Source organism: Arachis hypogaea, chromosome 8 (genome assembly GCF_003086295.3).
Source record: "Arachis hypogaea cultivar Tifrunner chromosome 8, arahy.Tifrunner.gnm2.J5K5, whole genome shotgun sequence".
Lineage (NCBI taxonomy): Eukaryota > Viridiplantae > Streptophyta > Magnoliopsida > Fabales > Fabaceae > Arachis > Arachis hypogaea.
Genome location: NC_092043.1, coordinates 25,192,419 through 25,334,561, shown reverse-complemented (window position 1 = coordinate 25,334,561; position 142,143 = coordinate 25,192,419). Strand labels below are relative to the sequence as shown.

The following is a 142,143-nucleotide window of genomic DNA, read 5'->3' as shown; positions in this document are numbered from 1 at the left end:
GTAGTATCATTTTATGGATGTTTGGGTGAATTGAATATGATTTTGAACTGATTTAATTTCGTTTAATTGAAAAAAAAAATCGTTATGGGACTGGATTTGGGTGTATGGGCTGATATTTGGGTGTATGTCTCTGATTTTTCGGTGTATTTTTTATCTATCGACAGCATCTCTTTTTCATTGCAGTAAAAATGGCAAGCAAAAACTAAGGTGAAAAAAATACAATGTAAGCACAAATATATGTCTTAGAACAAGTCAATTTTTCCTAATACAAATATATCTTATTCTAATGACTCTAATTTTGCTTTGTTTACAGCAAACCAAAGACTTGAAGTGTGCAACCAAATTGTTAAGTGAAAAATTTGAAAATATGAGCAAGGAAAAGAAAGCAATTGTTCGGGATTTAGGTTTTGGTGGACTGATGCACATCTCGCCAATGAGGGTGCATCACAAACTATTAAAGAAGTTGGCTAACTCCTTTAAATTGGGGAAAAACACACTCAAAACCAGTTACGGTTCGTTTAGAGTTAAACCCAGCACAATAGGGGCTGCGCTTGGCCTCAACGCATCAGGTAACTCATTAGAGAAAAATTTCTATATTTCCATTCTTCGTAATATCTTATTCTGCTATCATATAATCAAGAAACAAACATAGGTGTATATGAGTGATATTGAGGTGTATATGAGTGATGTTTGAGTGTATTTCAAGTGATTTTCAGTGTAAGTTGTTTTCTTTTTTGTAGGAGATCTATTTCCTGAGAAAGTCAGTTATAAGGAACTTTCTAAAGAGAACAAACAGATTTTTAGAAGATTCCAAGGAAAAACTCTAAAAAATCTGACGGATGAGATGATGAGTATTGGTGTTGGAAATGAACAGGATCGTCTGATGTTCAAGAGGATTTTCATCCTCTATATATAGATGGCGTTCCTGTTGCCAACAACAATAAACAAAATCTCTCATGTGCACCTAGCTCCAATTTTTAAGATGGACAAAATAAAGGAGGGCAACTGGGGAGCCCATGTGCTGAATTTCATCATCAAGGGCATAACTAATTACAATCTCAAAAAGAAAAAATCAACCAACGGCTGCCTGTTTGTCTTGACGATAGTCTATTTCCATCTGTCAAAAAACAAAGACATGAAAGGAGAAGAAAGACCTGCACAACCCTGGATTGCCAACTGGAACAGAGAGCAGTTGGTTGAAAGGATGAGAGCAGAAATGGATGGACATATGATAAGTGAACAGAATACCTTGGGTATATTTTATTTACGTGGATGCTGTTAACTAACATTTTTACTGTTTTAGGGAATCGTAAAGATGGCAGAAACAAAAGAGAAATTGAAACAAATGAAGGAAAAAGAAAAGAAAGAAAAAAACAAAAAATAAAAAAAAGAAGGCAAGTTCATCATCATCTGAGAGTGATACATCTGAAACTGAAGTCTATTCTTCCTCTGAGTTTGAGACTGAAGAAGACTCAGAGGAACCAAAAAGGAAACAACCTACCTGAACAGCCACAAAGTAAGTAATATACTTGGGTGTTTTTGTCACTTTTAGGGTGTATTTTGTCAGTTTTAGGGTGTATTTTATCACTTTTAGGGTGTTTTTTATTAATGATTGTTTGCCTTCTAGAATGGAATCCAAAAAAAGGAAGAAGATTCAGGAGGATTCCGATTTAGAAACTGAATCGAATGATGAGTAATGTTCTGAAATTATCATCATTTTCTTTTCCGTTTATTCTCAAAATTTCATGTTTTAACAGAGTGTTTCTTATTAACTTTCATAAGCGAAGAATCATCACCAATAAAAAAACAAAAAACAAAGAAAAAATTCAGAGAACACCCCAAAAGTAAGCACTGCTTTAGATAGTATTTTATCATCAATTTTATTTTGTTTTTTTTTTATTCATACTTTTTTTTTACCAGGGCAAAATCCAAAAAGAGAAAGCAAGTTGTTGAGGATTTGTCTCCTGAACAAACTCAATCATATGATGGGTAAGATACTTTGTAAAGCTATATTACCGTTTATTATCAAAATTATATTTGTTAACATGTTCTTTTACGCATGTATTGCCAAATCTAAAATTGAAACTGAAGTATTAGAAGAATTCTTAAGGAAATCAAAAAAGAAGAAAACCAATAAAAAAGCTATTGCACAGGGGTTTGTTATTTTTGGGTGTGTAGTACGCATTCTAAGGTGTTTTGGTTTTCCAAGAAGAAGGGAGCTCCGCTGCCATTGACAGCAGATCACTATGACTTATCCGAAACGTAAGAACCTTTATTTGATAAAATCTTGTTATCCTGATTTAACCGTATGATATTTTTACTGAATGATATCTATTCTATATTTAGAATACCGGAGGTGAACTTAGGAAGTGAGAATGATCCTTTGTCTCAAGGACACACAGATCAAAGCAACATAAACAAACCGGTGGATAGCATGTAATTTCTCTTTCTAATACCGGTTGCTTTTATCTTTTATTACCTTCTGCTTCTAATTCTGTATATATTTTTTTTAGAAAAAAAAGTTCTTTAATATTTTATTCAAGAAAAAAAGGCAGGAAAAAAAGCAAAAACTGCAACTACGTAAGTTCTCAAAAAACAAAGCATGTGTTTCTTTTGAATGCTTCAGCTGTATTTTGACTTTCTTTAGGTGTATTTCAGGTTGAGTCTGGTAGAAGAATCAGCCAATGACCAAGCTGAACAGAACATGATGGTTGTACACGTAGAGACACAGTCACAAACTGAAGCGCTTTCAATGTGAGTTTTACAAGTAAATTTCAACCTTATAATCATGAATTTTCATGGGCTTTCTTAACTTTTTATTTTGTCTTGTTTAGAGTTTCGATTCAAGTTTATGTACCTCTGTCCCAGACAACCCCTGTGCCAGAAATTGAACCAACCCCTGCAAAGTCTCCAAGTGAGAAAATTAATGAAGAAAGAACAAAAAAATAAGGAATAATATTGGGGTATATTTGGTTATTGTTTGGGTGTATATTGTCCTTGTTGGGGTGTATATTTTACTTACTTGGGTGTATATCTTCACATAAGATCTGTAACTGGTTTTTTTATAATATGATTCGTTTTATCTAACCCTGCAGCACTACAGAACCCCAAAACCTGATGAAAGCACACCCACGGTTCCACCAGTTCCATCCAAAATGTAAGTTCAGCAAAGAAAAATTTGGTTTTGAATATCATTCGTCTATTCTTATTCTTATAGTACGTTATATGTCATCACGTAGTAATCCAGCCCCAGAAGACGTTGATGCACTGATGATGATGGCACGGACAACATCCTACATTCCTAAAGAAGGTCCGATGCCATCATTCAGCTTTGGCTTGACGGATTCAAGCCAAGAAGAAGCAGCAACGTAAGAGGGGCAGAGGGCAAAAACTTCTGAAACACCAAAACTAATCGAACAATTAGGGAAATTGGTGGAAAAAAATACAAACAGTGGGGTGAAAACAACATTGGATTATGCAGAAGATAAAAGTCCACAGATTGAAAAGCAGAGTGGAGAAGAAAGTTTTGAAAAGTTTGAAACTCCTCTGAAGAGCAACGAGATCTCAGCTGAAATGAAAGAGAAATGTTACCTCTGGGCGACAGGTGTGAAGACATACGGAAACGGAAGCACTAATGAGTATGATGCCGTGTGCACCCTCAAAGCCCAAGATCGATTCATTTTGTCAAAAATCCACTTTGTATCTCTGAAAGCTGATACACATATAGAAGCTGAGGTAATATTAGAATAACGTTAATGATTTTATCATGAAATGTAATTGCAATTCATGTAAATTGATTTTGGTTATTTTTTCTAGATTGTGACTACCATGTGTCTGATCCTAAACCAACAAAATATTAAAAGATTTCAAGAAGAAATATACTGTCTCCCCCCGATATTGTGGTAAGGTGTACTTCAATTCAACCTTGGGTGTATTTTTTGTATTCATTTGGGTGTATTAATTATTTCATTTGGTGTTTCACAAATGTTGCAGAACATGGCCATTGGAAATCATTCAGGTGGCGAATTCTTACAGCCTAAAACCCCAAAGCCATTTAGGGTTAAGGTCTACCCAATGTTTATACCGTTTTTGAACCTCAAAAAATTAGCATCACATCAATATGTAAGTTTTTGTTTCTAAAACTTCTTATCACAATTCTTTACTTATGTGCCAATTAAACTAAAACACTGTTCAATGTGGACATGTTTCAGATTTTTGCACCTATTTGCTATTCAGAGCATTGGTGGCTATGGGTAGCTGATGTAAGAAATAAAAAATTTTATATACTTGATCCGTATCACAAGACATGTCCCTCTGAAGGCAGAATGAAGCCAAACAAATTTGTTGTAAGTTGTTTATGTGTTTTATATTTTAATATTTGGGTGTATTTCTGTTCAACATAAGGGGTAGTTTGTGATTTCTTGGGTGTATTTTTTTATTTAATTTATTCATATATTTTGATTTGTTTTGTGTTTTAAGGGATATGTAATTTCAAGAATGAGGGTATATGCTAGAGGGGAACTTCTCAAGAAAAAGGATCAGGAAATTGAACCATCTTAGGCCAAAAAATAAGGTTTAAATCTTTCACTCTAAAAAGTAATCTTTCCTATATGTAATATGCTAATTTATTTTTTATTTTTCAACTATGATTGTGCTATTTATGTAATAAAGAAGTGGCTTGAAATAATTCAGCCTGAAAATGTTAAAAGGGAAAAGTATGAGTGGGACAATTAGACTCAGGTAATTGTGTTTACTCTCTATTACTTTACCAAATTAACATGGTTGATTAAAAAAATATTCTTTTAAACTGTAGGACGAGGTGGGCCACTTTAGAGTAGAATATGCTTTTCGGATTCTATTCCATGAAATGAATCAAGACAGAGTTGAAGCCATTAGAGGAAGTGATGTAATAAGATTGTCCAAGCCATCCTTACTGTTGTTGAGTCCTTATTGTCAGATAGATTCTAATGATATTGATACTGATTAATCTAACTGTTATGTAGTCTTGTAATAATTTGAACACTTGGTGTAAAATTTTGCCAATATAATCCAATTTTATTATAAATTTTTTTTTCATAATTAAACTGTCTCTGCTGTATTCAAAAGGTCTAAATTACAGGTTTCTAAAAAATAAAGGAAAACATCAAACCAGATATACACCCAAAATATGAAATTTTACACCCAAAGAAAGTTCAATATACACCCAAACTTCTATCCCTTTATGTTGGATCCCTAAAACCCTAAAACCATAAACCCTAAAACCCTAAAACCTAAAATCCTAAACCCTAAATCATAAAACCCTAAACCCTAAACCCAAACATGAAATTTCTAGTGACTATCTTTGCTGTATTCAAAAAGTCTAAATTACAGGTTCTAAAATATGAAGGAAAACATCAAAGCAGATATACACCCAAAACATGAAATTTTACACCCAATGCAAGTTCAATATACACGCAAACTTCTATCCCCTTATGTTGGATCTCTAAAACCTTAAACCCTAAACCCTAAAACCCTAAACCCTAAACCCTAAACCCTAAACCCTTAAACCATAAAAACTAAATAAAACAATAATTTCTAACATAAGACAGCAGCATCTGAAAATATATAAATGTAAAATGCCATACACAAGAAAATTCAGAAATACACCCAAAAAACTCATCTTTACAACGATATTCTGTAACTATATACCCAAAAAACTATCCCCTGCTGCTGGTTTCCTGAACTGATAATTCATAACATGTCTGTGATATTGGCTGAAATTTGGACGCACCACTGATCCAACATCAAAGAGGTTTAACTGGAAGAAATAAACTCACATATTAGCAAAACTATTAACAAGAAAATTAAACTCAATAACCACATATTTAAAGAACATCACTTTTACCTCGTTTAAAGCTTTCGTTTTCTTCTTCTTTGAGGCATTTACAATCTGTTTGTCCACCTTTGAACCTTGCCTATTTTTTTGGACGTCCTCTTGTTAGAACCCTTGGAGGGCTTTGAAGCTCATTAACGGATTCCAAGTTGGCATCTTCGTGAGATAACGAACATGACCCCTTCCTTTTGGCTTTCAGTTCTTCCATCTCAACCATGACGTTATCGTAGGCACGGTGCAAAATGGCACTCAACTCCTCCGATTCTGATGCAAATTCGCAAATATTTTACGAACGAAACACCAATTCGTCAAACCTCTTGCTTCTTGGCTCCAACAATGGCTCGTTATGGCTGCTCTTTACCTTCTTGCTCCATCGTTCCAATATATATCTCGGTGACACTTGGGTTACTCGTTCAAAGCTTAACACACTTAGGGCGTGACAGCACAATATGCCTCTTGACTCGAATAATAAGCATTGGCATTTCACTTGGGCCGCTATTGAGTCGTAAGTAACCACAAACTTGTTGAATATTGAGCTGGAAACTTGTTCACAAACTTCGTATACTGAATAGCCTAGAGCGGAGTTCATTAATCTTGTGATGCAATTCGCCTTTCCTATGAATTGTGCTTGGACTTTCCTAAACTTTTGGTGAGTGTACACATGTTGAAATTGAGCTTCAATGGAGGATTTTGTTGCATACGGTATGACCGTATGAAAATCTGCAGCATCCGATTCTCTCTCTGCTTGCTCCCTGCTTCCGAGGCAATTATCGTATTGTTTGACAAATTGGATAAGCGAGCTGTTCCGTGTAATGAACTTGTTAAAAAATGAATGCATGCTCTCGCTCCTTTGTGTGCTTCTCATCCCTGCCAAGAAGTGGTGATCCAGATAAATTAGAATCCATATATGACGGTCTTCGTAAAGATCTGCATAATACACCCAAATCAAACTATATTACACCCAAAAACACGCAATTTACACCTCTGCTGCAGATTTTAAACAACATTACCTGAAAGCCACTTGTTGTCCACAAGACCATACTTCAGCAGAAAATCATTTCAATTCCTATCAAATGAGTCTTTGCTATGAGAGTTCCAAACAACTTGGCTTATTTCTTGTTCAATTTCTGCATGTCCCTTGTACCCCTTTAATTTGCTTGGAATCTTCTTCGTGATGTGCCAAATACACCAACGGTGAATTGTTGTTGGCATACAAGCCTCTATAGCCCTTTGTTACGGTGGGTAACCGGAGATGAATGAGACGGATGGCGTTGAGTGGCCCAAGTGTATGAAGGAGGAGAACTCCGGGTGGATCTGCAACTCGGGAGGCTCCGTCCGACTTGCGCGCGTGAGGGAATGGGGGGTGGTACCTGCAAAGACACTCCGATGCCTAAGTTAGCAAGAGTGTGAGCAGGTTTAGAGAGTATTGGACTTAGAGATACCTGAGGGGTGTCAGTGTATTTATAGTGGTGAACCAATAACCACCGTTGGAGTAGTGCCATATCTTTAGGGTGTTAACCGTCCCTATTATCTTGGGGAGGTTAAGATATGGCTTTACGAAGCGGTTAGAGAGATTTTAGGGGCGGTTACTCATTTGAATGAGTGTTTATCTGCCAGCTAATCTCACATCCGACTTCTTTATACCAAGTCGTGGTTGATACCGACTACTTACGTGGAGGTCGGTACTTAGCTAGGCTTAATCCTTCAGATTAGGCCTTTTAGTTGGACCTGGGCCTTTGTGTTGGGCCAGGGTACGAACAGTGCCCCTACTTGAGCCCAAATTTTCTTTAAATTTTGGGTTCAAGTACTTAACTCGGGTTCGTAGTCGACTTACTTGGATGAAACTTGGGTCTTAGAAACCGACGTGATTTTCGCGACCCTTTGTTTCTGACAGTTACGTCAATTCAAACGTCGTGTCCGTTGGGGAAGCATTGAGGGCTTTGGTAACGGTGCAATCTCATTAATGACTGCTCCGCTTTTACCATTATGCCCCTTGGCATGTTTATAAATGTTTTCCCTCTCTTTCATTTTTCTGTTTCTGCAATCTTTTCAAATTTCTTCTTTCCTTGCTCGTGCTGTATTCTTGTGTTTGAAGATTTCCGTTCTCTCCAACCTTCATTTCTCGGATAAAGGTTAGTTTTGTTTCTTTCATGTCATGCCTCATGTTTGCATGCTTTGTTTTGTGGGTGGATAGGTTGGTCTGTAGGTTTTGGCTTCGTATCCCCTCTCTTTAGGGATTGATTTTCTTTTCCTTTTTTTTCTTTTTGTAGGTTTCTGCCACTTTTCTTTATATATAAAAAATGGCTTCCGTAGACGTTCTTTCTCAGTGGGTTGATGTTACGGTCCTTGGGGAGGAACCGTTGGTCGATGCTGAGTTTATCACTCATCTTCGTACTCATCACAGGCTCTGTACTTCGGAGGAGGACGAGCCAAAATATGAACTGATAATCCCGGGTCCGGAAGACCGGGTCTGTTTTGGGAGAGTTAATGAGGCGGCCCCTCATTTTTTCTTCATGTATGAATGTATGATCACCCGCTTGGGTGTTTTTCTTCCTTTCTCGGATTTCGAGATATCTGTTTTGCACCACTGTAGAGTTGTCCCTACTCAACTTCACCCCAATTCTTGGGGTTTTTTGAAGATCTATCAGTTTATTAGCCACGCTCTGGACTTTCCGACCTCTTTGAGGATTTTCTTCTTTCTCTTTCATATGACTAAGCCCTTTAGTGGGCTAAACAACAAACAGCAGTGGGTATCCTTCCGAGCCATACAAGGTCGGAGGATTTTCACCCTTTTTGACGAATCTTTTCATGACTTCAAAAACTATTTTTTCAAAGTACAAGCTGTAGAGGGCCACCACCCCTTTTTCCTGGATGAGCATTCCTCCCCTCGCTTTCCCCTTTATTGGTTGCCGTCCTCCCCTTGTGAAAAGTATGGTCCAGATGACCTGGATGAGGTGGAGGCGGCCATTGTGGGGTTTTTCCGAGAAGCGTGGGGGAGGGCCCCATACTTGGATACCAGAAAAATCCTCCAGGGAACGCCGACTTTTGTTCAATCTCAATTAGGTAGTGCATGCATTCCTTATTTCTGAGTTGTTTCTACCGACTTGAATGTTGCCGACTTATAACTGTTAGTTGTTTTTCTTGTAGATATGGCAAGGAAGAATGCTCAGGAGGCTTACCAAAGGGTCCAGGAGGCTAAAGCGAAGTCCCGGGCTAGGTCCGGGGGTGCCAAAGCAGTCATCTCTCCTCCTCCTCCTCCTCCTCCTCCTAGGAATGTGGGCACTCCCTCTCAACCCATTATCATTTCTTCCTCAAGTTTGTCTCGACCACTCCCTTCTGCCCAACTTCTCTCCGAGCCAGAGAAGAAGAAGCGCAAGACTTCGGAGTCTGGCTCTTCTTTGGATGGTGGGGTTAAGGCGGATGCTCTTGCATTCGTCCGAAAGAACATCTATCCTTATATAAGCATGGATGATGTTTCTGTTCGGAACCACCTCACCGCTCTGGCCGAGGAGAGTTTTAGGGCGGCGGGTGTTTGTGGCAAACTTTTGGACATTTTTTAGAAGACTCCCCTCAGCTCTTTGGGGGCATCCTCGAAGGTTGAGGAGTTGGAGGGGAGGCTTCTTATTTATGAAAAACATGAGAAGGAGTTGAAGGAGGAGAGAGATAAATTAAGGAAGGAGAGGGATCATCTTAGGGAGGAGGAGAGTAAGCTGCGGGCTCAATGTACTTTGGAGGCAAATTTGAGGAAAACAGCACAAGACAGCTACCACAGTTTATTTCAAGATATTGTGGCTGTGAGGAAGGACATGCTGAATTCTCGAAACGCATACGCCGAGTTGGAGGACTCTATTGCTGATGGGGCCGAGGAGTCTTGGAGAATTTTCCTGGAACAAGTCAGAGTTATCGCTCCCGACTTGGATCTTTCTCCTTTACATCCTGACAAGGTAGTTATTGATGGCGCCATCGTTGATCCTCCTGTCCCCGAGGTTGTTTCTGAGTCGGATCTGAAGACTCGGGGGTAGAGGATTATCGAGTCTCCTCCTCGTTCTAAAGATGCTCCGAGTTCTTCCTCCGTTCCTCCGACTGGTCCTGGCGGCGCTCCTCCTGAGTCTGGCGGTGGTGATTCCTCTACTCCTCTGAAAAGATGACTTTATATATTTTTCTTTATGGCTATATGGGGACTCGGCCTGTGGGTCCCCACCTTTTTAAACTTATTTATATGTTTGTGTTGGTGGTTGTGAGAACAATTTCTTTTGGCCTTTTAAGGCCGTAAACAAAATATTTCTGGCGAGTGCCCTTTTTAAACAAGGGTGTAGAAAAATAAATGCCCTTTTTTGGATAAGGGTTCTAAGTTACCTTGTGCGCGCATGCTTTTCTGTTTTCGATATTTTTGATCTTTTTCGGAAAAGCTTTTTTGTTGGCTTGCATTTGTTTTCTCGCACCTTTTTCGTTCAAGGGCTTTTATGCAGCCTTTAAACTTTTTCCAGGTTTTCCTATCTCTTTTGTTATCCTTTATACTCAACTTTGCTTTAGTGAGTTTTTATGACTTAGGTTATTTTTGTGATGCGTTTTTCATCTACTCGGAGTGTTTCCGAGTTTGCCTACTCGGGTTCTTATCTCGACTTACGAATTGGACTGTTCCCGAGTTTGTTACGATCAACTCATACAACCTCTTTACACCGACTTGTGCCTCGTCGTTTTATCCTGACGACCATCTTAGGTCGGTTCATGGGATTTTCACGTTTTGTCGAGCTTAAGTCGGCGCGTTTCGTAGAAAGACTTAGAAAAAATAAAGGAGGATATTAAGAGAGATATTGTAAATGAAAAAGATCTTTATTAATTGGAAAGGTACCTTCTTGCTACTAAGGGTCTTGATAGCCTATTTTCCCTTAGCCTCTACTATGATGCCTCGTTAAAAACCCTTCTCCAGAAAAAACCCTTTTTGGGAAAAAATCATGAAGTTGGGAAAATAGTACATCAGGGAGTAGAGTTCGCTTTTAACTGTAGTACCTTTTCATATTACAAGCATGACACGACCTTGGTAGCTCAGTGCCATTTAGGTCGGTTACTTTATAATAACCTTTCCCTAGCACTTCCTTGATTTTGTATGGCCCCTTCCAGTTTGCGGCGAGCTTTCCTTCTCCTGACTTGTTGACTCCAATGTCGTTTCTGATTAGGACCAAGTCATCTAAGGCAAATGTTCTTCGAATGACTTTCTTGTTGTACCTGGTAGTCATTCTTTGCTTTAATGCTGCTTCTCTTATCTGGGCACCTTCTCGGACTTCGGGGAGCAAGTCGAGCTCCTCTTTGTGCCCCTGTATATTTCCGACCTCGTCTTGGAGAATTACCCTTGGGCTTTGCTCATTGATTTCTATTGGAATCATGGCTTCTACACCATAGACTAGTCGGAAGAGTGTTTCTCCTGTGGCGGATTGGGGGGTTGTCCTATAAGCCCATAGCACCTGAGGGAGCTCTTCAGCCCAAGCTCCCTTTGCTTCCTGTAATCTCTTCTTTAATCCTGCCAGTATGACCTTGTTAGCTGCCTCGGCTTGCCCATTAGCCTGTGGGTGTTCCACCGAGGTGAATTGATGCTTGATTTTCATACTGGCTACCAGACTTCTGAAGGTGGCGTCGGTAAATTGGGTTCCATTGTCTGTAGTGATGGAATAAGGTATTCCATACCTTGTGATGATGTTTTTGTAGAGGAACCTGTGACTTCTCTGAGCGGTGATAGTGGCTAATGGTTTTGCTTCTATCCACTTTGTGAAGTAGTCTATTCCTACGATCAAGTACTTGACTTGTCCTGGTGCTTGGGGAAAAGGACCTAACAAATCCATTCCCCATTTTGCAAAAGGCCAGGGAGAAGTGATACTGATGAGCTCTTCTGGTGGAGCTACGTGGAAATTTGCATGCATCTGACATGGTTGGCATTTTTTCACAAAGTCGGTGGCATCTCTCTGCAAGGTCGGCCAATAGAATCCTGCTCGGATTATTTTCCTGGCCAGCGACCTTGCTCCGAGATGGTTTCCGCAGATCCCACTATGTACTTCCTCCAACACCTCGGCGGTTCTTGAGGTCGGTACGCACTTTAACAATGGTGTTGATATCCCTCTTCTGTAGAGGACATTTCTTACCAAAGTGTAATGTTGTGCTTCCCTTCGGATCTTTTTAGCTTCTTTTTCCTCTTTAGGGAGGATGTCGAATTTCAGGTATTCGACTAAGGGATTCATCCATCCGAGGTTTAAACCGACTACCTCAAGTGTCTCTTGTCTATCTTCTGTTTTGGATACCGAGGGCTCTTGGAGGGTTTCTTGAATCAGGCTTCTGTTGTTTCCTCCTGGTTTGGTACTTGCTAACTTGGATAGGGCATCCGCTCTGCTATTTAGATCCCGAGTTATGTGTTTGACTTCGGTTTCCGCAAAGTGCCCAAGGTGCTCCAAGGTTTTTTCTAAGTACCTTTTCATATTGGGGTCCTTTGCCTGATACTCTCCGCTTATTTGGGAGGTCACCACCTGTGAGTCGCTGTATATCATCACCTTTGTAGCACCAACTTCTTCTGCTAACTTTAATCCGGCGATCAAGGCTTCATATTCTGCCTGATTGTTGGAAGCCGGAAATTCAAATTTTAAGGAGACCTCTATCTGGGTTCCTTTTCCATCTACCAATATTATGCCTGCGCCGCTCCCTGTCTTATTGGAGGATCCGTCTACATAGAGTTCCCATGTAGTCGGCTTTTCCTCTTGTTCTCCTGCATATTCTGCAACGAAGTCGGCGAGGCATTGGGCTTTAATTGCTGTCCGAGTTTCATATCTCAAATCAAACTCGGAGAGCTCTATCGCCCATTGAACCATTCTCCCTGCCACATCCGTCTTTTGGAGGATTTGCTTCATGGGTTGGTTCGTACGGACTCTTATTGTGTGAGCTTGAAAGTAAGGTCGTAGCCTTCGTGAGGCTATCACTAAGGAGTAGGCAAACTTTTCTAGTTTGTGGTACCTTAGTTCAGGGCCTTGCAGGACCTTGCTGATGAAATAGACCGGGTGTTGTCCGACCTCGTCTTCTCTGATCAGGGCTGATGAGACAGCCCTGTTTGCTACGGATAGGTATAGGACGAGGTCTTTTCCCGGTATTGGTCGGGTTAAGATAGGAGGCTGGCTTAAGAATTTTTTGAACTCTTGGAACGCCTCCTCGCATTCCGGAGTCCATTCGAATTGGCATCCCTTTCTTAATAAGGAAAATAGTGGGAGAGATTTTAATGCCGATCCTGCCAAAAATCTGGAGAGGGCTGCAAGTCGGCCATTGAGCTGTTGAACCTCTCTCAAACAAGTCGGGCTTTTCATTTCTAGGATGGCTCTGCATTTGTCGGGATTGGCCTCGATCCCTCTTTGTGTTAGCATGAATCCTAGAAATTTTCCTGCTTCCACCGCGAAGGCGCATTTTGCGGGATTTAGTCTCATCCCATGCAACCTTATAGTGTTGAAGACTTGTGAGAGGTCGGATAAGAGGTCGACTTCTTGCTTGGTTTTTACTAACATGTCGTCGACGTATACTTCCATTAGGCTCCCTAGATGGGGGGAAAATAAGAGGTCGACTTCTTGCTTGGTTTTTACTAACATGTCGTCGACGTATACTTCCATTAGGCTCCCTAGATGGGGGGAAAACACTTTATTCATCAGCCTTTGATACGTGGCTCCTGCATTCTTTAGTCCGAATGGCATGACCATGTAGCAATAGTTGGCTTTAGGTGTGATGAATGATGTTTTCTCCTGGTCGGGTTCATACATCGGGATTTGGTTATATCCCGAGTAGGCGTCCATGAATGATAAGTATTGGTACCCCGAGCTGGAGTCCACCAGGGTATCAATACTCGGTAGGGGATAAGGGTCCTTAGGACATGCCTTATTCAAGTCGGTATAGTCGACGCACATTCTCCATTTACCATTCTGTTTTTTGACTAGCACTACATTGGCTAGCCACGTTGGGTATTTGACCTCTCTAATAAAGCCGGCTTCCAGGAGCGCCTGTACTTGCTCTTCTACTATTAAGGCTCGTTCCGGGCAGAGCTTGCGTCTTCTTTGCTGTACAGGTCGGGACCCTGGGTAAACCGAGAGCCTGTGGGACATGAGCTCGGGATCAATCCCGGGCATGTCGGAAGCCTTCCATGCGAAGAGGTCAGAATTAGCTCTTAGGAGTTCACCCAACCTTTGTTTTAGGGTTTCCCCTAGGTTGGCTCCTATGTAAGTGTTTTTTCCTTCCTCCTCACCGACTTGTATCTCCTCGGTTTTTCCTCCCGGTTGGGGTCGCAGCTCTTCTCTGGTCCTTGTGCCGCCTAGCTCTATGGTGTGGACTTCTTTGCCTTTTCCTCTCAGATTTAGGCTTTCATTGTAGCATTTTCTTGCTAATTTTTGATATCCCCTCACCGTTGCTATTCCTCCTGGGGTCGGGAATTTCATGCAAAGGTGGGGAGTGGATACCACTGCCCCGAGGCGATTAAGGGTAGTTCTGCCGATTAAGGCATTATAGGCTGACCCTTCATCAATGACTATGAAGTCTATGCTCAGAGTCCTTGATTTTTCCCCTCTTCCAAAAGTGGTGTGAAGGGGCAAGAATCCCAGTGGCTTTATTGGCGTATCCCCTAATCCATATAAGGTGTCGGGGTAGGCTCTCAACTCTTTTTCATCTAACCCTAGCTTGTCGAAGGCGGGCTTGAAAAGGATGTCCGCCGAGCTTCCTTGGTCTACTAGGGTTCTGTGGAGATGGGCATTGGCTAGGATCATAGTTATCACCACGGATCATCGTGCCCGGGGATTATCCCTTGCCCATCTTCTTTTGTGAACGAGATAGTGGGGAAGTCGGGTGTCTCTTCCTCGACTTGATAGACTCTTTTGAGATGTCTTTTGCGAGAGGATTTAGTGAGGCCGCCTCCCGTAAATACTCCTGAGATCATATGGATATGTCTCTCTGGAGTCTGCGGCGGGGGATCTCTTTTATCCATATCATCTCGCTTTCTCTTTCCATGGGCGTCCGACCTTTCCATGAGATATCTATCAAGCCGACCTTCTCTAGCCAGCTTTTCTATCACATTTCTGAGGTCGTAACAGTCGTTGGTGGAGTGACCATATATTTTATGGTACTCGCAATAATCGCTGCGGCTTCCCCCTTTTTTATTTTTAATAGGTCTAGGGGTGGCAGCCTTTCAGTGTGGCAAATCTCTCTGTATACATCCACTATAGAAGTTTTTAGAGGAGTATAAGAGTGATATTTTCTGGGCCTCTTGAGACCGAGTTCTTCCTTCTTCTTGACTTCCCTTTCCCTCTCCTTAGATGAGGGAGGGGGTCCAGGTCGCCAACTCAGGTCTCTCAATTTTGCGTTCTCTTCCATGTTGATGTACTTTTCCGCCCTTTCTTGTACATCACTTAGAGAAACGGGGTGCCTTTTAGATATGGACTGTGAGAAGGGACCTTCTCTGAGCCCATTGACCAGCCCCATTATGACTGCCTCTGTGGGCAGGTCTTGGATCTCCAAACATGCCTTATTGAATCTTTCCATATAGGCTCGTAAAGACTCTCCGACCTCCTGTTTGATTCACAGGAGGCTCGGTGCATGTTTTACCTTATCTTTCTGAATTGAGAACCTCATCAAAAACTTCCTTGAGAGGTCTTCAAAGCTAGTGATTGATCTCGGGGGGAGGCTATCGAACCACTTCATCGCTGCTTTCGATAAAGTGGTCGGGAAAGCCTTGCATCTCGTAGCGTCGGAGGCATCAGCTAGATACATCCGACTTTTGAAGTTGCTTAGATGATGCTTTGGATCCGTGGTTCCGTCATAGAGGTCCATATCAGGGCTTTTAAAGTTCCTCGGAACTTTTGCCCTCATTATGTCCTCGCTGAAAGGATCTTCTCCACCCGAGAGTTGGTCTTCTTGTTCGTCGCGGGAGTTGTGACTCTTGAGGGAGAATTCTAGCTGTAAGAGTTTTCTTTCTAACTCTTTTCGCCGCTCCATCTCCTCTTTGAGGTACCTTTCGGTTTCCTTCTGTTTCTCCCGCTCTTGCTCCAATTGTTCCAGGCGGCTATGGACTAATCCCATTAATTCAGCTACGTGGGATGGTCCGCCTTTTTCCAATTCACGCCCGTCTGAGGAATTTGCCTTCGGATTCTTCATTCCGGAGGTACCCTCTCTGTGTTGGTTGTTATCTTCCTGGTGTTGGGCCAGGTCTTCATTGTCATTACCCATGTCTAGATTCTCTTGTTCAGAATCTGTTTCCACATGGCCTTCTTCGTGGGATCTATCCGCCATCGATGGATGATCTCTCGGGTCCCCGGCAACGGCGCCAATGTTACGGTGGGTAACCGGAGATGAATGAGACGGATGGCGTTGAGTGGCCCAAGTGTATGAAGGAGGAGAACTCCGGGTGGATCTGCAACTCGGGAGGCTCCGTCCGACTTGCGCGCGCGAGGGAATGGGGGGTGGTACCTGCAAAGACACTCCGATGCCTAAGTTAGCAAGAGTGTGAGCAGGTCTAGAGAGTATTGGATTTAGAGATACCTGAGGGGTGTCAGTGTATTTATAGTGGTGAACCAATAACCACCGTTGGAGTAGTGCTATATCTTTAGGGTGTTAACCGTCCCTATTATCTTGGGGAGGTTAAGATATGGCTTTACGAAGCGGTTAGAGAGATTTTAGGAGCGGTTACTCATTTGAATGAGTGTTTATCTGCCAGCTAATCTCACATCCGACTTCTTTATACCAAGTCGTGGTTAATACCGACTACTTACGTGGAGGTCGGTACTTAGCTAGGCTTAATCCTTCAGATTAGGCCTTTTAGTTGGACCTGGGCCTTTGTGTTGGGCCAGGGTACGAACACCCTTTTCACTGACGCGCATTGATCGGTGAGAATCCCTTTCGGAGCATTTCCTCCCATGCAACGAAGCCAACATTGAAATAACCATTTGAATGTTTCAATTTTTTTGTTTTTCATCAAAGCGCATCCAAGAAGTGTTGACTAACCGTGGTGATTGACCCCAACAAAAGAACCACAAACCAAGTTATACCTGAAACAAATTACGAGATTGCAGAATAAAAATCATTACATACACCCAAATAATGATTTTATACACCAAAAAATATCCAATATACACCTCTGCAGCAGATTCATAAAAATAACATTAATTTAGCATCATAAACAAGAACAACATATTACTTGTTTGTATTGTAGGTGGTTTCAAATGAAATAACATCTCTGAAATACTCAAAGGCAGCTCTGCTCCTTGCATTGGCCCAAAAAGCTAGCTTAATCGACTGATCGTCCTCGAGTTCGAGCTCGAAAAAGAAATTCTGATTCTTCTCTTTCATTCTTAATAAATATTTCCTGAATTTCTTTGCATCTTCTTGTTCCAAAACATTCCGCACTTCTCTCGTGATGTAATTCCTCACGTCTTTTTCGATAAAATTTAATTCGCGGTGACCCCCAGCTGCCGCAACGAATGATTGGTAAGTTTTGCTTGGTCTGATACTAGGCTTCTCGTTATTCTCTATTGTACGACGAACGGACATGCTTAGTTCCCTGTGCTGTTTGAGCATTTCTGCTTGAGTTGGACAGTAAGGATGTGAATGATGCAACACGGCCTTCGAAATGATCCAAGCACCAACATCTTTCAATGTGTGTATATAAATTCTTGCAGGACAATTTAAACCAGTTGTGGGATTTGTCTTCTCAGTCAGAGATATTTTAGACTTCCATTTTCCCTCTCTACTACATGTAATCAATTGATTCTTAATTTCGTTTCCCTTCTTATTTGTGCTCCGAACTCTTGTAGAAAAATATGCAGCCTTGACATAGTCCTTGTAAAATTTTGCATCATCTTCAAGAGTGTTAAAAGTCATTCCAACCTTGGAAATAAACTGGTCATCAACAACACAGAGGGGCTGTAAAATACACCATGTTAAAAATAAGGATATACTATAGACTTTCTGCACGTCATAAAAAAAATTAACAATTCAACTAAAATACACCCAAGAATTCCTGATCTACATCCAAACGACAACAACTCAACTAAAATAATAAGAAAAGTCATAAACTGTAAATACACCCAAACTACACTAAAATACACCCAAAAAGTTTTGATCTACACCCCAACGTCTGGTATAAAATGCACAAAATTAATCAAAACTAGTACATTAGATTCAATTCACAGTCAATATTCACGCATTAATTTTACAGTCAATATTCACGCAATATTCAGCTAGACAATCATAAAAAACTAACTGCATCAAATTCAGATTCAATAATTAACTAAAACTAAATCAAACCTCAGAAACTTCGTTCGATTCAAATTCAAAATCCACTTCGTCGTGGTTCAACTGACAATCTGAAGTTGAATCATCCATTATCTTCAAAACGATTTCAAAGCTTTATTCAGAAACCATGAAAATCGAAAAAAAACGAAGTTAGAGTACAGAGAGAGAAACGTACGTAAATGACGAAGAAGAAACCAGTGATAAACGCACGTAAAACAACAAATGAAAAGGCAAAGAGAAACGCACGAAGGAGATCGAACAAATTTGGCAAGAAATTCGAAAAAGGAAACGAAATCTTTTGAAATTTGGGAGTTATATATTCGCGCGTTAATTGATTTGGATTGATTTAATAGTCTGTTAAAGAGGCGCGTGAAAGACAGATGCCACAAGAGGCGCATTTGAGGGTAAAGAACTTGTAAGCCTTAATTGCTTGTATGCAGATATCAATCCAGAAATAAAATTATAGGTTAGTTAAAATAAATAAATAAATACTATTTTGAACATAAAATATTTATTAAATAATAATAATACTGAATAATATAAAAATGTATAACAAATTGAACATGTTATAAGTATAATTGTAAATATAATAATAAAATAATAATACTATAGTCCATTGTGCGGTTTGGATTGGATTGGATCGGTTATGAAAAGTAGATCCGAAATCCAATCCGATCCAGCGGTTTGTAAAAAATAAAATCCAATCAAATTCGAATTAGTACGGTTTTAATCAGTGTTCGATTTAGATTTGATTGGATGAACAGTTTAATTTGAATCGGTTTGGATTTGAACACCCCTATCAGCAATCACCTAAATAGCAATTGCTAACGCAACCAAACTTTAAAATCTTCAATGCAAAATTTGAGGGCTTTTTTATATAAATAAGCATAGGAGAAACTTTAATTCCGGGAATACGCATGGCTTGAATTATTCACTGAAATACGCATGGCCAACTCAATGCCACCGGCCACGAAATGGATTTTCAAACCAATTCGCAGAAGCGACCACGAAATGGGGGGGAGCAGCAGCAGCTTTTCCACTTCGTGGCTGCCACATAGGAGGTGAACCACATCAACGACGGCGCACACGAAATGGTCCACATATGAATCCGACAACTGCCAGCAAACAAAACAATACAAAAACATCATAAAAAACCCGCAGCACCTAATGATAATAAAAGTATTATGTTTTCCTCTACGATAACCATACTTGTCCTGTATGAAATCACAGCCAGATTTAATACCAAAATGATATTTCTAGGAACATAGTAATTTAATTTTAACCGCACAGACAAACATCCAACAACCAATTACATGTATCTAATATAGATATATCATAAACAATTAACCAAGAAAATTACAGCGCTCCCTCCATTCCATATTAATAGGTTCATTCATAAATCAATGAAACTATCCAGACACACTACACCAATTTAGTCAAAATCAGCATAATATTGAGAGCTAAAAGTAATATCAAGAAATAAAAGAAATAATGTCAACAAAAAATCAAAGGCATCAGAGATGAAAATTTCAGAACTTTTCCCCAAAAGCATTCCTACTGCCTAGAAAATTGAGTAGATTTAACAACAACAGCAGAAGGAGTAGACAGACTCAAAATTGAGAGATTCAGAGTGACTACGAGGAGGAGGTAGAGGAACATAAACAACATGAATCACCAAGACATCAACATCCCACAAGACCCAATCCTGAGTGGAAGTCCGATGCGGAATATCATGTGTATCGGAGTTCCGCCATGGCGGCAAGGCACCCTTGGCCAGCAAGAAATCGACAAATCAATAACAACATCAGTTGTGATTTATAAAAGCTAATACCAAGTCTCAATCCCATATCATAATCATAACCATTTTCCTTTTCTATAAACCAGCCCATGACATCTATATCAAGAGTGAAAAAGTAACACTTCAGTGATTTTGAAATAATAGCATGCCTCTCATTCAGTTTGTCCCTTCGCAATTTCTCCCGACAATCGACATGCCTTGGTTCCAGATGCACATGATTCAATCCTCAACCTGAACTAACAGTTGCAAAATTATAGAGGTGAACACAAGTGAATCATAAGAGAGCAATTAATACTTAGGTCCGGATCTTCATTGATACAATGTTAAATTTTTCCATTAGCTATTACCATCAATATTAAACATGATATCTAGGCTCAATGCAGAATCAAGTATGTAGGAGCAAGCATTTCGTGGCCGGTACTCCTGAGGTGCAGCATTTCGTGCTCGCCCTCCACGCAATACCCATTTTGTGGGCGCCAGCCACTAAATGGCTGCTTCCCCATTTCGTGGTCGGTGCAGCTGAGATGACCTTTGCTGCTGCTTCCCCCCATTTCGTGGTCGCTTGCTGCGAATTGGTTTGAAAATCCATTTCGTGGCCGGTGGCATTGAGTTGGCCATGCGTATTTCAGTGAATAATTCAAGCCTTGCGTATTCCTGGAATTAAAGTTTCTCCCATGCATATTTATATAAAAAAGTGTTACAAAAAAAAAAGGCATGACTAACACCCTACAAATGTGACTTCAGTAACAATGTAACATACTAACATACTAACATAGCCTATGATATGATCAAACATCTAATCCTATCATAAAATAGAATAGTACACATTAATATTTTCACTTACAACATGCATGTGGAGGAGTGGCAATTTGAGATTACCATTGAAATGTTTAGAGCATATATAAAACTTCACGAGTGACAATTGATAAGGTCATGAGAAAGCCTCTTCAAATAATTAAGCATAATCTGATTCATCATCAATAAAAAATATGAAGCAAATTCTGAGGGAAAGCTAGCCAGCGTGCAGAAAGAGACTCACAAAGAAGCAAACCACTTTCTGTTATGATAAAAAATACAGTTTACAATATGGCACTATATATATCCAAGTTTTACATAGATGGAAGTAAAAACTTTCTTCCCATATTTTGCTTCTTATTAAAAATAAATACCAAGCAAAAAATTAATTAAGATGAGGTTACCATAATAATAATAATAATAATAATAATAATAATAATAATAATAATAATAATAATAATAATATATAACAAAGGAAAAAAAATGCAATGTAACAAAGAACATGAAGAATTGATTACCTTCCTCTCAAAAGATATATAAGAACATATTCAAGTGATTCTTAAGTCATCCCTAGGGTCTTGCTCTAAAAGCACGATAGGACATAATCAATTGCTAAGGTAACAAATTAGTAAAAGAGAAGTGTTATGTGTAACACTTTGTAACCTGTATTGCTCTTGTTTTTTGGCGGAAAAAATATAAGACATATATACTTTGTCTAAAAGTAAAAAAAAAAATGTAGTGTGTTTCAAGTGATACAAATATTGTTCATTTAACAAAAAAGAAAATTGATCAAAAAAAGATGGAGTGCTACGGGCTACCCATTCCAAGATGAGCATTCACACTATGTATAATAATTCCTACCAACCGTATAAACTTTGATATTTTGAGCAGTTAAATGTTTTCTTTCATAAAATATGAAGGACAAGATTTTGATGACAAATCAAAACTATACTATTTCAAACAATTGCGTGTTTTGAGATTTTGTTTTTATTAAGAAAGAGCATCTTAGCACATATATATAAGAATAAGAATTAGATTAGATGAGAAGGGAGTACATATTGATACATAAATATGTTGGACCTAATATATTCCTAAATTTACTCTGCCATAGTGGATCACTACTTAGCTTCATTTCTTCAAGATGACTTGAAACATTTGGGGAGAATTACAGGTTGATCACTCAGAATGCAATTCACTAACATGTTGACTGTTTCTTCTACATAAATATGTTACATACAAAACGGCTCCATTCCCCCCTTGAAGCAAACAATGCAAACATGTAAAGAATTTGAATGAGGCTAAGAGCAAAAACTAAAGAACCCAACCCCGCAGAGCCTGAAAGAATTGAAAAACTATTAAAATTATATATTATTATGTGTAAGTTGGTGATGGAACCCCCAATGCAGATTGCTTCTTCTGCAGCCTCCCTTTCAATTGTCTAATCTTGGCTTCCACTCTTGCCGTGAATCCGATCTTCGTTTCTTGTCTCGCCTTGGAGCTCTCCCTCGTCCACATGTGTCGATCTTCGATATCCTTCTTGTAGTACTTGATTTCTTGGATGATGTGATGATCCATGGGATTAAAACATCTTTGGAAGGATATGTGGGCAAGATAAGGAAGAATGCATGCAACTGTTACCAGAAGTGTTGCTGTCCAATAAATAGGAGCCGGAGCAAGAACTTCAATCAATATCTGGTAGGCAGTCTTGGAATATTTCGGAGGAAGCACGCCATATAGCAAGAGAAAGAGGTACCATGTGGCTATGCTACCCCACACAAAGAGGTGTTGGATCCATGTGAAATGGCTCATTGTCAACGCAATCTGACAGTTGACAGCGCAGATGATGCAAGTGAACATTGTTGTACCGACAGCAGCCATATCCGCAGTTTGGCCATTTATCCGGAATGCTTGATCATAGAAGATGATTATAACTAGGAAGAAAATAATGAGAGACGAATAGAGACCATTGCCCATCCATCCCAATATTCTATACCAGTCAAAGAACAAATTTTTGGGTCCTTGTTGATATAGTGCAGGAAACTGGAAAGAGAAACAGCTCATAAGAATAGGATCTTCCAAACACGGATGAAAATGTGGACTATATTGGAGGCATTTCAAGAGAACAAACCTGTAAGCAAACTTCTGATGGAACATCTTGTTCAAAAACTCCAAGTGAGATGACAGGCAATGATGTGAGAACAACATTGAACAATATCATGTACCAGTCATCATAAACCGATTGACCAGAGAATCCCGCAAAGGCCTCAAAATAGAATATGGTGAGCCCAAATGCTATATTTTTGTAGAAGAAATAGCATATCTGGCATGCATAAAAGAACATGGTAGAGGAGAAATTAGGAAAATATTTAATAGAAATACAATATGCTAAAGACGTTACATGCTTTAATATCCATGCACAGGATGGACAGCAGACGAGACAGTCAAGATATCCAACTTCTGACTGAAGACTAAGATTCAAGATGAATATTAGTCAATAATTACCATTTGTGCAATTCTCTTGTAACACCAGTGTCCATGGATAACCAGAAGCCTCTCCAAGAACCGAAATTGGGCAATAGAAAAGTCACTAGCCATCACAGCCTGAAAGAGGATTTTCCAAGCTTCAGTTCAACAAACTTCCAGAAATGTTAAATACTCCAAAACAGATAAATTGTGTGTTCTTATGGATGAAAATAACAATTAACGAGTCTTAACTAGACTAATATACATAAGGTTCATAACGTAATTACTGAACTGGGTAAGAAGCATATGGTATAGCGTCAGGAAAGAGAGTATGTTACATTAGATATCATATGTAGTGAAAGTTGTCTGATGCATATAATTTTTTGAAAGAAAAGAAAGCAGTTACTGACCTGCATACCTTCAACCCCACTGATTCCCACACCAATATCTGCTTCTTGAATCATACCAACATCATTGGCACCATCGCCTATTGCTAGGGTGGTCTTTCCAGTTCCTTCTTTCACTAACCTTGTCACCTGATGCCAAAAGAATACGGGATTAAGATACTAAAAAACAGTACACGGCGAAGCTTTCTGCTCCTTCAGTTGTCACTGTAAAAGCATTAAGATTGGATAATCTCAACCTACAGGTGTGTAGTTATGCACAAACAAAACATACCACGCATACATAACTAGTTTTTCCTGTCTAACATAAAGCATTATAGTTTTGCACAATTTTTACTCCACTAATTGAACAAGTAACATCATTTATAGTGTGATCAACTATTGAAATGCGCTATAAAATAGCCGAAATAGAGCCCAACAAGGTACAGATGAATAAACAAATAAAAAGATGTCTTACCAATGCCTTTTGCTTGGGAGACACACGACAGCAAATGACAGATGCACAGTCAACAGCTAATCCCAAAAACTGATGCTTCATGTCGTCTTCTAAAGCATATGTTAGAGTTTTCCCATCAATAATTAATGCAAATGCAGCATGGGGATCCTTCTCCATATTTATCATTTGTGCGGCATTGGTGATTTGATTCAAGATGTTGCCCTTGACCACCTGCGGCATTACAAGGACTAGGTCTATATCAGATGAAACCCAATGTCCACAAGTTAAAGCGAATTTATTTACTCTATTGAAATGAAGTTAAAAAATAAGAAGTACCTCTAGGCGATCATTGGTTACTGCATCTGAATCCAGAGTAATACAGATTTGCTTCATGCCCTGTCGAAGCAAACTACAAGCAAAACTGCACCACAGAAACAAAAATTTATTGAGCTCATGTATAGAGGTATGTTAAGTTCAACCTGAATCATTTCGAGAAAAAAATGGAAAAGAGTCATGCAGCTATTTAATTTGCAATAGACAGACCCAATGTTGATTGCGGTTTCCATCTTATCTCCTGTCAATACCCAGATCTTGAGACCAGCTTGAGCAAGTTTATCAATACACTGAGGCACCTGAAAGAGCGACCACATTTGAGTGTTTGAAAAATAGAAAAGCATAAAATAATGATGACTACAAAAGAAGATGCAGCCTACCCCTTTCTGCAGTTTATCTTCCACAGCAGTTGCACCAATAAGAATCAACTCCCTTTCCATAAGATCCGATACCTCCTCAAGCAATGCCTCTCTGTCAGTCCCAACAGCAGTCCTGGCTTTATGAAACTCATTGTTCCACTCAGTGTACTCTTGCTCATTAAGCCTTTTGTAAGCAAGAGCAAGTGTTCGCAAACCATTTTCTCCATATTCATTAAGGTGCCTAGTAGTAGCCTCCAAATACATTTTTCCATTCTCTGACAATCGATCAAATATAATGCTGCAAGAACAAGCAGGAGAAAAAAGGAAGTCAAGTTTAAAGATAAATGCTGAAAATCCTTTCACGCCGTAATTGTGTGTTTATGTAAGCAACTTCTCTCGAAATAACACGTTGCTGCGATTATATACCCAAACTCCCTTCCCGGACCCTCCTAAGGCTGGATGCTTGTGCATCGGCTGTCCAACATAGTAACTGAGAGAAAATTAAGTGAGCTAACCTGTCTGCTCCTTTGCAGAAAAGAATAATGTTTCCCTCCTCATCACGAACAATCACGGACATTCGCTTTCTTTTGCTAGTAAAATCTAGCAAATTCAATATTTTATACTCCCTGTATAATTGACCCAAAACAAATAAAATCAGGCTAAGAAAATGCAACATAAGTCACACTCAAATAACAATTGAAAGAATTCTAAAGCAAAAATCAAAGTTGGAAAGCAGGAAAAAGGTAACCAAAATACATTCTATCCATGTCACCTCACCTTTCAACCACTCCTCCTGAGGCAGAAAACTTTTCACGTACAACAACAGTCGATTGAGTTCTTCTGAAAAACTCAAAACCAAATTCTCTTGCTGCTACAAGAAAAGCCCCTTCATCGGGTGACTCAGCTTCATATGTACAAATGCCAGTCTCCTCATTCACCTCAGGAATGGCAGTATGGCAAACTGATAATATCCGGAAAAACAATAGCATGATATCTGCTTTGGGATCTTTCAACCAGTTACCATTCATGAGGCGGCTGTCTTCAAAACCAAACCCCTTTATTGCAGGCCTTTTATCCTCATCTCCTTTGGAAGTTACAACAGTCTCAAGTTCAATTTCTTCTGCTCTTCTAACATTTTGTCGTGGAACTCTACCCTTAATCATGGGGAAATTAGAGAGATCTGATTCCGTATCCTGCTCCTCCATATCAGAAGCCATCTGCTTTGCAGCAGCAAGTTCAACTTCACTGGAGCGTACACCATAAGAAGTACCAGCAATGGAGCACTTCAAAAAGTCCATCTGATTGCAGGTTAAAGTTCCAGTCTTATCAGAGAGGATAGTGTCTACCTGACCCAATTCTTCATTTAAATTTGATGTCCGTGCATCTGCTGGTGTCCCAGTTTCTTCATCATACATTTGAATGTCTTGGTTAATGAAAGACGCTTGTAATACCTTCACAATCTCAATTGAAACATAAAGTGAGATAGGTATCAAATATCCATAAAGAATCAGTGCAGTAATCAAATGGCTCATCCCAGCCAACATAATCTTCTTAGGATCATACTGGTATTCGATGTTATCCGGCTGCAGATACCACCACTTTGGGACTTGGAACTTGGTCTTCACAACAAATCCTATTGAACTAATAAATGAAATCAATATGAGGACGGTGAAGAGAGTGTATATTATATGATCCATCTTTTTCTCTATTGTGCTCCTTTTTGACGGGGATTTTGTAGAATTCTGCATGACTTTGCTATCATGACCAGTGAAAATGACCACCCCATAGATATAATCAGTATTCCTAAGCTTTGAATCGCGAAGGAGAATTTGACTAGGATCAAGGGGATAAACCTGACGTTCATACTCAAAGTTGCCAACAAAGCTATAGAGATTGGGATTTGGGTCTTCACAATGTATTGTTCCTGAGAAATCCCAAAAGGCTCCATCATTATCCAGAGACAGGGTTGCCTCCAAAGATCTTTTCACCTTCAAGTTGGTTTCGCCGTCCAAATTCATTGTTTCCACATAACATATCCCATCCTCATAACTTGATGACAGTAGAAGCAAGTCTGCTGGAAAAAATTGGTCCTTCTCTACTTTTACAACATCCCCAACCATAACTCTCTGCCAAGACCTGGGGACAAACTCACCATTACTTTTATGGACACTAACTTTCCGGTTATTAACCTTGACATCCTGAAGGAACCTGCGGGAATCCTCCAATGCTTCCTTCGCCATACTAAGACCCACAACAAATGCCAGAGGAGCAATCATGCTCAGAGGGCTGAAAGGTGAAATTGGAGAGGCTGAGAGGCAAGCAGCCAAAAGGAAGTATATGTTAGCCACCCTTCGGAATTGCTCAAAGAGTGCCTTAGGCAAGAATGTGAGGACATTGTACTTGGTAGTTGATATGTTATTGTTGCAGTAAAATAGGGATTTCTTCTCATGAATTAGTGGCTGGTTGCAATACACAGTTCTCGAATACCCGGGACCATGGAGCTGGAGAGGATGAGGCCCTCCTTCCTCAGTGGTCTGTGGCCGAAGGCAACCAAATGTATAAAGGTGGCTCCTGCGGATCCTTGCCCTGATCCTCCCTTTCGTCATTCTACCCTGATTTCAGCTCAAGGCAGCTTTTTCACAGTTGACACATACCCCACCAAGAAGAAAAAGCTAAGATTCTTTGCCTCTAGGGAACAATCAAACGTCCCCTACCCCTATCCCCAATTTACTCTTCTAAAACCTGAAAGAATCAAATCAATACACAGAAACGAAAGCAATTAACTACAGTATATGAAAGTTGAAACACGATGAATCTGTATAACACGTCCAATTCATCATAACACAAGAAAACGTAAATCCATGCTTGGAAACGCAAAAAAGAACCATCAATTCAATTCGGATCCATAATGTTCAAGGGAGAAATAAAATAAAACCATCCGAAGAAAAAGAAGAGAAATGAAAAAGGTTATGAGAGATCGTGAGTCACACTCTTTCGCTTTCGGAGCTGCGGGAATTGGTTGAAATCAAAATTGAGGAGCTGATGCAATGTCCAAATGCGTCAATCACAAACAATTATCCAAAACAGCTCAAGAAACAATCAAACGATGAACGTTGCTTTCACAGTCTTTTTCTTCTTGTTTTCAAAATAAAGAAAATTGAGCTAAAGCAACGATATAATCACGCATTCGAACACGGAGAGTGGAAGATCCACGCATGAAAAGAGGCGAAATTTTCAAAGATGCTGCATTACGCGCAAACAGAACAAAAATTGAAAAACAACAACAAAAAAAGGAAAAGGAAAATTGGGCTCACCGAATGTGAATGGCGCCGTCCATGTCGAAGACGGCAAAAATAGTGTGCTTTAAAAGGACGAAAAGAAGAAGAAGCGGAAGAAGACGAAGCTGAATAACGAAAATGTTGATGCGCCTTGCAGATTGAGAAGAAACAATGAGACAAAGGATGAAGAAAGAGAGAGAAAGAGAAAGAGAGAGAAAGAGAGAAACTACACAAGTGAGGAGAGAGAAAGTGATCAGCGTTTTTGAATTGAATAATTAATCATCTAAATAATACAAGAAAAAGAAAATGTAATCTTTCATGTTGATATGGAATTATATATAATGATATGATATTTAACTTTGATGAATTATCAAATAGCTTAATAACGGAGTATTAAATTTTGAAAACTAAGGTAGTTTAACATTGGATTTGTTGTTATTGTTGTTGAAAGAAATACTTTTTTAAGCAAAATATAGAACAGAATTAAGCAAAACTAAAAAATGGAAAAAACTACTTTTATTTGATTTATAACCTAACAAAAATGTATAACTTTTTTCTTTTTTCCCACGGTATCCTCCAACCCGGTAGGTCAAGAACTAATCCATCGCGGTACTAAGCTCCATTTAAGGGTTTGTCACTGGCCAATGGGTTGCAGCATGCACAAGGCGGGATTCGAACCCCGGACACTTACTTAAGCAGACTAGTGAGTTAACCACTATAACAACCCAACTTGGTTAACTTTTTGTTTTTTTTTTTAAAAAACGTATATACCTTTATTTGTAAGAGAAAAAAAAAGCTAAAAAAAAAGCAGCCCATTATTAATGAACCTAAACCAGTCCATGATCATATGAAAATATTTTGGAAGGATCATAGTATCACACTATTATTATTATTATTATTATTATTATTATTATTATTATTATTATTATTATTATTATTATTATTAGTAAAATATCGTTTTTATCCATGATGTTTAGAATAAATTCTATTTGTGTCCCTAACGTTTGTAAAAGTGATTCAATATTATTCTGTCGTCAATTACATATCATGGGCTTTTAGTTAGAGTTCTGGAAAATATTTTTTTTAAAGATAGAATACAAATATCAGGGGCAGAATCAATGATCCATTTCGAATAATATCTCATCAAAAGTTGAAACTAATCCTGTAATATTTACATAATTTACTCTTTTATAAATATAATTAAACTTGAACACAAATAATAAAATTAAAAAATATAATCTGATTTGTTAATATAATTGATGTTAGGGACAAAAATAATCCTTTTTTCTTATTATTATTATTATATTATTATTATTATAAAACACGGTCTCATATATGCTTCTGAGCTGGGTTTGAGCTTGATCTCCTGTCATGTTAAATAAATGAAATAGTGTTGTGTACTTGTGTATGTAAATGCCATTTGGCCTAACAACATTCTTTGCTACAAATTTGTATAGTCTTTGTATTTGTATAGTTGCATCTGATATGCTTACATTTGTATGCAATTATTGGAAAACAATAATACTGTTGGACTTTATTTCATTTTCTTGTGTCATATTATCACTTTGGGATATTTCATTTTCTATTTGTTTTTTCAACGTTTTTAGTTGTTTTGGACACTTACATGTTATAACAAGTTAACAACATGCTCTGTGGGACCCCATTTGTCAGTTAAGGGGGTTTTACGGGTTTACGCTCTCGTGAATCTCAAACAAAATGTTTAACCGTGAATATATGAGTTGGAACCTCTCATATACTGCCACGTGGCTTCATATTGAAAGTATATAAATGGAACATTCTCGAGCTAAATATACAGAGGAATAAAGTATTTTTTTCCCCAAATTTGGTATAAATTTTATTTGTCTTGTTAATATTTAAATTGTTTTATTTGGACTCTTAATATTTGTAAAAGTAATTTAATGTTATTCTGCTATTAATTATATATCATATATTTTAGTTAGAATTTTAAAAATCTCTTCTTAAAATTATAATACAAATATTTGAGATAAGACCGATAATCCATATTAGATAATAGCTCTTTAAAAATTAAAATTAATTCCTGTAATATTTACATAATTCATTTTTTATGGGCATAATTGAATCTGAAAATATATAAATAGTAAGTATAATATTAAAATCGAATCTATTTAAGTGATACCAAATTGAGAATGGATACTTTCAAATAAGAATAATAAAAAAAAACAATCTGATCTATTAGTATAACAACGGTATAATAACATTAAATCACTTTTATAAATATTAAGAATACAAATACGATAATTTAAACGTTAGAGACACAACTAAAATTTATCCTAAATATTGAGGATAAAAATAATATTTTATTCTATGTAAATGACAGTGTTTTTTGTTCTTTATTATATTTAGGAAAAGTCTAGGGACAGTAAATTTTGTGTTTTCTGTCCAGCACTTAATCATCAAAACAAAAGTGAATGATTTTTTACTATTAAATGTAATCTCACACCATTAAAAATATTATTGATGACCAATTAATAATTACAAAACACCAAAATTACTGAACCCTAACATTCCTCTTATATTTATTTCCCATACATGTACATTTTATACGTAAATAAATTCATATTTTACTTATTATCATCAAGTGCCAATATATGTTAATCAAATTCATATCTTATTATCAGTGAACAAATGTCAACACGTAGAAAGAAAAAAAACACTATATATTATTGGACCACCAGTGATGGATGTTGAAATTAAAAAGTTTAAAGATTCAACTTGAGTAGTATCCGAGTTTTAGAGCTTGGATTTATCTAAGTGGTCCATTTCATGTGTATCAAAAACACTTCACTTCTCTTATTAATTAGTCGCTCTATCTCGTGTGTTTCCGAAAGCAAGAATATAATTTTTTTTATGCAATTCATTAAGGAAAAAAATCCAAGGAGTAACATTTTTTAAATATATATAAATCCGAGATATCTTACAGATTTGAAAGTAATAAATATCTAAGAAGTTAAGCTGAAGTGGAGGTTGTATTAAAAATTAGAAAAAAAATCTTTAAAAAAAATGGATAGAATACAAAAAGACTTCATTATCTATCGATTAAATCATTCGTGAGTTTTGATATTTTGATTTAATGATAATTATATTATCGTATTTTTACTTTATCAAACTCTTTACTTTAAAAGAGTCTAACCTTAAAATTTTGAAAGTAAAAGAATAGAGACCTGCTACACATACAAGTCTTTTTGGTATACAAGTTTATACAAATTAACTCTAAATAAAATTCACTTTTATAATGCAAGAAAGAAAAAAAATAGTTTTAAATTATACAAAATTTATCAATATACATACACCAAAAATTTTTAAACAATACAATATAAATAATTTGTATAAACTTGTATGTGTAAATAACTTGTATGTGAAGAATAATTCAAAAAAATAATTCTGTACTTCTTGTTAAGTTAGTATTTTAGATTTTTTGTCCAAACTTAGGTGGTTCTGTCACTAGAATAATGCCACAATGATGGAGATAAGATTTGTCTTAACATAAGAAGATATTGTTCTGCCATAAGATAAGATAAAAATAAAAGCAATGATATTATTATATAGATATTAATGCGCAAAAAAATCTCTAAAATGTTATGAATTATTAATTAATTTATTCTTAATATATATTAAGATATCTATAAATATATTTTTTAATTTGTTTTTTAATGTATATTTTTTAACTAATTAATGTATCATTTACATTGGTTTTTTATAATGTGATTATTTCTTATACCTGTATTTTAATTTATGATGTTACAAAATAATAAATATTTTTTTAAAAGAAAATAATATTGGTACAATTTGGTACGGGCCAAGGGCAACCATGTGCCAAACTTCTTTATTATCATTAAATATGGATTTTCTAATTCCAGACAATTTAATTAAGTAGATTTGTCCTCATCAAATAATTACTACATTAAAGTAATGCATATGTTGTTCATAAAACAACACACATAATAAAACATTACTCATTATTTACATTATTTAGCATTGTTTATTTTTTTTTTTGTAATACAGCTTAACGTTTATGGCCAAATACGGTTATTCTAAGAGTGAATATTCTATCTGGTCCCAATAATTATTTCGAAAAGAACAACAAGATTCTAAAAAAAATATCAAATCTGATTTTTGATCTTCTTTTTTGAGATTGATTAATTTTTGTATTAAAAAAATAACATTAATTTTTTTTTTGTACAAAAACTTCATTATCCTTTCGAGATAATTGTCCGAAATAAAGTTAATCTTTTTTTTTTATCAAAAATTTTGTTATCTTTTAAAATAATTATCAGAGACTGTTTTGAGTTTTTTCCTTATTCTGATGAGATCCACATTATCAAAGGTACAAAATATCTTAATCAAATTTCCAACAGAGTCATTAATCTAATTTGTTAGGTTGACTTAACTCATTTTCAGTTTTTCACAAACTTAATAGTAATATCATTAAATTTTTATGGAGGGAGCTAAACCTGCTCTACCTAATTGCACTGAAAGGTACATAAATCTGAAAATTAGTGGTGGCAGTAGTCCGTACTATTATGTATGGCAGAAAAGTGGCTCATTTATTTATGATTTGAATGTCACTAAATAAGTTTGGTGAATCATTAATTATGATCCATCCAGCCTAGTTTGACTTTCAATAAATTATATGGCTTTCAAGTTTCACCATTCCCACCAAGTTTGACCTTTCATTAAGGTAACATGGATTGCACGTTCTTATTTTATTAATTAACAAAGGAATAACATGGTGGAGTCGCACTGTTTTGTTTAAGAAACTGAGAATTGCACAAAAGGTGAAGGAGAAATAATGGGTTAATACTTGATGAACTTATATTTGCAAATCAATTTCGATTTATTTAAAATTTATTCTCTAATTTAGTATTTGTGACTTGTGTTGGTTAATCTGTAGTCTTATTTTTGTCACATCATTATTAGTGTCATGTTGAGATAAATTAATAACTAATTAACTATCATACTATATTTTTTAACTGTTATTTGATGCAACAATTAAAATTAGAAAAATATTAAAAGATAGTTAAAATTTATTTTTTTTGTTATTATTTTTAGCCATTAACCCATTTTTTTATAATTTAGTAATTTAACAATATATTTTATCTTATATTTTTAAACATTAATAGTTAATTGTATTGAGATAATAGTATACCCAAGATCCAATTTATCATGATTGGCTCTCGTGCAAGTGGAAGATTATTGGAAAAAATGAGTATGACCACAATTCAATCAATCATGTGTCAAATAATTTGTCATTGTTATTATATTATATAATAAGGTCCTTGATTAATAAATGTAGAGATTTATCATTGTGATAGTGATTATAATATTGAGAGATAAATCTTTTATAATTTAATTTAAATTGCTCTTGGTCATAGCATTATTAAAAAGGACATTAATAATTCAAGAAGATCAATATATATATATATATATATTGGTCTTCATTGGATGAAGATTAATAGATCTCATTTATTAAATTATATATATAGATGATGCATATAGAGATATGATCATTGAATTGACTTACTCTGAGAATTTCTAATAGTTATAATTACCGCATATTTGTCAATAGAATATTTTCAAGATGAATATAGTAATAGAGTTTCCTTTGACCTGCGACTGTCATAGTAATTAACAATGTATTTATTATACTTTGATTCTGGACACCTAATACCCTAGGGTGCTAGTTGAATGGATATTGGGTATAATTTAAATACTTGTAGAATTAATGATTAGTCAATAAGAAATCCGTCAACTCTCGGTAAAAAGTTTGACCTCTATGATTATAATGACTGAGATAAATAAAACCTTGGCCAAAGGGATTGAATGAATGAAGAAATAATTTTCTTAAATCATTCACAGTTCATTATAATAATGATAACAAGTTAGAGTTTGACAATTAAACCATACTCTAAGGGTTAACCAAGAGTTGGAAAGATGGAAGAAAATATATTTTGTTCTTCTAAGGTTCTTAGTAAAAATATATTACTTCATACGATCGGGTCATTGAGGAGTGTTGCTAGACGCCAACTTTGATTAGTAAATTTAGTATGACTAATTTACTACCCGCTTAGTATTGAACTTATGGGGTCACACACTAACGAGTGTTCTAATATTTGCTATAGAATTATTTAGTTATTATTTTGATTTGATCAAATAAATAATTATAAATTAATTCAAAATAAAATATTATTATATTCTTTATTAGCACTAAGAATATAATAATAGTATGATAATTGAGAATATTAAATGAGATTTGAGAATAATTAGTTATTCTATTTCTAAATTTGGATGAGATTCTAACCGATTTTGTTTCAAATTGAGTTATGATATGATTCATAAATTTGAAGGATTCAGATTTAAAATTTCAAGATATGATTTAAATTTGAATTTAGATTCAAATTTAAAATCAGTAACAAATCTCATACTATATATATGTATGCCAATAGTATAGGAAATATATGAGAATAAAACACAAGGATCTTATTCCTTGACCTCTACACACATATGTATATGAGCCTGATTCTTGAAGAAGAATTTTATAGTGTGCAAAGAGTTGCAAAAGGTTTCTCAATTTAGATCAAATGTCCATTGGTCAAGGAGTTGACAGCAAATGTTAGTTTCAGTGTGGATACACAGGTATTTAGATTTGATCTATATTATATATTATTGGAATAAAATTTAAGCACAAAAATAGATCTTTAGGATTACTTTATTTAGAATAAAGTTTAAACAAAATTTTTTTGATAGTCATACTATCTTACTTTGGACACCATACATCTTCTCAAGATGTTCACTAATAAATAGTGGGGAGATGTCTTTGAAATCGGAACTTATGGTTGTCAAAATAACCCATATTACAGTAAAACAATAATCCAAATACTTCACCAGTATTGACCGTTCCATAACCAATTTTATTTGAGGATATTATTTCAGTAGGATTATCATCTCAATGTATGGTGTCCATATGTTCATAACATGCTGCGAAAGAAAAGAAAGTAATCCTAAAGATCTATTTTGTGCTGAAATTGTATTCCAATAATAATATATTGATCATATCTAAATACCTGTGTATACGATAGTAAAAATCACTTTCTCCTTCGATGGTACGAAGGCACTATGCGTATCCACGCCAAAACCAAACTTTGCTGTCAACTCATTGACCAATTGACATCTGATCTAAATTGAGAAACCTCTTACAATTCTTTGCACGCCATAAAATTCTTCTCCAAGAATCAGGCTCACATACATTTATGTGTGTAGAGGTAAATTTATTTCCTGTACTCTTGGCATACATATATATAGTATGAGATTTGTTACTGATTTTAAATTTGAATCTCAATTCAAATTTAAATCATATCTTGAAATTCTAAATCTGAATCCTTTAAATTTATGAATCATATCATAACTCAATTTGAAACAGAATCGGTTAGAATCTCATCCAAATTTAGAAATAGAATAACTAATTATTCTCAAATCTCATTTAATATTCTGAATTATCATACTATTATTATATTCTTGGTGCTAGCAAAAAATATAATAATATTTCATTTTGAATTAATATAATTATTTATTTGCTCAAATCAAAATAATAATTAAATAATTCTATAGCAAATATTAGAACACTCGTTAGTGTGTAACTCCATAAGTTTAATACTAAACAGATAGTAAATTAGTTATGCTAAATTTACTAACCAAGGTTGGCGTCTAGCAACACTTCTCAACGACCCGATAGTATGAAGTAATATATTTTTACTAAGAACCTTAGAAAAATAAAGTATAATTCCTTCAATTTTTTCAGCTATTGGTTAACCCTTAGAGTATAGTTTAGTTGTCAAATTCTAACTAGTTACCATTATTATAATGAACTGTGACTTAAAAAACTCATTTCTTCATTCATTCAATCTCATTGGCTAAGGTTTTATTCAACTCATTTATTATAATCATAGAGCTCAAACTTTTTATTGAGAATTGACGGATTCCTTATTGACTAATCATTAATTCTACAAGTATTTAAATTATACTAAATATCCATTCAACTAGCACCTTAGGGTATTAGGTGTCCGAAATCAAAATATAATAAATACATTGTTAATTACTATGACAATCGTAGGTCAAAGGAAACTCTATTACTATATTCATCTTGAGAATATCCTATTGACAAATATGCGGTAATTACAACCATTAAAAGTTCTCAAAGTGAGTCAGTTCAATGGTTATATCTCTATATGCACCATCTATATATATAATTTAATAAATGAGATCTATTAATCTTCATCCAATGAAGACCAATATATATAATTCGGAAAGATCAATATATATATATATATATATATATATATATATATATATATATATATATATATATATATATATATATTGATCTTTCCGAATTATTAATGTTCTTTTTAATATTTCTATGACCAAGAACAATTTAGATTAAATTATAAAAGATTTATCTCTTAATATTATGATCACTATTACAATGATAAATCTCTAAATTTAATCAATGACCTTATTATATTAACATTTTAATATAATAACAATAACAAATTATTTGACACATAATTGATTGGATTGTGGTCATACTCGGGAATGAATCTTCTCAATTGTTAAAAAAATTGACAATGTAAAGTGTGATCTCTAATCCTTCATTACTCTTTCTCTTATATTTATACTTAGTCACACTTATAAAATTAATGGTGAGAGATCACACTTTACTCCCTTAATTGTTAAAAAAAATTAAGAGGATTCATTTCAGTGATACTCGTTATTCTCAACAAATTGATAACAACAAAATAATAAATTATAATAGTTTTGTAGCAAAATTCAGGTAGAATTAATTTTTATGTGAATTTAACAATTTAGTTAAATTTATTAAATTATTTAATAATTTTTAGTTATTAATTTTATATAAAATTAATTGTACCTAAATTTTTATTTATTTTTTTATTTAATTTAAAAAAAACTTTTAAAACTATAAACCTTTTAAACACGAAATACATTCAAAGATTAATTTAAATATTAATTCTCGGCAAAACCGAATCATAATTTGTTATCCAAAAATAACAAAAAAAGGAAGCTACTTTGTGGGAAACGAATTTTTTCAAGTTTCAAGCTGGAGATGAGAAGTATCTTAGAAACAGCCGTGGTTGTGATGAGACCTAAAATGTGTCACATCGTGCGTACGTGGCTACTGGCCACCACCATGCATGGACCATGGTAGTGGCACCATCGTAATTAATACCAAATTCAAGGCTAGTTTTCCAAGTAGCCAGCTAGAGTTGTTAAGTTGAACGAAATCTAAAACTTATTAAAAAAATTTCAAGTGTACATAGAATATTAATGTTTCATTAATTTTAATTGTTAATTTTAATTAATATATTATATATATTTTTTATAATTAAAATTAATAATTAAAATAATTAAACCATTAATATTTTAGTAAAAAAAAATACTAATATTTCAGGTATACTTAAAATTCTATTTTAGTACCGCTAGCAGTTCCAATGGTCATGTGGCTTTAACTGTTTACAAATGATTGGAATTTGGAATTTCCACCTATTTTAGTTCTCTTTTGCTGGGCCACGTGACACTAACCGTTGCCCACTTTTCTTTTTTCCAAAATTGGAAACTTCATTATACAGGTAAAAAAAATGTCATATGCACAAGCTTACGCTTTTTATTTTTATTATGGAGAAAGAATTGGGTAGGACAGGATATGAAGAATGTGTAAGTTTTATTTGCAGCTAATTTTTTTTGTTATGGAGGAGGGATAAGTGTTGTGTCGAGTTATGAAATGAGGGGGTGCTATACCAAAATATGGGACAATTTTTGGCTTAGATTTGGTAAGAAGAAATCGGATCCTCCGAGTTCTTTGTTTTGAAAATTTTGTAAGCAAATCGGAGGGTCCGTTTTGTTTGTAGTATACGAAATTCACATAGAAGAAATCGGACCGTACGATATGTCCTCACAAAAACGGATGGTCCGTTTTCTTTGTTAATTTTTTTTATTTGGTTATACTAGTCGCTGGATCTGATTTGTGCTTGAGAGAATTTTTTTTTAATTTACAGTAAATGAAATTAGACGGTCCGTTTTCATTATTATATATTTTTTTGAATTAGGTTACACAACTCGGTTGGTCCGACTTGTGTGTGTATATATATACTTGTGAAGGTGTGCGAACCAAAGACAGCCGCCCAGATCCAAGTTTCTTCATCTTGTTCTACTTCTCTTCTTCTTTCTCTGGGTCTGGTGTGTGTTTATTTGGGTTGGGAAAAAAGTTGATGGTGAAGTTGCTATTTTTGTTTAAGTGAGTGAGAAGAATGGATGATAGAATCCTTTTGAAAGTGTATTATTTTGGTCAGATTTTGTTGCAGACACCTGCATGAGTAAAATTTGTTTGTGAAGATCCGTTAGATATTGTTATTCCCTTCACAATTTCATTTGAAGAGCTTTATAGGCGTGATTTGTGAGAAGATAGATTTGGAGATGTCAAGAAAAATATCATGTATTTTATACAGATATCCTGTACCAGTATTTAGTGGATTCGTCCAATTTCAGACCAAATATGTAACGGACGAAGCAAGCATGCAAGAGATGTTTTCAATATATATTGAAAGTCGTGCTCAAATTTCGTTCATCGAGTTGTACATTGAATTCGAACAATCTGAGGTCGACCGAAATATTTTACGAGAATACTACAATAGTGAGAGTGAGGAAGAGTTCGAAAGCAATTACAAAGTTGTTGGTGAAGACGGAGATGAAGATCAAGTCGATGGCAGTGTGGCTCCGAATGTGACAGACATTGCAAATGCACTCACGAACGAAGAGCCATTTGAGGAGCCATCTTTCATGCGAGTTTTGGATTTAGAAGCCATACATACTTCGGAGTTTCCGGACTATATGAGTGTAGGTACTCGTTTAGCATTTGTAAAATATTTTATTTAGACAAGTTTCAGATAAAAAGAGTTTGAGTTAATTAGTATTTAGGGTCCAATATTCATTTAGTTAATATGTTAATTAGGATTTATTAATAAGTATTTGTTAGAGTATTTATGAAGTTATTTAGGCGATTGGTACTTATTTTTAGTTATTTAGTTAATTTATATTTATTTAGTTACTTAGTTAATTAGGGTTTATTTATTAGTTTATTTATTAATGAGTATTTATTATAGTCTTGATGAAGTTATGCAGGGGATTAGTATTTATTTTTAGTTATTTAGTTAATTTGTATTTATTTAGCTAATTAGAATTTATTAATCAGCATTTGCTATAGTATTTATTTTTAGTTGTTTAGGTGATTAATAATTATTTTTAGTTATTTAGTTAATTTGTATTTATTTAGTTATTTAATTAATTAGGGTTTATAACTGATTGTTTATTATAGTATTTATGAAGTTATCTGGAAGATTAGTATTTATTTTTAGTTATTGAGCATAATTTGTATTAATTAACAGTATGTATTAATGTGTTTGTATTTTTATTTAATTGAGATTTAGATAATAACGTAATGTAAACCTTATCTATATCATTATTGATGATGTGAGTACTGATTTAATATTTAATTTTGGTCATTAAATAATCGTGTATTAAATACTTATGGTATGGCTGCCTTCCTCGCAGAAGTTCCTTTTGTCGCAGATGGTGAGTTCACTGTGGGGATGGAATTCAGTTCCAGAGAAACTGTTATTAAGGCGATGAAGCAGTATACCCTCTGAAGATCTGTAGACTACCGTGTGTATGAGTAGGAGCCATTGACATTTTATGCGAAGTGTACACAGTACGAGTCAGGATGTGATTGGCTTATCAGAGTTAGCATGATCAGCAGAAAGCACTGTTGGGTTATTAGGAGGTACAACGGCAGTCACACTTGTACCAGAGCAACCATTTCTCAGGATAATTCGAAGCTAGATTCAAATACGATTTCCGAAGCCATAAAGCTGTTGGTTGAGGCTGACCCCTCTTTAAAGGTAAAATCAGTTATTGCAGAAGCGCAGTCGAAGTTCAACTACACCGTCAGCTATCGGAAAATATGGTTGGCTAAGCAAAAGTCCGCTGAGAAAATATTTGGAGGTTGGGAAGCATCCTACGAAGCGTTGCCCATATGGTTCGAGGCCATGTGTCATAAGGAGCCATCAGCTGTCATACATTTTGAGACTATGCCTGCATATCAAGGGGATGACTTGGTAAGTGATATCCGGGTATTGCATCGAGTCTTTTGGAGCTATTACCCCTGCATTAGAGCTATTACTCCTATACAGGTGTGCTAGGCAGGCTGATCCCCAACTATACTGTCCAATACTAGCAAAATCACTCAGCAGAGGCAGAAACTTCCAGTGGACAGATGCCCCAGACTTGTCTCCGAACACGATCGTACCGATCAACAACATGATGTAGCACTTAACGTACACCTGTATACTATTCTCATCAGTCAACTGTAACCGTTCTTTTAAATCCCGTAGCCACGTCAGTTTTATGCCGCTTCCTCGACAATCCGACTTTCTCGGTGTGACCCCAAATTGGTGCAGACACTCCGCCTCTAAGTCCTCAAAACTACTCAAAGTCATGCCTATCACTGGAAGGCCGTCGGTAAGAAGACCAAAGATCATAGCCACGTCTTCTAGTGTCACGGAACATTCACCAACTGGAAGGTGAAAGGTATGCGTGTCCGGGTGCCACCTTTCCACTAAAGCATTTACTATTGCTTTCTGACATTGAACTACTCCAATCTGACTAACATGGTAAAACCCAGTTGATCGTAAATGCTCCTCCACTCTCTCATTGTACCGATCCGGAGGGACATGGTGATCACATGTCATCATCTGTAAAGCCTACAAAAGCATAGCAAAAGCACGATTCAAATTACACAACTATCATACATAATTTTAAAAATCTAATTAAAACATATAATTATATTGAATCCAATTTACTAAGTAATAACATTTTCATCTCTAATTTTAATTAATGTACATAGAGCCTATATCTAACTTACTGCAGATGATAGTCACTAATACATACTTTCACTTTCTATTTAACTAATAATGTTCCAATGTAATAATAATAATAAAACCTCAACTAAAATAACATACTTCTATACATTAAAAGGCTAACAAGAAACAAGTTATTACTACCAAAACCACAAATAAATTATACTTTACAGATCCTAATTTACTATTTGAAATTATCAACATTGTTCCAGAAAAATATACACCGAAAATATCCTAAAATTATAATTTTTAGAATTAATTATAACAGTTAACTAATTAATTATTATTTCTAAAATTATTATAAAAAATTATAAACAAGTCATTCTTAATATTGATCTATTATATTAGAAAAACATCTAAACAACAATTACTTATTTTTAAACACACATGTTGCTAACCATTATTTAAACATATAACCATAAATTCTTAAAATTAAACATAATAGTTAATTACTTAACTCTAATTTCAAAAATTATTACAAAAATTTATAAACAAGTCCTATTTAATACTGAACTATTCATACACTCCAAAAATTTCTAAACAAAAATTAATTATATTTAAACCCACTTATCTAACTATTATTTAAATACATATTTCTAAATTTTTGAATTTAATTACAACAGTTAACAACTATAATTTCTAATATTGTTACAAAAAATTCTAATATTAATTTTTTCACTTCTAATCTGTTATTAAAAAAAAATCTAAACAACAATTAACTACATTTAAACATATATATTTCTAACTATTATTTAAACACATATTTCTAAATTTCTACAATTAACCATAACTTCTAATATTATTTCAAAAACTGCTAAAAACTAATTTTTTTTAATAATCTATTATATTACAAACAATTCTAAACAAGAACCAACTACATTTACACCTTATTTAAACAATTTTTTTTTAATTTCTATCAATAAATCTATACACTAATTCATATATATGTTCTTCATATCAACTCCTAACAACCATAAATATCCTAACAACCATAAATATAATTAAATTTCTAAAAATAAAAAATAAAATTCTGAAAACATAAAAAGAATTTAAAAAAAACTTACATAATCAAAATAGTTCAGATATTTTACAACGTGAAGTTCCGGAAGATCAACATTTCTAGGTTTTGATTTTCTTAACATTTTGGTTTTTTTTTTCCTCAAACAGCAGAAGCTCAAAACATTGAGGGAGGAAGAAGATGAAGTTCTGTGTGCTGGGTGGGGAAGGAAGGGAAAGTGAATTCTCTGGGTACGCATGCAATGACTCGATTTGGTAGTGTTAAAGGGGCACCGTTTGTGGGGAGCAAGCATTCAACGGCGCGTGCCTTGGACATAAGCAAATCGGATGGTCCGCTTTTGGACCAGGAAATCGGAGGGTCCGAGTTCCCATCAACAACTCGCAGGGTCCGATTACTGTGTTCCACCACAGCCCGGTAAAGCTCCCCTGCTCTCCATATCCGCGTCCTACACTAACGTTGCCTCCATAATAAAATTAATTTACGTTACCAGCTCGTGGGATCAGTTAAGGACAAACCGGACGGTCCGAAATCCCTATAAATCAAACCCTACGAGTTGTTTAAACTCGTTCAAAAAAATCTTATAATAATCAATTCGGACCTTCCGAATTGCTTTTTCTATTACTAAAAAAAAAAACGCGGACGGTCCGATTTGCACTGTTTAAAATTCAAAATTTTCCTACTTGCAAATCGGACTGTCCAATTTGCCATTTATATTTTACTTCACAAACAATTCGTATGGTCCGAATTGTTAACATCAAAATTCACAAAAAACTGCTCCACATTGTGGTGTAGCACCCCCAAATTCCATAACGGACCGCTACACACTCATATATTCCATAACCAAAAAAATCAACCACAAGCTTATGTAAAAGTATAAATTTTGCTTACATAAAAATTCATTGAATACTACTTAGAAAGCTAACTTCATAATCAATTGAAAAATAATAAAAAATATTATTTGTATACTAAAATTAGCTACTAAAATCAACTACCAATATATTTATATATAAATATATATGTGATTTAATTTATTTTTAATATGTATTTGTATTCAACATGTATTTTATACTGATAACTAATTTTAGTGGCTGATTTTGATGTACACGCAGTATAACCCAAAAATAATATGCTTACTATCTTGAACAAATTTTACTTTGTTATTATTATATAAATAATTTAATAAATAAAATAATGAAAAAATGTCCACAAATACTAGTCATGGAAAAGAATAATGAAAACAATTTTTTCTTGTAAAATCATAATTCAGTAATATTCTAATTATTCTTCATCTTTAGACCTCCGTAAATGAATTATTTCACCCAATTCAATGAATCTCCCCTTTATTCTGTTTATGCCCCCACCATTTTTGCTTTATAATGCTATGTATACATTTTCTAAAAGTTGGTTTGCTAGCCAATAGTTATTTTTTCTTTTAACAAAAGTATTTTGGGTTTAATTTGTATAATTGCTTGCAGTGTAAAGAAAAAAAAACTTTAAAAAGTATTTAATCATGTGAAAATAATATTATAGAAAAATATCAACTTAGTATTTTATTATCGTAGAGATCTTACAATACAAATGTCTAAAGCAAATTTATTGTTTACAGCAATTAATTTTTTTTAGTGCGTGTATAGAACGACAATGATTTCAATTTATGAAAGATATGAAATATGCTCTTACAAACAAAATAAAACAAAAATGGTGTGTGGAATAAAATTTATATACACGTCATAATAATCATATTATTTGTCCTACTCTATCTAATCCTTTTACACATGACCCGCGTGCTTCTAATGTTATATATCAATCTTAATCTTAATTCTTAAACTCCATCCAAATCAAAAGTGCCATATAACAACAAACAAGGACAATTTCTAGGAATTTTCTAAATAATAATGCTTCTTTTTCAATATCCAATGTAGTTACTAACTTAGTAGATAAGAAACTAGGGTGGTGTTGTGTGCTGTTTCACATTTGGTGCGGGCATTTTCCACGGCCTCAAAGCAATAAGAAATTCATGTTAATTAGCACTTGAGACATGAGAGAGAGTAGTCATGGCTTCCACTTCTTGTTCACATCACATCCTAGTTTTTTGTTTCTCTTATTTTTATTTATTTGTTTAAAATTGTATTATATGTATATAAAAAATAATTAAATTATTAAATAAATTATTTGTCTAAAATATAAGATATAACTAAAAACATGATAAAATATTATTTTGATCATTATCATTCCAAACGTCTTATTTCTTTTTGAAAAATTTTAAACGAGTTTAATATTGTCCTGCCACTAAAATTAACATGTGAAATTATGAATGAGTTACATATGACGTTAACAACCTTAGTGCTACCAAAACTTTCTTCGAACACTTCTTCTATATCTAATTCTTGTAAGAAAACAAATTTCAAAATCTAGCAATCAATTACTAACACTCTATAATTAAAGAAAAAAACTTTTGGGTTAATGATATTTGATGGGTTAATTTTATTTATATATTAAAATTAATATTATTACTTCTTTAATATGTTAATTATTCATGTCAAATTTAATAGTAAGACAACAATAAATTTATTTAAAATTTTTAGAATTAAAATAAGAGATTAATTAATATTTTCTAGAAAAAAATAGAACGTCTAATATGTTATAGATTTAATTAGGATTTGTCCAAAGAATCAAAATATAATACTTTATCCATATAAAATAATAAACGTATATACATAAATACATGATAAACAAATTGATAATTAATTTTTAATATATACGTAACATTTTTTAGTTTATTTATTTTGTTTATTTATTTCTTCATATTGGTTTTTCATAGTAATCTTCTGATATTGCAAGTCTTTTAGAGGAGCCAATAACAAGTAAACCTTTTTTTTTTTGGTCAGGAATAATAAGAACTTTATTATTGTCTTTTTGTCCGCCGATAGCTACCATTATTGTTAATTTATACTGTTCATCTTAATTATTAGAGTAAAAAAAACTTACGATCATACACTTTTAAAGTCATTTTTGGTGCTTGTTTGTTATCTGATAATGAACTTTTGTTAATCTTTTGCATATATTACTATTTCTTTTAAGAAAGGAATTTTTACATGGCATTTCCTTTTCATATGCAACCTTCCATGAAAGTTCGATACCGAATAATTATTTCCTTAGGGTATAAGATTCATTTTTTCTAGAAGAAGAATCAAAGAGGTCAAATTCCATATGAATAACTGCATGCATGAAATAATGTTTAGGCTAGACTCAGAGTTATTGAAGCAATGCTTCACGATCCTTGACACTTTCCCTATTGAAAGGAGACTCATGCCATTTTTTTTTTTTGGGGCTAAATATAATATAAAACCTAGAGTATGATTCAAAATTATTAGTATGTGTTGGTTGCACGAAATTAGTTGACTAAATTATTCGGTTTAGTTGGTTAAATTGAAATTGTTATCTTCGAATTACTAAAATTGTTTAGCTACAACTTTTTTTTTCTTAATCACTAGACAATAATTTTAATTTTGGGCCAGATTATCTTGTACATTATTCTTAATTGGGCTAGTCTTGAGTGGAAAAAATTGGGCCTTATTTTGGGCCTTGGGAGTTTTTGGCCTCGTATCACTTTCAGTCCAAAAAAAAAGAGACTCCTATGCCTATCAATGGAGTTGAGATGATGAGGATGGGGATCATGTCAGTCATGATTCACGGAGATTCTTCTAAACCGGTGAAGTAAGAATCAGCAGCAAAGCAAGTAAAACCCTAATTTCCTTTTGTGATCATGCATCTCAGAAAATAGAACAAATTAAATTGCGACTCGAAGTTTCTCAGCTCATTTCTACTTGAGTTCCAAACAGGGGTACGCTCTTTGCTTTAGCTGATTATTTCAAAGTTTTTTACATGCATTGGGTAATGGTTTTTCTGAAGACATGTTAATGATCATAGTAGTGGTTTTGTTCTAGTGATGGATCCTCACAAAGAGAGAATTAAGACTGGATGCCACAAAATCCTGGACGGAATGAACTCAATGTCTTTGGTGAATTTAGATGACCAGCAAGTCCATTCCTTGGTAATGATGAGAGAAATTGCACGCGGGGTTGTTGATGATCAAAATAGGAAGGTAAATAAGATGGTCAGATAGCTGCAGAAAATTTTATGCATACCTTTTCACTTGCCATGTCCATGATGAGTGATGACAATGCAAATGCACTTGATTGTGGTGTTTTTTGCAGGTGACTAGGAATGATGTGATTCGTGCCTTGCGCCGCAGCATCTTGAAAATGGTTTGAACTACTTCTTTGCATAGATGGATTCATTATGGATATTGTCTAGATGAATGTTTTATGTTTGTCTCGATTGACTTGACACAGGTGTGTGCATCGAGGGATATCATTCGATTATTGAGTAGGATGTCTTACGAAGGCTTGGATGACCAACAGATGAATTTATTGTTGAGAATGAACGAAATTGCTCATCGGATTATTGATAAACAGCCTAGAGTTGCAATAGCTAGGCCTAATTTACTTGTAGAACAAGTAAGGGGTTTATACTGCTTATCTTATAGTAGCTTTGAAATGTATTCTCCCCAAGTTGGCTAGGTTTAAGGTACATGATCAGTTTTACAGGTTGCACTTTTGGATGAAGGGATGAGAGATAGTCCTGTGGTTGAGTCGAGTAAGATCGGGGATGCTCTGATTGATGGGGCTCAAAGCATGAGTAATGATGATGATATGTTAGATGTGGAACATGTTTTAAGATTTGAAAATGGGATGAATGTTGCACAGGAGTCTCTATCGCCATCATGCTTCCAGCAATTTCTTCTGTGGCCTCCTGACAATTGCATCACTTTAGAATGGGTTCAGGATATGATGTCCACATTTGAGCATGTTTCACAGAAGGTGTTGCCATCTGCATTTTGTAATATTGTGCCAACCATTTTGGTGGATAAGTTGACAGATGCTGCTTCCAGTATTTTATGTGAGGAACCAAATTGTGTGGAGGTTGACTGTGAAGGAGAAGATTCAAGGGTCATCGTAGTAGGCGATATACATGGGCAGTTTCATGATTTATTGTCTCTCTTCAAGCATGCAGGAGTGCCCTCGGAGAGCCAATTTTATGTTTTCAATGGGAATTATGTAGGTAAAGGAGCTTGGGGCATTGAAGTACTTTTGGTCTTGCTAGCTTGGAAGGTATGGTTATCACTGTGAAATTGCATAAATGTTGATGTCCCTGAATGCCAATAATTATAGTAATGATACAAACAAAACTAACTAAATTGTACGAAATAGAAATATGTTACAGATCTAGCAACCATACTAGTATTATATAACTTCAGAGTATTTATTAGTATGTAAAGTATGTCATTACATATTCAGGTGTTGATGCCTCACAGAATATATCTGCTCTGTGGAAATCATGAATCAAGATATTACACCGGAAGGTATGGTTTTGAGAACGAAGTATGGACCAAATATGGTAAACAAGGAGAATATGTATACAACAAATTTTTGGAGTGCTTCAAGGTGCTTCCGTTAGCTTCAGTTATAGCAAACTGTGTTTATACTACTCATGGAGGGTTTTTCCGTAGCAAACATTCTGCTCCTTCACGAAAGCCAAAACATAGGAAGACACAAAGGGTGGATCTTGGTTCTTTGGCTGAGTTATCTGAAGTTAAAAGAGCTCGTATTGGTTCCCCTTATGAAGGTCCTAATATATTATTGACTGACATCCTCTGGTCAAAACCATCTAAAAGGAATGGTCTAAGGGAGAATGCAGGTCGAAAGTATGGTTTATGGTGGGGTCCTGATTGCACCGAGGCTTTCTTAAAACGACACAATTTAAAGGTATTATTTAAAAATTATAATGTTGCAAACTTATATTTATGTTTTAATTGGTGTATAAAGGTTAAGCATAACTTATTCGTGAAAGTTGAAAATTTTCTGTTAAAAGTTGCCGTTCATAACTGTCATTATTCTAGATGGGTTGGTGTTTAGATGTCTATGGAAGAATGACACAAGTTAGTAACTATTATTTGACTGATTAATCCAACTTGGTTTTAAAATGGCCTAATTCTGTTGTTCATAATTTACTTGATTTAGTTTCACTTCATTTATTTTCCTTAACTTGAAAATCTGTTGCTGCTAATACTTTGTGGTGTCCAATTCTTGCTCCACAGCTGATCATCAGATCACATGAAGGGCCTGATGCAAGGGCTGGTCAGGATGATTTTGGGAACATGATGATTGGATATAGCTTGGATCACGATGTAGAATCAGGAAAGCTATATACACTTTTTAGTGCTCCAGACTACCCACAGGTTCATATGTGTATATGTAACTAGCACTTTTCTGTTTATACTATTGTTTGTTTGTATTTTTTTTTTTTTATATTTTCCTGGAAATTTAGTATGTTGGAATGCATGTCTTCAAGTTCCATAACCTTGAAATGATGGAAAATTCAGTCAAAATCTGTCTGCATTTTATTAGCTAGTAGCAGCTCTGCAAATGGAAATTATTAGAGGTATTTTATGATTTGAAACAAAACAGCATCACGCCCTTATTGTGTTTGACTGATAAAACATAACTTTCTACAAGGAATTGGGAATTTGAGATCTGCAGCATCTGAAGTAGCATATCTCTTGAAAGGTCTTCTATGTTGCAGTTTGGTCAAAAGAGATATAATAATGAAGGAGCATATGCAATATTGCAGTCTCCAGATTTTGCAAGTCCTTCCTTTTTCTCATTCAAAGCTGCAGAAAGACCAACGGTAATCAGTTCTTATCTAGTAAACATTCAGAGCTTAAACAGCATATTCTCTTACACCGTAGGGGATCAAATGCAAGCTGAGTGTAACCCACAATGGTCGGAAAATAAGATTTGTATTGAAGTTGGGAGAAGACTTAAAAATGTTATGTAATAATTTATTTGGAAACTTGTAGGTATAAAGGGGTTTCATATGTAAAATATTTTCTTTATGCAAGAGTTTCGTGCTTAAAAAAGTTTCTTTGCATCATTGACAATGGTGATTAAGAATGGATTAGCTAAAGGGTGACCTAAGGGTATTTTGTTCAAGAGAATAAAAGTAGCATCAATGAATAGAAAACTTCAAATGTTTTCATTAAATTTACCTTTTGCTATTAAACTTTCTACTTGACTACTTGTAACATGCTTAACAAGTACCCTTAGCAAGGCCCAAATAAAAATTATTGAAGTGATGTACCTAAAAGACAAAAGGAAATTATTGAATTGGTTTTATCGACTGTTGTTAAGTGCATTTGTCTTTTGTGATACTTGCTTCCCAGGTGGATCCTTATGTTGATTCTGATGCTGATGAGATGGACTTGCCTGCGCCAAGTTCTTCCCAAATAGTATGTGAGCAAATAACTTTTCCAATAAGTTCTCCTCAGCTTTCTCTTTACGTGATAAATAAAGAACAACTGAAGTATATTTGTCTGTAATAATAGCATTGGAAATTCTAATAGAATTAGATAGTATTGTGCTGCTTTTTCACTTAGAGCTGTATTTATAATTTCTTCTTTTTGCATGTTTTACGGCATAAAATGCCCAGAACATGATTTTCCTCTTTGCCATCATGCTGTATTGGCTACTAAATATTGGAAACGCAGGCCTCAACCTCTGCTTTCTGTGCTTCTCAAAGACCATATCCAGGTGGCTCGAGACCCATTTTTGATTTTAGTTTGTTGGGCATAGACAATGGACCATCTTGGAGCGTTGAGCTTGGAGATGGTTTAGGTGGCACTCAAGTTATGCAGGTTCCGAGGGCCCCCGTGGTGGAAGGCTTGCCGCTTCCTCCCAACATACAGGTACATTTATCACACAACTCTGGGCATCTTTGTTAATATGCTAATCCTTACCCGAAGGTTTGGTCTACAGGAGCCGCACCGGTCTGCGTACAAGTATTTGTTCGAGCTGGTTGGTGCATTGAAACATGTGGTTGTAACAAGGGTAAGAATTATGGCTCATGGCTGGTTTGTTGTTTCACGTGTTCTCCTTTTTAGAAATCAAGCTGGTTTTCTCAATTTCAGGAGACTGAGAACAGGGCCCGTGTGTCAGCATTGAGAAGCAGAGCCAAGAAACGAAAGAGAAGGAAGAGTAATAGTTGATAGGTGAGTTTTAGAAAGCGCCCCTCCAGAAGAGGCGTCCCACGTGCGGTTTGCCTTTTGGTTTCGTGGTTGCAGTTGGACACGTGGTGATGCGTGACGGGCTCGCGTAATGAGGTGAAAGATGAAACCTGTAATAGGGAAGTTTTCATTTTTCGTTAGTTATATTTTCGGCTCTTCTGTTTTGTGGGTCAGGCATTAAATTTTGAGTTTAATTTTGATGCACTCACAATGTCACTGTCGTGCAATTACATCTGTTTTTTTGGATAACCATTCACATGATTAATGTAAAAGATAGTTATTTTTATTGATGTGGTGTTAGTGTGTTATGTAATGCATCAAAATTAAAATCTTAAATTTTTTGCCATGAAAGACGGGATGTTCAGCTGGGGCTTGCGATTTTTTTTTTTTGCTTAAACCTCTTGAGAGATATTAGCAATGGGTCTAATATGAGAAATATTAACTTTTTTTTTGCTGGCATGTAATTAGTTTTTTGAATGATGATAGTGAGAATTTTAAAGAAAAAGTGTGAACTAGACCCAAAATAATGTGAAAGAAAGGGACCTAATCTAATAGGTGGGTGGGGTTCCATAGTGGCTAGGCTTGTTTTTTGTGTTTGTTTAGTGGTCCAATTTATTGAAGTAATAATAATAACCATCAGAAGACATGATTAATATCAATGAAGAATGGCTTCTTGTCGGGAATTTTAATGAAATTGCTAGCCCAGATGAAAAGAAGGGAGGAGCATGGGTGGATATTAATGCTTGTAGGAAATTTGATGGCTGGATTAGAAGTTGTGGCCTAATTGACTTAAGTTATGTTGGCACAAAATTCACTTGGAAAGGACCGCAATGGGAAGGCTTAGAGAGAGTTTTTAAACGGTTGGATAGAGCTTTATCAAATGTAGCCTGGAGGGTTAAATTTCTAGACGCAAAAGTAGATATCTTAGCAAGATCAAATTCAGACTACCATCCTTTACTCATCACCCTGGAACCCCCACAAATACAGTTGAGAGAAAACTTTTTAGGCATGAGGCGATGTGGAATATGCACCCAGATTTTGAGGAATTTCTTAAGTTGAATTGGAAGAAGCAAGACAGTCTCAGTTATGCCCTTTTTAGAGATGGCGAAGGGTCTGAAAAAAAGGAAGCTGCTCAATAGGTTGACCGGAATTCAAAGAGCACCAAGCTATGGAAACAACCCGTTTTTACAGGATCTCGAAAAACAACTCAATAAGATTGTCTACTAAATAATATTGGAAATGCAGGCCTTAACCTCTGCATTCTGTGCACATTTTTGTTAATATGCTAATCCTTACTCGAAGGTTTGTTCTACAGGAGCCGCACCGGTCTGCATACAAGTATTTGTTCGAGCTGGTTGGTGCATTGAAACGTGGTTGTAACAAGGGTAAGAATTATGGCTCATGGCTGCTTTGTTGTTGCACGTGTTCTCTCCTTTTTAGAAACCAAGCTGGTTTTCTCAATTTCAGGAGACTGTGAACAGGGCCCGTGTGTCAGCATTGAGAAGCAGAACCAAGAAACGAAAGGGTAGGAAGAGTAATAGTTGATAGGGACACAGAGACACTTGCATGTGACAAAAGATGTTCGTTACCTTTGATTAAATAACCCCTGTGACTGTAAGACCTTTCTTTGCTTGTGTCCCTTCCGTAAATATTTTCTTTTCTTTTCTTCTTGCCAGTTCTTGCTTCAGTGCAAGACTTTAATATTAGCTTTGCTGACAAGAATAAATGGACACACAAGTTTTGTTGTCAAAATATTTTTGTGTCTTCCCGTTTGTTGCATTTTGATGCATCATTGAATTGTGATTGCAACTTCTTGACAATCTTAGAATCACAGCATAAGCTACCACGGTGTCACATGGCACGAGTTAACAAATAATTTCATGTGTTAAAAAACTCATTCATAAATGTTTGAGTTGGGTGAGAGTGTGTAAAGATGATGTGATTAGAAAAGAAAATAGAAAAAAAATAATAAGTAAAAAACAAAGATATGAACAAAACTTTGCATTTTGTTAGAGTGGTAAATCTCAATGCAATCAATATATTAAAAGGATTTATATAAGAGTAAAAAAATAAGTAAAAAAAAAAGGTAAACTAACTTTAGTTGGCTAACTCTAATAAATATACGAGACTAACAACCACTAATAAAAACTACAACAATGCTAGGAACCAACTCTATATAAGCTAAGAATCAGCCAACTGATAAACCAGAGGTACCGATAACTTTAACCGGATGTTGCTACTGATAGGCACACGGATGTTTCTTTTTCTTGTAAATTGGATGGTTTTGGATATGATTTCTATGTTTCATGTATTAAGCATTGATAAAACATAATTAATTATATGGAACTAACTAATTAATGATCAAAGCATCTGTTACGTGATTCTCTCCTATCACTAACGTATCTTCCCTCATGTTTTGAACGTGGTCAACAATAATTTAAAAAATAAATTAAAACTAATTATAATTAATTATGTTGTTCCATTCTTGGCTGATTATTAGTTGGTTTCATATACTTTTCCTAAAAACTAATATGACTATTGACTGCACATTAATTACTACTATCACACACAAAATACATAATTTGAATTGATGACAGCACTAACAACCACTAACGTCATGCACGTTAAGATAATAATGCAATCTGCTAATAGATTGAGCTGTGTTAATAATATCATTATAAATTGATTGGTATTGATCCGTGATTCCTCAATCCGTCTCCAGAGAAAACAAAACTTATAATTATTCAAATACCAAGTTAGGACGGACATATTTTCTGAAGTTTTATAACTTAGAAGATATGAAGTTTGAGTCCTCACAACAATTTTGGAACTATTATTCGCATTCAACTTGGTTTGACCAATTGACTGAATCATTGTATTATAGGAAGGGTTTTAAGTGTATCAAATACATTGATGTTCTAGTTATTTTAACCGTTAATCTGAATTATAAAAAATATATATAATATATATTAACTGAAATCATTCTTGGTTGCAATCCAATTGCTAATCAATTCTAAAAGTTACAAATATTGAAAGTTGAGGCATAATTTGTTGAAAACTGATTCTTTCCAACTTTGGTCACCAATTTTTAAAATTTTACAACTCCCAATCCTTAATTCCTAAAATTATGAAATTTTAGAGCAATAAACCAAGTTAATCAAATTTTAAAGTAAAAGTAGTTTCGCTCCAAAACTCAACTCGGAGAAGTTGCAACAAAACAAACAAGTTGATGCGCTGTTTGAACTTTTTTGCTGTAGGACAGATTTATCAACTTAACTTTAAAAATTCGTCATAAATTGTATATTTAACGGAAATGCCTCAAAATTTTCAGTTTAGTTTCCTAAATTTCCAAGTTTAATCCTGGTCCCACGCAATTTCGATTATCACATAATTAGTTATAACTTTTTAAAAATTTTGATTTCTTTTAAAAATAATGCAAAAAATTAGATTTCATAATTTATCTTTGAAAAATCATGACTAATTTTTTAGTTAATACCAAATCTTCAAAATTGAATCTTAACCATCATACTTATTATAGTTTACTTAGCTCTTAATTTGTTATTATTTCAAACACTATTGAGTTATCGGTTCACTTTCAAAGTTGCCGTTTGACTTCAAAACTTAAATTTTCAGCAAATAGTTTAATATTTTAAGATTCAATCCTTCAACTATTTTCTAAACTCAATTCCAATTAATGACTAAGTCTATCACTATTACAATAAAATATAACCAGCTCAACAGTAAAAAATTCAATATAATCCATCAAACTCGAAATTCTCAAAAATTACTCGTCAACAATTCACAATTTATTTATATTTAGATTTTAAACAATGCAGATGACCTCAAGATTGTTAATTTTAAAACTAAACTTTTTTTTTTTTAAATTGTGTCTATGATGATCATTTTTTTATCATATTTCTTACGATGATTGCAGATTTTTTAGATTTGATCTTATACGCCTAGTCACAGTTACGTTTACGGGTACCTTGATTTCCTAATTTTCAAATATTTTAGAGTTGCTGTAGTACCGATTCATCCATTGTTCTTGCCTTGTGTGCGATAGTGCTATTGGGTTCGATCTTCCTAGCCTATAACATAAATTTGCCACCACCGATTCTGATAGTCTTTCTGCATTTTGCTTCTATTTTTTTTTTCACGTGGGCCACTTCTGCCACAGGCACTGCCGTGCTGAACAGCAGCAGTTGCCGCCTTCCCCTCTTGGGATGAGAAAGATATGGGAGATTGGTTCAAGTAGTACTGCAGAGCTTAAACCAGGACGGTTCGGGGTGCATTGGTGTGGACAAGCGCCTCCATTACAATTTGAAATTTTTGTTAGTAGTATATGATAATAATGTTTATTTGTCCCTATTAGATTATTAAATTTGACCCCACAGTAATTTTTTACTCAACTTTTGGTATTTAATGGTCAATTTAAAAATTTTATATTAGATATTCGTTAGAATGAAATTAGTATTCTTTTTTAAAAATCAACTTAAAAGAATATTATTTATCTTCTTTTCAAATTAGCTATAATTTTTCTGTAGCAACTATATTAATTGAAAGAACTTTTTTAACTATGAATATCAATAAGAGTAGGCTTCTAATTGTGTTGGGAAGTGAATTTTTAAATAATTGTTTAGTAATATATATGAAAAGAGAGAAATTTTGATGGTAGTGTTAAGAGAAAAATTACTTAATTTTTTAAAAATATAAAACCTAAAAGAATAGAATTTTAAATTATATATTATTATTTAAATTACTATTTTAGTATTTTAATTTGTATATTAGATATTTTGAAGACTAATCATATTTTTCAATAACAAAATATAATCATAATAATGATCATACTATATGTATATAAAAAATAATTATTTGTATAAAATATATATTAAAATATAAAATACACATTAAAAATAAGTTAAACAATACATATATTTATACATAAATATATAATAATTAATAAATAATTTAATATTTAATTTTTTATATACACATTATTTTTATTATAAAAATTATTATTATTATATTATATAAATTTTGCTCCCACTACTAAAATTTTTTGGAAAAGAAAAGGAACGGTTGGAGAAGCAAAAGAAAGAGGAAGAAATATTGCTTTTGCAAGGCCATTTAGCAAAATGCTCATCTCAAAGCATAATGCTCATCTCAAAGCTAAGTTGGCTAAGAAAAAAAAGATGTGAAAATGGGAAGGAGGGATGACCAAGTATTGGTGTTTTTAAATAGTAGAGGTTCATGTGAAAATGTGAGTTTTGGTGTTGTTAGTAGGTGCTTGATGTGTGAGTTTTGGAATTTGGAAATTTTTTTATATTATTAATATTATAATATGTGTTGGCATAATATCTTAGAGGGTATTATATTAATGAAATTTTTAATGCATATTGATAAAATTATTAAACAATTAATGCATTATTCTTATAAAACTACAAACACATTAATTATAACTTCTAAAATATATTTTTAATAAAATGACAATTATAATTATTATTGAGATTTTTTTGAGAATTTAACATGTTATATTGGTATATAAGTTATTAAAATTATTAAATTTGTTTATAAACTCTAATTAATTAATAATTTTAAATTTTATTTATTTTAATTATTTATTTGAGAATTGTGAGTGTAACTTTTTGACGATCTTAAAATCACAACATGAGCTACCACGTGTCACATGGCACTGAGTTAACAAATAATTTCATGTGTGAAAAAGCTCAGTCATAAATGTTTGAGTTGGGTGAGTGTGTGAAGATGATATGATTAGAAAAGAAAATAGAACGAAAATAATGAGGGAAGAAAGAAAGATATGAACAACACTACACATTCTGTTATAGTAGTAGATTTCAATGCAAGTCGCAATCAATATATCAAAAGGGTTTATATACGAGTTAAAAAATAAGTAAAAAAAGAATGAGTAAACTAACTTTAGTTGACTAACTCTAGTAAATATATATGAGACTAATAACCACTAGTAAAAAATAATAAAAAAATGTTATTTATACACTAAAATTGGTCATTAAAATTAGTCACTAATATATTTGTGTATAAATATATATGTAGTTTAATTTATTTTTAAGAATTATACTACGTGTACATTAAAATTAGCTACCAAAATCAGCCACCGATATAAAATAAATTAAATTATATATTTATACATAAATATATTAGTGGCTGATTCTAATGTCTAAATAACATTCCTCTATTTTTTAATATGTATTTATATTTCAACATATATCACGTAGCATAACTTAAAATAATATGACTGCACACTAATTATCACTGTCACACACAAATGCACAATTTAAATTGATGACAGCACTAACAACCACTAATGTCATGCACGTTAAGATAATAATGCAATCTGCTAATAGATTGAGCTGTGTTAATAATATCATTATAAATTGATTGGTATTGATCCGTGATTCCTCAATCCGTCTCAAGAGAAAACAAAACTTGTAATTATAAAACATAATTATTCAAAGAAAAAATATAGGTAACAAATAAGATTTTTGAACAATGTACAATAATGTGAATTAATAGGGTTAAAAGAATAAATTTAATTAATAACATTAAATTAAGATGTAATATATTTTCATTTGATTGGTAGTTGTTTATGTTGTTCAAAATTTTCATTGTTCCCCTAACACTCTCCTTATTCAAATACCAAGTTAGGACAGACATATTTTCTGAAGTTTTATAACTTAGAATATATGAAGTTTGAGTCCTCACAACACAATTTTGGAACTATTATTCTCATTCAACTTGGTTTGACCAATTGACTGAATCATTGTATTATATGTATACTCGTAGAATAAATATAGGTATAGAAAATTAAATTAAAAAGGAAAATGTTGGGTACGAAGTTGCATTCTCGTTATATATCTATAGATCTATAGATATTATAGATATATACAAAAATAAGAAATTTCTAGATGGGTTGGGATATTGATGATGCATTAATGTTAGGTATTATTAAATGTTTTTTTACGACAGAAGTTAGGAATGGAGTTTTATACCTCAGCAAAAGCAGTTGAGTTATGCCAGTGATAATGTGCTGTCTCATTATACTAAAACTTACCTGACCGACATTATATTAATTAAAAGGTTAAAACACGATAATTTGAATTCTTTTAATTTTAAATTTTATTTTAAAAATTAAAATGTAACTTTTTATTTTTAAATATTTTTTTTATATTTGTTTGGTTTTTACTCTGATCTATTTTTTAGGTCATTATTTAGGCTATAAAAATAGTTGTTATTTAATAAATTTAATTATATTGTTATATAATAATTTTTAATTATCAACTTCATATAAAATTGTATGTAAAATTTTTATCATCAAAATGATATGCGGCTACGTGACATGCACATCTTTTTTGAAAGGTTGTAAATGGCAGAAACAATAAAAATATAAAGTTCATAAGAAAAAAAAAGTTATGAATTAAGCCCTTGCTCTAATTTGTTAATCTTTTGTTAAATGAATAATTAAAACACAACCTAATACCTTGGAATAATTAATTATAATTACTATCTCTACAACCTGGCATATATTTGTTGGGGTATTAGCTTTTCATTTTAGTTAATTGATTAGTCTTAAGTTTGAACTTTTGTGCACAAAAAAGTGCATGATTGGCGTCATCAAATAAATTTTCCATGAGTATAATCATTCGTTGTTTGAACCTTCCACAACAATAACAAGAATACCCACGGCAAAATATTGAAAGTTACAGTAATAAACTAATAATAATAAACAAATAATCAATTAGTGCGCGTAATTAATTTGAGTGAGTCAACAACACTTCTTTACTCAAATTTAATTAGGGTTAGTTAACTGAAAAATTAAACAATTAAGAAGTAAAAACCGAAGCTTTGGGAGATTGTAAGGAATTAAATGATTGAGCTTCAGTTAGATCCGTTTGTTGTTAGTTATTAAATTGAAGAACCTCTTTCCAATTCTGAAAGCAAACAACTTTCTTTGTGCAGTGTTTCCACGTAATCGCCGGGAGAACCGGTCTTTCTTTCTTTCTTTGTTTTCTATCCAAATTTATTTTCTTTCTTCACTTTTCCCATTCTCAGCGCTTTATCGCACCTTCTCCTTTCTCTTTCTTTTCTGTTCTTTTCCCCTTTCTCCCATCCTTATTAGGGTTTTTTGAATCTTCCAAATTCCCCAAATTTCCCGTCATTTCTCACTTCCTGTTTCGACGAATCTTCAAATTCATTCGCCCAAGATGATGATGCCCCCTGGCCTCGTCTCCAACCTCCAAGAAGCACTTCAAAACAGAAAAGGTTCCCAAGAACAAGGATCCAAGGACAATGAGGACCCACCCGAACCCGCTTCTTCTACCGATGAGAATCCCGAACCTGAATTCGATCCTTCCAAGCCCATTTTGTTGGTTACCAACAGCGATGGTGTTGAGTCCCCTGGCCTCACTCACCTCGTCGAAGCCCTAGTTCGTCAAGGCCTCTACAATGTCCATATCTGTGTTCCTCAATCGTGGGTCTTTTTCTCCTTCACTTTGATTTTTCGTGTTACTGATTTGTGGGGTGCCTGGTTCTTTTCAAAGTTCGGATTTTTTTTTAATAATTGATGTGGGTGTTGTTATTGAATATTGTGATGTGTTTTGTAATTTTGTTAGTTCGTAAAATGGTTGCTTTAGGGACAAATCGGTTTCTGGGCACTCTGTTACTTTCAAAGAAACTGTGGAAGCTTGTTCTGCTAAAGTTAGTGGTGCCTCTGCATTTGAGATTTCAGGTAACACTTCAATTATATCCCTTCATCTTGTGTCAATTTGATGGAAATTCAGGAATTTTTTCTGTGTATTGATTTTTGTATCGTTAACATCATTTTTAACAGAAATTGCTTGTTTTCTAAATTCAGGAACTCCTGTGGATTGTGTGTCACTAGCATTATCTGGGGCACTGTTTTCATGGTCAAAGCCAATGCTGGTGAGTATTTGTATCATACAATTAAACTTTAACTGTGCATTTGTCTCACATCCAATGCTGAGGATTGTGGATGATGATATATATGATTTACATTTCAGGTTATTAGTGGGATTAACCGGGGATCCAGCTGTGGTCATCACATGTAAGTTGTTCACTTATGGTTAGAGATGAATATGTAATAATTGTAAATCTAACATATCTCATATAGCTGCGAAATTCCGAGTTTCATTTGAAAGTGGTGTTTGTAGCCCCTATGTGTAGACCAATGCTCATCTCATGAAAATTCACCAGGTTCTACTCAGGTGTTGTTGCTGGAGCTAGAGAGGCATTATTATCTGGTGTACCGGCTTTGTCCATATCATTAAACTGGTAAAGTTTATGATTGTTTATTTATATCCAGTTTTAACTGTGCCTTCTTGCTGGACATTATGAATTGGTATCATCCTGTTGTAGGAAGAAGGATGAAAGTCAAGAAACTGATTTCAAGGATGCAGCTGAAGTCTGTTTACCTTTGATAAATGCAGCTATCAGGGATGTTGAGAAGGGAACTTTTCCCAAAAGCTGCTTTTTGAATATAGAAATTCCCACATCACCTTCAAAGAACAAGGTGTGCAAAATTTCTATATTTTCAAATGCTTTGCTGCATTATGGAAGTGCTTAGTTTGGAAAATTGATTGTTCAAAATTCTAGTATGCTTGAAGTTTGATATTCTATACTCGTTTCTTTCTCTGGGAAAATTGTTTATATGAATGCAGTGTTATCCTTCTCTTTTTAGGGCTTCAAATTAACCAAGCAAAGTATGTGGAGATCCACGCCAAGCTGGCTAGCTGTGTCAGCTAGCCGCTATCCAACTGGTCATTTCATGGCCAATCAACAAGGTGGCCTTGGCCTTCAGTTTGCACAGCTTGGACGGGATGCCTCTGCCGCTGTAAGTGATCCACTTGCTCAAAGAAATTATGTTCATGATTTGTGTAATCCCCAAATGATTCTCATGCATCTAATTCGAATCTTCCTCATCTTTGTCTTCTTCAGGGCGCAGCTCGTCGACTGGCTACACAGAAAAAGAACTTGGAGGTTATTGAATCAGTTGGAGCTTCAGGAAAATCCGATTCCAACAGAGTGAAGAAGTACTTCAGACTAGAGGTAAAAAAAAAAAAGAGAAGAAAAACAATCTTCATTGAGTATTCTGGCATGAGGATCATGTGTGACCCCTGTTGATATTAAGTTAATCTGTTTTTTTTTCCAAATAAGAAAAGATAGCATTTTGTACCGAAGAGGTTATCGTAAAAACTTAAAGTTGTTCACAAAGGTTACCTTTCACTATGAGTTTCTACTCACTACCTCTGACACATCTAATCACATGATTTAGATTGCAGGTTTTGAATAGCATTTAAATGATTTTTAATATTTTGTTTAAATGAACTTACTTAAGCTCTTCTTGCATATTCAGTTTCAGGAAAAGCAGCAGGAAGATATAGATGAAGATACGGATTACGGAGCACTTGAAAGTGGATACGTAAGTTGCAATATTGAATTACTGTATTCTTAAGCAGCAGTAATTTGTTATTCTCAACTAATTCTTTTGGGTGTGATTTGGCGGGAGCAGGTCGCAGTGACGCCGCTGTCTCTTTCGACTCCCATCGAGAGTGATATTCAAATGGCAGCTTCTGATTGGATTTCTGCTGCCATTCCTGCTGAACAATAGATGGAGAGTTGAGTATGATTGTGTACATTTGAGATTTATGATGATTCTTTCTTTTCCTTTTTTCTTGCATAAATCAAAGATGGAGCAGAAGCGTTAGTCACACCAATTAAATAGTTGATTTCATTTCATTCTCGGTTTCAATTTTAATATTTTTTTTCTTATTTCGGTTTTGACATTTTATTTTTGGTTCTCTTCATTGTTTCACTTGCTTTGGTTACTTAGTTTATTTCTGAGGCGAAGCAAATGCTTCTTGTAATCACTTGGGCATATTTTAGAAAAATGCCATTTGGAATGTTTGTAATGCCAATTATTAGCAAAACAATGGAGCACTTGTAATTTTCCACTTGTATCTTCATTTGAAGATGGTTAAGCTTTGGAGTTGATGATTTCTTAGTATGTGTTCTGTTCTTTCTCATATTCAAGGTGTACTAGTGTATATTATTTATGTTAAAAGAAAAATTAATTTTGAAATGGATTTTGTTTGTGATTTTATATATTTCTAGAGTGTAACCACTTTTGAAGCCTTCGTTAGTGATTTATATATATTCAAATATATTCAATAGATGCAGCTCTACAAAATTGAGTTTAATTCATGATGCCAAATATGATGAGAAAGCATGACTATAAAAAATCCCAAATAGTGTAAATCAACACTGACAAGGCACAATTTGGAACTTGGAAGGATGGGTGATGTTTGTATCATCTTTTATATACAACTTTTTTTTTATATTTTTTACCTATTCTACCGATATGGCCATATCTATCAAGTATCAACTACTTTTTTATTGTATTTAAATTATAATAATATTAGATTAGGTAAGTTCAACTCTTTTGTTTTTTATGGAAGATTTTCCCCCTTTTTTGCATAAAGGAATAGGTGAGATTATTAGTTTATTACTAGGATTTTTTTAATTTAAATTATTTAAATATAATATTTACGAAAATGTATAATTTAGAGTGTATTTACCTATATGCACAACGTCTCATATTTTAGATAGTGTCTAAAAATTAGTTAAAAGCACATTTTGAATGCATGTTTTCATAAATATTATATTTAAATAAAAAAAATCCTTATTACTATGGTTTTGCACTTTAGGTAAGGTTATATTATTTAATGCTGTAAAAAAAAAATAAAATGTCAATTATTTTATCATTTTTTGTTTGGTCAGAAAATAGGTTAGATAGTCTTTAAAGCTACGTTTATTTATAGAGACATGAACAGAAATAATATGTTCAAAAATATAAACATAATGTATTTTGTATTTATCCTGACAGAAAAAACACAAAAATACTAACTAAACAAGAAATATAATTTATTTTTTATTTTTTTCATTATTTTTATTAATTTTTTATAATTATATTTTTTATTACAAATTTTTTAAATAAAAAAAATAAAATTAAATTAAATTTTCATAATTTATTTTAATTTATCACCGTACAAAGGACACAACATTTTGTGTGTATTGTCAGACTAACTCCACATCATAATTAATACTCACGTACACTATATATGTCATATCCCCAATACTAAAGATTTTCATCCACCATTGGTCTTAGGTAAGTTTCGAACCCTCATGCACATATTGCAAAGGCAGAAATCATTATCACTAGACTAGGCCTTGTGTTATCATTTGAAAACTTTTTTCAAAAAGAAAAAAGAAAACATGGGCTTAAAAAGCACTTGATTTCTGTGATGGGCTTTACTCTACGGCCGAACCAACCTGTTTTTATTTATTTTTTGGTGTCTACTAACTTGTTTTAAAATATAAAGATATATTATCTTACGGTTGAGACTTAGATCAGATGACAATTAGGTTGTCTCTTAGAAAACTGCACCAAGATCAAATCCTAACTAAGACTGAAATGAAGAAAATATATCATCTTAAATAATTTATCCAAACATATTAAATTACTTAATAAATTTCACCTATCAGTTTTACATAAAAGTATTCTATTAACATTTTATATGAATAGTTACTTAATTACACTACAAGAAAAACACCCATTCAGGTACACTTGAAAAGTGTAGCCAAAAGTGAAAAAAAATGATGCCTTAGGCTACAGCTACGCTTTTTGGGCTACGGCTACGCTTTTTAGGGTGATTCCTATTCGGCCGTTGCCTATTCTCAAAGACTACGCTTTTCTGCACCAAGGGCTACGCTTTTGGCGTTTGGGAATAGGCTACGCTTTTCAAGTGATGCTGTCTAGGACCAAAGGCTACGCTTTTCAGCTTTCATTTTTCCAGAATAGACTACGCTTTTCAACGCTACTGCATCACTTGTAAAGCGTACCCACATTGTATATCATAGCTACTTTTTATAAGCGTAGCCTTAGGTCCCTTTTTTATCCTAAAACAAAATTTCGGTTGCCAAAATAAATTAGCAGCCATAAGATCTTCTATTTGGGAATAATACAAATTATTTCTCTAAAAATAAAATTTATTTCTCTAAAAATAAATTTCTTCAAAATCAATTGCACATGTACAGGACGAAGTGGTTGTCTTTTTTTTTGTAGATCAGATGTTGGTATTGCCTGCTCCGATTGAGGCCTAGCTGACTGACTTCTGCGCATTTCCTTGTTTGAGAGTGTGCTTCTAATAATCCTTGCACTACCTTCATGCTTCTGATTCTGCTTCAGAGGTGTTGAGCCAACAATTATTTTGGCTGAAGATGTTACATTATTCTACTCTAATAAACTATCTAAATCAGACCCCTGCACAATAAGAAACCCATCAAAATATGAAGTGATAGCATGATCATACATGATAAGTCCATAAATCACAATAAAAGGAACCAAAGAACAATCCACGCCAGAACTTATAGTGCATTCCTGATTCATCATATTCCATGTCATGAGCAATAAGACAACATATTAGAGGAAAATAATCCTCAAAGTCACTTTAGTATGAACCATTATGCCAACAAAATGATATGCATTATAATAGCATCTATAAGTAGTGCTTTCTCTACAGTACATTGACCTTTTTATCATTAACTGACAAGTAATAAACAAGTGCCATCCTTAAATCTTAATAAATTAGTTAATCTCTTTCCTTGTCATTTCATGAGCCACTAAGGTTACATTGAAACCAACATTTATCAACAACTCCAACTAGTAAAAGGATGATTTAAGGATACTATCATCCACGAGAACATTCAAATAGAATGAATCAATCTAATTAATTAAAATTTAGGCGATAATTGCAGAAAACCAGATCAAGATGCATCTGATTGATACAAACTAGACATGACCAGTGGCAACTTATTGACATTGACGTCACAACATAAAGAAGCAGAATTTCAAAGTTACTTTCCATCAGAGTAAGAGCAGTAAATAAAACAACTTTCAAAGCAATTCAGGTAAGGTTTGTCCACACTGCATAAAATTGTCAGCACTTAGATCTTTTATGATTAAAAATGATCATTTATTCTAAATAGGAAAAGGGTAAATTGCGATGGCTTCTAGTGAATTTCTAGTGCAATTTAAAGTTATATAATACTTAATATTTCTATAGATTGTAAGCTGTGGTATTAATTTCTTTTATAAACACAACACTAACAAAGTCAATGCAAACATTAAAAAAAATAGTGTTGTATATAACTTTAACCTCAGGAAAGTGTCAGTGCAATTTATACAAAGGAAAAGGAATTGAAGTTACTAACCGTTTTCTCGTACCACTCTTTGGTAAAGAAAAGTTTGATTCCATGAACAATCAACGAGGCATAGACAATGACAAAGAGATGATGTGAGTACCAAAATGCATTGAAGCCAGTTAGACTGTTGAGTGGTTTAGGAAGCTTAATCCTGTTTCTGCTGAACCAAGGTGTGGCTTGTACTTTTGAGGGCTTGCACGAAGGAGGCGAAGGAAGTCGCAAGAAAGATGAAAAATTGCATGTATTTCAACACCAATTGCTACTGCTACGGCTATCACCTGCAAGAACAACAACATATATACCCTCACTTTGTTTGTACTACTAACTTTATTTAAATGGTGACACATTTATTCAGCAAGGGAATCTTTGAGAAACAAATATGTTCCTTGGGAAGCAAATTTGCCACTTCTAATTCATGAAACACTCCAAATATTCCTCAAGGAAACTCCTACTCTCATGGGAACAAAATGCAAAGCTAGAAATAGTTCAAGGAAATTCCTAACTTAAATAATGCCACCTGAGACATGACCACACTTAATCATTAGAAATAGTTCAAGTTAAGAGCACCAGCAGCACCTTCCTTCAATTAAAAACAGCAACACTTGCTTTGATACCATATTAGAATGCAAATTAATCGAGAAACATCAAAAAGCTACTTTCACTAATGAGTAACGCAACTCACAAGTGTAAAGGATCAAGCATCCACCTCTAACACAATAAAAAAAAAAACAAACATATATATCAAGAAAAAGAAAAAGAATCAGTCGGTGACATCAGTTCCAGTTGAAACAGAAAATGAAGTAATAAAATTTGACTCTTAAATCACTCACCTTTAAGAGCAGAACTGCAGATGCTATAGAATAGCGACCCTGTTAAAATCTTTGTTCATCGTCCCTTAAAGTTTTTCTATATCTGCATAATGGTATATTGATTTGAAGTCATAAACTATAAACATTAAAAAAAGTGGAATGGTTGAGTGCTAATAAATCAAACAAAACTATGGATTTCTTTATAGGAAATAGCAGAAATGGGTTCTCAAGGTAAAAATTTTGTTCGATTTGAAGCAGAGGCAAGTGCAAAAACTCCCTTGAAGGAAGATCTAGTTACACTTACACGCATTTCAAGAATGAGCATGTGACAGTGACACTTTTTTCAGCTAAAAGTTAGCGATCCATTAAACACGGTATACACATGAGCTTTGTGCAGGTGAATGGAATCATTTTAAAATTGAGAGTAAAAAGTAAAACATTACCGTTAAGCACAACATAACAAATAAAAGTACACATTCATGGTGCTACTTGCAATGCAATGTTTCCATGTAAAAGGGACAAGTAAAATATAGGCAACTCATGGTATATACTATATAGTATACAAAGGAGGGATAAAAAAAAAGAAAATCAAATCAATGAGGAAGAAAACCTTTATATTCCCTTCAGTTTCTCACAAACACATGTAGCTCCTATCAAGGCTATATATCCAAATATAAGAAAAACAAAAAGCGTGAAGCAATGATATTGTACTTTATTATTTCTTGTTTTAGTCTCAGGTGGTTACAGAACAATATAAATGTATGGGAAAGAAAAAGAGACAAGATTTCACTTCACAATTGGAGTTTGAAATGATGATGATTCTTGAAGCAAAAGAGCATCCGAATACCTCATTTTCAGAAGCGCCAAGACTATGCAAATGCAAGCAAGATGAATCTGAGATTTGATATTATAAATACTCCTATTATTACTAATTAAGAAGGCCCCAAAGTTTGGAATCGGTAGCAGCAAGTCTTATTAATAAATCTGAGATTTGATATTATAATTTTTAATTGTAGTTGATAAGAAGAAAGATGATTAAAAGTGCCGAAGAAAGCATAAAGCAGAAAGACAGCAAATCAGAAATCTATGGGAATCTGCAGGCTGTGTTTATAGAAATGGATAGCGCTCAAGATATAAGCATAAGCCTTCAAACCTTGTCCCAATTACTACATAAACAAAAACTAGATTACAATTTTTTAAAAACTGTAAACAGATTATCTTCCAAAGTTGTTAATCACATGTCACCTTATCAATTACCACATAATTTTGATTTCAAGGCATGTTTTGTTTGATGAAACTAAATTTCCTTATCATGAATTATTCAAAGCAGATTCTCCATCTCCAACTTACAATCAATTTCCTCATACTGTTTTAACTTTTCCTAATTTTACTACTATATCATCTCATAATACAAGTCAAAATTCTACACCTACTGCTACCTCAACAAATGAGATAAGGGATGCTAGAAGAGCAGAGAATTTCAAAAAATAGTGAAGCATCAACTCAAGTGAGAAGCATTACTAACAAAATGAGTATTTATAGCATGAAGACAGAAATATATTACAATTAAGAGAATAGATGAGACTTGGAATCATTGTAGATGTGAAATAATTGAGTACAAGGTTTATATGCTAGTATGAAACAATGATTACTTATACAACTATGAAGCTAAAACGAACTTAACAAGCAAGATGCAAAATCAGAAAGCAAATTCTAATGAAGCAAGCAACATAAACTCAAAAAATTAGAAAGACAATACCACAGCAAAATAACTTTAACTCCTATCATGTACTATTCATACAGTAAAATAAAAATGTTCACTCAAACAGAATTCAGAGTAGATTCATAAGATAATACGCATTCAGAAGCTAAAACCTATAACCCTAAAAATTAGAAACAATACGCATTCAGAAGCTAAAACCCCCAAATTAAAAATCATTAAATCAGAACCCTAAACCGCAGTACACCTTCTCACAAAACCAAAGTCAATTCATCACAAATTGAATAAAGAACAAAATTAGAATTCAACACTAATAATAACAAGCAATGATCAACTGCGATTCTGCACGGAAAAGCTTCTAACACAGACAGCACGGCAGAAATTGAACCAGACATAGAAAAACCCTAATTAAATATGAAATTGTGATATAGAATCCTAATTAAATTTAACCCTAATTGCAGAGTATAGCACAAATTTTCTTCAATTGGCAATTTTACTATGGTGGTACAGGGTGATCAGTAGAGCATATAAAAGTGCCGTTAAACATCTCACCTTACCTTATCATGTGAAAGAAGTTCAAATAATTAGGGTCAAAATAGCGCTCACAGAGATCTTCCATTACCTGCACAGTAAAATGGACTTCAAGTGTCAACTAATTAATCAAAACAGATGTACGTAAAAGAGAATAAAAGAAAGATTATAACTGAGGGCTGAAAATATTATGAAGCAGGCAATGAAATTAAACAGCCTTCCCCACAGAAATTGGACCTGAGTGGCTAACCTAACACTGGGGGCCTTCTTCAAAAGGAATATTGAGCCCAGCTGCATCAACTTGAGCCGTGTGTTTTGTTCTTGACAATGAGGATTAAGAACCCTAATTGCCTAAATCAGAGAAAGAGAGGATACAGAACAGAGAATGCTTACCTGGTGACAGAGGATACGACCATGGTGATGAGCGGCGACGGTGAAGAAGAGATGAGCGGCGACGCAACGGCTTGGAGACGGTGCAGCAACTCAGCGACGAGCTCCAGTCGATGGCAGCGCGGCGACAGAGCACAACGGCGGTGAGACATCCCATTCGAGATCCTCGGCGGCGGTACATCAGCCTGGCGGTGGCAGAACGGCGACGGCAACAAGCCCTAGCAGCGGCGGTGGAGCTTCGGCGGCGACGGAGCACCCCTTTCTTCTCTCCTCCATTGCGTTTTCTCTTCCTCGAGCTCTCTCTCTCTCACTGGCATTCGACGACGACGACGGCAGATCCCTAGCCAGTTAGCCGCCGTCGTTCTCTCCTTCCTTCCCTCTCCTCTCTTCTTCTTCCCGTTCTCCCCCTTAGCTTTCTGATTTCTTCGTGTGTGTTGAGTGAGGAGGAGGGTGTGTATTGCGTGAGTGAGGGAGTGAAGGTGATACAGGGCAAACAAAATTTCACTTAAGTGTTTATTTGGTATTTTAATATTAGGAGACACTTATGAAGCGCACCCAAAACTTAACAAATGGGTTACTTTTTAAAAGCGTTCCCTTTAATAAAAATGTACCCATAGCTTTTTAGATTTGGCTACGCTTTATAAGTGATATTTAAACTATTTAAGGAGACGCTTTTGAAGTGATGCCTTAATAGTGTTTCCTTTTCTCTTATAAAAGGGCATCATGCGAAAAAGCGTAGCCTATTCTTAGAATAGGCCACGCTTTTTAAATGTAGCTTAAAAAAAGTGTGGCTGAATGGGTATTTTTCTTGTAGTGTTATAATGATAGCTATGGCTCTATGACATATATATGTAGTTGGTGGAAAATTGTGTGTGAATAATAATAAAAGGAACTTGGCTACAGAATGAGAAAGTCAACAGGACAAATTGATGTTGACTTTGTATATATATATATCCATGGCGGCCTTGATGTTGCATCCAATAAACACATAGAATAGAAGTATATAATGCAAACCTATTATAGCATTGCAGCTTATTATTCTTCTTCTAACTGTCATTGTCTTTTGCAGATAAAAAGGATTTCAATCTCACCGCACTTTATGGCACCGCCCAATCCAACACACTCTCATAATCTCTATCTACTTGTGCGCCAATTCTTTCATTTGCAAATAAATAAATAAATATTTCATCGAATCTAGCTAGTTTAGTGAATTGATGTATGTATAGTATTATAAGCCAAGATTGTTGCAATTTGTTTAGGAGTTTAATTTTAATGTAGAGATAATATTCAATTTGGTCCCTGAACTTGCATGTAAATTTCAATTTAGTCCCTAAAGTTTCAATTGCATTTATTTTGTCTCTGAACTTTGTGAACATAACTCATGTTAGTTTTTGAAACAATTTTTAACGTATAAATGTTAACGGAACACTGTCGTGAACAGGCGGATGCCACACTAAACTTTGTAAAATGATGTCGTTTTAGTTTTGACACTCAAATAACCCAAAAACAACATCGTAAATGGTGTTTATTAACATTTTACCTAACAAAAGAAGTGATATAATGCCATTTTTGAACTATTTAAATGCCAAAATCAAAACTGCATCATTGTACAAGTTTTAACGTGACATCTAATAGTCTATAACAGTGTTTCATTAATATATGAGGCACGTTTATAAACTTTGGGGATTAAATAGAGGCAATTGAAAACTCAGGGACTAAATTGAGATTCGCGTGTAAATTCAGGGACTAAATTGAATATTATCTCTTTAATGACAAACTAAAATATTTTATATAATTGTATAATTACATATGTATTTTTATTATAATAATTTATACGATTAATATAAAAAGTAGTTATTTGGGGATGATATAATATTATTTAATTATATCATTAAATACACGTATAAAACTATTTTATATTCACTTAATAATATATATTTGTTCAGGGATATATGTGTATAAGAAATTTCAGATTATTAATAACCTTGTACTGTATGCTCTATCATCTTGTTCCTACAAATTAAAGCTTTAAATATTGATTTAGAAAAAAGTGAGATAACACAATAACAATAATAATAATAGGGGAATCAAAGGGGTCCCCAATAAATTTTCAGAAAAATTAAAGCGTCACTGATGGATAGATCATAGATATGGCAAAACAAAAGAAGTTAATGATATTAACGAGAGTGAAAAGATTTCTTTTGCTCCTCCTACTCACCTTTCTAATTCGTTGCTGAATTCAATTCCCTGTGAAGTAAAAAAATGAAATGATTCTATGAAGATGGCCCATAATTAAAGAGAAAAGTTTCATTGATTTATTTGATTCTGGAGCTATGAGAAATTGATTGGAATAATTCAAAATAATAATAATAATTAGAAAAGAAGTGAGTCCACTAGACAAAGTTATTATGGACCCATCAAATTATAGAGCTTACGCGGTGCCGACTGGCCTTCATGCTCAACCTTCTCTTTGCCTTTTTTTATTTTATTTTAATTAATTTTCAACATGAATGATTGAGCTTCACATTAATCACTGCTCAGTGGCTAAAAAATTTGACATTAATCCAAACATAAAATCAACTTGTTATGATTAAAAGAGGCTGTGTCTCCCCAGCTTAGATTCTTTCCAGAAGATTTCTTATGTCACCAAAATCATAATTAATTATACTTGGAAATAATGGTTTAATTTTCATCCCTTTTTTTTTTGTTTATCTTAGGGAGGCACTACTATATATGAGAATAATGTGAAATTTGTTGAGGAGCATAGATGGATAAAGTGGGGAAAGTGAGTACATTGACTTCTTATGCAGTACAGGTGGTGGAAGTACACAACAAAAAATTCATTTCAACGTATTGCATTTGAGGAATGTTTTGATTATGTATGTTTGTTTACTTGACTATTAGTTTATGTTTATTGGCTAATCTGTTTTCTTGTGGTTGATTTTGGTCCTTGATGATAATGTCGAAGGAGATTAAATTTAATCACTTTGACATTAGTACTCTATATTCCCTAAAAAGGTCGAGTTATTTATTACTGATCTAAAAAAAATGTGAAATTTGTTGATGGAAATTACACAACAACAGAGAGACTTTAATTACTTTTCAAAATGAGTAAACTTATTGATTAATATCTAAGCAAAAAGAAATAGTACTATTAACATTTTATTTCTTTTCCCTTTGGGTTTAATTTGTTGTTGTGATCATAGTGGAATCCACTATTTTTTAATTGTATATCTGTTGCAAGAATATTATAGACAATTTTAAAGTTTAAAACACAGAAACATAATATATGATAATATCTTAGTTTTTTGTGTACGAAGATATTTTTATGTAAATAATAATTTTTTTATTGTATTGATTCTTTCATCTTTTTCTTTTTTTTCTCGCCTAATTCTTAAATCTCTTTCTTCTTCTTTTTCTTTTTTAGTCCAATGGGTCGTTTTCTCCTCTTTCTGTTCGCGATCTTTTTTGCCATCTTTATCTCCGCCGTTCGAGATTCCGACGGAAAAGTTATCTGCCTTTCTTCCAAAGTTTTTGGATTTTTCAAAGCGCCTTCCGGGAACAACGTGGAGGAAGAAACTCGTTAGGCCATTTTAATCGTTGGTTCCAATGGCTATTGGAATTACAGACATTAGGTATCGTCATTTTTATACTCCCGTTCTTTCAAGTTTTAATTTTTTTTTCTTTTTATGCTTTCCTTTCCTCCACACTTTCTCTTATCAATATTTTGTTCCTTCTTTGTTTGACTGTTTAGTATGAAATTGATGAACTGTTGCTGGATGTTTATTTTATTAAATATGTAGATAGTTATTTTTTATTCTGAAGTGAATGTTTATTTAATTTGGATTGGATTTAAGTAGATATAATAAAATTTGATGGATGCTCATTTTACTAGCATATAATGAATGGTTATTTTCATTCTAAACTGATAGTTTGACGGAAAAAAAGTTCAACGACACTGAACTGACTAATAAGAGAAAAACCAACAATGTAGTGACTATTTTTTTTTCACCTTTTGTGAATCGAAATTATAGTTTATTGTTCACGTTATTTAAATTTTCCGTTGTCTATCTAATAGTAGAATAATATGGTCAAACCACGTTACATGTATTACATGTAAGAATTCAAACTCTTTGTAGATACAATATGTGTTGATAGTTAAAATTTATTATATAATTTGATATATTTAATTAAATTATTATTTAATAATATTTTAACTATCAATTTTATTTATATAAAAATTAATGTAGGTGAATTTTTGTTATTTATAAATCATTTCGTTGAATGGGAACAGGTTCATTATTTGTTAAGGCTCTTGCTCTTTTATACAACCACGAGTAAGTGAAATATTTGCAATGTCTCATAATATTCATAGTTTAAGATACAAGTCAAAAAAAATTATAGAGTTCTTGTTTTTTTGTTATAATTAATTTTGGGTTTAGCAAAGTTACTAAAACTAAGAATTAATTGTAAGATATATAGGTTTAATAATCGCTTGTCCTTGTTATAAATTATAGGTGTAGTTATTAGTAAAAAAAAAAATACAAAGTGATACACTTTTTTTAATGAGTAATCCTCTTTTCCCCTTCTTTCTATTCTATTCTCCCTTTTTCCATCAAAAAGACTAGAAGTGACTTTTTATTCTCTATCTCCATTCTTTTCCAAAAAGTTCAACCAATTTATAAGCGACATCTCTAGCTAATTTAATTTCCCGGGTAAAGCAAATAATGTCATCACCACTCAAGGTAAAGACTGAATGAGCTTTAGCTTTTAGAGTACCATAATAATTCAAACACACTGAGACATGTTTTTTGTACTTATTTCAATAGTGATGCATTTATATATCTAAATGTTTAATTATTATATATGTTGGTCCTGTAATTTCATTAAATTTATAATTAATTTTTTTTATATTTTTAATTAAATCTTTATATTATTTTTAGTTTTATAATTAAATATATTTTAGTGCAAAAAATATTAAAATTAATTAAATATTTATCTATAAATTAAAGATATCTAGATTAAAAATTTAATTACATATTTTTTAAAAAAATATTCTATTTATTATAACGTTTTTGACATGAAAAAAATTTAATTATAAAATAAAAAAATTTAATTATAAATTTAATAAATCTATAAAAATTAAGAGATCAAATAATTAAACCATAATTAAATTAAATGCATGACCTTAGGTACAATGACAATAAAGGAATAATCTCTTGATTTATTTGCAAAATTTGTCTCCAACAATCCATCACTACATTAATCAAACATGTTTAAATTCATCTTCATGAAATCATAATAAAATATATACATATATATGGTGGTATATATTTCATATAAACGCCAAAACACCCTACCTAGCTAGGTCATATTTTAGGTCATGACTTTGGCCTTATCAACTATTTCTCTCTCTCTCTCAAGTACCAACAAGTTGACCATGGCATGTGTACGGCTTTTGTCGTTGTTTTGATGTCATCATCCATATCATAAATATCAGAAAGAAAGAAAGAAAGAGAGAAAGAGAGAGCAATGAAACAATATGTCAACTTTAAAGTACTTCACAACTAGACTCATATGATTGGTATACAACAACATACACTATAGAAGTGAATCATAATAATAATAATAATAATTATACGCATAGAAGTAAAAATAAATAATATTATATTTTTATAGAGAGAGAGTACTTACTTTTAGGCGACAAACATGTGAATTCTGAAAGGACCTCAACATATATTTATGGCAGTTTCAAAGCAAGCACATCACTTATAATGGAAGACCCTCAAAACTAGCATCACTCATGTTTACCATTGACAGATAGAGACACTCCCTCTATCTATCTATCTATATACTCTCTCCCCTGCCTCTAATATTTATTAAATGCATGACATCTCTTTTTTCTTTTTTCGCCTTAAAATAATGTATGCATGGAACTAATTTAGCTCATGACCACTACTACTACTACTACTGCTACTACTTGCTCAATTATATGTACACATAATAATAATAATAAGCTTGCTTAATTAATTAATTAATCAAAGCTACTAGAAGGAAAATGATGATACTAAATGTGATCTGCTTGATAGAGTGATGCTGATGAAGAAGATGTTGATGATGGCAATGATGATGGAATGATGAGGGGATTATTATTATTATTATCAATGTGTTGTTGTTCCAATTGATGATGATTTGCAGCTAGAAGAGTTGCTTGATCTTGTGGACAAATAGCAGCAGCAGAAGCAGGTGTAGTAGTAGTAGTAGTAGTGGTGTAACAATGGATTCTAGCAAGAGGATCTTGTTGTGATGATGAAGCAGGTGAATATGGTAAGCCACAAATATAATCCTCAATGATGTTCGTGTTATTAATATCACAGACTTTTGGCACAATTGGTTCCATCAAGTGATGAAGATCAAAATGCTGCTGCCATGTAGTACTAACTGGATTATTGATGATGAGTTTATCAATAATATAGTTTGATGGGGTGGCAGCAGTGATGGCAATATCATGATCACTACTATTTTTGGAAATCTGATGATCTTCTTGAAGAGGTAGCACACATCCAAATGATGATGATGATGACCAAGTATCTTCATACAAAGATGATGGATTAACAGTAGTGTTCATGGATGGTACTACTACTGTTTCTGCAGGCATTTGAATATGGTGATGGAAGTTGTTGCCATTATTGTTATAATTAATGTTATTGTTATCAAGCTGCTGCTGCTTGATATCAATAACATTTTGTTGATCAAAAGCTTGAAGGATTGATGATGGGATTATTGGAAGGTATAGCTGAGGGTTTAGGATAGGGTTTTCAGGGAAGAAAGTTTCTAAGGAAGAACCATTATTATTGGCAATAAGGCCATGATGATGATGATGATGGATATGATGATCAGAAAATGTGGCCAAAGAAGGAACAAGAACATCATGGGAAAGAAGCTTCTTCTTGATGCTTGAATTCCAAAAGTTTTTCACCTCATTATCTGTTCTTCCAGGTAGGTGCTTTGCAATCTGAGCCCACCTGAAGAACAAGTTGATATACACATAAAAAGAAAGCTTTTTGATTTGATGGGTTTGAGAATATGAAGTATGGGATACCATACCTGTTGCCTAGAATGCTATGGAGGTCAATAATGAGAGCTGCTTCTTGAGGAGAGAAGCTTCCACGTTTCAAATCAGGTCTGAGATAATTTATCCATCTTAATCTGCAACTCTTTCCACACCTCTGCAACCCTACACATGAAATGAAATGAGAAAGTATGTAGGAGCTTGGTAAAGAGAATGATGAGAGAGATGAATTTATTGGTACCTGCAAGTTTAGGGACAGAACTCCAACAACCATGGCCATAGGTGGTGATGTAGTTGATGAGTTTTTCATCTTCTTCTGGTGACCAAAGGCCTCTTTTGACCTTCTGCTTGTTGCAGCAAGAGTGATGCCCCATTATGATGATTATGATGCTGTCTTAGGCAATGAGGGGAACAAGATCAGTTTTGGGATTCTATCTATATATATAAACTGAAAAAGAAAAGAGAAGAGAGAGAGAGTTACTATAAGGGAATCTTGATTTAATAGGGTCTAGAGCCTATGATCTTTTAGGGATCCCTAGTAGGTTACAAGATGTTACATCAAAAGTATTGTATTCAGAGAGGGAAGGCTTGCCGTTTATTTTCTTAGATATTAGTAAAATTGAGATTGAATTTTAAAATATTTCTTCAAATTTTAAGGGCAAAATGATATATTTTTTATTTAATTACTCTGCTGGTCCTGTAGTTATGAGAAAATTCAATTAGGTTCTTATATTTTTTTTTAATTGGGTCCCTGTATTAAATTTTTTTTTCAATTAAGTCTCTCTTAGTAGTAATTGGCTTAATTTTATAGGGACCTAAGTAAAAAAAAAAAAATTGGTACAGAGACCTAAATAAAAGAAAAAAAAATGTAAAGACTCAATTAAAAAAAATTTTAGTGCAAGGACTCAATTAAAAAAAAAAAGTAACTATAAAGACCAACAAAGTAATTAAACCTATATTTTTTTGTTTATTGACAAATGACAATATGTCTTTAGGTATTATATATTTTAAATTAAAATGTATAATATATATAGTAGATGTATTATTTTATCTTTAAAATTTTAAAAAATATTATAAAATTTAATAATTAAATAATATACTAATTTTTTATATTAAAAAATTAATCAAAAGAAGAAAAAAATGAAAATAAAAGTATATACTCAAATAGATTTTTGAAGAATTTTGTGTCCGACGTTTTTGTTCTTAAAAAAATTTTATTATATTAAAATTTTTTAATTTTATAAAAATAAATTTTTTTTTAGTCAGATTCGTTTTTATTTATACAAATCGATCTTTAAAAATATGACGAATAGATCTATATATTTTATTTTTATATTTAGAGACTTTTATGTAATAAAAAATTTTTAAAAATCAAAACATGTGATACAAATTTTTTAGAAATTTATTTGAGTGTATATTTAAAAAAAAGAAAGGAAATTGAGGGAGTGAGGTGGTGAATTTAATGCTGGGGAGATGTACAGAGATTGTGGGGCATGGACGAAGCGAGTTAGGGTTTTGTGGGGAAAGAGCTAAAAGCTGCAGTGCCTTCTCTGCAACACTTGTATGCCTTTTAATGGATCCTTCTTTTTCCCTTTCTCTTCGCATGGCCCTCCCTTGTACACGTGTCATCCATGCATTCTCTTCGGACCCCCTTCTCTTCTCTTATATGCCCTTACATCTTCCCTATCACACATGTTCAAACTTAGGTAATTTTTGTGCTCATGGATGAAATACCTATGTATTGTTAATTAATTTGTTAGGGTTAGAAAAATATTTCTTCTAGTGTTGTATATGCATGTGATCTATATTTTTTCTTCTATTGAATGCATAAGTGTTACTTGGTGATTAAAAAAATATGAATAAGTTACATTTATTAGTATGGTAGGAATGAATAAGAGTGTTTTTGAATGATAAAAATTTTAATTTACAGTGATCTTGATAGTAATGTCGAAGAGATTATTGTGTAGTTAATGTTTGATATTTTAATGTGTATGATAAGTTAAGGTAAGTAAAAATAAAAAAAATTAATAAAAAATATGTGTTATGTATGTTTTTGTTGTTACTTTTTTTATTGTTACTTGTACTAAATTTTTTTTCTTTTATTGGAGTCGAGATCTTACTGTAACAATTATAAAAAAAAAGGTTACATTTATTAGTAACAACAACACTATAAATAATTAACGGCTTATAAAAAATTGTCAGATAATTTGATATAATTTAACTAAATTATGTATTTTAATCATAATAATTAATTAGTTAGAATAATCTTAATTTTTGAATGAGTCAACTGATACGAAAATTTTTTTATTACAGATTAAATAATTTTATAATATATTTTCTAAATTTTTTTTGTGAAATATTTTTATATAAGTAATTAACAAAAAATATTTGCAAATATTTTAGCTTTTCAGTTTTGTCTTTATTGAGAGTGGTAATTAAGCAAGAAAAAGGCGATGAGAAGAGGGGTTAATGATAGAGGACAGGACTGTATTTCCAAGAGGTGAATGATTAACATAATCCTCTTCCATTATGGATCATTAATCAATTAAATTGAAGCTTCAATAATATTACAGCTGTAATGTACTCTATAGACATCATTAATAAGTAAATAAACGTTTCAAGGGTCATCATTCAAGGTTGATTGTTCTTTTTCATTTTCTTCTCCTAAATAGAAAATATTTTACTTAATAAATTAAGACTATACATAAGAAAAGTCTGTTTTTATTATTGGATATATATTGCTTGCATGCATTCGTAAGGTTCTGAATGATTTTATGTGAAAAGTGTTTACATTATTAAAGGAGATATATACATTAATTAAGTATAGAAGACAAGGGTGGCCAAGGGGCTAGCCATCTATAATATATATATAATATATGTTGTTCAAAATTGAATTTTGTTTTAACCTTTATGACTAAAAAAGTTTGTGCTCTTCTTGCAACTTGGTCCACCATATTAATAATATCATGTATTATATACATAAGTGATATATATATATATATATATATATATATATATATATATATATATATATATATATATATATATATATATATATATATATATTTAGTGAGAAATTAAAGTAGCTTTATTATATGATAGTGATAATAATATAAGAAAATACGAGTATTTATTTTTAATTGTCAAATAATTAATCTTCATAGATTTTTTGTTCAATATTTATCAATAAATGTATTATGAAGAAAAGTTTTTATAATTTAACAATTATTGAGGTTCAAAAATATCTTCATATACTAAAATGATTAGAAATTTTTTTAAGTGTATTGATATATCGGTATTTTAATAATTTTTAACCGTTGATCTTAATTATAAAAAGTATATATAATTAAAATTAATAGTTAAAAATTACTGAAACATCGGTGTACCGGTATACTTGAAAACTTTTCAAATGATTATTTTTAACTATAATAAAAAGATGATAAAAAGAAGGTAGCTAGTAGCTAGTACTGATCCAAAAGCTGTTTTCGTTTTTCAAAGTAATCAACCGGGATTTGTTGAAAAGATTGGTACGTATTTAAACTTTAGAAAATTTGCCATCAAATGCGGTCAAAGGTGGTGATTTGCTGGATTACTTAAATGTGAACTTGTTCCTTTTAGGGAAATATAAGAGCTTTTCATTTCCACGAATCTTAAATAATGGAGCAGGCTAATTTATCAAAGTTTTTAAATAAATATAATTAAAAAAGTAGTTACATCTTATATAATAAGTAGTGGTCCTGTTGTGATAATGATGAACGCATCAAAACTAACAATTAATTAAAAAGGGATAGACAATGATCTTAACCTTGTGTTAAAGTAGTGACAAATATTTTTGCTCTAGATAGAGAAAAATAAAGTGGTAATAATAATTTCATGGAACATAGAAAAGCAGCTGAGAAATTTCACAAACTAATTGGCTAAGAGAATATTTCATAAATTACTATTTACCTGTTCCTTTATCATGCTGCATTAAAATTATACAAAATTAAATAAAAAACTATTTATTATTTGATCCATCCGTTAAAATTATACAAAATTAAATAAATAACTAATAACCTATAGTATGGTTATTTTATTTATGATAATTATAAACGAGTTATAACCAATTTAAATTAGTCAAATAGTTAATTTATTCGTCTGTTTCAATAAGTACTCGATTTAAATTGTAGAATATTCTACAATAAAAAAGACCTTTTTTTTTCAGTACTTTAAAATAATTCTGAGCTATATCTCTTCAGGTAGACCAGATAATTATATTTTTTGATAATTAAATATTGTTGTACATTTTTAATTAACAGTAGTGAATTGTAATTATTGGCAATAATGGTGGTAAATAATACAAATGAAAATTTCAAAACCTGGTTTAATTTTAATTGTTCAATGTGTGGTTGTTGTGGTGTGGCTTCATTCTTTTTTATATTTCTTAATGGGAAACAAACGATTTCAATTGGTATTCAAACCTTATAACATGCTTCACCATTTAGGTGAATAATAAGTCTTTTACTAATGATGATTAATCATTCTTATTCGTTCTTAGTGTGTACTACCATTCCAAATTTACTATCATCTTCATTCCGGGGATCATATATATCTTGGACAAGAAGAAACATTGAATTCGGTGTAATGTTTCACTCAAACTTCAATTTTGAGCTGTCATTTAAAAAAAAAACATTATTAATTTCAAATTTTCAATATTTTCATTAATTAAGTAGGTTTTAGATTTTTTAGTCCATAGTATAAATTACACTTGAAATTACTCAAAATATGAAGCACATTCACCTGGTCTTAATGAAGAAATTAAAGGCCAAAATGAATATTTTACTAATTTAGGACTAACTTGCAAAATAAAAAATTGAATTCGATAGATTTCATATTATATTAAAATTGAGTAGGTCTTAATTTAATTTCAAAAGAAGCTGATTCAAAAAAGAATGATATCTTATATTTATAAATTATCTAAAAATATATGAGTCTTATATTATTAATTTCGTGTTAACTCTTAACTATAATAGTATAAAATATAGTACTGCTAATATAAAGAGGCAAAAAAAAAATCTAAAATTATTTTATTTAGTATTTATTAATTCTAACTAAAATTAATAAATTTTAAATAAAATAAATTTTGACTATCTTTTATTAATTATTTTTTTATTGTTAAATATTTTGCATAAAATAATAGGATAGCGTAACGGTATTGGCAAATGGTAACAGGAAGAATATTGTTTCCCATGCAAAGAAATTTATTACGTGCGTCCTTAGAAGTCAAGGGCTTGATGAAATTATATATTTTTCCAAGCAAGGCATGATTCATCGTTTTTTGACACAAACAAAAACATAATAAGTAGAACATTATTCATTATTTCGTTTTGAAGGAGTAGTGATATATATGATGAACTCCAAAAGGTGTTTATGGATCCACTCTTCTAATACAAACTAAAAAGGAAAAAATAAAAGGAGAAAAGGAGAAAGAGAAAGAACCAATAAAAATGCTAGTGTCCACATCTCACAAGAATTTTTAAATCTCATTTCTCTATCTTTTACAAATTATTTCAACATTGCTGAGCTAGAATCTCAGCATCCAAAACAAGAAAAACATGTTAGGACTTGCTATTAAGATTAGAAATGAGTTGAGTTGAGTCGAGTTAGATTAAGTTCAAGTTTGGTTCATAAACTTGGCTCACAGTTCACCTCATTAACAATTGAGTCTTTTTCTTAAGCTCAAGTTCGACTCATTGAAAACTCACGAGCTGGTTCGAGCTCACGAGTTGACTCAAATAATAGGAACAACATAATCTATAATTTTATATCAATAAATTATAACTTAAATATTTTAAAAAATATTTAAAAAGATTAATCTTAACATTGTTTATCTATCAATAAATTATAAATTTTTTATTTATGTCCTACATCAAAATTATATATAAAAAATAAATATAAAATTTTAAATAATTAAGATCGTTAATATATATATATATATATATATATATATATATATATATAATATTAAAAGTATAGATTAAATACATATCCTATATGTGCATTAATATATACATATATATAATTAAGACAGCTTATAAGTTAATAATGAGCTGAGTCGACTCATTTAATTTATGAACTCAATTTCAAGTTTAAAATTGACTCACTAGCTCATGAATTTAATTTATCAAACTATTAACGAGTCAAGTTCAAACTGGCTTGACTCACTTCCAGTTCTACTTGATATATATATCTTTCTTTTTCAAATAAATAAATAAAATAAAAAATAGAAAAACAAGAAATAGGTGGTCTCATAATCTCATTAGAGTTGATGTTGAGTAATATGGACGGAATAAGGTTGTAAGATTTTGCTCAGTCCCTTATATTAGGTGAGATCCCCTATAATTATCATCAATATCATTGATCTAGTCTTAAATACTTTTTTTTCTTTTTTCTTTTTAACTTTTAAAAATACAAAAATGATTATATATACTAATAGGATTCTTCATGCAAAACTTTCTTTTGCACTTGAAGTATATTTATCCGTAAGTTTGTTTTTTAAAAAATTTTTAATAATATATATGTTATAAAACTATTTATTATCCCATAAATTTCAACTGTTAAATAGAATTATATCCGAGTTATTAATAGTTATATAACAGATACAAGTCTATCTATATATGTTGAATCTTATAACATCTTCCAGCAAAACAAACATAGAGTAGTAATAAAATATATAATCAACTATATTAGATGAAAATTAAAATTAACTATTAAAATTATTTATTAGTATATTAATATAAAATATATATTAAAATATAAAATACACATTTAAAATGAGTTAAATTACATATATTTTTATATATTAACATATAGTAACTAGTTTTAGTGTACTGTTAATATTTTTTGGATAAAATATTAAATTGATCCATTACATTTGGGTCTAATTCTATTTTACTCTTTAAGATTTAAAATGTCTTATTTAAATCTAAAAAAAAAATCGTTTAGTTTCAATATAGTCCTGCCATAAAATCAAAATTAAATAATTAACAAAACTCAATTTTTAAATCGAAAAACTCATAACTAACCTTTTCAGTTGTTGAGGGGAGTTTTTTTAATGGAGGTGTCGATGGCATTGTCTTTGTTGTCACTGACGATTTTTTTTGCAAAAAGCGAATTCCCGACGATATTTTTTATGTGCTTAAACTAAGACTAGTGGTTTACGGAGATGCATCTGCGACTAATTTTGTACTTCTCAAATTTGTGTATCTTTTCCAAATTGCTTTATCATTGTACTGCTGTCATGTAAAACATTCTGGTAGTATTTAATATTAAACTCATTGTAGGATTATATTAAAATTAAATGAAACCTTTTAAGATTCAAATAAAATACTTTAAATTTTAGAAACTAAAATAAAATTAAATCTAAACTTAGAAAACTAATTTAATACTTTATCCTAATCTTTTTTATATATATAATTGTTGAATGAAACCCTAATTATGAACACGTTTCTTTAAATTTATTTGCTTTTTTAGTCCTTGGGATTTGGGTCTACCATAAAAACCATATAAAGCAAAATTGATTAACCGTGTTCCAGCAATTGGTACCACTGGAAAGAGGGTTATGGCCAATGCTGGGGACAACATGAAGAATCTATTTGCCGGCCACTTTAATTTGTGTGCCCCTAACACTTCATTTCAATTCAAATTTTCATTTGATTACAAGAATGGACCAAAAGAATGCGTTTTCATCCTGTTATAGATTCCATGTAAAGTAGTACTGTACTATTCTTAATTATTGCCTACCTTATCTATTCATGCCTGCTTCCTTCAATTATCTCATCATTTCCATCTCATTTATATTATTTCAATGAATTCAAGAATCTTATAACAGTAATTATGGATGCATTTAGATTTTTTTTCTTTATCTTTTGTTGTTTTTCATTGTGCATCTCAACAAAGTTATTATTAAGTTACATAATATGCATGCTACATAAAATTCCGAGGAATTAGAATAAGTGTAAAACATTTTATATAATCGTTCATGCTACGTGACATTACATGATTGAATACACGTATAAAACTGTTTTACGGTATATCAGAATTAAATTCTAAAATGAAATAATGTTAATGAATAATGATAATATGAACATATATGGTAATACTACCTACCTTAGTTTGTATGATTTGTTTGGTACTAAAGTTGCATAATGATTCAGTTTGACCATTCTATAATTGTGGAGCAAAATCTAATTAATTACAAGTTGATCCGGTTTAAATTAAAGAGAAGAGTAGTACAAGAGACTAGTCTTTTCATCAGTGGGAAAAAGCAATGAATTTATTATTGGGTTTGGAATAATAATCCTAATTAGAATCTGGATGTGGACCTTAAGAATATGATGATGAAATAGTAATAGGGATAAAAACAAAGATCTTTATTGCGGTGAAAGAATGGAAGAGGGATTGTGGCAGTTTCATGCTGAAATTTGTTGCTTGTGGGAGAAAAAGTTGGAGCTTGGCATGCTTATGATGGAAGAAACAGATAGTTAAAAACAAGATTCCTAATTAATAAATGCACATGCAACATTTAATTCTGCTGGCATCTTTTGCTTTATTTGTTGAGCCATCAAAGGACTCTTGTTGTCAGATTCTTTTGTTTTTTTCCACAACTTAATGAGATATCAAAAACAAGTACATGAGAAAAAGAATGCTATGTAATTCTTTGTCCTCTATTGATTCCCACATTGGTATGTGTCATTTTCAGTCAAATGCTTGTTTTTCTCCTCTTCTTTTTTCATTTTTTCCCCCTCTACTATGAGAAGCTAGCTAGGGAATTTTATTTTATTTTATTTATTTTTTTTAAGAGGAAAGATATCAATATGCATCATCCCTTGATATGCAACGAAACCCTAAATAAAGTAAAAATGGTTATATCTCCCTCACCTAAACTTATCTTCAAATCACATATGCTACTATGGTCAATGATAAAGGAGAACCTAATATAATTAAGTGTTGTGTTTAATTAATGGTATACTTAATGAGAGATCAGTTATTAAGAGCTTAACTAACCAATATGGACACAAACTATATATGTGCCTATAAATTAAGGAAAAGTATAAGTAATCAACAATATTTTTGAACAATGTGTGAACAATGTGAATTAATAGGATTAAAAGAGTAAATTAATCTTAAATTTAATTAGTAGTATTAAATTAAGATGTATTGTATTTTTATTTAATTGATAGTTGTTCATATTGTTCAAGATGGTCATTGTTTATCTAGTACTCCCTATTAATTAATTACGGTAATGTTAGAAAAAAAAATCAAAACTTATCTTATTTAACATCCATTAATTATGAAGACAATTAATGAAAGTTAAATAAAATAAATATTTAACTGTTTTTGACTAATTTATTTTGGTTGCCAAACATTTTTGAATTAATTATTTGATGCCTCATAGGCTTGAAGGAAACTCTATCTAGTATCTACTTATATAATCAACACATTTATGGATAACATATACTTAATATTAGTATTAAAAATTAAATAGTCCTAATTTACTCTAAAAATTAATTCAAGAGGTAAGAAATATTTAACATTTATAAAGCTAAATATTAACTAAAGACTTAGTCATTTAAAATTTCTCATAGTATTGGGAGACAAAAATTAGTCAAAGTCTAATAATTAATAATAAGTAGACTTCAATTCATATAACCAAAATAATATATATAATGCCATGGAAACAAATTAAAGAAGAATTCATGTTCAACCTAAGATAGGTTCACATAGAAAGTAAAATAATATTCATGCATACTCTACATAGATGCACTAGGAAGAGAGTAAAGAAAAAGATAAAGAATTCTAAGTTAAGGACAAGAAATTGCTCAATCTGTTTTTCCATTGCTATTCACGCTTCCAAGTCAATCAATAATTGGAAGTGACATGCATATCAAATATGATCATAATAATAATAACTAAACTAATGGGACACATTATTATATATTATTATCTTATATTATAAGTATGGGGAATGTAGATACTGAGAAAGAAAAGGAAAATGGAGCTTAGGGTCTGTATAAAGCAAAGAAACAAGAGTGCAATTACCCCACAGAAAAAGGGATATCTAAGAAAAAAATTAATAACACTTTCTATAAGCCCCCACTGCCCCCACTTCAGTCTTCCTTCTATTCATGGCAACCCCCCATGAAAGGAAGTTTGCATACTTACTCCAAATTGAAGAAAGTTGAAAGCAGCATCTCACAACTTTTCTTCTTTTTTTTTTCTTTAATTAATTTCCTTCATTTCATCATCAGAATCATTCAAATTTTTTTTACAACTTTTTGTGGCACATCCTGATTTCTTGCCTTTGTTAGCGCTTAATCTCACGTGAGAATAATCGTCTAATTATTATTGCCAACCAAATACATACACGCTAATACTAGAAAGACCAAGAAAACAGTCAAAATTTATCTTATTTAATATTCGTTAATTATAATAGTAATTAATAAATATTAAATATTAACTTTTTTAAATATTTTTTATATATATATTTTAAATTTTTGAAATACATTTGACAATAAAAAACGTTAAATACAGATTGAAAATCAATGTTTATATATTTGTATATAATAAATACATGTATTGTAAATTTAATTTTATAGTAAAGTATCGTTTTTGTCTCTAATATTTAGAGTAAGTTCTATTTGTGTTTTTAACATTAATTGTCTTATTTGTATCCCTAACATTGGTAAAAGTAATTTAATGATATTCTGCCGTCAATTACACATCATGAACTTTAGTTGAGTTTTGAAAATCTCTTCTTGAAGTTAAAATATAAATATTTGGGACAGAACCGATAATCCACTCCGAAAAATAGCTCATTAAAAGTTGAAACTAATCCCTACAATATTTACATAATTCACCTTTTTAGGACATAATTGAACCTAAACACAATAGTGGGTACAATATTAAAATCGAACATATCCAATTAAGTGAGATCTTATTGAGAATGAATACATTCAAGTGAGAATAATTAAAAAATACAATCCGATTTGTTAGTATAATTGACGGCAAGATAATATTGAATCACTTTTATAAACGTTAGGGATAAAAATAAGACGATTTAAATCTTAGAAACACAAATAAAAATTACCCCAAACGTTGAGAAAAAAATGATTTTTTACTCTTAATTTTAATATATATTTTATATTTTTATATAAATAGCTGGTTTGATGATTAAATACTTTGCAAAATGGTAGAAAATATTTTGATACAGTGATGGGTACGTACGTTTACGTAGGCCGCAGTAGTAAAGAGAAGTCAAAGTTGATGAACACGTACGTACTAGAGATTCTGTTTAAAGCCTTATCATCAGCAATAATAAATGTTCGTGGCTTTATTTGAAACGGAAAATGTTTTTCTTAACATACATATATTTGTGTGTATCGATTTTTTTTTTGTTTGGTATATACTTTAACAGTTAATTAAGCTATGCACAAATCATAGGTGGTCCTGTCGGCTAAAGCATGCGAACCACTGCTACTATGGACCATACTATACGTTCGTTGCATCATTATTATATATCTATATATCTAAATATATATATACGCACACACACTCTATTATTGATTATTAATTATTTGAAATGGACCACGTGATTTCTTGTATTAAACTATTCTTCTTGTGTTGCTTAAATGGAGATAAGAGATGTCTAATAAAGCTTGTTCATTTTATGAATGATTGTTGATTGATGTCTTTTTTTTTTTCATATATTTTGTTGATATTCAAGTGCTGAAAATAGGATATATAAGTGAAGGTTGGAATAATACTTATTATTGAAAAGATGATAAATTTAGTCTCAGATGGTTTAGATTTAGACGTGTGAGAAAAAGATTAATATAACATCTGAACAAATAGTATATCAGATAGAAATAAATAAAACTATATATGAGGTGGTTAAAATAAATTTATGTGCAAACAATTTTAGTGTAAATATGTTATAGGATAAGATATAATAACATTGTTTAATTCACTTAGTAGCTGATCTTACTTTATTATGGGATAAGATTCTTTTGTTGTTGTTTGTATTATGTTGATATAGTGAAAACTTAGGTGCAGTCAACTTTACGTGAAGTTGATAACTAAGAGCTGTTAGATGATTTGACTAATTAATTTGACTAAATTTTCATCTAACGGTTCTCAACTATCAATTTCACGTGAAGTCGACTGCACCTGAGTTTTTACGGTGTTGATATAATATAATGCAAAGCAGTTTTGGGTTGAACTTAGAAAATGGACAAGTAAAGTTGGGAAGAGAGAGTTGAAGAATTGAGGCATTGAGGCGGCAGAAGGAGCATAATTTTGTTTTAGGCCCAAAGATACAATCAACAATGATGGATTGCTATTATTTCTTAAGAAAAGTTGTCAACTTTGTCATGAAATAGTGAATCATAGGTGTCACAAAGCCATTGCATATTATAATAACCATTGCATTTCTTTTGTGAAAATAACAAAAAATAAAGGGTATGTACTAATTACCATTTTCCAATAAGTACTTGTGAAATATGATACATTGAATTGAAGATGTTAATGATAGTACTGCCTTGATTAATTATTCTCTAAAGTAAAAGCAGATGGATAATAAATGCCTGTTAGAAATTAGAATAGTAGTTACCACTAATTACCAGTGCTGATTAATGTTTGGATTGAAGGTTAGCTAGCTTGCTATCAATCATTTCAAAAGCATGGTATGGCAATAATAGTCAATAACATGTTCTGTTTTTTCGGTTTGAAACCTCAAAACTGTTTGGGCCAAAAGTTATAAGAAAACATAGGTTTATATACAAGTATTGTGCTACTTTCTGGCCCCATCTTTAGTTACTAATGTAAATGTAAATGTAAATTCTGAATTGAAATCAGCACAATAAATGAATCAAGAAGGATCAAGAAACAAGCAGAGAAACCATAACTTGAAAACAATTGAAGCTGAATGTACAAACCATATGAGACCCCCTCTATGTATGTATAAATATATATTGAAACGCAATACAGATAGTGTACCAGTTTGATGCTTCCATTCTCACACAAAACCATTTATTATATCTATCTACACTGCAAAACCATTAAATTAACTATCATTTGTCACCAACAAGCTGTTGGATACATTGAAATTGGAGATATTATCTACCTCCTAGGCTCCTACCATATCTTCTTTGATAACTTGCCCTTAGAGGTGTTGAACAAAGACCATTCCACAAGTTAACTGATGGATCAGAAACAGCACTGTTACTAGCATCTCCATTCACAAGTGTTGTGCTATGAGACACACAAGAATCCTTTGAATTCTGTGAAGAACTCCTGCAAGCCTTCAATTTTGCCTTGGTTGATTTTGTCAAATTCATGTAGCTAGGCTTATGAACAACATCTCTTTCCTCTGATGTGCATGTTGATGCAGGGCTATCATCATACATGCAATCAGAGCTTATCGCCGAAGACGATGGAGTCGAATGACTTGTTGGAAGAGATTTCACTGAGATCCTGGTTGTCACACCATTCCTTCTTGATTGAACAATGTGATCATCACTTTTCTTGGACATTGGACTCTCCCATGGCTTTGATGCCATCCAGTGTTCTAACAAGCTGCTTCCTAAGCTCTTAGTGTCTAGGTTCTGATGCTTGAAATGAGTCATTGCCTCTGCCTTAGAGGCTCTTGAGTTTGGACTAGCACACCCTCTTGAATGCTATAACAACCAAAGCCATGTTAATTGAAGCACATAGATTTGGCTACACAATAGTTTTATGTTGCACAATTTAAGGTAACAATATTTGATTTGATCCATATATATACCTGTGTGGAGAGAGAGTATGCCATTGCTCTATCCCTTTTGATGGCTCCTTCCTGCCTCATTCTCAGCTTTGCTTTAACTTCATCTGCAGTCCCAGGAATGTCACACCATCCTTGCTGGTTACATTAACATGGCAAAATATGTTAGCATCTCATTACATAATGTCACATAATCTTGAAGTAAATTGTGAAGAGCATAGAACACATTGATTATACCTCAGCCTGCTTAACTGGATCAGCAAGGCTGCGATGTTCATCCAACAATTTCTGCACTGCCTTCCCTTCTGGAGAGTTCCTCACTTTCCTTGCCCTTACGCGTGCCTGAACTCTAACAAGAGCCTGCATGCACCTTAGAGTAACAACCGCTTGCTTTCGAACTAACCGGCCTCGAAATATAGCTTGCAACCTTACCACTGCCCTCAAGGCTCTCAAAGCTCTCCTAGCCTGAAATTAAGGTATGAGCATAAAGATGTAGTCACTAGCCAAGCCTCACATGGATAGTATACAAGATCATTCTGAAAAACCCCAAATTTTCAAATGTTTACACAAGGCTTGATTCTAAATTCTAAATCATATACCCCCTAGAAACAAAAGCACCATCACTTAAATTTGGATCTATTAGATAATAAAGTATAAAACTTCATAGGGTAACATGCTAAAATTAAGCTCTTTTATTCCTAAACTAACATTGAAAATTGAAAATTGAGAATTTTTACATGAGATCTAGAGCACATTTCATAGTAGTTAAAAGGTTGAGATTTGATAGTTACCAAAAAAGCTCGAAAGACTGCCTGAATGCGTATGGCAGCCCATTCATGCTTGATGAGCTTGAAATCTTTGGGTGGAGCTCGAACAAGTGCAGCCATGGCAGAAGTGAAGGAAGAAGAATCAGATTTGTGAGAAGCATCAGCAACAGCAGTAGCACCCTTCTTCAATTCCGAAGAGTTCTTCCATATCTTCCACTTCTTCTTACTCTTGTTATCAGAGCTAACCTTCTCCTGAGTAACAGAAAAGAAATGAAATACAGGACAGAACAACCAAACAGAGCAAAATTAGGTTCACTCACTTGATCAGTAGTTGAGATCTTTTTCAGAGATAGAAATGATTTGAACCATCTTGCCGGAGCACCCATTGGAGCAAAGATTCCGTTTTTGATGCGCACACACACAGAAAACAGAGGGAAAGAGTTTTGGAGCTTTGTAATAGTTAGAGAGAGAGCCAAGCAAGTTTTGAAATTTGAAATGTGTGGAAGAAGAATTGAAAATGCAAAATCAAATCTCAACGGTAACCATATGTATCTATAATTTCAAACTTTTTATGGGCCTGGCCCAACCAAAAAAGCCCAGTGAAAATAAAGCCCAAAAAGAGATATTTATATGATCAAAATTCCTTTTTTTTATTAAATAAAGTAAACTTAATTTAGTGATAATAATGATACTAAAGTTGAATGTATTAATGATCAAATTGTCCAACCCTAAAAGTAGAATGAAAAATAATAAGGTCCATCTAAATTCTAACTATGGGACTAGGGAGATAAAAAAAAAAAAAATTATCATTCTATTCCCATATAGACAAGTTTAGGGGAGAGGTGGAGTTTGAGAGTAGGTCTTGGAGATGCAATGGGTGCCATGCCAACAAATCTTCCAAGGTGCTCAAGTGCCATCACTTGCAGCTCTTTAGGGTACTCTGTCATGCAACCAATTCTTGGACCAACTCCAGTGCTCCACTTGCTTGCTTGTATTATTGCTGAGTTTTCATTTGTTGGTGACTCACTTGATCCCACTTCACTTGGCACATCGTCGTCTACCGGATATTTCTGCATGTAATAAATATATCAAATCATCTAAAGATTCTCATCTATCCTTTTTTACATGCATGAAGATAACTTTACGTGAATAGTCGCGAATTAATTAATATTTTAGAATCACACCTTGACATTAGTCAAATCAACATGGTGAGCTTCCAAGAAATGTAAGAATTCCAAGAAATTCTTTGCTGTTGGACGGTAATGACCACTGTAGGGCCAAATAGCCTGAATATATAACATGTGATCGGATATCAATTAATTAATTTATGTAATATAAGTATGTATAAAACATGAATCATACATAATTCATACATCAATGAGTCCATTATGGGCAACTAATCTTCCAGAAGAAGTGGTAACAGCTCCAGCTAGAAAACTAGAATGTTGGAATTCTCCTTTCTTTTTCTGACCAACATACAAAATTCTTGATGGACTAAGAACAAAAATCCACTTAGACCCATCAGTGGTGTGAACAGGTTTCTGGCTTTGCTTATAAACCAGTTTTCCTCCTTCCACAATCATCACCTCATATGCTTCCCTCTCCTCCTACAAATTAAATCATCATCATCAAACCCTTAATTATAATTCCATAAGGAATATAATATTAATATTCCCAATGATTTATCATGACAACTTACAGGTCCAAGGTAAGTAATTCGTTGCCTTTGCAAGTTCTTTCTTAAGCATATTTCAAGGTTAACTTCCTTGCCATCTCCAACATCCAGCCTTCAATTTTGAAATCATTATGATTATGGGAGCCAAATTTAATTATCATATATAAGAATCGAGATTTAATTAATTATTACCAGTAAAAAAAGGGTTGGGAACTCTTGCTCCAAAACCAGATGTTGTAATAAAAGTGCAAGTTGTGCCCGTAACGATGACGTGGATCAATCTGAAAAATATGAAAGGAAATTAAACCATAGTATAGTGACTTTGCTTGCATTGCAAGTAACCATGTATTTATATATATAGAAATTAAACACTAATCTTACAGCTTCAAGCCAGTGACTTAGAGCCAAATTCTGCGCCTTATAATCTTTGGAAAACTCTTTTCCCATCTCATCAGCCATGGCTCTGGCTCTTCTCCATTTTGATATAGCTGATTCTGTTTTATCGGCAAATTCAGAAGCCTTCCACCTGAAAACAGAACCTCCAACATTCGCTGAATTCGAAAAACAAGCATAGCCATAGACATAGGAGATTGATGAACAAACCAAAGCTCCTCGCAGACAATTGCGCAGTCTGCGAGATTTCTTCTTGTCCTGTAACTCCTGTAAACTTTCTGGAGCTTCACTGCAGCCACGTGAAGAACTTCAAAAGACAATAACCATGCTTCTGGTTTCGGTAACAAATCAATGGGGTGGTGTTGTTGCTTCTTGCACACGTCTTTCACTTGCAATTTCATGACGGATTCAAGAAATTGGAACGAGAACAATGTAGGTGGTAGCTTCAGATATTGTAACTTCCTTCTCCTTGGTAACGAGCTTGAAGATTGATGAAGATCTTGCTTTGATACTAGAGCATTCAACTTTCTATCCCTCTTGCTGTGGATTCTACTCTTAGAAACCGATGAACCCCAATGATTATTAGCACGCCAACTTCCTCTCAGGTACATTATTTACGTGAATCTTTGCAGCAAACTGACCTTGCACAACATTAAGAGTCAACAAAGAACAATGATAATGATAAAAAATTGCAGTTAACTTAATGATAAAATTTCTATTATATTACATGAGATGATGATGTGCATTATGCAATTTTGTTTAGTCAAAAATATGTATTGATACCCTTAGAAAAACCATAGTCATCATTGCATGCAATGGCACTTCTCAAATAGTAGTATATACTGCACAAGTTTGAAGACACACTAGGTAAGCTTCATGTATTTATATTGGTGATTAACAATCACTGATTATTTATAGGTTATGATGTAATCTGATTATAATAAAAAAGAATCAATTAAATTTCTCACTGAATCAATATAAAATATACTAGATACAGTGTTAATTTATATAAAACAGTATGGGATATTTGCATTCATATTCGGGATTTTCTTTTGGATTTACATTTTACGAAAGGTTTTTTTCTTCTTTCAAGGGAAAAAATATTATCGTTACAATTTCTAACCGTACGGAAAACAATTGTCCAATGGGAATAGTACAAGAAAAATAATACGTTAAGACCATAAAAAATGTAGGAAAATACATTGCTGGCATCACTACAACTCTACAATTTGCAGGCCTCAAGTTTAGAAGAAACGCTTGGCCCAAGACAAAAAATTTCTTAAATGGTTTCATTATCCAAATTTTATTACTAAAAACCTAATTAACTAGAATTTGATTTTAATAACTAATTTGTTAACTTAGATGGTAAAAAATTATACTTTATAAATTATTTATTAACTCCTAAGTTATTTCTAAGATTAAATCCAGAAATATTTTAAATAAATAATTTGTTAACTCCTAAATTATTGTATATTAGATGTAATCACGTAATAATGCGGTCCAAAGTCCAAATATTTTTTTTACCTATAGATTATTCGGTTTGCATGTCCATTAATTTTTTTTAAGAAATATTTATTCCTTTATTTCTTTTTATTTTATTTTTCAACCTCACATGCTACACATATTGGAAAAAATAAGTGATTATATATATATATATATATATATATATATATATATATATATATATATATATATATATATATATATATATTGAAAATATTATGAATCAACACATATACACATATATATATACACATAAATACATGATAACTAATTTTATAGTTAATTTTTAATATGCATATAATATTTTTGTTATTTTCTATATGAATTCAACTAGGAAGTTAATTTTTTTCAGCCAATATTAACTTTTTAAAAATTTTTTAATCTTAAATTCTAACTTTTCTTCATAAATCATAATAGTTAAAAAATAATTTTATAATAAAAAATTAGTTATTGTTAATTAATAAAAAATAAAAAATGGATGTTGCTACTTCTCTTTTAATGTTGTCACTTTTTTTTAATTCTTGAAAAATATAATAAAAAATATCATATGTAGAGTGACATTATAAAAAACGAGAGTAATATTATTATTTTCGGAAGATAATTCTCCATATTTTTTTATGGATTAAGATTCTCTAAAATAAAAAAACTGGTAAAATAATGTGTGTAATTAATTATTCTTAAATTAAAATAATAAAGTATATATTTATAAAAATTACAAAATTAAAAATAATTAATATATTACTTTATCACTTTATCAACTTTCTCTTTAATATAATATAAATGAAAGAGAAGGTAAAAGGAGGGTATGATTTATTACCTTTACAACCCTTTGGTGGTAGCACACAAGAAATGAAGCTCCTAAAGAGTACGATCAAATGTGTGAAACAGAAGCTTGAAGCCGTACGTAGTTGAGGCACGCAATTAATCCCAACAAGGAATCTAGCAATCATGAAACACATGTCAAATTTCCCCTTATTTTTTCCATCTTCAAAAACACATACTAACACTAAACCTATATATATTTGTATGTATATGTATTTGTCTTGTCTTCTAAGCTTTTGTACTACTTTTATTTTTTCTTTCTTGTTCACTCCATGACTCCAATTGTTATTTTGTCTTATTACCATATATGTATGCTATGCACTATCACATAACCACAGACAATTTCATAGGATGACTTTAAAATCAATGGTTCTTACTCACTAAACAATACTAAATTACTATTCACAAGTAATGGGATGAAACACACTCTCTGTGCCTTTAACCATCTTGTGATTTTATTAAAGCCGCAAATGATTTTTTTTGGTATATATAATACTAGAAATGTTAGATGATTAATATTTTTATTTATTTATCTTATATTTAAACTAATTTTCTATTTTTGACTCGCTGATCATTTTTATTTATTATTACTTCTAACTAATTTAATTTTTTTCCCATGAAGCAGATGTATCCCATAACGCGTGACAATGTATTATAAAGTATGTGTATCACTAAGACATGCATGTGGCTTTTGAAAATTGTAGGTGGCCACAAAAATGACCCCCTGCATGCTGGAAATAGTTATGATTGTGATGATGATGAACCAAAATGGCCATTACATTGTCTTTGTGGCCATAATACAATTTGGATGGAATGTTTGAAATTAACTGATGATGTTACGTGCATTGCAAGATCCCTGGCAAAATTGTTGGCATTTTGATGTGAACCCAAATGTGATCACCAAAGAATAATGTGATCAACAACTTAATAAGTCTTGATAAAAATCAAAATTCAAATGCTGCAATATAATATGATATTAATTAATTAATAAGTTCTTACACAAATGCTGAATTGGCCACACTCTATTAATTAGTAGAGTAGATACTTTTTCTAATTCCTAAAAAGAGCTTTAGTCTTAGTAGCAGATGAGAGCAGTGAATAAATGCAACTGAACCCTCCAAGTGCCCCATGCTACTATCATAGCTGCTTTTTTCCATCAATAAATACTATTACTACTGCCCCCCCCCCCCCCCCCCCCCTTCAACCATCATAAATAAATGTACTACTACATAATCTGTTTCTTCATTCAATGGCTCAGATCATCTGTTCTCTCAACAACCACCCAGTAGAAAGTTGACTCTAGTACTACTACACCACAATTAAAGTGAACACAGTAAAAGAAAACCTTAACTAACTTCATTAAATACTATTATTATGTGTAATGTATAAACATATATTTTTCTGGTGCAAGATTTGAATGTCTCAAAGGCTGTGGTACCTTCTTTCCACTTCATATAATTAAGTAGCACTGTGGCATTCATGATACTGTATATATCTTTCTTTCTTTCTTTCTTAGTATGAGGAATGGGGCCATCAAAGAAAGCATCAGTAGAAGACAAAAGCTCTGCATTCTAGGTGTCAAAGCTATTATTGTTATTATTTTTAAACTGCAATATCATATGATATATCAGATATATAATTATGATTAGGGTGCCTTTGCAGGGTGTTCAAGGCCTAAAAAGGGTGCTGTTATTCTGGACTTGTGGACCACCATATGTAGTACTACTCTCTTTTTAGACCCTTTTTTTCTTTCTTCAGAGACAGCTTTGGCTTGTATAGAAAGGTAAGCAATCGAAGCTACCATTAGAGGCAGAAAAAAGAAAGACAGTGAAAATCACTGACCCAGAAAGCTAGCCTCCTTAACTAGCAGTGCATCACTTGCTTGCATTGTGAAGCAAAATCTCTCTCTCTCTCTTTCTTTCTCTCTCTCTCTCTCTATATATATACACTCCAAAGGTTGTGATTTGTGAAGATTATTTTGGGAATTGCAAGCATTACATGCTTTGATAGCAGTTCTTCTCTTCCTTCTTCTATATATATGCTGTAGCAATCATCATGCCTTGCCTATTCTACTGAAAGGGAGGATTTAGATATCATCATCACATTCATAATTTGTGATTTTGACCCAAAAAGAAGCTGGAATGAAGGGAAGATTCTTGTGCTTTCTGATTGTTCTCCAATCAGTGAGTTGGGTTTCTGTAGCTAAGAGGCCTTTTTCTCCAGATCATGCCATGTCCCATCCAGGTTTCTTTACCCTATATACCATTTTTAGCATCTTTTTTGCTTGCATGCTATAGCTCCCAAAATCAATTATTATTCTATCCCCTCAAAATTGAATTCGCTTTAAATTTTGGTTCATAAATCAAATATAGTCTTCTTATATGATCAATTGTTGGAGAAGTGAAAGTTTCCATTAGCTTAAGTAAAACATAACATGCACCTTGAAAGATGGACTTATTTTCTATTTAGTGTTAAGCTCCTACTTCTCTTAGAACTTTTCTACCTCTCTTTAGCTATTTCCATTTAGTTACTGTGTCTAATACATTTTAGATACGACAACTTTTTAATATATGTCTTTTGTATCCAACTGTATTTTAATAAAAAAGAAATACTTTTTCAAACAGGTTTTAACAAAAGTTTGAAATTTGTATATCTATATGTCCGTTTTTTTACCATCCTCATAGTTCTTAAGTAAATTGTGATCTGTCAATATATTTGAAGATAAATTGGCATCTCTGTTATACAATTTTTCACAGCATCTCATTGATCCTGATATTGTGTTTTATCCATGCTTAATGATCAGGTACAAATGAGTCAGCAGCACCAAAGTATCCACCACCCTATACTACTATAGAGTCAGAAAAGGTACGTGTGTTGTGCACATTTTTGTCTTTTACTTATTCTGACCCAAATTGTTTTTGTTTAAAGAAGATGAAGTCATTGGAAAATTGGAAAGCAGTGAAGAAAATAGGGTCAAGTCCACCAAGCTGTGAGCACAAGTGCTATGGTTGCACACCATGTGAAGCCATTCAAGTTCCCAGCACCGGCAAGCGCACCCATTTAGCCATTCACTACGCCAATTATGAGCCTGAGAGCTGGAGATGCAAGTGTGGTCCCTTCTTCTATAGCCCATGATTAATTAATTAATTCATTTTGTTCATATCATCATATCCAATTCAATGTATAATTTTATTTGCTTTTTCTCTCTGTACCAACCACATATGTAAAATACATGCACAATGTGTGACCAACTTCATTTGACTTAATTTGTTAAAATTAAATGTTAAATGTAGAAGATTTATGCAAAGATAATTGAGTGAATTTGTTAAAATAAAATGTCACGTATTATTGGAGGGGTCAGTTTGAACATAAATTATCGGCTACTTGGAAGGTGAAATATTATTATTAGGCCAAGGTTTGCGATATATTTACGAAATTGCCCTTGTTCCCCGCGTAAATGAAATCCCAGTGTCACACTTATTAGATCTCAAAATTCCCCACACACTCTCATTCATTCCGTTTCTCCTCAATGGCGCATCATGTAATTCTCTCTTCCTCTATCGTTTTCAGCTGATAATTACTGTTGCATCTTGTTTATGTATCATCGATTGTTTTCGAATTTCTATAAAGCTGATGAATCTGTATGCTAATATATTCCCAATCGCAGATTCTTAGTTTCGTAACTGATTTTCATTTCAGAATTCTGATCCAATTAGGTCGTCTTTTTCGTATTGATCTTTGCCAAACGATTTGTTAATTTGATCATAGAAGGAATAAATTTGATTCAATGCTGCAGGCCTTATTAGACAAGTAATTATTATATCATAAAGTTTGATGGACTATATATGGCCTTGAATAATGTGAATCTGGATAATGTTGTGAAATTATTGGTGATTGATATTATCTGCATATATGGTTTGATCTTTAGGTCTCGTGTCCGGCGATAAAGAATATTCTTCTTTTGGATTCCGAGGGAAAGCGTGTGGCAGTCAAATATTTTTCAGATGACTGGCCAACAAACAGTGCAAAGCTTGCTTTTGAGAAGTTTGTGTTCAGTAAGACCGTTAAGACCAATGCTCGAACAGAAGGTAACAATAACACAATGTTCCTAGGGTTCCTTATGTTTTTGTGTATCTGCTTGTATTAGCCATTTAAACTAGAACTCCTTTGTATTCAAATTTAATCACTCTTTCTACGATGTTAGCAATTAAGAAATATCAAAATTTTCCATAGGGAGAATGTAAGGGGGAAGTGAGTCTGCAATGGCTAGAAACCTAGCATGCTCTAAATTTTAGTGGAAGCATAATTAAGTGTTCTGTTTACTAGGTAGAAAGGTTGGTTGATATCATATAGGTTCTCATGTTTGTAATGCTTCTTTGATGACCAATACTCCAATGCATTGTTTCGTGTAATCTGCAGCTGAGATAACATTGCTTGAGAACAATATCATTATTTACAAATTTGTACAAGACCTGCATTTCTTTATCACCGGCAGTGATGATGAGAATGAGATCATTTTATCATCAGTTCTTCAGGGTTTCTTTGATGCAATCACGCTTCTCTTGAGGTATTCAGGTCCTTTTTTTTAGCTAGTTATAACTATGCATTTGCTTTTACTCATCAAACGTAATATTTTGTGCTGTTTACAGAAATAATGTAGACAAAAGAGAGGCACTTGAAAATTTGGATCTCGTTCTCTTATGTCTTGACGAGATTGTTGATGGAGGGTATGTGATATTATTATTATTATTATTATTATTATTATTATTATTATTATTATTATTATTTGGTATTTGCGTAAAATTTTAATTTATTTCTTTAAACAATTTCTGCTTTGAAGAATGATACTTGAAACAAATGGACCATTAATTGCTGAAAAAGTGACCTCCCATAACTTGGATGCAGAGTCCCCCTTGTCTGAGCAGGTAATGCAAAATTCTCAGTTACTTTGTGCCAGTAACGTTGCTTATTGTTTTAATTTGCACATTAGAAACATGTGAATTGCCATATAGACGCGAGGTTGTTGGATTTGTTCCTCAAATAGTCAAATTGTTATTGAGAATCTTAATCACATATTATCTAAGGTATATTTGGACAATTTGTTGTGTATAAATTAGTCTCGACATTTGACTGATAAAAATAACTGCGGTCTTCTTCTGACATTGAACTTCTGATATTGCAGACACTTACTCAAGCATGGGCTACAGCTAGAGAACATTTGACAAGAACCCTTTTAAAATGATGTTTTCATACAGAGATGTGAGTTTTGTTACATTTTGAGCGATATTTGGCGTAAAAAGAAATTGTCTTCTGATTTTTTTCTGGGCATCTTATCGGCTGCTTATATAGAGTCTTATACCCTCTCTCACTCTCTTTCTTTTCCTTTTTAATTCTATATTTCTAATTCCATTAATATAGCAAAGACTCTCTATGATTTATATCTATCCTAAATAAAATTTTAAGGTGGAAAGAGGAAAGCTTATACTGCGCTTACACAATTCGCTTCAATCCTATATCATTTATCGCATATGCCAATTGAGCTAACCTCATTCAAACTTCTTGGATATCATTTAGTTTCATTACCTTAACTTTCGATTAAATCTTTTGGCTTTGACGACTTTTTTGTATCAACTAACCCTTTTTATATGTTAGAAAATCTTAGCTTTTTACTTAATCCAAAAGAAAGTTCAATTACTACAAAATTGTGACTAATAACTGAATCTTGGATTTTCTGTTTGGAACACATTATACAGATGCTCTTTGGACATTCAAGAATGAAAACTGATTATTCTATTAATTTTGCATATAACATTGTAATAATTCATCCATTATTATTGGATAACATACTAAATCTCATTAAAATTCAGTTCAATGATAAATATTAAATAGATCAACTCAGTTATCTTATATAAAATAAATACACCAAACATTACTCTTCAAAATTGGACATCCAACAAATTACAAAAAGAAAATTAAAAAGAGATACTAGATTGGAATAACAAAGAGAAATGCTAGAATATGTTTCTTTCTCTCTTAATATGTCTTCAAGATTTCTATTCTAAATATGCAAATAACATGTTCTGATAAGAGTTATAAGAGATGAGAATTTACCAAATTATGATTTGAAGCTTTTCTAACAAAGAAAACCAAACATTCCATAAATGGCTGATTCGCTAAATATGATTTATATGTATGAAATATGAATCCTAGTTTCGGCTCAAACCTCACATAAAAACAAACGATAGTGAAAACAAAAAAGAAAGAAAAGAGACGGCCTTGTCAGCTTCGGAGCGAAAAAAATACATGCATAATGCATTTAAAGAATGAATCTAATTTTAGTTCCAACTAACCTCAAAATTTACAACATGAACTAAGAAGGCTCACATTTCCCCTTAGTCCCTTAGCATTTTTTCCCAAAGATTTGGGATCATGCAAGTGTTTCTACTTGATGTGGATTACAAAGAAATTGTAGTGTACTATGTATGAATGTAGGTGTCAGCATGGTTCATCCGCTGTGTAGACAGGTATTTGCCAAACTTTTGTGTTCTTTTTGGGATCATCGGTGAGGCTAAGATCCATGTCATCTTCTTTGAATGTTCTGATGAACGTTTTTGCACCCATCATGATAAGCCTCTCCACCATGAATAACTCGTAATTGTTCTCAATCAAGGGATCCAGGAGATGACTGTAGTTTGAAGAATATGCCATTTTGTACCTGCAAATTTGGATTTGAATCATCATGAACATCAATAGAACTTAATCTCAGCTGAAAGCTACATGGCGGTACAAAACCTTTAACAAGTCATTGTTCCATGAATTATATGATCAACGTGGTAAAATATAAGAACCAACCGCAACAGAGTTGTGTTATATGTTCTTATAGGTCATGGGGTAGACTCACACTTCATCCATTGCATAGGGTGTGGACTTAAGTGGTGTCCAAACTGCATATGAACACAACATTTTCACCGCAGTAGGTGAACCAATAGAAAGCAGATACAGGATATGATATAGCCCAACTTAAGAGAAAGTAGTCTCATGTCTTGATGAATGCACACAAAGAAACACACACACAAACACAGGCATGCATGCAGATGAAGTCTTCAGTTCACAGCCATGGAGACTAGTATGATACAGCTATTGCACCATTTGATAACCCCACGTTACTGGAACTGAATAAATGACACACATAAGTCCAGTATGTAATGCACATCCTTTGATGGTTCCTTGAGTGACAAGTATTTAATATTTATAACATCAGAAAATTGAAAAGATCAACTTCAACCGATGATGAACATAAATATTCTAGCCGCCATATAGATTCCTATACTATACTACCTTTAAAAGTTTCAATTTCCTAGGAACCCAGGTGCACAATAGAACAGTTACCTGACAGCAAGCGGTGAAAAAAATCCAGGAGACCTTTCATTTGAAGCAATAAATAAGGTTCTTCCAGGAGGGACCCACTTTGCGATTCTGCAGAGTATAAACTCCGCTCGCGTATCCCTATCAAGGTGAGGATGCAGGCTCCTTGCTACTCCAAATCTGTCCTTCCTGGTTTTTATTTTATCCCCACGACGAACATGTATGGCATCATATTCACCAAGTTGTGCTTTGATCTGTGACCAGTAAGCAGGTCAGAAATTGAACAGTGTAACTTGGACATAGTTTTTTGAATGTAAGGCTATAGTGTGAACTCAGCCAGCATGTTATAACTATAATCACAAAATTCTCAAATTTGCAGAATAGCACTCGTATATGAGCTGCATAATTAAATTTCATCAATCAAGCCATGAATCAAAATCTTAGATAAGTGCCTGAATCATAAGTCCTGACAATCACTGCAAACATACATAGATCACAGTATAATTAATCTACAAGGAAAACTCTAACCAGGAACCTGTAAAGTAAAATATAATGTCTATGTGGAAGATTGGGAAAGAAGATGATGTCTCCAAGAGGACCTTGGCACATATTTCTGTATATCAAAAGGGCATGTCTGTACTAGGTATAATTTTATTTTCCTCGGAAAGAAGCAAAGGAAACAGGAAATTGCTCTACCTTCACTGAAATTTTATGAATCAGGAAATCAGAACATCAGTCTACCCATAATCTCTACCCTCTCTAATTTGTAGTTCATCCCAAACAGCTCCTTTGTTTATGCTCTCCTAATGGCTGTTTCAAAGTATTCACTACTACCTTTATGGGAAGACTCTGGGTATCAATGTTGCCTTCTTGCTTAGTACCTTTTCCTAGCCTTTCTTTTCATTTCTGCTTCAGAGGATATCTTACCTCTCCCCACGTCCCACTTCATTTCTTTCCACTCGATGAAATTTCTTTTGGATAAAAAATCAACGTAAGGAAAATCTGCTGCGAAATCCTTGAGTAGCACATAAATGAAATATTCAAGCATGGATACATAGAAGAATCTAGACAATAACATCCAACCCTTTGCTTCATTGAAAATTTTCACAAACAAACCAACAGTTCTCACTCACTCACCCTAAATCCTAAACCCTCACCTATAATCTCTCCATAGAACACTGTAGGCACACTCTAAAGTATATTATAAAGCACTACCATTACAGTAATGTATTATTCAAGCAATAAACATCTTATAAAATATAATAAATCAATATATCTAGCACGAGAAGTTTACCAAACTTAAAGAGAAGCTTTAAAAAGATTGTGTGTCAGGTGGACCTTTTCTGCTGCATCTCTTAGTTTACGTGCTGCCATTGATGGCAGAAACGAGTATGGCAACATTATAGCACTACGGTTGTTTCGATCCTTGCATTCCATAAACCTGAAACACATCTCAAGAAAATTGGAAATTTTCAGAAGAATAATGACTAGATAGAAGTAATAATCATGTTCACATATAACTGCCAAATATTAGGAGGAATCCTGTATGTCTATGGTCTAATAACATAAATCTCGAGCCATGATTTTACAATCAATAATCAAACTTTCATGAAATTCTATATTAAACATACGTCATAAGCAAACAAGGTTGGCTGACCTACCAAGAAAGAGGGCTAGCGGTTCTGTTGATAAGCAACAGACCTGAATAGTGAGTATCCTGTTTAAGCTCGACACGGCTAACACCCTGCACATGTGCAACTCCCCTGGCTCCCAGCTTCATGCTCGTTTCCAGAACATGATACCACTCTTTTGAATTGTCCAAAATCACGGGAATAGTCTCGGACATCCTGTCCACATCATACAAAGAGTCCATGGCGCAAGAACTACCTGCCCACCTATTGCCACAAAAACAAAATTGCAGACGTAAATTTGCATTTACAAACAGTTTCTATAACTGAATCATGATAGCAAGAGCAGCTGCATCAGCTCCAACTTCCCATAGCAATCACAATACAACAAGAAAGCACAATTTAAAACCATGACAAGCAGCAATGTTTGTTCACCTCACAGATCCAGACACATGAATTGAGTAACGAAAAACACATCAACATTGAAGAAAGAAAAGAACTCACATTTCCTCAGAAGTAGCATTAGCAACGGAATGGTGAAGGATCCCTTTCTTGTTGTGTATGGGGTTGATGCACATCCTAGACGGCATAACGAAGGTTCTGCACGTCAATTAAATCCAACACCTCACAATGAAGTTAGGTAGAGGTAAATAGTAAGATTGCAGAAAAGAAAAAGAGTACCTTTGGAGGAAGAGGGCTTCTTCGAGAGCGCAGCGGAGGCTTGATTCCTGATGGCCCAAACCCTCGCAGGAATCGCAGTGTTTTCCGGGGCAATCGATTCTGTCGCCCCAATATAGGTACCTTCGGAGTTGGTGGTGTTGCGGAGAATTGGGGTTTGAAGAAGTGGTGGAGAGGAGAGAGAAGATAAGGAAGATAATGGCAATGGCGGTGACTGTTGCCGCTAGCACCAGGATCGGGGATGTCGCTGATTTCGTCGCTTTCGATTTCGAGAACCCTCTCTGAATTGCCATCTCCACAGAATAAGAGACGTTAACAGCAACTTGTTATAGTTGATCCATGTCATCAACACTTTTGCATCTATCTTGAGCTCATCACAGAATCCTCGTCTTCTCAAAACGTATGTCTATATTTTGAATTTGGATTCTCTCTTGCAAGAAGTTGGTAAAGTAAAACAACAGAGTAAATAGTTAATATATTATCTTAATTTAAGAGTAACTCTTTCATTTATTATTTTACCAACTTTTTCATTTAAATATTTTTTTATCTTTATCTTTACACACATTACATTTTTTGCATTTTTTTTTATCGTACACAAATTTTTGTTAGAGAGTACACAAATTTTCGTAAAAGAAGAAGAATCAATCATTAAAACAGAGAGAGTGTGGCCCATGAGTAATTTTTAAATTTTAACAACTTTGTTAAACTTGATTACTTAGAAGATTTGGACACCTACCATTATTGATTTAACAAATATCAAACATAGGAAATCTTATATAATTTCTTCTATTTTGATGGATAAAATCAAAATACAACAAAAAAAAAACCTAAAAACTTGTGCAAATATGCAAAGAAAAATAAAATATATATATATAAGGACAATTTACACATATAAAATGATTGAAAAAAACGTTTACGCAAATACAGTATTAACAATTTTCAGACGCAAATGCAATAAACGCAACTATATATAATCTGCTACACCCTGCAGCGGAACTTAATTGCACATAATTCGCTACAAGGTATCGCGGATTACGTTGAGGGCAGGGTTACTCATAAATTGCTACACCCTGTAGCGATTTATGACCAAATGGCTTTTATGCATAATCCGCTACACCTTGTAGCGGATTATGAGTATAGTGGTGTTTATATGTTAGGGTTAAAAACCCATGATGCCAAATGCACGAATTGATACAAAATATAATCATCATTCGCATTAACTCGTACAAAAATAATACAGGTATAACTACATAACTAATACAGATATAACTGTCACAAGTCGTTAACCCTAACAGAAAATAAATAAGTCATAATTCATGCATGGATAACTGTCGAAAATTAAGAGAATCGGACGCTACTGCTGGTCACCGTCAACATCATGATCGCCTCCGAATGGACCAAGTAGGTGCGAGCCTGTGCCCATCGAGTCGGACGCCTAACCCTAGCCACTCGCCGATCTCCCGGTGGAGCCTCCTGTGTCCCAACTCCAAATGTAGATGGTAGCGTCCCCCCCATCCCGAACCAAGTGTCGTACGGGCTGCCTGCGGGCTCATTCAAGTCGACCGGGAGCTGGGTCTCAGAAACCTGGGTCTCAGGCATATCCGCTGGTTGTGACCTATACTCCGTAGGGTCTGAGGGCCGTCTGGAATCGGGCTCTAGTACTGATTAACGTCGTCACCCCGTATGAACTCACCAAAATCCGCATAGAACTGGGGTCCACACAACTGATCGTCGAAATCCATGGTGAAAGAAGTGGTAGCAAGATCGGCTAACAGCTGTGTGCTACACCCAGGTAGTACCTGAGAGCTAGATACGTGAATAAAAAGTGTACCACCCATACTAGCCTCCGCGGTGCCAGCAGCATGAGTGTCTGTAGGGTGCTGACGGGACGATCCTGCCTCGTCATTGTGGTGGACGGGAGGTGCTCCTCCACCACGAGCAGCCCGTCGTCTAGCAGAAGATCGATGAAGGCGATGATATGCCTGGCCTCCGTCATCACCACCAATCTGCTCCTCCTGCATCCTGTCGTATAGCCAGCGCCAGTCGCGATCAGTGGCACGTGTACCGATGCGTCGTCTCCGCTCCAAACGTCTGTTATCCGGCATATCGGACGCTAGAACTCTAGTCGGTGCCTGCGACGACCCTCTAAGTATAGCATCGTCCGGAACTTGGGTCGGCCTGGGGTCGGCAAAAGCAACTCCTGGTGACAGAATCCTATGTGCAACACGGTGCCACCAGTCCAGGTACTCAGGGGATGGACCAGGATCAGGAACTCTCCGGACACTCAACACAGAACGAAATCGCTCGTCCCAATGCTGATGCCATGTCCTATAGTAAGTGGGGAACCATCTATATCCACCCCTGCCGTTCTACTATGAAGATACTCTATGTTGAACGCTGGCGTAGGCAAATGCTGTATGCCCCCTAGCTATAAGAAGACCATGTCAACCTGATGCCACTCAATAATTGCAAAGTAGATCAGGCTGGTGACAGCCCGCCATAACCGGCTGTGCTCCTCGGTCAATATCTCCGGATGGATGACTGCCAGTACGTCAAGCGAACCATAAAGCTCCCACACAATCTGATAGACAGGAGGCAAGGTCAGCATTATACCAATGTATTTATATAAGTCTGAAAAAAAACAATTAAAATAACAACAAACAAAAACAAAATACTTACATCTCGATGAGTCAGTCGATCCAAAGTCAGACGATACTATATAATCCGCCGTTCCTTCCCATCAGAAGAAGGCAAATATGTGGCCCATCTGAGTAGCAGAAATAGCACATAAGTATGTAATTTCAAATATATAACGTAATGAACTTGAAAGAAAGAATGAATTAAAGTATACCTGGATGCCAATGGAAAAGAGAAGGCATCAAAACCCCGCGGCCTCAGCGTGGGGAACCGCCAAAAGATTCATGACTGTAGCTACTGTAGGGATCCAACCAAGTTGGTGACGTTTCTGTTCGCCACCCTGCACATGCATCGGTACAGCCACGCCAATACAGCGGCGCCCCAGCTATACCTGCCCATATCGTCAAGTCTCGCCACAAAAGGCAACCAGCGAAGGTGGACTCGATTAGCACTATTGTCCATGAACAGCTGTGTCGACAGAAGCATCATAATATACGCGCGTGCATATATGCGCACGGTCTCCTCCGAAGCATCCGCTGGTAACACCCTGAACCGCTCATGAAACCATTTAAAGTGGACTGTGTATAACTTTCTCTTATCCGGCGGCGGAAGCTCATCAAATAACTCCTCGAACCACTCCCATGCCAGTCTGGCCCCCTCGATGTGCATGTGGAAGTCTGTCATGCACCCGGAAACAGCCTGGCCATCCACGGGCAGCCCGAGCTGGTATGCCACGTCCTGGAGCGTGATAGTACACTCTCCGAATGGCATATGAAAAGTGTGGATCTCAAGCCGCCACCTCTCAATAAATGCGCTGACCAGAGGTTCATCCAACCAGAACCAATGCGCGTTCAGCCTAGCCAGGTGGTACAACTCAGCCCTCTCTAAGTAAGGTATGATCCTATCATGTAACGGCATATTCTGTTACCTACGGACGCTATACACACATCGGGTTGGCTGCATTTTCAGAAATAAAGAACACAGGCTTAATTTCTAACAATAACATCACCAACCAAACTATAGCTTGTATTTCTTGTCTTAAGCTACTTGGGTTTTGAAATTACTAATTTACCTCTCTACCTTGACTATTAAATGTTAGATGTCAAAGTTTATATTTCAAATTTTCATTTACAAACCAAAACCTAAACTAAGTCTCTATCTATCTAATTAATGAATTACTTCCTTAATATTGAATAAAATATACATTTATTAAAATAGTGTTTGAAAATACAAACACTTACCTCTGCATCGATGGTTGACTACGTGAGCAACGCCGTCGAGCCAGTACAACCGCCGTTCATCCTCCATTCTTCCAAACTACTTAAATATTTTAAATTTTCTCTCCTTTCTCTCTACTTTCTTTCTCTAACTTTCTTTCCAAAATAACTCAAATGATTTTCGCTACAGCCTCACGCGGTATATATAGACAAATCACTATACTCATAATCTGCTACACCCTGTAGCGGATTATGCATAAAAGCCATTTGGTCATAAACCACTACAGGGTGTAGCGGTTTATGAGTAACCCCGCCCTCAACGTAATCCGCGATACCCTGTAGCGGATTACGTGCAATCAAGTTCCGCCAACAAAGACGGGGGTAATCCGCCAACAAAGATCTTCTTTGTTCTGAATACTCCGGTAACTTCCGTGTCCTCCCTAGGGACAGTCCTCTTCACTTCAACCTGATAAAACAAAAAGGAGTTAGTTTGTCACGAGGGGAAGGAATATGCACTAAATGATTGAAGTTGTTTATTTGAAATGAATAGATTACCACTCTGCCGTCTATGGTATGCTCCTGTGACAAAACTTCATCTGCAACAGCTGAATCAGCAAATTTTACAAAGCCAAAGCCCCGAGGCCTTCCGGACTGTTTATTCATCATTATCACTGAATCTATCACTTCCCCGTAATTGTTGAAGTACTTACAAAATGATTCTGACAAGAAGGAAGAAAAAAGAAAAGAAAAGAAGAATGCAGAATGAGAAAACTGTTCAGGCAAAAGCAATCTTTTATTTGCATCTATGATATAAATATCAAGAATGTAAATACTATACAACTAATCCTAATGCCATTGTAAGAATGTAAGAAAATTGTTCAGCTATTATTTTCGGTAATAGATACCAGTTAGTGCATTCATATAATTATATCAAGTTCTTTGCTATACAAGTGTGATGCATCCACTCTTCACTCTTGCATCTTAAAACCTAATCTCCACAAACATTGAATCACAAAAATTGATGGAAAGAATGAGAATATACCTTCAGAAGTCTCCCAAGAGATGCCTCCAACGAATAGCTTCCTATCAAACAAGAAAAAATGATGATGAAGAGGCCCCAGAAGCAGAACTCAAGAAACAGAAACAGAGTAAAGAAAGAGAATAATATGTTAACAATGCAAACTGGAAGCAAACTAACCCTGAAGACGAAGAATGGCGGCGATTGAAGGAGGGCCCTACGTAATGTTGGTGATTGGCAATTGGGTTGAATTCTTGCTCGCCATTGTATTCGTAGTCGTAGACTCGTAGGTGGCAGCTTCCATGCGTTCAATTAATTGTGTTGTGCACCTTTTAACACTAAAAAGCATGCAACTTGGAATCAATGGAGAATAGTTAGTAGTGAGTGAGAAGTGAGAACCCTAAAACGCCGATGAAACGCTCATGCAACTCTGATTCTGCAGCTAAATTAGCGTTCATGCCTCCTTCTATTTCTGCTCATGCTACTCTCACTCACATAAACGTCGTCGTTGCTAATTATTTATTTTATATTTTCAAGTATTAATAAGTTTATCCTTTTATAAATGTGCTTAAATACTTCATAATAATTATAATGGCTCGAAATACATATATATTCCAATCTTTATCTTGTGTAATTAATTAATGCATGTTCTAGAATCTAGATTCATTCCTAAGCCATTGACCAAAACAGAACTCAATATTATCAAGTGTTTCCTAACTGAACAACATTCCCACATATACCAACATTGATTTAATTCAAAACTTTAATCTTCCTCCTCCTCCTCTTCTTCGAACTCTTCTTCTTCATCATCATCATCATCATCTAACTCCTCCTGCTGATCATTCTCTTCATCATCAACAATGAAGCCTCCTAGAGTCTCATCATCTTCATCATCTTCAAAAGTTTGATTGATCTTAGTATCTCTCTTTCTCTTAGAGCTTGTAGAGCCACTTTTCCTGTCTTTAGATCTTGTGGAGTAGCATGCCCTCTTCTTACCTTTGCTCATGTTAGAAACAAGGTCCTTACCCTCATCATCACTTTCACCACCCCATTCTTCATCATCTTCATTCTCCTCCGGACCCTTCTTTTTCTTCCGCTTTCTCTTCATCCTCTTCCTCTGCTTCCCCTCCTCATCGTCATCATCATCACTGTCATTTCTAGCTTCCTCAAGAAACCACTCCCAATCCTTAACATTGCGGATCTTCCCCTTTGGATAGTCATCAAACTCGTGCCCAATCGCAAGGAAACCAAACTCTGCATTTCCCAAAACCCAAAATGAAGTCTTCAAAATCTCTAAAATGGCAATCACCATGAAATCAAAGAAGATACATAGTAAATAATTATCATCAAAGCTGTTCAACGTTATATCCTTAAACCCTAAACAAACCCTATATACTGACACCCAAAAAGGTTAAAACTTCACATTTTAGTACCTTTAACGGGATCGAATTGCGAAAGGTCAATTTGGTCAATGTCGATGTCAAGCTGAGGCTTTGAACTTGAAACGTTCTGAGCTGGGTTGTTGAAATTGAAATGGAGCCAGAATGGTGTTATGGCGGAGAGGGAAAAGCGGTCACCGAGTTCCAATTGACCCTTTTCGAACTTGCGGAAAACCTTAAGGCCAAGAGCTCCGTGGTGAACCCAAAAAGGGTTCCTTCCGATGACCTCGAATGAAACCCTAGGGTCATCGGAATCGGAGCTGAGCTGGAAGGAGACGTGGCGACGTGAAACGGTGCGATCCTTTGTATGAAAGCCGCCGCCACAGCCTCGTCCAATGACTGTGTTTCGAGCTTCAGTGACTTGTAATGAGAATTTGGAACCATCTTCCCCTTCCATTTCCACTTCCATGGCCATCGATTTTCATTGCTGAAAAGTGAAAACTATTAATTTTAAAGTAGCCTCCTTTATTGTGGGGTCATTTTCTAATTTTCTTTGCTCCCGATATTAATTAAATAAAAGAATTTATAGATATGGTTGGAGCGGCAGGAGGGTGACACGTAAGCATAGTTGGGATGAGGAACGGAGACAAGTTTGAGAGAAAAGTGTAGGGAGTAGGAATGTGGGAATGACTATGAGGTGTTTGATGAATTGCTTCTTCGGTGTTCCAATTAATGCCATGGCAGCAACTCGCACCTCCTCCCTTTGGGGCATCCCTTTCACTCTCAACTTCAATAACAACAACCACTTCTCTTCTAACTCTCGCTCTCTCTCTTACATCTCCAATTCCACCTCTTCTCCCGCTCCTCGCGTTGGGTTCTTGGGCATTGGAATCATGGGTTCCCCCATGGCTCACAACCTCCTCAAAGCTGGGGTTGATCTCACTCTTTGGAATAGGACCAAGTCAAAGTGTGATCCCCTCATCTCCTTGGGAGCTAAGTAACCAACTAACTAACTAACTAACTAACTAACTAACTAATTACAGCTCCGTTCCCCTATCATCGTATTCATTTCATATCAATCATTGTTTCTGCAGATATTTGTCTTCTCCTGAGGAAGTAGCAGCTTCTTGCGACCTCACATTTGCCATGCTTGCTGATCCTCACAGTGCTGTGTGTTTATCTCACTCTACCTAATTTCATCAATGCATATATCTTTCTTCAGAATTCTCACTTATTGTTCATCCCCTCATGTTAGATTGATGTTGCTTGTGGCAACCATGGAGCTGCAAATGGAATGGCTCCAGGAAAAGGGTACTCTATTCATAATAATAGTTGCCAATACAATCCATATCTTTGTTCATCAATGTCTATATGATTATTATTTGAGCGTACAAAGATCACATGCAAATTAAAATTAATGGTGTGTGCTGTATTGTACTTCCTCAATATGATTGCAAGCTTAATAATATCTTAAACATTTTCAGCTATGTGGATGTTTCAACAGTTGATGTTGATACTTCAAAATTGATTAGTGAGCGCATCAAAGCTACTGGAGCATTATTTTTGGAGGTGCATTCACATTTTCCTTTTGTCAAACACCAAGTGTTGTGTAATCAGGATACACATTACTTCATTGCATGTAGTAATACTTGTGAAATCCATTTCTGTGCATCCACAGGCTCCAGTTTCAGGTTCCAAAAAGCCAGCAGAAGATGGACAATTGATATTTCTTACAGCAGGTGAAGGAATTCAGGCTCCATTTCATGGCGGAGTTGGTGGCACTTTCAGATAAAGAAACTGAAGCAATTTATTTGATATTGCAGGTGACAGAAATCTTTATGAAACGGTTGCTCCTCTCTTGGACATCATGGGGAAAGTATGTATAGCCCTTCATTATTTTTTTTTTATAGGAAGAAAATTTCCCTGATCTTTCTGGGGGATGAGAGTCTTATTTCACATATGGTTTCTTCATGCTTCTATGTAGTCGAAATTTTACCTCGGGGATGTTGGAAATGGAGCTGCAATGAAACTCGTTGTCAATATGATCATGGGCAGGTTTTTACAACTTGTCTATTGCTACTTTGCTGCTGATTTTTCTTATATGATTGTTAATGTGTATGTGACACTACCATTTCTTCATATAGTATGATGGCGTCCTTTTCTGAAGGCTTACTTCTCAGCGAGAAAGTTGGGTTGGATCCAAAAGTACTAGTCGAGGTATTTGCCACTAAACGAAATAATTACCATTGTAATTGTACATGGATTTGTTGCTCGTTTCGTCTTGAAGTCTTTGGTTGCTCTGGGCTGCTGCAAATTTCTTTGCTGATATTTCAAAAATGTGATTCATTTGTCTTCCTACATTATTAGCTGCATGTGATTATGTGAATGATGATGATGCTGAAAGAAACCATGGCACCGATAAATCTAATAAATCTAATAAAATGCCTCTAGTTCAATGCCTATGTAGCTATGAAATATAAATTTGATGATGTGACTTTTGTTGAGCTTTCTCTTCTCTGATTCCTAGTAATTCTTGCACGTTATTCCTCTGATGTAAATTTTGAATTGTTTGTTCCTCTTGTGAAAGAAAGATGGTGTTAAGTGTCATGAAACAAATATAAAAATTTAAGCCGATAGGTAAAGGTACATAAATGTTTAGCATAGTGTTAAAAACAAATGGCAATTTTGCAGGTAGTTTCACAGGGTGCCATCAGTGCTCCAATGTACTCAACCAAAGGCCCATCTATGATACAATCGGTTTACCCTACTGCATTCCCTCTAAAGCATCAGCAGAAGGTGCATTAATGAGTATGTTAAATTCCTATTATCTTTCAAGTTTTTAACAGAAACTAATTGTGTTGTAACGGTGCAGGATTTGAGACTTGCACTGGGGTTAGCAGAGTCTGTATCCCAATCTACTCCAATTGCAGCAGCTGCTAATGAGTTATACAAGGTTGCAAAGTCCCATGGCCTTAGTGATGAGGATTTCTCAGCTGTCATTGAAGCTTTGAAATCCAAATTTCAGCAGTCATAAATAAAACCACCCGCACATAAAATTAAATTATAAATATTCCTTCTTTTTATTACACCCAGGTTCCATTTCAACAAGGTTATGGACTAAGGCCTGTTCACTGTGGGACTAGGCATCTCAAGTACATTTATTAATTTAGAGAATACTTCCAAGTTCCAAGGGCTTTCTATCAAACTGTATTTACAACCGGTTTGAGGATTTTTCTTCATGTACCAAGTACCAACTCAGTTAAAATCGTATGAAAAATTCAATATCCTTGTGATGAATAATTTTAATTTAATTTCTTTAAAATTATTATTTTTATTTACAGAATAATATACTAATATTATAATCATGTTATTTGTACACAAAAAATCAATCATTTGTATTAAATATATAAATCATAAAATACGCATTAAAAATAAATAAAATAATACATATATTTATATACAGATATATAGTATGTACATAAATTTTTTACTAGTATTAATAGGCATTTACAGGTCTATTTGTTTACTACTTTATTTATTAATTATGTATAATAATAAGAAATAAAAGATTAGATTCAATTTCTTGAAAGAACAAAAATTATGAATATATAAGGATGAATAATTTTTTTTCTAACTATTAAGCATGAATATTCTAGAAGAATAAAAGACGTCCTGGCATCTTTTTTAATTTCGTAAAGCAAAAGTAAATAAGATATTTATATTATTATTTATTTATTGGAAGGATAGAATTTCATAGAAAGACCCCCCACGGTTAGCGTGGGTGTAACTGACAGCGGCAGTTGATGAGTTCCGCATAGATCCGTGTGCCCCACGTTCTTCAACCTCACGTGTAAAATACTTCTTCTTCTTCTTCTGCGTTTTCATCATTAACCTTTCTCTCCAAACACCCATTCTTCACCATGTCCGATCATGCCGCCGATCTCCCCGCTGCCGCCGCCGGTAATTCTCATCCATTCCCTTTCTATATCTCGCTTTCTCAATTTATCAACCACCGCCTTATCTATCTCCTCACTTCAAAACTATTCTCAACCTTCTCTCTTCTGCTAATAATCCTCTCATTCTGCTTTCTTTCGTTCAATTTTTTGATCACATAACGATAATCAATTTGCAATCGCTGAATTCGCCAACTAGTATGTGGATATCAATTGCATGTTGTTTTCTTGATTTAAAAGCCAGGTCTGAATTTTGATTGAGTGTTTGTGTTTTTTTTTTTTTTTTGGTGTGTGTAGCTCTTAGTGCTGAAGATCGTGCTGATCTTGTCAATGCACTCAAGGTAACTCCATCATTCCTACCATGCTTTTTTTTCCTTCTGTTTTAAATGTTATCCTCGCCGATTAAAAGAACGAAAAGTTGAAATGTGAATGAGAAACTGTTCTCAGTGATGGACTTGTTTGAGAATGTTGAAAGGAATGAAATATTTGATATTTCTATCAGGGTGTGTGATTTACATACATGAATTAGCTTGGTTTTTCGATTGTCCTGTTTTTGATGAGATTGATTCATTGTGCAATATCATCTACCATCTCTGCAGGATAAGCTTCAGCTCTTGGCTGGGAATCATGTTGACGTCCTGGAAACACTGGCACCCAATGTCAGGAAACGTGTTGAGGTTCTCAGAGATCTTCAGGTGAATGATACTGCTGCCTGCCATCTCTAGGCCTCTCTTGGCCACATGTTTTCCTCTGTGTGATAAACTGATAAGAAACTTGGGTCTTATACTTACGAGTTACATCATATCTTGAATTTAATCTAATGAATGTTGTGATCAATTGCTCGAGCTTAGTACTATACTGCTATAAGGCTATAAGTTTCAAGTTTCCATTAGTAAGAGACAGAAATGAGAATCTGGTTTGGTTCTCAACTTGTAGGGCCAACATGATGAGTTGGAGACTAAGTTTATAGAGGAGCGAGCACAGTTAGAAGCTAAATACCAGAAGCTTTACGAACCACTTTACACAAAGGTGCGTATGTCCCTATGTTACTGACTGGTAGTGTATTGTAAATAATCATAATATTGGTCCCTATGTTACTGACTGGTAGTGTATTGTAAATAATCATAATATTGGTCGTCAAATGGTGCTTGCAGAGGTACGAAATTGTCAATGGAGTGGTTGAGGTTGAAGGAATTACAAATGAACCTGTGCCTGCAGAAGGTAGCTTATTTAATTATCTGTACTTATTTACTATCAATCTAGAATCATTCATTCTCTGTTGATATCATTCTAGATCCTCCTTGTAATTCAGAGAAAGGAGTGCCTAACTTCTGGCTTACTGCAATGAAGGCAAATGACATACTGGCTGAGGAGGTAGGGTAATTTATGTATATATTTTATTCTACATTTCAATCTGTTAAAATAATTTCAGAGCAATAATCTACCCTTTCTTTTTCCTGTACTAGATCACTGAACGTGACGAGGGTGCCCTCAAGTATCTTAAAGATATCAAGTGGTGTAAAATTGATAACCCAAAGGGCTTCAAGCTGGAGTTCTATTTTGATTCTAATCCTTATTTCAAAAACTCTTTGCTAACAAAAACATACCACATGATTGAGGATGATGAACCTATATTAGAGAAAGCAATAGGGTGAGTAATATCTATTAATCTGTCACTTTTTATATTCATGTTTTCAGTTGCTTGTGTTCTTATCTTCTCTCTCCTCTGTCTTGCTTTTCTCTCTAAATTCTAAACTATAGAACAAAGATTGAGTGGAATCCTGGAAAGAGCTTGACAGAAAAGATTCTTAAGAAGAAGCCAAAGAAAGGATCAAAGAATGCCAAACCCATCATAAAAACCGAAAAATGTGAAAGCTTCTTCAACTTTTTCAACCCTCCCCAGGTTCCCGAGGACTTGGATGAGGATGATGATATTGATGATGATACTGTATGTCTCTTATCATTATAAAACCATCCATTCAAAAGTTAATAATGTGACTGTTACTAATTTGTGACTGTTACTAATAAAGTAATAATTGGCATTGGTTCTTGCATGGATAGGTCGAGGAGCTCCAAAATTTGTTAGAACATGATTATGACCTGGGGTAAGTCACTTGACAATACTTGTGTGACACTCATATTCCATTAAGTTTTTCCACTAAAACTGTGAAGCAGAAATGATCCCAGAGCTCACCATATGTTAACCTATGATACCAAATGTTGGCCTTTGGAATCTGATGATGATAGATGCCACCAGAGGACCATCTAAGGTGTTGGTTTACTTTTATTTGTATATTAACGTGTTAGTGTTGATATGTATGCACAGTTCTACTATCCGGGACAAAATTATTCCCCATGCTGTGTCATGGTTCACGGGGGAGGCTGCAGAGAGTGATTTTGAGGAAATAGGAGATGAAGATGATGATGATGGGGATGGTGAGGAAGATGAAGATGACGAGGAAGAGGTACAAAGTAAGAGGCGGAGTAAGGTATGGATAATGACACACTCTACAAGCCAGCCCATAATGCTTGTTATGTACATCTGTTATATAATTGTAAAGCATCAAATGAACTGTTTTGCTAACTTAACATTATTTATTCTTACAAAGAACAATGTTCAGATTGGATCTAACATGCAGACTGGTGGCAGGGCTCAACCCGATAGAGGAAACGGCCAGCGGACGGAGCGCCCTCCTGAATGCAATCAGCAGTAGTCCTCACTTGTGTGCAACAGACCTGGATAGATTTAGTGTTAGCATAGCAAATACAGGAGAATTTCTGGGTTACTTCAGTCATAAGTTGCAATTTGAATTTCTTTTAATTTTGGGTCGTTGTATGAATTTTATGTCTTAAATATTTTCTATATGTTGACTCTTGATAAAGATTTGTGTTTTTGTCCATGTCCCATATTCACTTGACTCTGGATCACACATGACACACTGTACAGATCTGCCAACAGTGCTTCGTATCTTAACCAAGTATTCAAATTTAGTAAAATCATTCCTGTATGTATTAAAATTTGGATCATGGTATTCGAATGAGGAATTATGCAATTGGTGAAAGATAATTCAGAATAATGCAACTGGTGGAAATTCAACATAGGATCGCAAGAAAGCAACCACGTGCCTGTTTTTTTTTTTTTTTAAATTAGCAGACATTACGACAAATATTGTGAACTGAAGAAGACTTATTATTATAAAATTCAAGTGTATAAGTGATAAATTAAACAACAGGTTTAGTCGGTAGTTTTGTTTTTGATACGGATTAAAAGGGTTTTGAAAATTCAAAATTCGTTGTTCTTGCTTGTTACCGAAACAATAATATAATAATGTACACATATCGAAGATTTTCCTATAACTTAGCTAGCTAAACGCTATGCTGGCGTGATAAACATGGAATAGTATATGTCATGTTCACTTGCTCTGTTTCTTTTTCATTATGCATTATCCTTTATCATACATTTTCTACGCACCAAAGATGATGAACTTGTTCAAGGAAACGAAAGAGAATGGCACTCATTTTGTTAAATAGCCTTCACCAACATGCATGCTTCTAATTTTACGAAATGGTGGAAAATGTGTCATAATTGAGTTAGCATTCATTGGTACAAAAAATAAACGTATTCCTTACTCATTATTTGATTTCTTGCAAACATATGTAATGGCATTATTATTGTTACAATACAACAATTAACTAATAATCAATACTTGAAGAATGGGTTTTCTACACTTAATTAATTTCCATTGATATTTGCTTTCTTCATGCTCCAAGCACTCAATCTGGTGATCCTAACAGATGAAGTTCCATTATTGAAAGCATACAATTGTGCCTTCTCATTGATCGCCAAGGTGGGATAAACTCTAGATGTGATGCATGCCTTTCCTTCTCCTCCAAAACTCTCCACTACTGAGTGATCAATCTGTCAAATAAACCACACAAATTAACTAATCACACACAATCTTGAAAATAGTTTTATATATTTAGTAAGCCACATGAATATAATAATTCAGATAAGTTAGATAATAATTTAGTCAAATATATTAAATCATTTAGCCATTCTCACCTATTATCTTTACATAAACAAATGACTAACAACCTTGTATTAATTGCTTACCAAAGTTCTTAGTGAGAGGTTCTCGTGAAGAGGGTCCACATCAACAAAAGTCCCAAATGGGGTCATGTCATTCTCTTTATTGAGCGAAGACCTTTCAAAGCATATTATTAATTAGCAAAAATTAGACAACAGAGAGTTCAAATCAAACATGTCAAGTTTGGTGAAAAGTTGAACAGAAAAGGATATCTATATCAAAATAACTAACCTGCTTTGATCACTACACATGAGCACCAAGTTCTTGTTTTGGTATCTAAATATTCTAAAGAACACTGCTGTGCTCTCTTGCAAATCTTTTGAAGCCAAAACTAGCAGACCAAAGGGTCCAATACCACCTTTTACTCCTGCCCCCTTCATACCACACAGAATCTGAGGATCTGCCCAATTCTTCAATACTTCTGCCTTTTGAAACTCCCTCACTTGGAATGAAATTTCAACATCAGCCTGCCATGCATTTTATAATGATTCAATATTAAATGAATTGACAAATTATAAGAACTGCCATATGGTTTTTATGCATTTCCTCTGCCCAGAATATTACTAACTTAAAGATTCACGTACATTTGTCTTCATGTAGCTGATAGAGGATAATCATTACATGATTTGACAAATCTGACTAAATTATTATCTAACGATTCTCAATTATCAATTTCACATGAAAACAAACTTCATATAAGTTTTAACTTACTATAAATAAAATCTTAATTACCTGTACTGCAGTGATTCCATTAACTTGAAGGAGTTCACCACCTTTGAGCAATCTGGTGGGCCAGTTTACAGGGTTCACACGTAGATTTTCAATTTCTTGGACCGGCCATTGAATCAACTGTTTTCCGGATTTATGAAGCCAGATAGATCTTGGAATAGTCTGCAAATTAAATTAAATATAGTAATTAAATGCAACCAAGTTTACCCCACTACTTTGAATATACTATTTTGGTCAAACTCAATTTATGCAAGATATATATAAAGTTTATCATAAGAAATTGCACTTACATGAATTCCAGACCATCCTTTCTTGATATCATCGTTTTGACTTGAGGATTCGTTAACCCAACCAAACAACACCCTTCTGTTCTTCCCATCATCAAAAATAGTTTTTGATGCATAATACTTACCATAATCATATCTCAACACAGGTTGACTATTATCCGGAGTAAAAACATCCTGGGAAGCATCGTAAGTACCAATCAAATAGTAATCATGCTTCTTATCATCCAAACTAACCTTTAACACGTGCCTAACATGATCACCATCCACAGATGTATCAAGACCAACGTTAATTGGGCCATTATTAAGAACAGGAAAGAAATCAGGACACTCCCACATTCCAGTCCCTTGGGCTGAATGTAGGGGCTGTTTAGCTTCAACCCAGTTAACAAAATCTTTACTTTTGTACAAAACTGCCCTTCCCACACTGTTTACTTTGTTTCCAATCAACACCCTCCAATACCCATCTTTTCCTTTCCATGCAGTAGTAGGATCCCTAAATGAGGTTGAATTTATCTTATTAGCAACAGTTGGTGCCATTAGTGGGTTTTTTGGTGACTTGATCCATTCCCTAAGAAATGGGTCAGACAAATTCTTAGGAAAGGCTAAGTTTTGGACTTGGTGGTTGTTTGGGTCAATTCCAGTGTATAAAATGACAGGTTTGCCCCCAGGGAGCATTGTGGCTGATCCTGACCAGCATCCATTGATATCTGACGGCTGAGATGGGAAGATGGCAGCATCAAGTGGGATCCAATTCACAAGATCCTTTGATACAGAGTGGGCCCACACAATGTTGCCCCAAACAGAACCTTTGGGATTGTATTGATAGAATAGATGGTATAGTCCTTTGTATCTCATTGGTCCTGAACAAAAAGCCATGCATATACAAACACATGTTCACCTTATCAATAATCATTGACACATCAAAATCAAATTTGATTTGTAGTAACATAAATGTCAAATCAATATATTATTTACATTAACATGCAGATAAAGAAAATTTTCAAATATTCTAAGAATACATAGCTATAGATCTAACATCAATATTCCTTATGCTTGAAATGTTTCTCATATAAAACCTATGCTCTATTAGCATATAGAACAAATATTTAAAGCTGAGAGCAGAACTAACCATTAGGATCTGGAAGATGTCCATTTCAGCATATCATTTCAAATGACAGAGGAAAAAGCAACAAAAAACAAAGGGTTAGTTAGTGGTATGTATGGAGTACTTGATACAGAAAATGAATTAAGTTTCTGATGAGTTTAATTTATCATTGAAGGAACTAATATAGATATATACCATTGATCCAATTCTTTGGAGGTTGAAAGTGATAAGCAGTTCTGTAAGGTTGATTGGAGGAACTATCAGAAGATTGTTGAGTCTGAAGATTTCTGTAAACATGGTGGCTTGCTATGGCATTACCATAAATGAGAGAGAAAAGTGCCAACAGCAAGATTATTGGAGACAAATTGGCCATGGTGAATGGATAATTGAAATATGTGAAGCTTGTGTTATATGCTATCTCTTTATATAGAGTGTCATGTGTTGCTGCTTATTTTAATTGGAAATTTCCAAATTGGATTATGGAAACAACAACATTAGTCACACTTGTCAAAAGTTAATTATTTTTTGAGAAAGAAAATTCAAAGATTATGTAATCTTAGACTCTTATTAGTTATATATATTATTATAAATCAAATTAATGTGTGTGGAAAGTCAACTATCAACTATTCAAGATTAACAATGAGTTCTACTCTATACACAGCTTTAATTTGGACACTAGTCAATAAAATACGATTATAATATTATATTTTTTTTCTCCCATCCTGATTTAATTTCCATGTGGTGCTGGTGGTTCGAAGCTTGCTCACGTTATTTCAATATTTTATCATATTTTTACTATGTGTGTAATTTATAATTTTGTTCATTTTTATTATACATATTTATATTTATCATTATATAAATGCAATGAAGACGTACGAAACATGCATTTTGTGAATCAGCTTATTAAGGATCAAATTAAAAGTATTATTATTCACATGTGATGACAAACACCTTAAGGATCAAATTAAAATGCAATGACATCAAGGAGGGTTTATCCGATCCCCATATTTCGTTGCATCATATTCATGTGATAACAAACATCTTGTAAATCAGCTTAATTAAGCATCAAATTAAAAGTATTATTATTCACATGAAATTAATATTAGTTAACATGTGAATATACATAATTAATATGACCATTATAAGTCGGTTATGAAAAATTCGGAGTATACATTATAAGTCGACTATTAAAATTAAGAGAAAATTTAGAAAGTCGGTATTTTTATTGAAATCTGATTAGCACTTAATTATAAAAAAATGAATAATTCACACCATTAAAAATATTAATGATAGTAAATTGATGACTATACATTACAAATTGTGCTGCCCTTAACATTCTTCATTAATTATAATAACAAAATCAAAATATTATAATCTTCATATGTTATCACTGTAATTCAATAATAGATCATTTTAGATTACGAACTCCTAATATAAAAAAAAAAAGTTTTCATTTGAGGTAAGTTGAATATCACTTAAAAATAAGTTTATAAAATATATATTGACTTAAAAGTCAAAATGTTTTTTGCAGATATTTTTTCTCTCATTTTTGTTCATATTGAATCAAGGTGTACCTCTCTTGGACAAAAAGCTTGAAGCCGAAATAAAGAAATTCGGAGTAGACATCCAAAGAACGAGTTATACTTCAAATCATGAAGCAAGAACAATAATTAAATATATTAAATTATTTAATAATCGGAAATCGTGTGCGGTTGCCGACCATAGATGAAACAGAGAAGAAAACTGAATTGGACTTATCCTCAAAACGTGGCTCCTTCCTTATGGCCAGCTACCACATTGAATTAAAGGAGTATGAACACATGCATATGCATGCAATTTGAATAATATTACTAATAAGTCAAAGAGTACCTCATAATTATAACATATAATTTGACTTTGTAAAAAATTATATGAATAACCGTATTATATGTCGAATTGTTACTGAATTATTATAACTAACGAATTATAAACTTGACCAGATTTTTTTTTTTCAAAAATTAGGTTTAGCTTTAATTTAAGGTTATAATGATTCGGTTGCAACTATGGCATATGTGTATAGTATTATTTTTATAACTAATCTAGACACCATAACTCAGTTGCACAACAAGTTAAATTCAGCAAAATGGTCGCGACTTTATGTTATTTTTGGGTAATGCTACTGTGCTGATGGAAAAATTTTTCCTCCTCATCTGCTGAAGAGGCGTGGCACTAAAACAAAGATGACACATGTTAGCATTGTTTCTACATTTTTATTGAAAAAAATTAGATGAAACCAAAATTATATTTAACAAAACCAAAATATTCCAACAAAAATTTTAATTATTCAATAGATTTTTATCTAATTTCATAAAAAAATATAAACCAAAAAACAAAAAGAAACAGAGTAAAAATAACATTAGTCATTCATTTTGAATAAATGATTTCTTTAAAGCAGGGACAAATTTAAAAGAGAGCAAACATAATTTTTTTGAACAGAGTTGCTGATTTTAAGTATTTAAAGTTATTATATATTATACAATTTTATTTTTAAAATAGAGTAACTAACTATTTTAGATAAATAATTAAATTATTAAATTTAAAAGTAAGTAATAATTTTTAAATTAAGATAAATATTATTTTTAATCTCTTTTATTAAATATTTTTTTAAAATTTTTAAAATTTAAACTTTTTTCCTCTTTTTAAATATTTTTTCTCTTAATGCTCATACGTATTATCATATAAAAATACTTTAATATTTATAATAACAAAAAAATCTTTATAAGTACATGCATGAAAATAAATTATTTTAAATTTTTTTTTATGATATTAAAATTATAACATATTAAGTAAATTCATTAAAACAATTATATTTTATATATTTTATTCAAGAATATATTTTAAATACATATAAAAAAGTTATTAAAATAATTTATTTATATTATTTTATAGCATATTTGTTTATGATATAAAACATAAAAATATAACTTATTGTTATAATAATACTCAACAAAGTAAACTAATAAAAAATTATAACTTTTTATATTTTATTGAATCTGAAATAATATATATATATATATATATATTATATATATATATATATATATATATTATATATATATATATATATAAATTAAGATAATTGTTTTATATAACAAGTACTTATTAGTATCTTTTAATTAAAAAATATTAATTATGATTATATATATTACTAAATATATAATATTATATTTAACTATATAATATTTTAATTTTTGACATGTTCTCTACTAAATTTTTAGATTTGTCTCTGATTTAAAGGTAAAAATATATCTATTATTATATAAGTTATATATAATATATATATATATAAAATAAAAATATAATTTTAAATAAAAATTTCAGTGAAAAAAAAGAGTTAGATAGCGATATTCTAATTCTTTTTTTTTATTATTATTAATTTAAAAGGATATTATTGTTATTTTAATTTATTATTTTATGGACCAATTCCTATATGATGAATAATATTCACAAAAAATTAAAAACGGTCAAAATTTTTCAAAACTAATAAAGCCTAACAAATAAATTATCACCATTTAAAATAAATTAAACCAATATAATTAGCATTCATAATGTTGACATTTTTTATCCACACTATTTTAACATAAAATTTGTTTACAAATATAGAAAACAAGACTATACGTATCGTCTCTTCTCTAGTGCCACGCTTCTTCAGCACATGCGGAAAAATTTTTCATTCAGCACCGTAGAATCTTCCGTTATTCTTTAGATATACATTAATTTGATAACCATCAATATTTAACGTTTGAATAAAGTTCTATTCTACATCTAAACAGAATATTTAACCAAATTTAATCAAGTTATTATAATAATTTTTTAAATCTTTCTCCATTTTTTTTATTTTCTTCTTTTTTTCTTTCTCTTTCTCCTCTTTCTCATCTTTTTTCTTCTAAATTTATCTTCCCTTCTTCTTCTCTTTCTTCTTTTTTTCTCTTCCTCTTTTTTTTCTTCTTTTTCGAAATTCACACACAAATTCTTCTTCAATATTACGTCTTTTTTTTTCTTTTTGTTATCGTCATCACCAATAATACCAACATTTTACGAACATCTTTATTAGTTTTGATTTTTTTACTGTCATCATTAAATAATTTCGGTTTATTTCTTAATTTATTTCGGTTCATTTGTGTGTTAATTGAGATTCACTTGATACTGCTGATAAGTATTAACCAAATTTTTTATTCCTTAAGTAATTTCGGTTTATTTCTTAGTTTAATTAAGATTCATTTAGATCCAGAAATGAATTCGATATGTTTTTTTTTTAATAATTGAGTTTTTTTTAGCTAAAAAGAATGAAATTATTTATTATTACTTTATTCAATTCCATTTAATGGACAAATTATTCATCGACAATACACCTGGATGACAAATGAATCGAAAATATTATTAAAACGAAATCATTGTATAATACCAAATGAATCGAACATTTGTCCATTATATAAATTCGAATTTAGAAACATCTGCGTTTAGAATGAACAGAAAATAATATTAAAGCAAAACTATTGTATAATACCAAATGAACCGAATATTTGTCCATTATATAAATTCTAGAAAAACATGTGCCTAGAATGAACCGAAAATAATATCAAAGCGAAACCACTGTAATACTAAATGAACCGAACATTTTCCTTATATAAATTCAAATTCAATTCCAAATATTGATTTTTGTTAGCAAAATATTAGTGTTATTGGTGATTACAATAACAAAAGAGAAGAAGAAAAAGAGAAAAAAAAAATCTACCTACACAAAGAAAAAATTGTGTTATTGAAACGTGCGTGTGATATACCCTAAATGATAAAAGTGATTTTTGTTAGATTGAACTAATTTGGTTACAATTAGATGTGTAACTAGACGGTTAATATTTTCATTTATAATTTAATAACTGAAAATTCTAAATAAACAACAAAGTGCATATATGAAAAAAAATGCTTATATTTTTTTTATCAAAATATATTTCATCACATACAAACTTTATTAGTCTACTTTAAATGTTAAAATATTTTCTGTAAGTATTCACTCATAATACTTTTAAAGATATGAAATATGAACGAATTTACATTATATATTATAGACACAAGTATTTTTATTAAAATTAAAAATTTATTGAATAGTATATAAATATAATATTTATTTATTTTTATTGATTATTAAATTTGATTAATTTATATTAAATTATTATAAAATTTTATATATATTTTGTCACCACCGATCCTTCACGAATAATTCAAAGTATATCTCTTCCAAAAAAACTGCTACCATAGACAGCTTGCCAAGTGCCAACATCATCAGACTAGACCTCAGCAACCTATTTCATCTCAAGAACCGTGTTTTGTTCTACATACGTACAAATTAAAAAAAAAAAGAGGTTTCAGCAAAATTATGATGCACTTTTCAGCAACAACATTTAATTTTAGTCATTGACTGATGAAGAAAAATCCGGTGAATACAATTAGCTACATACCTTAGCTTCCAACTCAGAATATATCTATCGATCGATCTTGTGCTTATCTATATATTTGTATGCAGATATATCCATGTCTATCCAATTATCCATTTATAAGAAGGATATTATATATTGAAACTTTCTCGTGAGAACAGAATCCAAAAAGGTTACAATACTTCTAGATTTAATTTACTTTATAGTGATAGTGATCTTGAATGTTAACAGATTTGTGTGTACATTATTTTACATCCATTTATCAAATATTTGAAGGTGTTACATTTGATGGGTTTTATTTGAAGGTGTTAACAGATTTAATTGCTTTTAGTCACGTTATTTAGGAACATAATCTACTTTTGGTATGAAATGGTACCTAAAATTATATTATAACATATATATACTATGAAAGCTATTTAATTACGTTACTTCTTTTACATTATTTGCATGACTTTGTGTGGTGCCATGGATGCAAACGAGTTGGAATTAAATGACTTTGATTTTCTCTTCTTTTTTTTATTGTTATTAAACTTTCTTTTTCTTCGGTGAAAAAGTTAAAAAGAGATCAAATCCATGGAGGATGTAATTTTCCTTCCAAGTTGGCATGATTTATTTACCAAACATATATCCTTCAATTCGTGAATCATGTGATGTTTGCCCTTTAAAATGTCTTATTTTTACATTATTAATTTCTATGTTTGTAGCATGTAATTATTTCATCATTAGTCTATAGAAAAAATCGAGGGTAAATTAAATACATAAAATATGACGTCGTAACAAAATTTAAATCACAAATTGGTCCAATTTAATAGAAATTTTTTAAAATTAGTTAACTCTTTTAAAATTATAATATCAAAAACTTTTAAGAATTAATTTAAAATTTTAGCTACTATCATAAATTCACAATAGTTATTCCATTATATAAAATTTATGAAATTAATCTACTCCATAACTTTGTCTCTATTTTTTAGGGAAATTTTGATAATAACATAATTAATATTTCACACATTGCGACATTTTTATTAAAAATATTATTTATACACAAAAATTAATCACTAAAATCAGTTACTATATATTTATATATAAATATATATATAATTTAATTTAAAATTAATATATATTTTATATTTTAATATATATTTTTTTTAATAACAACTAATTTTAAAGACTAATTTTAACATACATATGATGTAATTATATTTTAATCTATATAAAACTTCATTTTCTTCCCAATATATATCCCTTTAACGTATATAAAACATATGAACGATATAAAGTCAACAGTCACTATGATTTAATTTGACTCCAGATTATTAAATTAAAGAAATCTTAAAAGCGTGGGATATTTATTTAAGAATTAAATTTTTTAACATGAAAAAGAAGTAGGCAACTCATCCAAAAATTGTGAACAAGTTTAAGGCAAAATAAGGGGATTTATTTGTCTGGTTGCTCATTCTTTAATTTTTACATATAGACAAAAGGGATTGATGGATCTCCATGCCTCAATTCTAACCACCGAATATTTGTATTTTTTATTTTTATTTTTATTTAAAAAAATTGTAAAAAGATAATAGCAAGTACATATTTTCTATTTTCACTTTATATTTTTACTTTTTTCTCATAAATTCTGAAAAATATTAAAAAACCAAACACACCTTTAACTTCTTCAACTTTGATCATTATTTTAAAAGAAAAAATTATTACTCTTTAAAACTGGAAGTGAGTTAAGTCAGTTCATGAATTAGTTTGAACTTGACTAGTTAATAGCTTAATAAACTGAACTCGTGAACTAGTAAACCAAACTTGAACTTAAAAGTTAAAAGTAAACTCATAAATTAAATGAGCTAAATTTGAGTTTGGATAAATTCAAATTATTAATTCGTGAACTGACTCAATTATATATATATATATATATATATATATATATATATATATATATATATATATATATATATATATATGTGTGTATTTTTAATTATTTAAATTTTATAGTTATTTTTTATATATAATTTTAATATAAGATACAAATAAAAAATTTATAATTAATAGATAGACAATATATAAAATTAATTTTTTAATATTTTTAATATATATAAGTTATAATTTATTAATATAAAATTATAGATTATGTTTTTATTATTTGAATCAGTTCGAGAGTTTTGGTTGAGCCAAATTTAAACTTACAAAATATACTCGATTATAAATGAGGCGAATCGTAAACTAAACTTAATTTTCGTTAATCGAGTTTGAATTTGGTTTAACTCGATTCATTTTCAACCCCACTACTCTCTAATACAAATAATGAGAAATTAAAAAGTATAGATAACTTTCAATTCTATGTCGGTCTTATATCTGGTAATAACACTTCCCACGTTTAATTGCCCACTTGCTATTAAAAGTCTTCCTTCAAACTGGGAAAATAGCCATATAAATCATATAGCAGTTTAATTTGATGATGAGATCAGAGATTTATATATACCATGGACTTTATATTAATTGTTTAGTTGAATTTCCAATTGTTTAATTAATTTTATCACGCAACATACATGGTTCTTGTAGACTCTTCAAAATCATCCATAACAGCCACACGTCAAACATGTATATATATTTATATCAATAATATTTGAAAAAAAAATAAAAAACAGTCTACACAGTTTAAATATGTTTTATTTAATATTTATTAATTAATTCCTATTAAAACAATTATATAATTTTATATATAATAATATATAATTATAAATATTATGAATATAAAATTATAAATATTATATTATATAAAATAATATTAGATATTATTTTTCTCGTTTTTATATTTTTTTCAAAAACAACTGATGCATGAGGGGCATTATTATTAGTGAATGACTGAATGTGTTAGTATTATAATGCGAATTAAACTAGGGGGATTATTAATTAATGGAAAACTAGGAGTGTTTGTAGGAGATAGATGTTAAAGCAGTTGGTTGATAAAACAGAAAGCTGGAGAAAGTGTACGTAGTAATTGATTGATCATGTTTATGTGGGGATTAATGTTAATTTGCAAATTAAATGGTATTTGCGGCTATTTTAAGTTTGATTATTGCACTTTGTAAGACCGGTGATTAACATTATTTTAACAGAAAAGGCATTTTCATTTATAGAAATTAAATAGTCAGATGATATTTACAAATTGGATTCTCTAATTTTGACTAGTTGACGAGTAGTTAATTACACATTGAACTTGTATGTCCATGGAATACAATAACTCAATTTTGATTTCGATAGAATAAGGTAATTCTTTTCCCATTTTAAGGTAGAATTTTATTAATTAATTCAAAAATATTATTTATACATCAAAGTTAACTATTAAAATAAAGTATTATATATTTATAAATAAATACATATATTATTTAACTCATTTTTAATACATATTTTGAATTCCAATAAATACTTTACTAAACCAAACCCTAAGTATCCGAGTCTTTACAAGTATTGATTCTTATTTGGCTCGTAAATTGCTATAGGTAGAAAGTTTTTTAACCTCTTAAAAATCAACTTAGTAGGTATGGTTGAACATTGTGCAAAGAAAAGTGAATGAAAGAAGATCTCTTCTATCATGTCTACTATCTACTCTTTCACTAAATTAGATACAAACTCCTTAATAAAAAATTGTATCTAATTTATTTTTTAAAAAATAAATTAGTAAAGTATTTATCTTTTAAAAATAGTTTATAAAAATTAAGTTTTTCAAAAATGGTAATATCTATATTTAGTAAATTAAATTGAAAAAAATTTCAAATAAATACAAACAAGTGTATTTAGTACACAATAGCGAGTTTATACAGAGGAGAATTGTCTATATGCCTAATTGACTCAAAAATACAATTTTTTTACACAAAAAATAGATATTTAAATAATAATAATAATAAATATTTTTTTATAAAATTTTAATAATTTTGATGATAATGTCAAAAAAATAATTGTATAATTAGTGTTTTTTTTTGTGACTTTTGTATAGTTAGTGTTTAGTGTTTTATTTTGTATGATATAGTAGGTAAAAATAAAAAATAAATATAAAATATGTGTCATATATACTTTGTTGCTGTTTCTTATTTATGCTACTCCTACTACAGAACTTCCTTTTTCTTCATTGGGATCTAAAACTTGCTGTTAGGGATGTTCATGGAAATGGATTCTCTCAATTTTTTTAACAATTGAGAGAGTAAGGTGTGATCTCTCACAATTAATTTTATAAATGGGACCAAAAATAAATATGAAAGAGAGAGCAATGAAAAGTTAGATATCACACTTTACACTCTCAATTTTTTTTTAACAATTAAGAGAATCTATTCACTACAAAAAAATCGGCAGATAGCAGCGGATATTTAGTGGCGGTTTTAAAGGGCTACTAAATGTTCTCATTTTGCAACGGTTCTTTAACTTGAATTTTTTTTATTTAAACATTGCCTTGTTAAAACTATTCTAGTCCTCGCTATTTTTTTTACTGAAAACATGTTTCAAACACTGCAACTTAATGTATTAAATAAATTTTCAATTTTGTGTTACATAAAAATAATTCATTAATTAAAAAAACATTATAAATCGATAACAAAAAAACAAATTTATGAATAAGGTTTTCTCTTGTACTATCAGCGCATTTTGACTTTGTATTCAAGCATAAATGGTAACAAAAAAATCAAGTGAACATCTGAATTCATAAACTCAAAACAAAGTTCAATAGAGCATAAAAATCAGAATTACTAAAGTAGACAAACATATTGAGTCAAAATTTCTCATCAACATCGTATTGACCTGGCCAGAAAAACTCTGTCAAAAATTCACTACAGTGACGTGATAAAGGATCTGATAAGTCATCTCCAAACCACGGCAACTTTTTCAGATCGAAACTCCTTTTTGTAGCATGTATGTCATCTTCTCTGTGCTGGCTGTTTAAAGTTTCATTGTCTTTTTCTGTAACATTATCGAGCTCAACATTCCTGGCGATGTCATATCCACTGGAGGAGATAGCATCTAAATCGTCTTCTGAATCAGTTTCTGCTCCATCTAGAGTGTCATCAACTACTTTGCTGAATACTCAGCTGACACTGAAAATATGAACATGCAACCAACAATGTAAATCTACTTAAAAGAAAATGATAACTTCCAGGTCATTACCTAGTTATTAAGAAAAAAAATTGCGGACTTATGGAAAGATAACTTTTAAAATTAACAAATACAAAATTAACTATAACATCTCTTTCGTCGGTAGTTTGGACAAATTTCTTGGAAAGAAGCTCTCCAATAGCACGTTTTATATACTTTAATTTCTCTTTTGAAGCAATCTCCAACTCAACAACATGTTATTAAAGTGCGTCTGCATCATAATAAAATGTATACTTGATTATCTTTTTTTGTAAAGCATATTATGTCTCTGTGATTCACTTACTATCCTAGAAATTTATTTCTAACCTTTAATTCAGCAAGTATGTCTTTAGAGATCCTACCAGCTACAAATGTCACAAAAACATACCCAAATTTCTCTTCGTACATTGATCCCCATTCATGAAGTTCCTATAAATTTTAGCATGAACGTAACAACTATCATTGGTTAAATGCTTTAAACATATATCAACTTAAAATACTTATTATTCAAATAATGTTTAACTCAAGTTTTTTAGGGTGTGGCTAATGAATAGACCTGCACAGTAGCTTCGTTCGCCGTTTCTAAGTATTCATTAGAACAAGATCGTCCTGATATAGCCTCCAACCAAGACCTAACATTCAACTTACGGGACCATATGTCTCTGGCAACCATAATTACATGTTCCAATGAAGAGAATGGAGAGGCCATAGCCATTTCGTTAGTGAATGTTGTGCCTGCACGGCATGATGAGAAATCTTCCGTTTTTCATTTCTCCTGTTACAACACCATTTTATGTTAAATATATTGGTCAATGATAACTATATTGGTCAATGATAATAATATTGTAATTCAACGCAATTTACTCGATATCATAATTTTCTTTATTGGAGATTAAGAACAACAACAATGATAATGACAACAACAATGCCTTGAAAACTAACTTTTGCTAGCAAAAATTGTTGGAAGAAATGAGGAACTGGTGGTATTCATGAAAATCAACAAGAAATGAAAAATTAATTCAAATACGAAAACACAGATAGTAATGTAACCAGCAAACTGCGTACATCATAAACACTGTTAAACTAATTAAACACACACAGATACTCTATAAATGATATACATGTTTTTCATATTTTCACTATGCCACATCATCGATGTTATCAGAAACATATTCTATTGGGTCTTCTATATCATCATCCCTTGTCAATTGTAAATCACTGATGTCACCTGCTGCCGACATGTTTAACCCAGACTGTGGAGAAAAAGCAGCTTCAACTTCTTCATTCTCTCCTCCCATGTCATACAAGTCTCATGGTTTTACATGAACCACTACACTCCATTCTTGATCTACTTCATCACGTACATAGTGTACGAGATGAGCTTCCGATGCCAATATGTACAGTTCATCCTCTTCTCGATCACCTGTGTGAATTGGACGAGTGAAATTAACGCTGGTAAGGCCTAGATGGTCTTATTTGATGCCTCTGCTCGTAGTTGTATTAACCCAAATACATCTGAACAAAACCACTGTGAAATGACAGCTGTAGTTCAGTTCGATTATGTCTACAATTTTTCCATAATATGGAACACTACCAACAGCCACTCTATTGTCACGCATGCTGGCATAACTTCTTGTCTGAAGCATGGGACCACATGCCAGCAACTTCATTTCTTTTGAATGTACAATACTGTCCATTGGAACCTGGCACCATAAATTAGAGTTTGTTTGTATAAAACATTGGAATTCAGAATTTATAATTTTAGGGCACAAATAAGTTTGGTCAGGTTAAATTTCTACGAACCTCACGCTTGTGCCCTGTTACGCACGTATTGCTTCAATTGTCCTGAGTACCTTTTACATAAATATGACATAACGCTTAGTATATACGTAACGAAATTGAAAAAAATATCTTAAATGCGTTTAGTAGCAAGCTAACCTTTCAATGTTCCTTTTATTTATTTTCTCAATTTAGTTTATAAACTCTTTATGTTTAGATTGATTTTCTATTTAATACAATTTGAGGTATTTCAGATTCGTGATTGTTTTATTCTATTTATGATACTTTCAATTTAAATTAGATTTATTTTCCCTTTTGGCTTTGGTTAAGTAATTGGTAACACTTGAGTTATCAAACTCAGCTGTTGATTGAAATTGGAATTACTGATTGATATGGATCACTCTAAAGCTAGTCCTTCCATAGGGATTGACTAGGACTTGAGGATCAAGCTAATAGTCCACTTGACCTTCCTTTGTTTAGTAAAGGCTGACCAAGTGGGGTTGAAATCCAATTCTCATCACACCTGATAAGGATAACTAGGATAGGAATTCTAGTTCTCAAACCTTGCCAAGAGTTTTTCAATTATTAATTTATTTCCCTTGCAATTTATTTTCCTTGCTCAATATTTCAAAAAACCCAAAAATATACAATTTTCCATAACCAATAAGAAACACACCTCCCTGCAATTTCTTGAGAAGATGACCCAAGGTTTGAATACTCGGTTATCAATTTTATTGGGTTTGCTTAAGTGACAACCTAACTTTTGTACGAAAGGATTCTCTATTGGTTTAGAAACTATACTTACAACGCGATTATATTTGTGAATTTCTTTACCGATAGGAAATCCGTTCGTCAATGCCTGTTTCATGCATAGCCAGGGAGGAAGATTGTACGGAATAAGAATCATAGGCCAAATGGAATACTTCGTACTCATATTTCTGAAAGGATTAAATTCGTCACTAGCTAAAGCTAAACGAACACTGCGAGGATCGTTAAAAAAAGAATACTTTGCATCAAAGTCTTTCCATACTTTAGCATCCTTTGGATGCCTCAAGTACCCATCATTATTATCTGCCTCTTTATGCCATAACATGTCAGATGAAGTTTTGCTACACATGAATAACCGTTGTAGTCGTGGTATAAGAGGAAAATAATGGAGAGTCTTCGCTGGGAGAGGCTTTCCGTTTTTCCTTACAGGTATTTTAAGTTTCGTAACGGAACCCTTTCGCATCTTTTGCTTCCATCGTGAAGTCCCTCACTGCTTGCATTTGGTCGCATCCTCATCATCACCCCGATACAACATGCAATCATTCAGGCATGCATCTACCTTTTTGTATTCAATCCCCAACTTTTGGATAATTTTCTTGGCTTCATACAAAGTGGGCGGGAGTTTGGCTTGCTCAAATGCATCCCGCAATAAGTCCAAAATCATCGACAAAGCCTTGTCACTCACACTGCACATACACTTAATGTGATAAAACTTCACTAGGAAAGATAACTTTGAGTATTTCGAGCAGCCGGGATATAATTCGTCCGCTCTATCTGCAAGAAGATCAGCAAAATCCTGTGCCTCGCGACTTGGACCATCGTACAAGTACGTCAACTCCTGATCATCGTCTTCTACAGGATCCCCTATTGTGGTCTCCTCACTTCCAGGAGGAATTGTGAAGTTAAATTCCTCGTGTACCATTTGAAGATATGGATTTACCTCGGTTGTAGGTTTCTCAACTATCGGTGTGCAAGTAGAGCTCTCTTCAGCTGGTTTCTCACCATGACGCAACCACAAAGTATATCCAGGGGGAAAGGGTTTTATCAACAGGTGGTCGTACGCATCCTCTCTTATTTACATAAATTGAATCCCACCTTGAGGGCATGGACACCTTATCATGTTATCCAACGATGCATTCGCAAATGCAAAGTCTAGGAACTTATTAAGTCCTAGTCTATGTTCTATGCTATCTCGTGGCTTAAGAATCCAGGTTTTTTTCATATCTATTATACACCAAATATATGGTTTAATAATTAATATGATACAACTTTTTCATCACTAAAATAATGTTAAGTATCTTAGTGCATTTTATCCGCATGATATAACAAATACCGTTCTGAAAACATAAGATGTATGATAAAATACGTGTGCAACTAAAAACATTAAAATTTATACTAAAATGTGTAGTAAAGGTAGAATATAAAACTAATATAAAACAAAAAATATGCCACATAATTACAGTTATAATACGACGATAAAATTTACGCCAATTAATTTTTGGCACCAAAAAATCAAGATTCATTTTTACATATAATAGTTATTTATCTAAGTTCATTCATGGAGTACCTTACGAAAATTTTATCTACGTAAAACACTCCTCTTATAACCTTTTTATAAGTTGGAATTCAAAATTTCTGTACTCTTATTTTTATTCAAGGTTTATTTTTATGTTTTATTTTAGGTATGTTAATAAAAATTTTTAGCATTAGTTTTAATTTTTAACTTAATAAAAAAGTGCAACAACTTAATAAATTAGAAGGTTAAGGAACAATTTTATTACAGAAGAAATTAAGTCTATTTCTTGACCATAAGAATACATATAATTCAATCTTGAATGGATTTAAAGTAAATATATATTTATTTAATTTTTTAAATTTTACATGAATTATTAAAATCATGATATAATGAATGTACTCTTATTAAAAAAATTGAAAATGATTTCATAACAATTTTTTTGTTGGATGAAAACTTGACTCGAAAATTATATGAGTAAAATAAGTAATAAAAAGTGAACATAAGATTTAACCTTCTTGTTATTTGATACTAATATTAGTATGATAAAAAAATCATTGTTTCCATATATAATAACACAAAGTTCAATTTTTTGTAATTTTTAAAGATTATTTTTTCTAGTTTTCGTCCTTAATTTTTAACTTTAGATAAAATTTATTAAGCAAAAAAGTACTAATATCAGTGATGAGCAGATATTTTATATGCTTTTTAGGGGTAATTTCATATAGATTTTAGCATGTTTTAATTACTTTTTAAAAGAATTTTATTAGTTTTTAAGCAAAAATCATATTTCTGGACTTTAATATGAGTTTGTGTGCTTTTCTGTGATTTCAGGTATTTTCTGGCTGAAATTGAGGGAGCTGAGCAAAAATATGATTTAGGCTGAAAAAGGACTGCTGATGCTGTTGGATTCTGACCTCCCTGTACTCGGAATGGATTTTTTGGAGCTACAGGAGTCCGATTGGCGCGCTCTCCATACGTTGCACGAAGATAGACGACGTAAACTGGCGTTCAATGCCAGTTCCATGTTGCAGTCTGGCATCCAGCGCCAAAAACAGGTTACAAGTTGGAGTTTAACGCCAAAAACACGTTACAACCTGGCGTTCAACTTCAGAAACAGCCCAGGCACGTGAGAAGCTTAAGTCTCAGTCCCCAGCACACACCAAGTGGGCCCCAGAAGTGGATTTCTGCACCAATTATCTTAGTTTACTCATTTTCTGTAAACCTAGGTTACTAGTTTAGTATTTAAACAACTTTTAGAGACTTATTTTGTATCTCATGACATTTTTAGATATGAAATTTGTACCTTTTGGCAGCATGAGTCTCTAAACCCCATTGTTGGGGGTGGGGAGCTCTGCAGCGTCTCGATGAATTAATGCAATTCTTTCTGTTTTTCCATTCAAACACGCTTGTTCCTATCTAAGATGTTCATTCGCGCTTCACTATGAAGAAGGTGATGATCCGTGACACTCATTACCTTCCTCAATCCATGAACGTGTGCCTGACAACCACCTCCGTTCTACATTAGATTGAATGAGTATCTCTTAGATTCCTTAATCAGAGTCTTCGTGGTATAAGTTAGAATTGACGGCGGCATTCATGAGAATCCGGAAAGTCTAAACCTTGTCTATGGTATTCCGAGTAGGATTCAAGGATTGGATGGCTGTGACGAGCTTCAAACTCGCGACTGTTGGGCGTGATGACAAATGCAAAAGAATCAATGGATTCTATTCCGACATGATCGAGAACCAACAGATGATTAGCCGTGCTGTGACAGAGCATTTGGACCGTTTTTACTGAGAGGATGGGAAGTAGCCATTGACAACAGTGACGCCCTACATACAGCTTGCCATAGGAGGATCCTTGCGTGCGTGAAGAGGAGGACAAGAGAAAAGCTGAAATAAAGAAGACAAAGCATCTCCAAAACTCCAATATATTCTCCATTATTGAGTAACAATTACTTATTCCAAACACTTTCACTTTTTACAATTAAAGCTAAAGAACCCTATTGGTATCCTGACTAAGAATAATAAGATAACCATAGCTTGCTTCAAGCCAACAATCTCCGTGGGATTCGATCCTTACTCACGTAAGGTATTACTTGGACGACCCAGTGCACTTGTTGGTTAGTTGTGCGGATTGCAAAAGTGTGATTGCAATTTCGTGCACCAAGTTTTTGGCGCCGTTGCCGGGGATTGTTCGAGTTTGAACAACTAAAGGTTTATTTTGTTGCTTAGATTAGGAATAATTTATTTTTGTTGCTATAGAGTCATCAAATATGAGTCCTTTATTTTCTTCTCAAAAATTTTTTAAAAAAATATTATTTTTCTTTATCAATTTATAATTTTTTTTGTGAGTTCAGTGTCTTGTTCTAAGTTTGGTGTCAATTGCATATCTTGTATTTTCCTTTAAATTTTCGAAGTTGTGTTCTTTGATCTTCAAGTTGTCCTTGTTTATTTTTCTTGTTTGATCTTTAGTTTTTCTTGCTCTGTGTCTTTTCTTGTTTTTCTTGTGCTTTTCCAAAGCATTAGTCTTCCAAAAGGAATATACCTCTTCAAAATAAGTGTTACCTTTACTGCCCAATTGGCTAGAGCGTTGGTCTATGTTCTTGGTAATTGGGTATCTTCTTTTTAAAATCTTTTTCAAAAATAATTTTTCTTTGATTGAATCTTGTGCCAAACTTTAAGTTTTGTGTCTTATTGTTAATCTTTTTATAATTTTCGAAAATTTTATTGAAATTTTCTAAAAATTTTAAGTTTGGTGTTCTTTCTTTTGTTCTTGTTGTTCTTGTGAATCTTCAAAGTGTTCTTGAGTCTTCTTTGTGTTTTGATCTTAAAATTTTTAAGTTTGGTGTTCCTTGGTGTTTTTCCTCCAAAATTTTCGAAAACAAGGAGGATTAGATCTAAAAATTTTAAGTCTTGTGTCTTTTGTGTATTTTTTTTCTTTCATCATAAAATTCAAGATTCAAAAGAAAAATTATCTTTTCTAACTATTTCTAAACTACTTTTTCGAAATTTTTTTTTAAAAAAATTTAGATTTCAATTTCAAAATTTTTCAAATCTTATCCTTTTAAGATTTAAAAAAAAAATAAATAATATTCTATTATCTTTTTCAAAAATATCCTAACCACTTCTCTCTCCACAATTTTTTTTCGAAAATCTTCACAAAATATTTTCAAATTTTTTATTTTTATTTTTATTTTGTTTTTATTTTGTTTTTATTTTATCTTATTTCATTTTATTTTATTATTTCAAAAATAAATTTTTATATATAATAAAATAAATAAAATTTACATCCACATCATCTCCCTTTCTCCATCATGGAACTAAGTGGAAATGAACAGTCCAAAAGGACTCTGGGGTCATATGCTAACCCCACTACTACTTCATATGGGAGTAGTATCTGTATACCCTCCATTGGAGTCAGTAGTTTTGAGTTGAATCCTCAGCTCATTATCATGGTGCAGCAAAGCTGCCAGTATTCCGGTCTTCCACAGGAAGAACCTACAGAGTTTCTGGCACAATTTTTACAAATTACTGACACAGTACATGATAAGGAAGTATATTAGGATGTCTACAGAATATTACTGTTTCCATTTGCTGTAAAAGACCAAGCTAAGAAGTGGTTAAATAACCAACCTAAAGACAGCATAAAGACATGGAAACAGGTGTCAGAAAAATTCCTGAATCACTATTTTCCTCCAAAACGGATGACACAGCTAAGGCTAAGCATCCAAGGCTTCAAACAAGGAGATAATGAATCCCTTTATGATGCCTGGGAGAGATATAGAGAGATGTTAAGAAAATGCCCCTCTGAAATATTTTCAGAATGGGTGCAATTAGACATCTTCTATTATGGTCTTACAGAGAAAGCTAAGATTTCTCTAGACCACTCAGCTGGTGGATCTATCTACATGAGAAAGACAATTGAAGAAGCTCAAGAGCTCATTGATACAATTGCCAGGAATCAGCACCTGTACCTAAGCAGTGAATCTTCCAAGAAAGAAGAAGCTAAAACAGTAACTGCTGAACTCAGCCCAGTAGAACAAGTTACTGAATTCAATCAGCAACTGAATTTTCTAACAAAGTAGCTGGCCGAATTCAAGGAGATACTACAAGAAACAAAAATGGCTAATATGAATATGGAAGTCCAGTTGAAGCAAACAGAACAGCAATTATCAAAACAAATAACAGAAGAATGCCAAGCAGTTCAATTAAGAAGTGGAAAAACATTAAATACCTCACTTCAAGGTAGCAGGAAGCCAAGGAATGAGCAAACTACCCAAAATCTATCTGAGGACAGTAAGAGCCCAGAGAGGAATAATTCTGGCGCTCAAACGCCAGAAAATGGGTGAAAAGCTGGCGTTGAACGCCCAAACCATGCTCAGTCCTGTCGTTCAATGCCAGAAACAAGCAAGGAATTGGCGTTGAACGCCCAAAGGAAGCACAGTTCTGGCGTTCAGACGCCAGAAGCAGGTAAGGAGCTGGCGTCTAACGCCACTACAGCTTCCACCCCTGGCATTCAAACGCCAGTGGGGGATCAGACACATACTAGTGCTGATAATAACCCTTCTAAAAAGGCTTCCCAACCCACATCTGTAGGCAATAAACATGCAGCAACTAAGGTTGAGGAATACAAAGACAAAATGCCTTATTCTCAGAAACTCCGCCAAGCGTAACAGGATAAGCAATTTGCCCGCTTTGCAGACTATCTCAGGACTCTTGAAATAAAGATTTCGTTTGCAGAGGCACTTGAGCAAATACCCTCTTATGCTAAGTTCATGAAAGAGATCTTAAGTCATAAGAAGGATTGGAGGGAAACTGAAAAAGTTTACCTCACTGAAGAATGCAGTGCAGTCATTCTGAAAAGCTTACCTGGGAAGCTTAAAGATCTGGGAAGCTTTATGATACCATGCACATTAGAAGGTACTTGTACCAAGCAAGCTCTATGTGATCTTGGGGCAAGTATTAACCTAATACCTGTAGCTACTATCAAAAAGCTTGGTTTGACTGATGAAGTTAAACCAACCCGAATATATCTCCAACTTGCTGATGGCTCCATTAAATACCCATCAAGCGTGATTGAAGACATGATTGTCAAGGTTGGGCCATTTTCTTTTCCCACTGACTTTGTGGTGCTTGAAATGGAGGAGCATAAGAGTGCAACTCTCATTCTGGGAAGATCTTTCCTAGCCACTGGCCGAACCCTTATTGATGTTCAAAAAGGGAAAGTAACCCTGAGAGTCAATGAGGATGAGTTCAAGTTGAATGTTGTCAAAGCCATGCAGCATCCAAACACCCAAAATGACTGCATGGGCGTTGATATTATTGACTCTCTGGTAAAAGAAGTCAATATGGCTGAGAGTCTCGAATCAGAGCTAGAGGATATCTTTAAAGATGTTCAGCTTGATCTAGAGGAATCAGAGGGAATAATAGAACCTCTGAAAATCCCTCAGGAAGAGGAGAAATCTCCCAAACCCGAGCTCAAACCATTACCACCATCCCTAAAATATGCATTTCTGGGAGAAGGTGATACCTTTCCTGTAATCATAAGCTCTACCTTAGAGTCACAGGAAGAGGAAGCACTAATTCAAGTGCTAAAGACACACAAGACAGCTCTTAGGTAGTCCATTAGTGATCTTAAGGGCATTAGCCCAGCCAGATGCATGCACAAGATTTTATTGGAGGGTGACGCTAAGCCAGTGGTTCAACCACAAAGGCGGCTGAATCCAGCCATGAAGGAGGTGGTGCAGAAGGAGGTCACTAAATTACTAGAGGCTGGGATTATTTATCCTATTTCTGATAGCCCCTGGGTAAGCCCTGTCCAAGTCGTCCCTAAGAAGGGTGGTATGACAGTGGTTCATAATGAAAAAAATGAACTGGTTCCTACAAGAACAGTTACAGGGTAGCGTATGTGTATTGATTATAGAAGGCTCAATACAGCCACCAGAAAGGATCATTTTCCTTTACCATTCATAGACCAGATGCTAGAAAGACTAGCAGGCCATGAATACTACTGCTTCCTGGATGGATATTCAGGTTATAATCAAATTGCAGTAGATCCCCAAGATCAAGAGAAAACAGCATTCACATGTCTATCTGGAGTATTTGCATACAGAAGGATGCCATTTGGCCTGTGCAATGCACCTGCAACCTTTCAAAGGTGCATGCTCTCAATTTTCTCTGATATGGTGGAAAAATTTCTGGAAGTCTTCATGGATGACTTTTCAGTATTTGGAGACTCATTCAGCTCCTGTCTTGACCATCTAGCACTTGTTCTAAAGAGGTGCCAAGAGACTAACCTGGTTTTAAACTGGGAGAAATGTCACTTTATGGTGACTGAAGGAATTGTCATTGGGCACAAAATTTCGAACAAGGGAATAGAGGTAGATTAAGCTAAGGTAGAGGTAATTGAAAAATTACCACCACCTGCCAATGTTAAGGCAATCAGAAGCTTTCTGGGGCATGTAGGATTTTATAGGAGGTTTATAAAGGATTTTTCAAAAATCGCCAAACTTCTAAGTAATCTGCTAGCTGCTGACACGCCATTTATCTTTGATAAGAAGTGTCTGCAGGCTTTTGAGACTCTGAAAGCTAAGCTGGTCACAGCACCAGTCATCTCTGCACCAGACTGGACATTACCTTTTGAACTGATGTGTGATGCCAGTGACCATGCCATTGGTGCAGTGTTGGGACAAAGGCATGATAAGCTTCTACACGTCATTTACTATGCCAGTCATGTTCTAAATGACACACAGAAGAACTACACAACCACAGAAAAATAGCTACTTGCAGTGGTTTACGCCATTGACAAGTTCAGATCCTATTTAGTAGGATCAAAAGTGATTGTGTACACTGACCATGCTGCTCTTAAATATCTACTCACAAAGCAGGATTCAAAACCCAGACTCATAAGATGGGTGTTGCTTCTGCAAGAGTTTGATATAGAAATAAGAGACAGAAAAGGGATAGAGAATCAAGTAGTAGATCACCTGTCCCGAATAGAACCAGTAGAAGGGGCGTCTCTCCCTCTTACTGAGATCTCTGAAAACTTTCCGGATGAGCAACTCTTTACCATCCAGGAAGTGCCATGGTTTGCAGACATTGCAAACTACAAGGCAGTGAGATTCATACCCAAAGAATACAGTAGGCAGCAATCAAAGAAGCTGATCACGGATGCAAAGTACTATCTTTGGGATGAACCATATCTCTTCAAGAGATGTGCAGATGGAGTAATCCGTAGATGTGTGCCTAAAGAAGAAGCACAGAAGATCCTCTGGCACTGCCATGGATCACAGTATGGAGGACATTTTGGAAGTGAGCGAACAGCCACAAGAGTCCTCCAATGCGGCTTCTACTGGCCTACTCTCTATAAAGATTCCCGAGTGTTTGTGCTTAATTGTGACAGTTGCCAG

At 33.2% G+C, this 142,143-nt stretch overlaps 13 protein-coding genes and 1 long non-coding RNA gene across 38 annotated transcripts; 6 read left to right on the top strand and 8 right to left on the bottom strand.

Moving 5' to 3' along the window:
• Positions 1-21,776: 21,776 nt before the first annotated feature.
• On the bottom strand, positions 21,777-28,419 carry LOC112706539 (probable phospholipid-transporting ATPase 4). Of its 2 annotated transcripts, none has more exons than XM_025757898.3 (11): positions 28,069-28,419; positions 25,532-27,496; positions 25,270-25,380; positions 24,776-25,052; positions 24,606-24,694; positions 24,399-24,483; positions 24,084-24,293; positions 23,633-23,758; positions 23,262-23,360; positions 22,888-23,079; positions 21,777-22,799 (listed from the first exon to the last, which is right to left on the bottom strand). In XM_025757898.3, the coding sequence occupies exons 2-11, from the start codon at positions 27,358-27,360 to the stop codon at positions 22,131-22,133; spliced, it is 3,687 nt and encodes a 1,228-aa protein (XP_025613683.1). In that variant the 5' UTR covers positions 27,361-27,496; positions 28,069-28,419; the 3' UTR covers positions 21,777-22,130. The 2 variants fall into 2 exon arrangements, with proteins under 2 accessions (XP_025613683.1, XP_025613684.1); XM_025757899.3 differs by having other exon boundaries at positions 27,745-28,290.
• Positions 28,420-45,730: 17,311 nt separating this feature from the next.
• On the top strand, positions 45,731-51,952 carry LOC112706538 (serine/threonine-protein phosphatase 7). 12 transcript variants are annotated; one of them, XR_011864663.1, is made up of 14 exons: positions 45,731-45,919; positions 46,023-46,180; positions 46,293-46,343; positions 46,431-46,595; positions 46,686-47,249; positions 47,436-47,903; positions 48,236-48,376; positions 48,721-48,825; positions 49,361-49,426; positions 49,685-49,882; positions 49,953-50,024; positions 50,105-50,296; positions 51,516-51,585; positions 51,668-51,952. XR_011864663.1 is itself a non-coding variant. In XM_025757893.3 (12 exons), exons 2-12 carry the CDS (start codon positions 46,025-46,027, stop codon positions 50,180-50,182), a joined length of 2,064 nt encoding a protein of 687 aa, XP_025613678.1. In that variant the 5' UTR covers positions 45,731-45,919; positions 46,023-46,024; the 3' UTR covers positions 50,183-50,646. The 12 variants fall into 12 exon arrangements, 6 of the variants coding, with proteins under 6 accessions (XP_025613678.1, XP_025613675.1, XP_072057004.1 ...); XR_003155795.3 differs by having other exon boundaries at positions 50,078-50,296; XR_011864665.1 differs by having other exon boundaries at positions 49,361-49,430.
• A 6,101-nt stretch (positions 51,953-58,053) lies between these two features.
• LOC112706537 (uncharacterized) lies at positions 58,054-61,259 on the top strand. Its single transcript, XM_025757889.3, has 10 exons — positions 58,054-58,706; positions 58,870-58,964; positions 59,091-59,158; positions 59,257-59,300; positions 59,450-59,527; positions 59,612-59,765; positions 59,934-60,086; positions 60,191-60,301; positions 60,609-60,674; positions 60,765-61,259. Exons 1-10 carry the CDS (start codon positions 58,441-58,443, stop codon positions 60,861-60,863), a joined length of 1,134 nt encoding a protein of 377 aa, XP_025613674.1. The 5' UTR covers positions 58,054-58,440; the 3' UTR covers positions 60,864-61,259.
• Positions 61,260-62,753: 1,494 nt separating this feature from the next.
• On the bottom strand, positions 62,754-68,524 carry LOC112706536 (uncharacterized). Of its 3 annotated transcripts, none has more exons than XR_003155793.3 (5): positions 67,970-68,524; positions 67,603-67,667; positions 65,347-65,428; positions 64,526-64,794; positions 62,754-63,575 (listed from the first exon to the last, which is right to left on the bottom strand). It is a non-coding gene; the product is annotated as an uncharacterized lncRNA (long non-coding RNA). The 3 variants fall into 3 exon arrangements; XR_003155794.3 differs by having other exon boundaries at positions 67,598-67,667; positions 67,970-68,485; XR_011864662.1 differs by lacking the exon at positions 67,970-68,524 and adding an exon at positions 67,827-67,966.
• Positions 68,525-73,678: 5,154 nt separating this feature from the next.
• LOC112706534 (uncharacterized) lies at positions 73,679-75,458 on the bottom strand. The gene is made up of 3 exons (XM_025757888.2): positions 75,280-75,458; positions 75,074-75,203; positions 73,679-74,991 (listed from the first exon to the last, which is right to left on the bottom strand). The coding sequence occupies exons 1-3, from the start codon at positions 75,410-75,412 to the stop codon at positions 74,034-74,036; spliced, it is 1,221 nt and encodes a 406-aa protein (XP_025613673.1). The 5' UTR covers positions 75,413-75,458; the 3' UTR covers positions 73,679-74,033.
• A 12,545-nt stretch (positions 75,459-88,003) lies between these two features.
• LOC112706526 (protein IQ-DOMAIN 6) lies at positions 88,004-90,141 on the bottom strand. The gene is made up of 5 exons (XM_025757872.3): positions 89,924-90,141; positions 89,628-89,855; positions 89,074-89,301; positions 88,861-88,974; positions 88,004-88,753 (listed from the first exon to the last, which is right to left on the bottom strand). The coding sequence occupies exons 1-5, from the start codon at positions 89,987-89,989 to the stop codon at positions 88,193-88,195; spliced, it is 1,197 nt and encodes a 398-aa protein (XP_025613657.1). The 5' UTR covers positions 89,990-90,141; the 3' UTR covers positions 88,004-88,192.
• A 148-nt stretch (positions 90,142-90,289) lies between these two features.
• Positions 90,290-94,473, bottom strand: LOC112706525 (IQ domain-containing protein IQM5-like). Its single transcript, XM_025757871.2, has 8 exons — positions 93,992-94,473; positions 91,882-92,307; positions 91,660-91,804; positions 91,471-91,559; positions 91,303-91,390; positions 90,977-91,210; positions 90,788-90,889; positions 90,290-90,673 (listed from the first exon to the last, which is right to left on the bottom strand). Exons 2-8 carry the CDS (start codon positions 92,280-92,282, stop codon positions 90,410-90,412), a joined length of 1,323 nt encoding a protein of 440 aa, XP_025613656.1. The 5' UTR covers positions 92,283-92,307; positions 93,992-94,473; the 3' UTR covers positions 90,290-90,409.
• A 707-nt stretch (positions 94,474-95,180) lies between these two features.
• LOC112706533 (EPIDERMAL PATTERNING FACTOR-like protein 6) lies at positions 95,181-97,308 on the top strand. Of its 2 annotated transcripts, none has more exons than XM_025757887.3 (4): positions 95,181-95,571; positions 95,659-96,240; positions 96,800-96,861; positions 96,928-97,308. In XM_025757887.3, the coding sequence occupies exons 2-4, from the start codon at positions 96,138-96,140 to the stop codon at positions 97,129-97,131; spliced, it is 369 nt and encodes a 122-aa protein (XP_025613672.1). In that variant the 5' UTR covers positions 95,181-95,571; positions 95,659-96,137; the 3' UTR covers positions 97,132-97,308. The 2 variants fall into 2 exon arrangements, with proteins under 2 accessions (XP_025613672.1, XP_025613671.1); XM_025757886.3 differs by having other exon boundaries at positions 96,925-97,308.
• A 103-nt stretch (positions 97,309-97,411) lies between these two features.
• On the top strand, positions 97,412-99,504 carry LOC112706532 (coatomer subunit zeta-3). The gene is made up of 6 exons (XM_025757885.3): positions 97,412-97,537; positions 97,925-98,084; positions 98,416-98,563; positions 98,646-98,723; positions 98,837-98,921; positions 99,179-99,504. Exons 1-6 carry the CDS (start codon positions 97,526-97,528, stop codon positions 99,236-99,238), a joined length of 543 nt encoding a protein of 180 aa, XP_025613670.1. The 5' UTR covers positions 97,412-97,525; the 3' UTR covers positions 99,239-99,504.
• A 780-nt stretch (positions 99,505-100,284) lies between these two features.
• On the bottom strand, positions 100,285-104,126 carry LOC112706527 (uncharacterized). Of its 2 annotated transcripts, none has more exons than XM_025757873.2 (6): positions 103,671-104,126; positions 103,494-103,589; positions 103,023-103,256; positions 102,700-102,802; positions 101,386-101,615; positions 100,285-100,711 (listed from the first exon to the last, which is right to left on the bottom strand). In XM_025757873.2, exons 1-6 carry the CDS (start codon positions 103,958-103,960, stop codon positions 100,492-100,494), a joined length of 1,173 nt encoding a protein of 390 aa, XP_025613658.1. In that variant the 5' UTR covers positions 103,961-104,126; the 3' UTR covers positions 100,285-100,491. The 2 variants fall into 2 exon arrangements, with proteins under 2 accessions (XP_025613658.1, XP_025613659.1); XM_025757874.3 differs by having other exon boundaries at positions 103,494-103,568; positions 103,671-104,113.
• Positions 104,127-109,093: 4,967 nt separating this feature from the next.
• LOC112706531 (uncharacterized) lies at positions 109,094-110,481 on the bottom strand. 2 transcript variants are annotated; one of them, XM_025757882.2, is made up of 2 exons: positions 109,973-110,481; positions 109,094-109,832 (listed from the first exon to the last, which is right to left on the bottom strand). In XM_025757882.2, exons 1-2 carry the CDS (start codon positions 110,391-110,393, stop codon positions 109,303-109,305), a joined length of 951 nt encoding a protein of 316 aa, XP_025613667.1. In that variant the 5' UTR covers positions 110,394-110,481; the 3' UTR covers positions 109,094-109,302. The 2 variants fall into 2 exon arrangements, with proteins under 2 accessions (XP_025613667.1, XP_025613668.1); XM_025757883.2 differs by having other exon boundaries at positions 109,094-109,793; positions 109,973-110,469.
• Positions 110,482-110,534: 53 nt separating this feature from the next.
• Positions 110,535-113,218, top strand: LOC112706530 (glyoxylate/succinic semialdehyde reductase 2, chloroplastic). The gene is made up of 10 exons (XM_025757881.3): positions 110,535-110,915; positions 111,013-111,088; positions 111,174-111,229; positions 111,403-111,487; positions 111,597-111,657; positions 111,742-111,794; positions 111,903-111,973; positions 112,063-112,135; positions 112,610-112,714; positions 112,791-113,218. The coding sequence occupies exons 1-10, from the start codon at positions 110,605-110,607 to the stop codon at positions 112,950-112,952; spliced, it is 1,053 nt and encodes a 350-aa protein (XP_025613666.1). The 5' UTR covers positions 110,535-110,604; the 3' UTR covers positions 112,953-113,218.
• A 61-nt stretch (positions 113,219-113,279) lies between these two features.
• On the top strand, positions 113,280-116,771 carry LOC112706529 (nucleosome assembly protein 1;4). Of its 8 annotated transcripts, none has more exons than XM_025757875.3 (11): positions 113,280-113,878; positions 114,169-114,212; positions 114,471-114,566; positions 114,808-114,900; positions 115,026-115,092; positions 115,166-115,245; positions 115,338-115,522; positions 115,633-115,819; positions 115,933-115,976; positions 116,198-116,360; positions 116,481-116,771. In XM_025757875.3, exons 1-11 carry the CDS (start codon positions 113,839-113,841, stop codon positions 116,583-116,585), a joined length of 1,104 nt encoding a protein of 367 aa, XP_025613660.1. In that variant the 5' UTR covers positions 113,280-113,838; the 3' UTR covers positions 116,586-116,771. The 8 variants fall into 8 exon arrangements, with proteins under 8 accessions (XP_025613660.1, XP_025613665.1, XP_072056985.1 ...); XM_025757880.3 differs by having other exon boundaries at positions 113,656-113,878; positions 116,522-116,771; XM_072200884.1 differs by having other exon boundaries at positions 113,660-113,878; positions 115,184-115,245; positions 116,522-116,771.
• A 701-nt stretch (positions 116,772-117,472) lies between these two features.
• On the bottom strand, positions 117,473-120,475 carry LOC112706524 (beta-fructofuranosidase, cell wall isozyme). Its single transcript, XM_072200881.1, has 6 exons — positions 120,105-120,475; positions 118,979-119,835; positions 118,692-118,850; positions 118,191-118,426; positions 117,986-118,076; positions 117,473-117,790 (listed from the first exon to the last, which is right to left on the bottom strand). Exons 2-6 carry the CDS (start codon positions 119,828-119,830, stop codon positions 117,605-117,607), a joined length of 1,524 nt encoding a protein of 507 aa, XP_072056982.1. The 5' UTR covers positions 119,831-119,835; positions 120,105-120,475; the 3' UTR covers positions 117,473-117,604.
• Positions 120,476-142,143: the final 21,668 nt, after the last annotated feature.

Excerpts from the sequence above, each read along its gene's own strand:
- LOC112706539 (XM_025757898.3), bottom strand. The coding sequence starts at position 27,360 with ATGACGAAAGGGAGGATCAGGGCAAGGATCCGCAGGAGCCACCTTTAT. Across the intron at positions 25,053-25,269 it reads TTCTGCAAAGGAGCAGACAG|CATTATATTTGATCGATTGT; the intron begins GTTAGCTCACTT and ends TTGTTCTTGCAG. Across the intron at positions 24,294-24,398 it reads TAACCAATGATCGCCTAGAG|GTGGTCAAGGGCAACATCTT; the intron begins GTACTTCTTATT and ends GTAATGCCGCAG.
- LOC112706538 (XM_072200903.1), top strand. The coding sequence starts at position 46,025 with ATGGATCCTCACAAAGAGAGAATTAAGACTGGATGCCACAAAATCCTG. Across the intron at positions 47,904-48,235 it reads TAAAACGACACAATTTAAAG|CTGATCATCAGATCACATGA; the intron begins GTATTATTTAAA and ends CTTGCTCCACAG. Across the intron at positions 48,826-49,360 it reads AAGCTGCAGAAAGACCAACG|GTGGATCCTTATGTTGATTC; the intron begins GTAATCAGTTCT and ends CTTGCTTCCCAG.
- LOC112706537 (XM_025757889.3), top strand. The coding sequence starts at position 58,441 with ATGATGATGCCCCCTGGCCTCGTCTCCAACCTCCAAGAAGCACTTCAA. Across the intron at positions 59,301-59,449 it reads TCCAGCTGTGGTCATCACAT|GTTCTACTCAGGTGTTGTTG; the intron begins GTAAGTTGTTCA and ends AAAATTCACCAG. Across the intron at positions 60,675-60,764 it reads GAGCACTTGAAAGTGGATAC|GTCGCAGTGACGCCGCTGTC; the intron begins GTAAGTTGCAAT and ends TGGCGGGAGCAG.
- LOC112706534 (XM_025757888.2), bottom strand. The coding sequence starts at position 75,412 with ATGGGGCATCACTCTTGCTGCAACAAGCAGAAGGTCAAAAGAGGCCTT. Across the intron at positions 75,204-75,279 it reads TTCTGTCCCTAAACTTGCAG|GGTTGCAGAGGTGTGGAAAG; the intron begins GTACCAATAAAT and ends TTTCATGTGTAG. Across the intron at positions 74,992-75,073 it reads CATAGCATTCTAGGCAACAG|GTGGGCTCAGATTGCAAAGC; the intron begins GTATGGTATCCC and ends CTTGTTCTTCAG.
- LOC112706526 (XM_025757872.3), bottom strand. The coding sequence starts at position 89,989 with ATGGGTGCTCCGGCAAGATGGTTCAAATCATTTCTATCTCTGAAAAAG. Across the intron at positions 88,975-89,073 it reads ATCCAGTTAAGCAGGCTGAG|CAAGGATGGTGTGACATTCC; the intron begins GTATAATCAATG and ends TAATGTAACCAG. Across the intron at positions 88,754-88,860 it reads CATACTCTCTCTCCACACAG|CATTCAAGAGGGTGTGCTAG; the intron begins GTATATATATGG and ends TGGTTGTTATAG.
- LOC112706525 (XM_025757871.2), bottom strand. The coding sequence starts at position 92,282 with ATGTACCTGAGAGGAAGTTGGCGTGCTAATAATCATTGGGGTTCATCG. Across the intron at positions 91,805-91,881 it reads ATTGTCTGCGAGGAGCTTTG|GTGGAAGGCTTCTGAATTTG; the intron begins GTTTGTTCATCA and ends TTCTGTTTTCAG. Across the intron at positions 91,391-91,470 it reads TCCCAACCCTTTTTTTACTG|GCTGGATGTTGGAGATGGCA; the intron begins GTAATAATTAAT and ends TCAAAATTGAAG.
- LOC112706533 (XM_025757886.3), top strand. The coding sequence starts at position 96,138 with ATGAAGGGAAGATTCTTGTGCTTTCTGATTGTTCTCCAATCAGTGAGT. Across the intron at positions 96,241-96,799 it reads TCATGCCATGTCCCATCCAG|GTACAAATGAGTCAGCAGCA; the intron begins GTTTCTTTACCC and ends CTTAATGATCAG. Across the intron at positions 96,862-96,924 it reads CTACTATAGAGTCAGAAAAG|AAGATGAAGTCATTGGAAAA; the intron begins GTACGTGTGTTG and ends TTTTGTTTAAAG.
- LOC112706532 (XM_025757885.3), top strand. Across the intron at positions 98,724-98,836 it reads GACGAGATTGTTGATGGAGG|AATGATACTTGAAACAAATG; the intron begins GTATGTGATATT and ends TCTGCTTTGAAG. Across the intron at positions 98,922-99,178 it reads AGTCCCCCTTGTCTGAGCAG|ACACTTACTCAAGCATGGGC; the intron begins GTAATGCAAAAT and ends CTGATATTGCAG.
- LOC112706527 (XM_025757873.2), bottom strand. The coding sequence starts at position 103,960 with ATGGCAATTCAGAGAGGGTTCTCGAAATCGAAAGCGACGAAATCAGCG. Across the intron at positions 102,803-103,022 it reads ACCGCTAGCCCTCTTTCTTG|GTTTATGGAATGCAAGGATC; the intron begins GTAGGTCAGCCA and ends GATGTGTTTCAG. Across the intron at positions 100,712-101,385 it reads TTTTCACCGCTTGCTGTCAG|GTACAAAATGGCATATTCTT; the intron begins GTAACTGTTCTA and ends CCAAATTTGCAG.
- LOC112706531 (XM_025757882.2), bottom strand. The coding sequence starts at position 110,393 with ATGGCCATGGAAGTGGAAATGGAAGGGGAAGATGGTTCCAAATTCTCA. Across the intron at positions 109,833-109,972 it reads GCAATTCGATCCCGTTAAAG|AGATTTTGAAGACTTCATTT; the intron begins GTACTAAAATGT and ends TTGCCATTTTAG.
- LOC112706530 (XM_025757881.3), top strand. The coding sequence starts at position 110,605 with ATGACTATGAGGTGTTTGATGAATTGCTTCTTCGGTGTTCCAATTAAT. Across the intron at positions 111,089-111,173 it reads TTGCTGATCCTCACAGTGCT|ATTGATGTTGCTTGTGGCAA; the intron begins GTGTGTTTATCT and ends CCCTCATGTTAG. Across the intron at positions 111,658-111,741 it reads ATTGATATTTCTTACAGCAG|GTGACAGAAATCTTTATGAA; the intron begins GTGAAGGAATTC and ends TTGATATTGCAG.
- LOC112706529 (XM_025757875.3), top strand. The coding sequence starts at position 113,839 with ATGTCCGATCATGCCGCCGATCTCCCCGCTGCCGCCGCCG. Across the intron at positions 114,213-114,470 it reads ATCTTGTCAATGCACTCAAG|GATAAGCTTCAGCTCTTGGC; the intron begins GTAACTCCATCA and ends CCATCTCTGCAG. Across the intron at positions 116,361-116,480 it reads AAAGTAAGAGGCGGAGTAAG|AACAATGTTCAGATTGGATC; the intron begins GTATGGATAATG and ends ATTCTTACAAAG.
- LOC112706524 (XM_072200881.1), bottom strand. The coding sequence starts at position 119,830 with ATGAGATACAAAGGACTATACCATCTATTCTATCAATACAATCCCAAA. Across the intron at positions 118,077-118,190 it reads ATGTGTAGTGATCAAAGCAG|GTCTTCGCTCAATAAAGAGA; the intron begins GTTAGTTATTTT and ends ATGCTTTGAAAG. Across the intron at positions 117,791-117,985 it reads ACCTCTCACTAAGAACTTTG|ATTGATCACTCAGTAGTGGA; the intron begins GTAAGCAATTAA and ends TTTATTTGACAG.